Source organism: Mytilus edulis, chromosome 10 (genome assembly GCF_963676685.1).
Source record: "Mytilus edulis chromosome 10, xbMytEdul2.2, whole genome shotgun sequence".
In the NCBI taxonomy this organism is placed as follows: Eukaryota; Metazoa; Mollusca; class Bivalvia; order Mytilida; family Mytilidae; genus Mytilus; species Mytilus edulis.
The window spans coordinates 33,964,613-34,094,109 of record NC_092353.1 but is presented as its reverse complement, the minus strand read 5'-3'; the positions used below and the strand labels follow the sequence as shown (position 1 = coordinate 34,094,109).

General features: G+C 31.8%; 6 protein-coding genes across 12 annotated transcripts in view; 2 read left to right on the top strand and 4 right to left on the bottom strand.

The window, feature by feature from the left end:
- Positions 1-20,562: 20,562 nt before the first annotated feature.
- Positions 20,563-30,691, bottom strand: LOC139490981 (bcl-2 homologous antagonist/killer-like). The gene is made up of 6 exons (XM_071278164.1): positions 30,495-30,691; positions 28,699-28,955; positions 27,677-27,820; positions 25,935-26,121; positions 23,285-25,331; positions 20,563-22,751 (listed from the first exon to the last, which is right to left on the bottom strand). The coding sequence occupies exons 2-5, from the start codon at positions 28,944-28,946 to the stop codon at positions 25,224-25,226; spliced, it is 687 nt and encodes a 228-aa protein (XP_071134265.1). The 5' UTR covers positions 28,947-28,955; positions 30,495-30,691; the 3' UTR covers positions 20,563-22,751; positions 23,285-25,223.
- A 7,612-nt stretch (positions 30,692-38,303) lies between these two features.
- LOC139490966 (S-adenosylmethionine decarboxylase proenzyme-like) lies at positions 38,304-63,005 on the bottom strand. The gene is made up of 12 exons (XM_071278133.1): positions 62,854-63,005; positions 58,752-58,838; positions 51,927-52,053; positions 51,443-51,517; positions 50,990-51,017; positions 49,440-49,482; positions 46,339-46,396; positions 44,693-44,773; positions 43,891-43,983; positions 42,637-42,711; positions 41,327-41,407; positions 38,304-40,291 (listed from the first exon to the last, which is right to left on the bottom strand). The coding sequence occupies exons 1-12, from the start codon at positions 62,964-62,966 to the stop codon at positions 40,154-40,156; spliced, it is 999 nt and encodes a 332-aa protein (XP_071134234.1). The 5' UTR covers positions 62,967-63,005; the 3' UTR covers positions 38,304-40,153.
- Positions 63,006-70,558: 7,553 nt separating this feature from the next.
- On the bottom strand, positions 70,559-104,378 carry LOC139490976 (cyclin-dependent kinase 8-like). Of its 7 annotated transcripts, none has more exons than XM_071278153.1 (14): positions 104,170-104,367; positions 101,620-101,695; positions 100,720-100,830; positions 98,766-98,906; positions 98,320-98,377; positions 97,754-97,885; positions 92,971-93,114; positions 90,940-91,009; positions 88,905-88,977; positions 88,263-88,360; positions 85,103-85,190; positions 84,404-84,511; positions 76,688-76,717; positions 70,559-73,240 (listed from the first exon to the last, which is right to left on the bottom strand). In XM_071278153.1, the coding sequence occupies exons 1-14, from the start codon at positions 104,295-104,297 to the stop codon at positions 73,148-73,150; spliced, it is 1,350 nt and encodes a 449-aa protein (XP_071134254.1). In that variant the 5' UTR covers positions 104,298-104,367; the 3' UTR covers positions 70,559-73,147. The 7 variants fall into 7 exon arrangements, with proteins under 7 accessions (XP_071134254.1, XP_071134253.1, XP_071134256.1 ...); XM_071278152.1 differs by having other exon boundaries at positions 104,164-104,366; XM_071278155.1 differs by having other exon boundaries at positions 84,437-84,511; positions 104,164-104,364.
- Positions 104,379-117,125: 12,747 nt separating this feature from the next.
- Positions 117,126-121,659, top strand: LOC139490965 (piggyBac transposable element-derived protein 4-like). The gene is made up of 5 exons (XM_071278132.1): positions 117,126-118,014; positions 118,478-118,676; positions 119,204-119,487; positions 119,911-120,092; positions 120,933-121,659. The coding sequence occupies exons 1-5, from the start codon at positions 117,323-117,325 to the stop codon at positions 121,277-121,279; spliced, it is 1,704 nt and encodes a 567-aa protein (XP_071134233.1). The 5' UTR covers positions 117,126-117,322; the 3' UTR covers positions 121,280-121,659.
- A 1,386-nt stretch (positions 121,660-123,045) lies between these two features.
- LOC139490964 (NADH dehydrogenase [ubiquinone] 1 beta subcomplex subunit 4-like) lies at positions 123,046-126,194 on the bottom strand. The gene is made up of 3 exons (XM_071278131.1): positions 125,952-126,194; positions 124,376-124,519; positions 123,046-123,226 (listed from the first exon to the last, which is right to left on the bottom strand). The coding sequence occupies exons 1-3, from the start codon at positions 126,108-126,110 to the stop codon at positions 123,155-123,157; spliced, it is 375 nt and encodes a 124-aa protein (XP_071134232.1). The 5' UTR covers positions 126,111-126,194; the 3' UTR covers positions 123,046-123,154.
- A 215-nt stretch (positions 126,195-126,409) lies between these two features.
- LOC139490970 (transcription termination factor 2-like) overlaps positions 126,410-129,497 on the top strand; it is a 58,301-nt gene continuing 55,213 nt past the window's right edge. Inside the window, exons 1-3 of the mRNA XM_071278142.1 lie at positions 126,410-126,509; positions 128,349-128,448; positions 128,720-128,806. Coding sequence (XP_071134243.1) covers positions 126,467-126,509; positions 128,349-128,448; positions 128,720-128,806 — 230 coding nt within the window. The 5' untranslated portion in view covers positions 126,410-126,466. The remainder of the gene's footprint in view (positions 126,510-128,348; positions 128,449-128,719; positions 128,807-129,497) is intronic.

Here is a 129,497-nt window from a genome sequence, read left to right as displayed (position 1 = left end):
ATGTCCCATCAAATTTGTTTACATTTCAACCAATAGTGTCGTATAATTTTATGGTTCTACCATTCCGCTCGACACTTTCAGCAATAGTGAATTATGGTTTTATATCCCGCCAAATTTTTTCACATTGTCAGCAAAATGTCGTATGATTATATATATAAACCAGACTGACAACACTGTCATCAAAAATCGGATGATTATATGTCCCACCAACTTTGTTTACACTGTCATCAAAAGTTTCATATGATGTCATGTTTCTACCAGTTTGCTTACATTGTCAGCAATATTTTCGTAATTTATATTCAATCAAATCTGTTTACACTGTTAGAAATAGTGTCGTATTATCTTATGAGTATGTAATAGTCTGCCAATACTGTCAGTAAGTGCTGTATGATTATATATTCAATCAAATTTGTTCACACTGTCAGCAAAAAACTACCTGTCTATTTAACACTTTTAGCAATATTGGTGCAAATTGTATGTTTCTACCTGTCTGCTTACACTCTCAGCAAGTGCATGTTGTGTGATTATATGTTCCATCAAATCCGGAAATTCTGTCATCAACTGCACAAAACAGAGCAGGCTTCATTTAAGCCTACTAAATATAAATAGTTTCATACATGTACAAATAAACTCATCATAGATACCAGTATTGAAATGAGTAACTTGAGCGTTTCGTCTACATAATATTCATCAGTTACGCTCGAACATGTCGAAATTAAAAGTATTAAAAAGCCCAAAATAAAGTACGAAGTTGAAGAACATTGAGGATCAAACATTCCTAAAGGTTTTGCCAAATAAAGCTATGGTAATCTATTTCTGATATACAGAATTTTTACTACAAGTAGTAGTATTTCAAAGGAAATAAAAAGTTTTTTAAACGGCTAATTTATAAATATGACCATATCAATGATAACTCATGTCAACACAGAAGTGCTGACTACTGGGCTTGTGAAAATCTCGAGGAATAAAAAAGCCACCAACGGGATCATCGACTCAGTGGTTTCAGCTAAAATGAAATTAAATCTTTTAGATTTTAAACTATTGTGTATAATGCATATGGAAACAATAAGATATATATATATATATAAAACGTCTGAATAGTAGTCAACGATTTTCCCCACGAGGGCGCTGGGTCGTTACGAGTAACGATACATGTACACAATAAATAAATTATATAAACGCCTAAAAAAGTGTACACAACAACTCCAAAAACTGATGTTCAGTTTGACTTTTTTATTCTATAAATTTCAAGATTGTAACAGTTTAATGTAAGAAGACCGAAAGATGATTCATTTAACATCAGAATCTCACTGAGGACGGATATCTGTTATCCGAAATATTTATACATAATCACATTTATAATTACCTTTTTTTGTATTTGGAGTTGTTGTGTACACTTTTTTTGGCGTTTATATATATGTGTCACGATATCACAGTAGCATGGGTTCGGATCCCGGCGAGGGAAGAACCAAAATTTTGCGAAAGCAAATTTACAGATCTAACATTGTTGGGTTGATGTTTAGACGAGTTGTATATATATAATATAACAAGTCTAAAAGGGTAAAACATCACCAAAAGCACAATAAAACGAACAATATGTTAGATATTTCGGATAACAGATATCCTTCCTCGGTAATTGCACGATGACAAATGAATCATGTCAATTCAAATTAAGACTCTATCAAAATCTTGAAATTTACACAATTTGAACGAACGCTGGAACAATTTTTAAAATTTCCAAACACGGCGCAAAGACTACAAAGATATGCCAAAATAAAAATAGATATTAACGATGTGAACTGGCATAACTCTAAATTCCCAAAGGTGGTGACAGTTGAGATGTTAAACAACTGCGTGGAAATACAGTCCCAATAAACAGTCCTGACAGAAATAAGCTGGTATAATATTTAAAATATGACAACGGTAGAGCAATTGCAACAGAGACTGCGTTTTTAAACATCCCAAAAATATAGTAATTAGATGATTAGAAAAATGAGTAATGAATTTTTACTAAGGTTAAGTAATAGAACGTGGCTGCGTATTACACATATCCTCAGTGATTGATATAATCTTGCATCCAGTTCATGTTAAGTTATGGGCATAGAAAACTCTAGAGGAAAGAACCGAATACAAGATAATATCTTAACGTTTCAGAAACCAAAATGTGGACTACCATGCACAATGCAATGCAGAAGAGCTCACTAGATATAGTGCACAGTTGTTTTTCAGTTATAAAACTACTCTGGAGCTCATAAAATGAAGCATTATAATCAAAATTTTTGTCATCAGAGATATATAATCTTATTTTTACCATTGTAATGAAAAAGCAAATACAAACATGCCAATACACTTGCCCTAATTGACCTTTCCCTTGAAAATCGATAAAGCGAAGGTTTGTTTTGTCAACATGATCCCATGGTAATGCTCATGTTTTTGTAATGTTGTCTCGTGCTCATCAACCCAAAATGCATACATGTAATACCAATATTGAAATATAAATATAAAAACATATCCACATTTTGGTACTTATGGGTGGGAGAGGGGGGAACTTATCAAGAACCTCATCAACCCAAACAGGCAATATGTATTGCCTGACCAAACATAGCCCTTAAACCAACCACCACTTGGATATTGAAAGAATGAGGATGTATCACATGTACTTCCGCCAAAGATATCAACCAATGAGGTTATACACATATCCTCAGTGATTGATATAATCTTGCATCCAGTTCATGTTAAGTTATGGGCATAGAAAACTCTATAGTCCATACAGCATATTTGCAGGCCAATCTCAAAATACACCACTAGCAAGGCTTTCCCTTAAGGAATAGTATTCCCAATACTCAAAACAAATTCAACACTTTTATTAAATATAATTCCTTTTAAAATTACGTTAAAACACTTCTAAACATTTAAAGATGCATGTACACAGTTCTTTATAAATCGTTCATAATTCAATAAATTCTCATGAATTTGACCACATACAGACTTTTAAAAGTTGAGTTAAGGCAATGAACTCATATCAAAATGAACATTGTCATTATTCTAATAACATCTTCAGCATGTGGAAAGCTTGTAAGCAAAGGGACTTAACCTCCAAGTGTAAACTATGCTGGCTTGTCTCTTTCTTTACTGTTGTTGAATCAAACACACTCTTTACTTCATAATCAGGAACATTGACAATTGTATTTCCACTCGATTCTTCAAATGTCTGCTGAAAATATATTAACCAATAACAAATTGTTTATTTGTACTAAAGACAGCATTAGTCACACTTTGAAAAGGAAAAATCCCTTTGCCTACAATCCACGTGGAAAACCACTAGGGAATCAGTGTCCCTCGAACTGTAGACAAAGAAATTTAAATTAAAAAATTTAACCATACATAAAATTTAAGTATACATTTGTACTAGTATACAAAATCATTCAACATTATATTTATTTATTAATTTAGATAAAACAAAACAAAACAAAAATATTGCAACCATTATTTAATCTCCCATGACAAAAAGATTTTTGTGACATATTTCAACACATCAATGAAATTAAATACACAATCAATAGAAAACATCATGAAATTACGGAAAAATTATTAGCATTACTTTTAAATAGGTTCATTTGAACATAAAGCTGCTTCCATCACAGATTTTTTTTTTTTTTTTAGTACCGTGCCATATTGGCATCTTCTGCCTTTCTCAACACAGACATACATAATTTAGTGTAGTATCAATATTTTTCCCATTCATTATTTTCCTATTTTCAGAAATCAAAACATTACTTCAATTGTAATTTGTTCTCACCATATTCTGATTAGAAAAAATCCTTTCCTTTTAAAAAAGGTTGTTCGAATTCATTGACATGAATCATCGTGCAATGTCATATTACTTCTCCTTCATTCGTCACCCTGTCAAAGCTGTAGGTAACACCATCTGAAAACAAAAACATTCTATTCAATTCTATGTACAATCAAACAGACCGCTGAACACGGACCTCGACGAAGACACCTTATAATTCAATACACATCACTCCGATAAAAAACATGAATATCAAGTGACATGTCACACTAAATTATTCCACTTTCTCAATAATTCTATTCTTTTCTAACAAAGTCTTTAAATAGCATTTCTATCAGTATGTACGATGTAAAAATAAATGAAAAGTCCACAACACAGTCAAAAGTAACAATTGAAACTATTTACCCTACAAACAATTTATTATTCTCCTTTCAACTACAATTTTCCAAAATGGCCAGAGCCCCCACTTCCGCATATATTTTATATAGCGATAGCACTTTGCCCTGCGTTTAACCGGCGCACGGCATAACAAATATCTGACCACCTTGGTTGATAATAACTACCTATTAAAGTCTAAATCCCAAAACATTTTTGCCACCAAGGTCAAACATTACCATCTAGTTCTATCAAGAAGCCGCCAAGGCAAATATAAATGACCACCAAGGTCTTGACGCCCCCAAGGCTAGTATTTTAATTCATTGTTGCCATCAAGGCAAATGTAAAAAATCATAAAAATGACCACCTAGGTCTATTGCCACCCAGGCATATAAAAATGACCACCTAGGTCTATTGCCACCAAGGCATATATAAATGACCACCTAGGTCTTTTGCCACCAAGGCATATATAAATGACCACCAAGGTCTTAAAGCCACCAAGGCAAATGTAAGTAAAAGTTAAAGAATATAGTTACTTTGCCGACAACACGTGGAGCACGACCTTCCCACAGCTTGGATATTGAAAGAATGAGGATGTATCACATGTACTTCCGCCAAAGATATCAACCAATGAGGTTATTACACATCCCTGCAAACTGTAATTAAAACTAGTATCATTAAAAAATTCCTGAAAAGTGTAATAGTCCAGTACGGAAGCCGGAGTTACTGGACACAAGTGATGGCAGGAAATTAGTGATGGTAGGGAAAATGAGTGACTCTTCTATGTTTTTTCGTTAATGCCCTCTGGCGAAACTGTCCTGAGCTTTCTTATCCAAAAACTTTCCCGAACAAGTCTGTCGGCCTTCGACCAGTCCTCGTTGTGATCTATGATGGTGATGGTAAGTTTTTTAAGATCAGCTTGGGCGTGCCCATATGATCTTAAATGACGACTTACGGGGAGGTCGGGCTTGCGGGTGTAGTCACTACGATGACCATTCATGCGTTTGTTGAATGGCTGTTCTGTCTCGCCAACATACTGCATGCCACATCGACACTGAAGAATGTATACAACATTCTGGGTTTTGCAAGTTACATTACAAAATAGTGTGTACACAGACCCAGTGGAGTGGCAAGTAAATGTTTGAGTATTCAGTATTTGTTGGCAAGTCAGACATCGTTTGTTACCACATGACTTGCACCATTCTGTAGTTGAACAGCTTTTATTAGAGGAGACGGCAGCTTTCACAAATAAGTCTTTTAGACTTGCTGGTCTCCGAAAAGCTAAGACAGGAGGATCGGGAAAAGCCTCGCAACCGTAGATTTCGAAAAAAATACATATTACGGCCAATCCCAACAACCCAGTTGTTAATTTGTCAACAGTCTCTTTTACTGAGGATGAAACTAAAGTCTTATCTAAGGGTTTGAACTTTTGCCCTAATCCAAGTAACATAGATAATATGAAACTGGAGGATGACCTCAATAACTTTGCCAGAACCCTCAGAATTAAAGAATACTTTGGTAACAAGGATAAAGAGGAGGATAATGAGGAAGACACAGCCACGTCCAACTCGGAGGACGAAATCATAATTCCGCATTTTAAAAAGAAGAGTTCATGGGTTCCAAAGCCCAGCAAATCTGCTACACTGTAAGATGTTATTGATAAAATGAAATCGGATGTTGTTCATCTAGCCAGCAATAAGTACTCGTCGTTTTATAACACCTCTTCTGACGAGAAAAAATGCCATACAATCGCTGAGAAACCGAGATGATATTGTTATAAAACCAGCAGACAAGGGAAGTGCCGTTGTGATAATGGACAAAGCCAACTACATCGCGGACGCAGAACATCAGCTCTCTGATGAGAGATTTTATAAGAAACTTTACTATGAACCTACTTCCGAGTTTAGTTCCCAAATTATTACTGCGTTACAAACCATGCACAATGACGGTCACATAGATGAGGATACAATTGGATATTAAAAACCAGAGAACGCCAAGCCTGGTCGATTGTATCTTCTTCCTAAAATACACAAGGTTAACAACCTCGGTAGACCCATTGTATCCGCCAACGGCCACCCGACTGAGAAAATCTCGGAATTTGTAGACTTTCATTTAAGATCTCATGTAGAAAATCTTCCTTCTCACATTCAAGACACTACAGATTATCTTCGCAAAATGGAATCCATGAACCCTCTTCCTCCGGAAACTCTCCTTGTCACTTTAGATGTCACCTCATTGCATTTACCAACATACCTCATGATGACGGAATACAATCGTGTAGGGAAATATGGGACTCGCGCAACACTTTAGAACCACCTACCGAATGTTTAGTCCAGCTGCCTACTCTGGTCCTAAAATGCAACAATTTTACCTTTAATGGTGAGAATTACCTTCAAATAAACGGGACAGCGATGGGGACGAAAATGGCACCGTCTTACGTCAATATTTTCATGGGCAAATTAGAGAAACAAATTATTTCAACATCTTTATCCAAACCTCTGTCTTGGTTCCGTTTCATCGATGACGTTGACATGAAATGGATTGAATCCCAACAAAAATTGGATGCTTTTATCAGACATGCAAACAACGCCCACCAGTCAATTAAATTTACATATGAAATATCCGACTCTTAAGATATCTTTCTTAGACACAACTACATCTATAAAAGACGGTGTCATATCAACACACCTCTACTGTAAACCTACAGATAAACATCAGTACCTTTCTCCCCAAAGTTGTCACCCCAAACACTGTAAAAAAAGTATCCCGTACAGTCAAGCTCTCAGAGTAAAGCGGATTTGCTCCTCTAAGGAGGCTGTCACTCAGCGGTTATAGGAACTTCGCGGATTTTTAATCAAACGAGGTTTTAAGAAATTGGACATAGATAAGGAGTTTGCGCGTGCTAACAATAACAGCCGCAATGACCTGTTACAGTACAAAAAGAAGAGGCGCAGCAAAGAAGTTCCATTTGTTTTAACATACAACCCCGCCTTTACTTACCTTTCACGTTTGATCCGTGCCAATTGGCAAAGTATTGCCAATCACCCAAAATTATCCAAAATCTTTCCCGATCCTCCTGTCTTAGCTTTTCGGAGACCAGCAAGTCTAAAAGACTTATTTGTGAAAGCTGCCGTCTCCTCTAATAAAAGCTGTTCAATTACAGAATGGTGCAAGTCATGTGGTAACAAACGATGTCTGACTTGCCAACAAATACTGAATACTCAAACATTTACTTGCCACTCCATTGGGTCTGTGTACACAATATTTTGTAATGTAACTTGCAAAACCCAGAATGTTGTATACATTCTTCAGTGTCGATGTGGCATGCAGTATGTTGGCGAGACAGAACAGCCATTCAACAAACGCATGAATGGTCATCGTAGTGAATACACCTGCAAGCCCGACCTCCCCGTAAGTCGTCATTTACGATCACATGGGCACGCCCAAGCTGATCTTAAACAACTTACCATCACCATCATAGATCACAACGAGGACTGGTCGAAGGCCGACAGACTTGTTCGGGAAAGTTTTTGGATAAGAAAGCTCAGGACAGTTTCCCCAGAGGGCATTAACGAAAAAAACATAGAAGAGTCACTCATTTTCCCTACCATCACTAATTTCCTGCCATCACTTGTGTCCAGTAACTCCGGCTTCCGTACTGGACTCTTATACTTTTCAGGAATTTTTTAATTATACTAGTTTTAATTATAGTTGGCAGGGATGTGTAAATACGCAGCCACGTTCTATTACTTAACCTTAGTAAAAATTTATTACTCATTTTTCTAATCATCTAATTACTATATTTTTGGGATGTTTAAAAACGCAGTCTCTGTTGCAATTGCTCTACCGTTGTCATATTTTAAATATTATACCAGCTTAGATCTGTCAGGACTGTTTATTGGGACTGTATTTCCACGCAGTTGTTTAACATCTCAACTGTCACCACCTTTGGGAATTTAGAGTTGTGCCAGTTCACATCGTTAATATCTATTTTTATTTTGGCATATCTTTGTAGTCTGTGCCGTGTTTGGAAATTTTAAAAATTGTTCAACCGTTCGCTTAAATTGTATAAATTTCAAGATTTTGATAGAGTGTTAATTTTAATTGACATGATTCATTTGTCATCGTGCAATTGCCGAGGAAGGATATCTGTTTTCCGAAATATCTAACATATTGTTCGTTTTATTGTGTTTTTGGTGATGTTGTACCCTTTTAGACTTGTTATATATTATATTCTGTAGTGTACTGAATCGTTTTTATGATCCATCGCCCCGTAAGATTGATCGTTGACTAATCGTTGACTATTTATTCAGTCATTTTATATATATATATATATATAAAAATGACTGAATAAATAGTCAACGATCAATCTTACGGGATCATGTAATATGATTCTGTACACTACAAAATATAATATATAACAAGTCAAAAAGGGTATAACATCACCATTAAATAACTATAAAATGAACAAATATTAGATATTTGGGATAACAGATATCCTTCTTCAATAATAACACGATGTCAAATGAATCATGTCAATATATTCAAACTAAAAACTTTTCTAAATCTTGAAATTTATACAATTTAAATGTTTTCAACAGAAATAAGTTATGGTTACAGAAGTTTACCTATCTTTATATATCGTTTAATCAACTAGAAAGACAAATCAAACATTGCAAAAAAAGTAAAATCACAAAAATACCGCAGTCTTAATACTTTTCTATTAGACGAAAAATGTGACTGCGACAAGCAATGCTTGATTATGATAGCTTTTTTATTTTCTTCCTCAAACAAGAAGACGGTATCTTTCTGATTTGTGAAAGGAAATATGATGAAGAGATTTTTCATTTTTGGTGCTTACTAAAGGAGGGACGAAAGATACCAAAGGGACAGTCAAACTCATAAATCTAAAACAAACTGACAACGCCATGGCTAAAAATGAAAAAGACATACAGAAAAACAATAGTACACACGACACAACATTGAAAACTAAAGAATAAACAACACGAACCCCACCAAAAACTAGGGGTGATCTCAGGTGCTCCGGAAGGGCAAGCAGATCCCGCTCCACATGTGGCACCCGTCGTATTGCTTATGTGATTACAAATCCGGCAAATAGTCCAATTCGGTAGGTCACATTCACGAAAGGGAAGGGGACTGCAGTTACGACGCAAGGAACATATCCGATATCATTTGTGAAACGGTTATTCCATAACGGTCAACCAACTCGTGATGGCGTCCGTAAAATTTACGAAGGGATGATTTCAACTTCACTATTTGGAACTCTTGGTTTAATAGCTTCCTTGTGAGCAGCAAACCTCTATCAAGAAAATCATGATAGGAAATGCAAGCACGGGAATATCGTATCAATTGGGAGATATATACCCCGTATGCAGGTGCTGCTGGAATGTTGCTACTTAGAAATGGAAAGTTCACAATTGGAAAGCTGAAATCATCTCTTTTGTCGTAAAGTTTTGTTTACTAAAAGTCGTTATGGAACTTATTCTGAAAATAGCACAGCATAGTATTCCTTCTTCACATATTCTGAGCGAGAAATATCAATCTTGGAGCCTCTACCTACTATACATTTTCATTTGATAGCTAAACTGACGTATAACAGAAAAGATTGTCAGATCTGTGAATTATGTACTAGTAATTTAATAAGTAGGAATCATTGGGAAAATTTCACTGTGCTACTGTTATGCCATCGTTCACCTGAATAATATCTAAACAGATGTATACCAGAAAAGATTGTCAGATCTGTGAATTATGTACTAGTAATTTAATAAGTAGGAATCATTGGGAAAATGTCACTGTGCTACTGTTAAGCCATCGTTCACCTGAATAATATCTAAACAGATGTATACCAGAAAAGATTGTCAGATCTGTGAATTATGTACTAGTATTTTAATAAGTAGGAATCATTGGGAAAATCGGATTTTACACATAATATCTCGGTTTTGATATTGAATACTATAGTAAAACATAACTTCGTACGCCAGACCCACGTTTTGTCTACACACGAGTGGCGTTTGATACAAAATAGTTTTAAATGCCAAATCAATAAGACAGTCATTTATAGATAAGATGTTAGAATGTAACGGTTACCGTTTTATCTAATTTGTACATTTGATTATGCCAATAATATGATTGTACGAGATAGGCCACTGAACAACATCTCTGTTAAACAAATAAGACTGGCTGTAAATGTATACAATCTCTTTAATGAACTTAAAGCCTGTAAGATATGGATCGTCAGTACAAGGGTTGGGTTAAATAAAGGCAACAGTATTGTACCGCTGATCAAAAGTCATCAATCGATTGAGAGAAAACCAATCCGAGTTACAAACTAAAACCGAGGGAAACACTTCAACTACAAGAGGAAAACAACGAAATAACATAACACAGAAGTGCAATAACACAAAAAAAAACAACAACGTTTGAAAAATTAGACTAAAACAACAATAGGGATTAGCAGGTTCTCATAAAGTGTAGCATATTTATGTTTACCTGTAAACTATCTGTTATTAACTAAAATATTGTTACAAGGGAGTACTTTTCAGTATTATTAACATTAAAAACACAATGTTTCTATTGTAAAAACTTAATGAGAATTTCATTATATATGCCCGCCATAACATATTTTTGATACTAAGAACTCTCGAAGTATTTGTATCTGTATGAATTCTGTTCTCATGCATATCGGCATGCTTTTTATTTCAACATTTGTACTTTTGATATAGTATATATTTTTGTTGAATACAATTATTACTTCCCTTTAATGTAAACGTTTAAATATGCAAATATATTGAATCATTGAATTGAAATTCAACTTTAAATATACCTTTTAATAGTTTAACTGATACTATTATATTGTAGGTCCGGAGCGAACGGTTACCCTACATTCATTCTGATAGACGTTCGCACTATTTGACCACTTTTTGCAGCAAGTTCTCATTAAAAAATCATTATTAATTAATCGTATTTTTCATTCAAAACATTAAAGATATCCGAATAAATATGTTACATAATTGGGTATCATATTTAATTTTGTTCAAGGTATTCGTTCTTTACGGACAATCAACTGTTAGATTCCCTTACATGTGGTATTATATAGTCCCATTACTATTTCATATCAATATATAATAGCAGAAAAAGAAACTGTGCATCCTAAAAAAGAAATTGCAAACCTTTAGAAATCCTTTAGCTGTCTAAATCCTGTTACAATGATACTTTTTGAGATGTGTAATTCAAAATTAAAATGCTCCTAATTTGAATTTCCACGATTATATGACTCTACAGAGTCAATAAAAGACAAATACACATTTTTATTTTCTATGACAAGTTTCAAAAAGTTTTTTTTTTCCTTTATAATTAACATTTTCATATTGATATTAAATTCGGTTAGACAATCTTCACAGTATATCAGTCAATTATCCCATTACTAGTATCAAAAGAAAAAACCCTTTTATAAACATAATCTTTAAAATTGAAAAATATAATGGAAACGCACCTGCTAATTATATTAAAATATTAGTTTTAATTGAAATCATGAGACTTAAAAAGAAAAATGAAAATTCCTTAAAAGCTTCCATATAATGACAGATGAAACAATCAACAAAGTGGAAATGACACGATCATGACTTTTTTATTTGTCCATATATATATATACTATATATACAAGCAATACACAATAAAACCCAGACTTAATGGATGTAAAAACAATGGAATCTTTATGTACAAATGCTTTATTAACTTTGCTGTTTTCGTTTACTTTTTGTATGGAAATTAATGATAGAACTTCGAAATATCTACAAAATTCAACCGAACTCACACCAGATATCAATGAACCGACAACTGATAATAAATATGGTCACGATTCGTCAACCCGTTTAACATTCAATAACTCAGCAAACATTTCCGACAACTGCAGCAGTATTCTACCAGTCACAACCCTAGGGCTAGATGTTCCCTTACGATGTAACGTTTCAACAACAGAACCTAGACAGTTTCAGAGCAATGCTGACTTGTCTGTTCAATCTGGTAAACAATATTCCTTTGGAAAGATGTTCATTTCTTCTATTGACCATATCACAAACGATCCCTTACGACATATGTCCACGATGACTCCGTTATCGGTTACAAAGGGGAAAATGGATCTGCTTAGCTTGGACCCGTGTTCACAGTATGGTACGTGCAAACATGTTTCTAATTTGTCTATTCCGTTTTGTCGATGTGATGATTTTTGTACATTTTATAATGATTGTTGTATTGACGCTAATAATATAAATCATTCCAAAGTAAATTTCAATTTAAATTTCGAATGTTCACCACATACATCCAGAAAAGATAGAATCGATGGTATATTCATTATCAAAAATTGTCCAGAACTTTTCACGAGCACAGACATTGATTTGAAGTGTCGTTCAAATGATTTATTGACAGTTGGACCATGGGTTGTAAGCGATGATAATGTTGTTTTTCAAAATCAATTTTGTGCTGAATGCAACGGAGTGACTGCTTTTCAACATTTTTCAGTAAATTTTTCAAATGTTGAATCAAAGTATCTTACAATGGAAACTAACACGACAATGTTGCATAAACTAGTTGAAGTTTTAAATCATTATCAATTTAACAAGTTTACAGATGTTCAGATGGAACTTATTCCTCCGAAAACAGTTGCAGTTCGGCAATGCGTGTTATTTGATAAACCAAAGGTAGAAAATACAGAAAACTGCTTTAATTACTACATGAATCCAGTTGTTCGTGCAAAGAGTGGTAAACGGGAATTATATATGAATGTGTTTTGTGTACCTCCTGATTATGGATGTTCATGTTTAGGATCAAGTGATTCGTTTGGTCAGTGGTATAACTGGTTTCCGCTATCGGTGGTGTTCTCGTTTACAGAAAGGAATCTGTACTGTAATAACAAGGTAATGTATACATATTAGAGTTACCTTAGGCTTATATTATACTGATAACTTGCATTGATCATATTTATCTATAGAACACCGGACGACACATATATCGTATATTGCAACACATGAGTATGTCTTTGACGTCGTTAAGATTAAGTGACAGTTTTGAAATTGAATTCAGACACTATTTCAGTAAAATGACTTCAAAGTGATGAAATATTTAAAATCAATACTTTAGAACCTTCTGTTCATCTGATAAAACAGATGTATTTGAATATATATCGTTTCCTGTCGTTTGAATATAACACTGCTACTTACATACAACAGACAAATACATTGCGTTATTGAGGGCCATGCAGGAGTATTTGCACCTGGTGGCTATCTCCGTATAAAAGTATAAGCAGTCTTAATACTTTTTTATTAGACGAAACATTTTATAGTTACAGAAGTTTACCTTTATTCATATCTCATAAATCAACCTGGAAAGACAAATATTACAATAAAAGTAAAATCACAGAAATACCGAACGCCGAGGAAAATTCAAAACGGAAAGATGTATCTTTTTTCTTTTCATCTTCTGCACGCATAAAAGTGTCAATTTTCATTAGGTTTCACTGCTACTTACATACAACAGACAAATACATTGCGTAACTGAGGGCCATATAGGTGTATTTGCACCTGGCGGCTATCTCCGTATAAATGTATAAGCACCGACTGAAGCAATTCCGAAGCACCTGATATCAACACAAACGTGAATAGGGTTTTCAGTTGTTCAGAATCTAGATTTCTATTGGTGTTTTCTTTTGTGTAACTGTTTGACGTTTTTCTTTAGATATATTTTTTATGACTTTGTCAGTTTATCTTCGATTTATGAGCACCAAATTTCTCTTGGTATTTCCCACTCATTTTTGTTTTCTGGTAATTCCAAGCAAAATTATAATTAAGTGTTGATGTTGGTTTCCGTAATAGCTAAAAGGATCTTTTTTTACATTTTGTGTTTTGCCATACACATGTGCATTGTAATTTATAACAATACAGGGGAATAAGTTTGTGCAAGACTATGTATGCTCTCGAACGGGCGCTATTGAGGCCCAAATGATTATCTACAACCTGTCGATTAAGTTATTACCCCTCTAAGGCAAAGTTGAATTTCACTATTTTCGTAGTCCTTTTTTGTCATATAGGTCCTCAGGTTTTCGTGAATAATATGAAAACAACTACATTGGGTTAATGTGCTGTCTCAAATGTAGGTAAGTATATCATTGTTAGTCATCACACAACCATAGATAAGTCAGCCAACAACATTCATTGGACATCGGGTCGATAGATGTAATGGGTTTAAATTGTTATTAAGTGCCAAATTCTCCTATAATCTTTTCATGAGGCAGTGGTGAAACACCATAGCAATTAAACATTGTATGTACTTAAATGTCGTTCTTTTCTCTTAGGTTAACAAATTCTGCATAGAGACTGAATTGTTTTCTGGTTATCGAACAGAGAAAATAATTCACTGGCTGCATCCGTTTGCAATGGAGGACAAAATGATGAAACAAATTCTGCTGGTGATGGCATGGTCGTTCCAGCGAGATATTGAAACATTGAGTATGTCAGTATATAGATATCAAACATATAAAAGTAATAAAACACATTATGTTACTCCAACAAAAATGCAACTAAAAATCATCAAGAAACTCAATTCAATTGAAATGTTAAAATTTGAAACTAAACTACACAACTGTTTATGGTTCATGCGAATTAAATCATCAAACAGACATGATTTCGAGTTTTCCACGTTTAAAGTGGAGCGGTTGTTAATTGATAATGATACTGATTCTACGACCTTGGATAAAAAAGGACTGTCGCATGAAGAGATAAATGTCAGCATCAAAACCAACTTCAGTGAACAACTATGTGACAGTTATACAATTGAATCTGAAATAGAGGAAAAATCAGCAGCTATGATAGTTACAAAGGTAACATGTTGGAATGAATTGGATCAAACATTAACATCACAGGATTTTAGGAAGAATATTATAACATATACTGGTATGGGTGTTTCTATACTTGCCTTAACTGTATATCTGACTGTACACAGAAAGTTCGGAATGCATAAAACAATTCCTGGTTCAAACGTAGAAAATTTATCCATTGCTTTGTTACTTTCAGATATTTTATTCATGGTGGGTGTTGGCGCCAATGATCATTATATAGTCTGCTATACCGTAGGTGTTGTTCTCCACTACCTTTGGCTGTCTGTGTTTTCATTCAAGTCTGTTGCCCTGGTTTATATGTGTCATAATATAAGACAAATGTCAGCTAATAATGCACATGCACTTGGTATAAAAAACAAGAAAGCATATCTTACAGTTCTTGGTCTTCTGTTGCCAGTTATATTTGTAGGACCTGCAATGATAATTGATTTGATTATTCCTGGTGTTACTCTTGATTACAGCGGGAGTATTTGCTTCCCTACAGGGTATCCCGCTAACTTAATCTTTGTATCTGCTCCGATAGGTTTGTCGGTTCTCATCAATGTTGTCAGTCTAATTTGTATTGCTGTTGTAATAACTAAGCAGTCATATGAGACACGGCACATACGGAAGTCAAGTTCTTTTAAATTCATTCCAGTTTTTGTTCGAATAAGCATCGTGACAGGTGCATTTTGGGTTACTGGAATACTGGGAGCCGTTGTTCAGACTGAGTTTATGGAATACTTGTTTATAACTACTTGCAGTATTCAAGGCTTGTTGTTTGCGATTGCAAATTTGTCAACAAGGCGTGTTTCCAAGTCAATCAGAAAAAGTTATGATTAACCAGGTAACATATACACAAAATCCAATCGAACGTTGGAGGCTAGTTTTGATACCACGAATTTCTTTCTATTGTAATTAATTATGTTTATTAATATCTCTCATGTGAAAAAAGATATATCAATGTAGTAGCTTACAGCAATGTTTCTTCTTTTATGAAAATATATTAAGGAGATAGATTGAAAACATGTAAAGCATATGATACGACAAAATTCAGATGCACCATTGATAGTTATTAAAACTAAACAAGGCCTATCGTATGGTTTAGTTGTTTTTAATGATTACTTTGATAGTGATCAATTTCTGTTATTTTAATTGTTGTCGAGCATTGGTCAATACCTCCATATATAGTATCAGAGATACTGACTTGTATGTGCTAACTGATACATTTCGTATGTCAATTAATGTTCATTTATTCTTATCTGTCAAATGTAAATATTGAAATATAGGTTTAACTATAGATGTAAAGACTTTTTTTTATGTTGAATGTCGTCATCATCAATTGTCGTCTTCCTTGTCGCCAGTTTAAATATAGTATTTCAGGTTTGTTTCTCAACTTGAACAGTTTCAATAAAAGTCTTAGATATCAATTGGATTTTTTTCTCATTTGCCTACATACCATTAAGTGTACAGATCTAGCATTTGTCTGAAAACAGTAAAATAACAAAAATACCGAATTGCAAGTGAAATTCAAAACGGATTTTGCCAAATTGCAAAATCAAAAGCTCAAACACATTAAACGATTGGAAAACAATTGTCATATTCCTAACTTGATACAGTCATTTCGTTATGTAAAAAATGGGGGGGGGGGGGGTTAAATCTGGTCTTATAGCTAGCTAACCCTCACTTGTATGACAGTTGCATAAAACTCTATCATATTGACAACAATGCGTGACCAACAAAAAGACATAATAGGTAACCAGGTGCTCCACAAGGCGCAGCTTTATACGACCGCAGAAGTCGAACCCTGAACAGTTGGGGGAAAGTATGGACACAACATTCAAGCTTGATACAGCTCTGAATTCGGATTGCGGTCAAATTTTTGACATAATATGAGTTTCTGACACAAAACAAATGTCAAGATCTTCCAAATCTATTGCGCAATATTGTGCTATTAAAGATTTCTTCTTTGAACTTTTCAAAAATTTGGAAATTGAGAAATTTGAAGAAAAAAAAATTGAAAACAACTACCACCTTCCTTTTTTTTGCAATTAGTCCAAAACCTGACATTTCTTTATACATAATATACAAGTAGTGTAAGGGAGGTAAATCCGAACATACCCAACACTGTATGTTAAATATTTTTGATTTACCTCCCTTACACTGCTTTTAAATTGTCTTAATTGTCCATTGACCAGAAATACCTAGTTTTTTCCCTTTTTGCCCCTAATTCCAAACCTCACCCCCCCCCCCCCCCCAAAAAAAAAAGTCAATACTAACCATCCCTACATGGTATGGAAACTTGTGGTTTAATTTTTTCAGAGAAATTCATACACTTAAACATAAGTTATTGTTTGTAAACTACAAGAATGATTATTTTGGGCCCCCTTTTTGGTCCCCAATTCCTAATCTATTGGGACCATAACCCTCAAAATCAATCCCAACCTACCTTTAGTGGTATTAAACCTTCTTGTAAAAATTCATGGAGATCCATACAGATAAACACAAGTGATTGTCTATAAACCTCAAAATTGCTTCTTTTTTATTCAAGAAAATTAACCCCAAACTGAATCTCAGCTTTTCCCCGTGTTATATGGAAACTTGTGGTACAATGTCAGAAAGATCCATACAGTTACACACAAGTGATTGTCTTGAAACTAGAAAAATGCTTGTTTTTGGCCCTTAATTTCTAGACTGTTTGCCCAATAACCCCTTAAAATAAATCCCAACCAATGGTATTTAACATGGTGGTACAATTTCAGAACAATTGAAATACTAATACACAACTTTTTGTCCTAAAACTAGATAAATGTTGTTTTTGGCCCCTTTGGGCCCCTAATTCCTAAACCATAAACCCCAAAATCAATCCCATGCTTTCATTTGTGGTTATAAACATTGTGTTAAAATCTTATTGATTTCTTAGTTATTAAAAAGTTATTATCCAGAAACAATCATTCGTCAGTGTTGCCATCAGCGTGATACCAATATACGACCAATTTTTATTTTTTTTTGCGGTCGTGTAAAAACGTCAAAAACTTGGGTTACAGCATCAGAATTGTATCATCATTTTAAATACTATAAAACAAACAAATATGTCAACAAAGACAGACAAAAAGACATCTAGACAATGCACACAAGCAAAAACGAAAGACAAGAACACAAAATATACCAAAGATGATGAGATGTTCTTTGACATAGTCCTGGTTCATCAACTTTCTACTTTCTGCATATAAAGAAGAAGACCATAGAACATAGCTTATCAGGTAAATCATCAAACAGCATTCAATGTTTCAGCCTACCACAGAAATACAATAATGACCTCAGATAAAATTCTGATGTACACAATTATAATCCTGGTATCTTTGATCAATTTTTTTTTCAGACAAGGATATGATCAACCAATCAAGTTAAGAGAATTTGATAGTTGCATGGTCATTAAGCTAAGGAGCAATGGTACATTTCCACCTTTTTTGTGTTTTGAAGTTATAATGCCTTATGAAAAAATAATATGTTTGTAGTAAGTGGTTTAATATCTCAATAACAAATGTTTTATACAATTGTTCACAAAAACTGAAAATCAACAAACACTCATATTGTTAACTATATTTTCAAAGGCACTTCAGTAGTTCATTATAAAAACAAATAAAATGAATCATGTTGAAGTTCATGGAAAATATATAAAATAGTCAAAATCCTGAGCATCAAAAACAAAGTATTCTCAAGACTTTTACTAAACTGACTATTTTCAATAATTTTAACTTTTCTGCTATTTTAAAGCTATTTATTTGGTCATTTTCATTCAAATTCATTGTTAAACACATACATTCTCAAATGATGAAAGTAACGAGATAGTTTCAAAATTTTTACCACATCATATATCATCTAATTTAATGTTTTTATCATGTAGATCAGGTACCTAATTCTGCAATACCCCACTGATGCTAATTTATTAAGTAATTTAACTAATTTTAGTGCAAAAGATTATTTTGAAATCACCATACCTTGTTTTTTTCATTTTCAGTGCCTTTTACCATCTGGATTTAATTAAGGAATAGCCCATTCCTAATTCTAAACAATAATCTCAGTGATTGCATTTGCATATAATAATGATACATAAATGGAAAATGAATTGATTAAAATTTGTTCTGATTGCTGAAATTAAGTTACTTCTTCTTTAATCACATGTTTTTATCGTCCATTTATACATATTTTATGAAGAGCATAATCTATGGATACAAATAAGATTAAAACCTTCTTCAAAACTTCTTTCACCATGTAAAATAAAACAATAAAATAATGAAAACAGTAAACTCATATTACTCTTAATTTGTAAACAACATACGTTGGGATTTATCTTCTGATTTTGAAATTACAAACAATGAAAAAGCGTAAGATGCTTAAAGAAAAATATGAATCTTTTATCTAGAATAGGAGTCCTTGCAGTCATAAAACTTTCGAGTCGGTTTTTTGTACTCGTACTTGAAAATCAACCAATGAAAATTTTGGATTTCATGTTTCGAGCATGATTTTTGTGCTCTAAGCACTTAGCAAAGTTTTATAAATTCAACCCCAGGTGAATAAATCATTGTGTCTGAGGTGAAGCAATGATGTAGAAACATTCTTATAATATGACAATCAATTTGAGACTTTTTATAAAATCATACATTTCAAACATGAACTTTAAAATTCAGTAAAACATATGTCCATCTCACCAACATAAGCATGTTATTTTACTTTCTTTAGTTCAGTTAATTGTAAGAAAGTTTAGTCCTTATATCTTTAGTTTTCTTTTGTCAATAAAATCATTTCATAAAATTTGTAACAAAAAATTTAACATTCAAACAATTACAATGCCATAAAATAGTTTGGACTAGTTAAGTATTTATAAAAGGTATAGATTTTTAATTATAATAATTTATCATTCAGGTCAAAAACTTCCTCTTTAGAGTCATTTCATGACAATTATTCATAAAATGGAAGCAGATAAGAATTTTTTCTGAGTTTTTTTTTCACGAAAAAAGTAAACCAACTAGTTTTCACCTCGACTTTTTGTTAAAACAATATCTATGCCGGGTGAAAATCCAAACTTTCTTTTTTTTCTATTATCTTTTTATTATTTACATCAACAGATGTCCCGAGAACATGAAATTCAATTTGTTTACAGTGGATTTCATGAACATATCCTTCATTACACTAATGAAAATCATAATAAAATATATTATTGGTAATCAGTAAAATGGTCATATAATTAACTACATGGTTCTGTGCTTCATAAAAAAATATCTGCATGTTATTTAAGGGGGAAGACCTTGGTTCAGGGAGATAACTCTTTAAATCAGTAAAGCGTTTGTGAAAGTCAAGTTCATCAATGTATTTTAAGCATTTACCTGAAACAGATTGAAAATAATCTATGTAACCTAGAAGCTTAGAATATGTTTTTGAAAATGGTTGACACAAACGTACTGATGATTTTAAGACTTATTTCCCTTCACCAAGGTCTACCTCCTTAAGCTCTTTAAATATCTATTTCTTGATAAGGGTGTAAATAAACTGGTTTTCATTTGTTATTAGGTAAAGCTAAATTTAAGTATCTTGCTCAATACTGCTTTGTAAGAAAATAAACAAGTATATAAATAGAATCTTGATTCGTCAATTTACGAAAATAAAAGTATCAAGGCTGACTTCACAATAATATCATATATTTGTAAATCACAGCACTTAAAGCAAAAAAGTATTACATTGTAATAAAAAGTTTACTTATCAATTGTTGAATGTTTAAAGCACATTACAATCTACAGTAAAATCCCTTTCATTGGATTCAATGAAACACACACAGACATAAGAATACACACAAACATAAAGTAAGTACTTTTATTGTCAATACTGTTTTTAGGTTTTTAGTTTTGTTCTATAACAAAAATTATGTAGGATTATCATTCTTATTTTGTGACCAATCTAATGTAAGATTATCATTTTTATTTTGTGCCCAATCTAAATCTAAGATTTTCATTCTTATTTTGTAACCAATCTAATCTAAGATTATCATTTCATCTATATATATATATGCTTAGATTGAAAATGAATATAACTAAAACTAACCATCAGTCTTGTCATTTAAACCTGTTCGATCTTTTGAAACTGGCGGTGGTTACAAAGATTATCAAGTTAACTTTGTGAAATGTGATCAAAACAATAAAGATTTGATCACTTTAAATGACCTTATCTTAATTTTTAATGACTACATGCATTTTATTATTGTGAAATGGTGAATATTGCTAACAAACTTTTATCTTGTGTGGATTCATTTCTTTTTTTTTTGTGGGAACCAATTTCGTAGAATGAGAACAAATTTATTAAATTCAAAATGAAAATTATATTAAATATGATGGTTTTCTCAACAACTGCATAAAAGCCAATACAAATGATAATAATACTACATGTACTGTAAATTCAGAAATTATTGCGATGTTTTTATTATTGCAAAAAATATGACAGCGTTGTAAACGCAATAATTTAAACTCGCATTTTGAATTGTTTTATATCAATTAAACAGGATTTTTCTCAAAATCCTTAAATTTAAAATTGCATTTAAGTCTAAAATGACACAAAATCGCAATAATAAATGCACGCAATAATTTCTGAATTTACAGTTCCTAAGTAAAATCTAACCGGAAGCTAGGTTATCATTCTTAAAGTTACTCATTTTAAGTAAGTTAAGTAATTGTATATTTCCCTTTTATCATAATATGAAATATTGAAAACAATTTCATACAAAAAGTTGAAATGTCAACTATGATGACACTATCAATATGACATCATAACATAAAGAGTGACATAGTAACTTATTTGAATAATGTGGAAGGTTTGTAATCAAATGCTTATGTTGGTCTCTAATGATAGAAATTTATGCTATGAACTCTTCTAGAGATTATCTTATCTTGAGCAAATAAAGTAAATCTGAGCAAGACCTTAAACTAGATATGTTGTATCTCCTATGATTGTTAAAAAATAACAGAAACACCTACAGAATATGAAGACAAAAAAAGATGATTTCAATTCTTGATAAAGTGCTTCTCCAAGTTCACCTTATGCACATATTAACACAACAATGAGAGCGATCATATAAACTTTTTGACAAACAAAAAAGAGTGTGACATGTAAAAACATGAATGAAGTCCCATAACTCAGAAAAAGTATAAGTCAAAATTGTTTAAAAGTATGCAGACCCTTAAACCACTATTCTCAATAATTTGGTATGAAGTAAATCACTTGAGGCATTCTTGAGCTAGTGCATGACATGCTAACACCGGACAAACAATATGTTCCACAGATTCTTTCTTGATATAAACGACAGCTGCTGCACATATTTACATTTATCTAAACTCCATTCAATATACATGTTCATCTTTACAAACAAAAAACATAAATTTTCATAGAGTACTGGCCATTTATACTTTATAAATGATATGTGCTATGGTTGATGAAAATTCTAATTACATCACTAAATATAAGGTCTAAATATTTATTACTAGACCCATAACACAACTTGTCATCTAGGAAAAAATCACCAGAGATATTCTGATTTCAACCAGTATCAGCTGCTCCCATTTGTTTTCAATAGTAATGATCAAATGCAAAATAAAAGGGTTCAGGCTGTTCTACTGTTTGATTTAAAAGAGAGTCAAGAAGCAGAACCTAGATAACGGTACACCTATCTTTCAAATGGTTATGTCATTATTTTCATGTGTTCCCAACCCCTCTCAAAACCCATAGCAAACTTCAGGGAACACCCCTTACAAATCAGTAATATCTGATGCAGTTCTGGTTTTTCTTTCATATAAGAATGGTAAAAACATTGAAAAGATGACTAGATGGCCAACATTATTACCCTTTTTCATTTTAACATTTGGCACTAGATTGTATATTCATATCTGATTTAAAAGAGAGTCAAGAAGCAGAACCTCAATAACGGTATACCTATCTTTCAAATGGTTATGTCATTATTTTCATGTGTTCCCAACCCCTCTCAAAACCCATAGCAAACTTCAGGGAACACCCCCTTACAAATCAGTAATATCTGATGCAGTTTTGGTTTTTCCTTCATATAAGAATGGTAAAAACATTGAAAAGATGACTAGATGGCCAACATTATTACCCTTTTTCATTTTAACATTTGGCACTAGATTGTATATTCATATCTGATTTAAAAGAGAGTCAAGAAGCAGAACCTCAATAACGGTATACCTATCTTTCAAATGGTTATGTCATTATTTTCATGTGTTCCCAACCCCTCTCAAAACCCATAGCAAACTTCAGGGAACACCCCCTTACAAATCAGTAATATCTGATGCAGTTCTGGTTTTTCCTTCATATAAGAATGGTAAAAACATTGAAAAGATGACTAGATGGCCAACATTATTACCCTTTTTCATTTTAACATTTGGCACTAGATTGTATATTCATATCTGATGATTGTAAATGACTCAAACTCTCAAATTATAATCGCTGAAGTACTAATACATATATAATCTGCCTATCTAATATGCATATCACATCAAACAAATTTTAAAATAAAAAAATAACCTCTTTATTGGTATCCTACATTCAAAATTTGCAAATGAAAATTGTATTTTTTTTTTTTAAATATTATGAGGAAAAGAGTTCAATTATTGATGGATCATTTGTATGGAGAGTAGAAAAAAAACTTGGTATCTAAATTATAATCAATAGAGCTAAGATATTGAAAATTTTCTTCTTTAATCCATCAAAAATTTAATTGGATTAAATGTTAAATACATGAAATAATAGTTAAATACTTCATTATATTTACAATTCAACCTGAGTTTAATCATCAAACATGAGACTACACACAAAACTGTTGTTTGTTCTAAACAACTGGACACCATGCATTAATACATTTATGTCATGTTTTGCAATTAACAGGAATAATTTGCATAAAACATATAAATATATTAGTATAAATAAGTGTACAAAGAAGTATTTTATAACTACAATTATGTCAGGAATGTGGATAAAATGAAGCTCAACTCTCAAATTAAGGGGAACAAAAACATTATGTACTTGATTAATCATCACACAGGAGAAAAATGTGTAAAAATGTAATTTCAAATCTATTTTCCTTAAACTATGATATTAAAATTAAATGTTCTATTAATTCATGTTCTTTCTTTATAATCAAAGCAAGTTGAAACCCATGTCACAAATTATGACCAGATTGTCTTAAAATCCCATCTAAGTGATATTTTCCTTTCAAAGATTTTGACTGTGTAACACATGCAAACTCAACGTTGGCCTTAAAAAGGCAAGTATGTCCTTTAGATAATGTTGCTCATCAAATATTACAAATCAACACTTCACATCTGACTAAAACAAATCCAAATAATCTCTTGCAAGTACAAGACTTCAACATTCTGAATAGTAAAATTGCATATAACAAAATAAATTAAAAACTAAATGCACCAACAAGGCACAAAGATAACAAAAAACAATAAGGTTCTTTGATCACAGTATGAAAGGCATTCAGAAATTCATTTTCAAAACCTGTGTTAGTACATGGGTTTTTTAAATAACACTAAGTACATTCTAAATATGTGATCTGAGCAAAGAGAATTATATTATTACTGAGGAATTTTCAATTTTGGGGTTTAAGCATAAACCCTTGAAGATGAGTATGGTAGGCTATCTTGTAATTTGGGCAAAAATAAAAAAAAGTGTGCTTGTCCATGATCAAAATTTTACACTATCCAAAACTAATTTACCAGAAATAATAGCACTTGTTGTTGAAAGGCACTTGAAAAGAAATCTTAAAGGATGTTGTTTTAGTAAATCTGCCTGAAAAATGCTAGGAAGTGTGATCTGAAGTACCTTCCTCCCCTCTCTTAATAACTTTATTTCTAGAAAAGTTAAAAAATTTCATTTTCTTCCTAAATGTACCTATGACCATTTTTCTAACAATTTTTATTATAAAATTATAAATTTAATATATTTACAATTGTTAAAACAAAATATATCTACATTTGTAACAATTAATTATGCATATTTTAATCAGCATATTTTATTAACGAGAGATCTGCATGTGGTTACCACAAGATATCACCATAGAATGTCTCTACTATAATAATATCTAACACTAGGTGTCACTCTAAGTTAACTTCCTCTTTTGAAATACAACACTGCAGCTACAGCAGCAAGACAGCACACACCAACTGCTATATAACCTACACTAGAGGGTAGGGTGTAATTTAGGGCATCACTCTGAAAATATAAAACGGTAAGATTTAAATCTTGTATCCATTATTTTACAAAAATGTTTGAAAAATAACAATCAAATTAATTAGGACAAAAAGCCTTTGTTATTACCAGCACACATTTTTGTAATAAGTATACGGGTCAAGTGTTTTCTGGTAAGTCACTTTAATAAGGTTTAAAACATTGTGCAAACTGCTTATTTTTTAACATTATTTATGAAATCCAGTCCTGCTTTTTAACTGCAGTTTTGTACATTGTCAACTAGAAGTTGAGATTGATAGAAGCAGTATATTCTGTGGATTATTTGTTCTTATGGTACTGATTTTGGATTAAGAAAGTGAAACAATATATTTTTTACACAATCTGCATACACATGAATTCAACCTACAGATAGATTTTTTTTTTCACTTGACCCATGAAATTCCAGAAAATAAGACTGTTTCTTTACCTGATGTAGGTGTAGCTATTTATAACAAAATAAACCACAAGATAAAGATATCCTACCAAATATGACTTGTTTGGATCAGATGATAATTAACATATATCTTCCTCCATCATAGACAAATATAACAAGTTGTAACACAGTATCAAGTAACTATGACAACTTACCCATCCACCTCTTTGTACAATCCAATCCACTATTTTTTCCCTGATAAATCTCACTACATAATGAACTATTAGTTTAACAAACTGTCCAAACTGAGAAGCTTTTTCTTTGGAAACTTCTATCACAATACGATAGGCAAAACATAGTAATGCTGCTACACGTCCCCAGTTAATACCTTCAGCAAAAATTCTATAAATAGACAACAAACATGGAATGTAATTAATGTTAACAATTTGTTTAAGATATAGCGGTATGAGGAGTTTTTTTTTAAAGCTTGATTTTTTAAAGTCCACTAGCGGTAATAGAACTGGTTATATGCAATAAGTATATAGAAATAAGAAGGTGTGGTATGAGTGTAAATGAGAAAACTCTCTATCCTTGTCAGAATGTCTGAAAAAAAATAAACCATTACAGGTCAAAGTATGGCCTTCAACAGAGTCTTGATTCACACTGAACTGCAAGCTATAAACAGCCCCAAAATCAGTAGTTTAAATGAATTCAAACAGAAAAACCAACTATCTAATCTAAAAAATAAAACAAACAAAAAACAAGAAACACTTAATATAAATATGAACCACATCAACAAGTGACAACCGCTGAACAACCAGTTCCTGACTTAAAATGGAGGCATTTTATTCACTAGTTTTTGATATAATTGTGTGATGAAAATATTTGTTTTATTCAACATATGTAAAATTAAAAATACCAGCAAATTGTTAAAAATGATGTGTCGCAGATTTGGAAAGTGCATTCCGGCACACATTACATCTTATCAGTGCATTTCAACCAAATATGAAGTATTTCTGTTTTGTAGCTAATGTCGCAGAGAAAAGTACAGAATTTTTGTTCTGACAATATAACAAATGTGTGGTAGGAACATATGGGTCAATATCTTTAATTTTTTTTACATTGGCGGTAATGGTAACGTTTTTTCCCGTTGCTCAGTCCATATCGTAAACTTGGACATGTATGATAGCTCGTTTCCAAGCTGTGACATTTTCACATATGTGGTTAAATTTTCGGGGTACGAAATGAGATTACTTTTTCCGTAAATTAGCATACCCCGAACATCCTTTCGTGATGCGGCTCCTTGTGGCAAAATATCCCCTTTTCAACACAATAAGTTCTTTAAAAATTTAATACTTTGAACACATTTAATAGCTCCATATTTTTTTACACATTTATTCTATGTTCCTCTACTTTCCAAATCACCACAAATGGTTAAGCTCAGTCATTTGTAAAAAATAGAAACATGTAAAATATCACTACACAGAGATTTTTTCTTTACACGTGACTTTTGAGTTCCTCATTTCGAGGCGCATTAGGGATGTTCTCCCATATATACAATTAGAATCAAGTGCTTTGAATTACTGAGGGGTAAAGATTGCTTTGATTTTGCATAGTAAACTCAAAATGCATAGTATTAAATAAATTAGAACATATAAGGCAATATTTTTAATTTCAGAGTTATCTTTCTTTATCTATAATTGTATATAGAACAGATTAATTTGTATGCCATGCACAATATGTATTAAATTAAGAATAAAATACTTTTCTTTACATTATGGTTATACACATGCACATCATTTTATAATCAAAATATCTGAGTTCATTTCATTAATAAAATGCTTTAAGTAGACATGGATAGTATCTATTTGAACCAATAAATTTATTTTTGACAGTTGTTTACAGTGAATGAAAAAATAATACCTTTACGTAATAAACCAAAATTGAACTTGCTTACTTTTTGGCAACTCTGGCAAATACATCATATGCTGTGTCTTGAGTAATTCTCAACTGTTGTATCATATCACTGAACTCATCAGCATATCTCCTATTTATATCATCACCAATGATGGCAAGCTGTCTGCCTACTTGTGATGCTTGACTGAAAAATAAAGGTGTAATATATTATGACATTATATGCTTTGAATAAGAAAGACCAAACATGTATATGTGTATGTATCCTGGGAAGCTGCAATAGATGTATCAGTTTCATCAGCACCTGCCAAGGCTGTTTTGTGTCTCACAGTATTTATAGGGAAATCAAAAATTTGTACATTCCCCATCAAGAATGTCTTATTTTCTTTTAGTCTTATTTTCTTTTAATCAACATAATGTACATTAAAGTTGCTAAAAACAGTAGTGAAACATAATTTTTGTGAACATTTCTTCACCATAAAGCTTTTATGAGGTCAAAAGCAGATCAACCATAACAACTAATTTTAAGCATTTAGCAGGAAGTAGACCTGGGCATCACAATCATATAATTTAATGATTATCAATGTGTTTACATTATCAATACATTTAGGTATAGGGACCTGGCTTTAAAAATATTGTTATCTTTTCTATTAGTGACTCAATTTATTTTAAAATATTTTCATACATGTATATGATATCTGCATTGAATCATATCACAACACAGCTTACACAGGCCAAGATGAGATTCATAAGCAAATTTATGATTTTGATTAAATAAATCATTTCCCTATATATAGCTAGTAAAGGCTTTTCCCCCTATATATAGCTAACAAATGTTGAATGTCCTACTTGAATGAAGTAATTCCCTTACAAATAGTTTTTAACCTATTGATTTTCATCAATTACACAGGATGTCAATTTATTTCTCATGATTTTTTTTTATAGAACTTTTTCAAAGTATTTGAATGTTCTTACTATGCTACATGTACCATTACTTCTGTTTTCAGTGGGCATGGTGGAACTAAAGGTCTTTTATTTTCTTGCTATGTAATTGTATCATATTACCTCAGTGGGTCAGATGTAAAATTCATAAACTCTTGAATCTGAGGTGTTGTCTCAGTTGAACTGTCGTCTGACTGACTGGATAGGTCCTCTGTATATCGTTCAAATAAAAAATTTCTCACAACATCCTCTGTCTCTTCTATAACTTGTTCCTCTGATTCTGGAGTTACCTGCCCTTTACGAGGTGAAAGCTGCCTCATATCAGATGGTTTCTTTCCACCACTTCCCGAGCCTCCATCCCAGTAGGCCATACTTCAACCCTAAAAAAAAAGAAATAGATACACAAATGTAAATAACATTATCATAATTTAGTAGTCCATCCTATCTACAATGAAAAAGTTCAAAATTAAACAGTAGAAAGTATGAGGAGAATCTTGATTCATAAAATATTTCGTTTTGCCCTCTGCTTCATCAATTTTAGATTCAGTATACATGTATTTATAAGAACCCTTCTTCCTTTTTTTTTTTTATTTTTTATATGGGGACAAAGTCCCCAATATCCATGATAACAGTAGAAAAATCAATAAAAAAAAAAAAAAAAAATCAGGAAAATTTTCCCGACTTTTTTATTGTACTAATGAACTCAAAATCATTCAATTTTTTTAATGTCATGTTTTGAATTCCCGCATCTGCTTAGAATTCTACAATGAACTTCCTTTTTCCGGTCTCGTTTGTATGAAACTTTGAGCAAAATATATATCGATCAGTCTAGTATAAAATAGGAAGGAAAGCAATACCAATTTCATTTTTAATAATTCCTTGATATGAAAAAACGTTGCCTGATAATAGCATTTCTTTGTTTACATTGCATATGACGTCATAACTTAAATAATGTCACAACTAAAATCCCTAACAATAGACCTAAAATCAGAAACGTTACGGTATTTCGGTTTCTTTTTTCTAACAAATATTTAAGTAACAAAAAAATAAAACATACAGACTTCGTCCCCATTTACAGGTAATGCCTGCCTCATATTATGGGGACAAAGTCCCCTATTACAATAGAAAAATCAATAAAAAAAAATTTTTAAATAAATAAAATCGGGGAAAATTTCACGAAATTTTCATTGTACTAATGAACTCAAAATTGTTATGCTTTTTTAAATTCTCGCATTTGCGCAGAACGCAGAAATCTACTTCCTTTTTTCGGTCTTGTTGTCATGAGACTTTTGAGTTGTCTAGTAAAATATAGGAACTCAAGGAACACAATACCAATTTCATTTTCAATAATTCTTCAAATGTCTTTGATATGAACACGATGAATGAACGTTACCTGATGATCGCGTTTCTTTGTTTTCATTGAACATGACGTGATAACATAAATAACGTCACAAGTAAAATCCCAAACAGAACCAAAATCGGAAATGTTACAGTATTTCCGTTTCTTTTTTAACAGATTTTGAACTTACAAAAAAAATTAATTCATACAGACTTCGTCCCCTTTCACATGTAATGCCTGCTTCATATTAACAATTAAGGCGAAATTACTGTGTGTGAATGAACCCTGAATTAACATGTAACAAGGATGAATGAATCTTATCCTTTTCAGTGAAATTATAGGACACAGAAATGTACATGTTTGTTCTTGACTTGGCCTGAATGAATGACTGAAGTGAAACCCAATAAAAATTCTTTTCATTTCAAATAAAGAAGATGGAGATTTTATATTTAGCAACCTTACTGACAATCAATTTTCATTTGACAAATAGACAGATATGTAGAAAATTGACACACATGTCGAATAACGCTTTGTTGACAAAAGTATGGCGTAAGCATGTTCGATTCTAAATTTAGCTTACGCTATGGAACTGATTTCCAACGGAATTCTTTCATGAAACAGTTATCTGTGTGGCTCAGGGCTTCGTTTTATATTGACAGTATTTTCTTATTTTGGTCTACTACTGTTTTTATTTTTGAGATAGTTATCCTTTGTGCGTCATGTTTTAAATCCCAGTGTTTGGTAATGGAACTCTCTTCTGAAGAAGTTAAAAACAATTATGATCCAAGGGAATACCCATTATACAACAAAAAATAATGCACCAGAAAGTACGTAAATAAATTTCAATTGTCTTTTTTTTTGTAAATTTATAATCTTTATAATATAAGGTATGCGCAAATAGGACTATAAAGTACAAAAAAGAAGACAATATCTAAATATAATGACTGACGAGTGTAAGATTTTCAACATGCAGTCGATATTCTATACCAGCCATGTCAAATTGCCAAATTTTGATTGGATAATACGATAATATTTTTTCTATCCCGTGGCTCAGCGGGCGTAATTTAATGTCACCCTCTCCTGCTAAACATTCACAAATAGATAATTTAAAGTGAATTAGCATCGACAAATGAAAGACAATGCGCATAGACTGTCAAAATCAAAATAAATATATCTTGATTCACGGTTCCGTGTTGTTTTTTCTAATAACTGTACATAACGTTGTTTTGTACGTGACGTCATAGTTCAGAACTTTCAAGGCAATGATCAAAGAACATTCAAAAATGGCATACTAGTATAATTGCATAAGACCACGAACAGCATTGTCAACCTCAGATTGACAATGTTTTCTAGGTGGAACAATTGGCTCTATTATCCTCTGAGCTATCATACAAATAGTGTACTATGTGCGGATCACTACTGGGTGACTTTTAGACAAAAAGAAAATAAAGCAATCTTGAAAAGTTCTTTCTGATACGTATTGATGATGTCTTATCGCTGAATAAACAACGTAAGAGATATTGTATTATTTCAGTGACGACCGCATTGAGAGTTTGCCGATGATCTCATATACACCAATTAGTAGTCATATCACACATAATGGCTTACTTTTAAACAAAGGTCTAACCTTGCGACTTGTTAGGATTTTGTTTGACAAACTCTGACTGTACCAACCAAAAACAATGACCAAGTTAACTGCCAACTAGCAATTTTGTGATTAATTTTGGGGAAATTGGAATTCTTTCTTCTATCAAAATTATGATATAGAAGATTACAAAATAGAAAGTTTATACTTTATAAATTGTAACAGAAAGCGAATCACAAACCCTGAAGTCTGAATTTTTAGTTAAATATTACTAGGTCACCAACTCGTAATTTCCCGAAAAATTCAAGTAAGAAAGAAAAAGAAAAATCTTGTCCGAACATCTTCATGTGCAACTTCTACAATGTAAAAACAAAATATGTAAAGTGTAAAATGTTTTCAGATGTACTGATAGGGACACTTTTTTTCAACGCTAAGGTATTCATGTTAAGGTTGTATGAATGAAAATAAGAACAACGCACTGTAATTCATAAGTCTCATTTGCTGGAAGATTGCCATCAAACATGTACCACCTGCAGTCTGGATCGTTCACTCCGATATGTTGAAGTGTTTAAAACACCTTTGTAAATGCTGTTTTATTATAACCAAAGCAATTTGGTGGTTATATTTTTTGGCTGTATATCGTATATGTTTTTTTATTTATTGATTTGTGTATAAATCAGTCTGTTAAGTTTTCTCGTTAAAATTGTCTCATCTTTATCATTTAAGGACCTTTAATAGCGTTCTATGAGGTTTGAGTTTTTCTCGGAAATGTTGAGGGCACTATGGTGACATATACGTTGCTAAATTATATGTCGTTTCGTCTCTGATGGAACGTTATCTCATTGGCAAGCATTCCACATCTTCGTATTTTTATCTATGTCTTATGTTCTCGAAAGGAGTATAGAAATGTCACGATTTCCCATGTTTCAATGTTAACGTTTACCTCTATTGTCTATCGTATTTAATTTTAAATCGGCACCATGTAACATCATCTGTTAGGTTATATACCAACCAAGTCAACAGTGCTTGGAAGTTCTGGCTAATTGAACAATCTGTATGGCCCTTAGTAGCCAAATTTGACCGTTTACCCAGAATCAAACTTTAAGTAAACATAACACTTTAACACTTTTAATTTATACCATCCAGGGAATATTTCTGAGTAAATGTTTTTCATGTCACTTATTTGCTCTTTAAAATCAAAGCAAAATAGGAACGAGTCAGCAAGTAGAAGAAGAAGTTCCGATGGGAAGGCAATATATGTTGAAACACAAATTATCTAAACGTAACCAATATCATGGCACCAAATACACAGTAAACATTATAGAAAAGAAAAGCAAAACGTATTCCCCAAGTGGTTGTAGACTTTGACTACAACTGGCATCTATTCTGAATGTCTGATCGGTGGCAAATAACAACACTTTTAAAGGACTTTAAAGGAATATATGTAAAGCTTAGTTTCAGTTATTTCAGTTGTTCTTGATAAGATTACCGAAGTTAAGCCAACCAGACATAAAAACATAAAAAAGGCCATGATTGTCATATATATTGATGAATGCGCACCAAAGTAACAAAAAAAAAAATGACCATGTTAAAACATCTATGCCACTAGCTTGTTTTTCTGTACAGAGGAATTATAAAACAGGTAAATTCTTGAAAAAGTGGTACGCTTGATCAAAATGAAACGATTCGTGAGTTTCAGCATGTCCAAAATCTACAAAAATGTTCACATAATGGGAAAATCAAAAATTAAATATCTATACTAGAATGCTTAGATACTCTGTGTTGCAAACTGCAGATAATTATTCAGAACAAGTAACATAATTTGGTCATTGACTGCCAGACACCTGCCCAGACATGCAGACACTGACCGTCTGTCACTTGCCAATTAATTAACTACCAGACACATCTTCAATGACTGCATTAAACCTGTCCATCATTGAACTACTGGACACCTGCCCTTCCATTGACTGCCTGTTGCATACCAATCAATTAACTGCTAGACACATCTTCAACGACTTAATTAAACCTGTTCATCCTGTAACTGCTGGACACCTGTTCATCTGTTGACTGCCTGTTGCATACCAATCAATTAACTGTTAGACTCATCTTCAATGACTTAATTCAACCTGTTCATCATGTAACTGATGGACACCTGGCCATCCATTGACTTCCAGACATCTCCCCATCAATTGACTGCCATAAACCTGCCCATCCATTGACTGCCAGACACCTGCTCATCCATTAACTGCCATATACATGCCAATCCATTGACTGTCAGACATCTGCCCATCAATTGACTGCCATAAACCTGCCCATCGATTGACTGCCAGACCCCTGCTCATCCATTAACTGCCATATACATGCCAATCCACTGACTGCCATACACCTGCCCATCCATTGACTGCCAGACACCTGCTCATCCATTGACTGCCATACACTTGCCCATCCATTGACTGCCAGACATCTGCCCATCAATTGACTGACAGACACCTGCCAATCCATTGACTGCCTGACACCTGCCCATCCATTGACTACCAGACACCTGGCCATCCATTGACTGCTATACACCTGCCCATCCAATGACTGCCAGACACCTGCCCATCCATTGACTGCCATACACCTGCCCATCCATTGACTGCCAGACACCTGCCCATCCATTGACTGCCAGACACCTGCTCATCCATTGACTGCCATACACCTGCCCATACATTGACTGCCTGACACCTGCCCATCCATTGACTACCAGACACCTGGCCATCCATTGACTGCTATACACCTGCCCATCCAATGACTGCCAGACACCTGCCCATCCATTGACTGCCATACACCTGCCCATCCATTGACTGCCAGACACCTGCCCATCCATTGACTGCCAGACACCTGCTCATCCATTGACTGCCATACACCTGCCCATACATTGACTGCCTGACACCTGCCCATCCATTGACTGCCAGACACCTGCTCATCCATTGACTGCCATACACCTGCCCATACATTGACTGCCTGACACCTGCCCATCCATTGACTGATAGACACCTGCTCACCAATTGACTGCCTCACACCTGCCCATCCATTGACTGCCAGACACCTTCTCATCCATTGACTGCCAGACACCTGCCCATCCATTGACTATCAGACAACTGGCCATTCATTGACTGCCAGTCACCTGCTCATCCATTGACTGCCAGACACTTGCTCATCCATTGACTGCCATACACCTGCCCATCCTTTGACTGCCAGACACCTGCCCAGTCATTCACTTCCAGAAACCTGCTCATCCATTGACTGCCTGACACCTGCCCATCCATTGACTGCAAGATTCGTGCCAGTTCCATAACTTATATAGGTCTGCTGATATATTTGAAAAAACCAACCCAATAGTTATCAATAACTTAACGAGAGTACTAGCTTGTATTTGAGAGACAAAAACACAAAAAAATCATGTTGCACAATGAACCATGGAAATGAGGTCAAGGTCAGATAAAACCTGCCAGTCAAACAGGGTCTACTAATCAATTAATAAACCAAATATAGTTGACAGATATGGACTTGACAACGTAAACTTTACCTTGATCATTGATTCCTGAAATGTAGTCTAGGACATGTGAACCTGGTCTGATGGACAAGGACATCAAACATTTGACAAAAAGATACTTGGTAACATAAGCCTTCAATTTACATGGTAAGAATAATTATCTAGCCCCTGAAATACATTGATTGATTGTTGGTTGCTTAACGTCCAGTGGCAAATATTTCATGCATATTCAGGACGAGAACAAGTTCACAATAAACACAATAGGTAGGTTGATACAATAGAGGCCATCTGGGATGATGGTTGGGGAAATTTGGACTGCCACTGGAAACCCCTGAAATACATGTTCATGTATAAAGGCTTATACAAAAGCTGACATTGCTATACCTGATTGTAATCCATATGTTTCATATTCTGCAAATTTTGTCATCTAATTAAGGATGTTCTCTTTTGTTTTTGGATTTTTGCAAAATATTTGGAATCCTCTGGTTTTATCCATGTACAGCCATTAAAAAAAATCGTAAAATCCTTGCTTACCCCAATTTTTAAAAATTATTCTAATACATATATTTTAAAAAGCCATATTTGAAAGAGCTTCTAAATGTATAATGTATGTTAAAGTCTAGAGAATCAATTCCTGCCAAATTTTCCATGGCCTATATATCAACAACAAGGACACAGACCTGATTTTTTCTGCTTTTTAGTTCCTTTATTTATATACTATCAATTTATAAGTCTTTTAAAGAGCTTGTATTATTTTGAAACAGGCTAGCGAACATGGTTAACAAAGAAACAGAGATTCATATATAATGTTACATTTCAGAGAAACATATATTAGTCTGAAAAAAAATTTACAGAATAAATTGATATGTTCATACAACAGTATTGCATAGCTAATAGGAATCTGAATAAAGATAAAAACATGAGCATAAAACTATTGTGAAAATGAGGTTATGGGTAAATAATTAATCAACATACCAACTTGACTTAAATTGTTGCTGACACTTAAGCCTTATCATAGCCTTGAGAATGGAAAAATAGAGCATCAAGATATTTGCAATGGGTAATGATGCTATCACCACTAGAAAAGTCACACTGAGGCTCATACCAAGGAAATTTTGTTACATGTTAGACAATAATAATACAACTAACCAAGTTGATAAGACTCATTTAATAGGACAAAGTTAACAAACTACATATAATACAAGAATGCATATATTGTTTATCATTTGAAATAATCATGATTATTTCTGTTAACAAAACAACATTAAAATTTTTAAAATGTCACAAAAAAATCATTCCAAAACTATTCATATGGATTTCAGTTATTTTACTGTGAGCAAATGACTGAGTATTATGCTGTAAGTATAAATTTGGGTATTTTTATTTAATATAAATTCACTGAAGAAATTCAAAGAACGTTTACAGTAAATTCAATAAAGATTCTATATAAAGGTTGAAAATTGTATCCAAATGGTAAAATTAAGCTTAATACTGTATTATCAAAATCAAATCTTAAATTTATTAAGGCCACTATATACAGGTATATACAGGGCTGATTCCGCTATTTTAAAAAGAGGGTGTTCCAAACACAGGATAAAGGGGGGTGTGTTTCAAGTGTTTCAACCATATGTCCCCATTCAAATGCATTGATCGTCAAAAAAAAGGGGGGGTCCAACCCCTGGACCCCCCTGGATCCGCCAATGTATATATTTAATATTTTTCAACCACCCTTTCTGACATTAAATAATTATGATAACCTATTAAGCAAGTCAATCTAGATTTATTTTATTACTTTCAATTATACTAAGAAACAATGGTGTTTCCTTCTTTGAATTGATACTTTGAGTATATAAAATATGAACACAACTATTAAGATGAACTTAACAACTATCATCAGAGGCGGATTTGGGAAAAATTTGGATTAATTTATAAAGAATCACTGAAGTATGACCCAAGTGGCTCCCTCTCATGCAGTCAGTGGGCCCCTTCTTATGAAAATTTCTGGATCCGCCACTGATTATATCATTATATTAAACATATTCATCCCCCACAATATGTCACAAATGATCAATTATAATAAATTTTAAATTGTCAAATGCAATTCTGTTGCTGTCCAAAATGAAAATAACTCATAAATCTTTAAAAGATATAATCAGTATACAAATTCTGACATTTTAATAAGAACAAGATATGTGATCTGTTTCCTGACAATCTTTAATAAGAACAAGATATGTGATCTGTTTCCTGACAATCTTTAACAAGAGACAATATATATTTGATTATATATATAACAACTGTATATATCTTCAGCAACAAACTAGTATATTTTAACAATAGAAAAATGTCTGTGTTATATATACTCTGATTGTTTTACCAGTGTATACTTTGACAGTATATGTTAGGAAATATTTTGACAACATTTTGAACACACGACAAGTAGATTTTAATAGTATTTTAACAAGAGACAGATTTAAGTAGAGTATATTTATTGATTAACTGTATACATACATATGAAAAATTACCAAACTATGTGATAATTCAACTAATGTAAGAAAGGAATTGGAAAACAATAAATGTATTATATATTACTGTCAGACCAATTATCAAGTATACTTGGCAATACAAAAATATCTTCCTGTAAAAGCATGTTAATTAAAAAAAAGCTAAATAGCATGTATAACATATATTTATAAAAGTACATCATTTAGTCAAAGACAAGGTATTTTCAGCTTCTCAAGCACAACCCATATTCAAAAACACCAATGTAGACCGGGATAAAAAAGAAAAATCATTGTTATTCCTTGGTCCCAGTCAAACATTTTTGTCAACAGTTGGAAGTTTTAAAATTTAATTTCCGATGTTTTTACAGAGTTTTAGAAAACACATCCATGGAAATGATATGTATGTTGATGTCAACAACTGCAGGTTGTTGTTGTTTTAAAGTGCCTTATAAAAATAGCCAATGTGATTAAAATCATATCTTTCACTTTGGTCTGACAGATTTGTTTTTCTGGGTGTGTAACCAAACAAAAATTGTCTTGAGGAGCAAATACTTTGTACATGGATTGTATACACTTTCCATTACTAAACATATGGGAGCATGGGTGTTACTTTTTTTTATACCTACAACCAACCATAATATTAGAGTTTTATTTTACAAAAATTCTAAGGAAAATAAATGCAAACATCCACCATTTATGAAGTACTTCCATCCCTCTACATGATCAGTTTTGGAGCAGCCACAATGGCTACAAATTATATACTTTTGATTTATTTATTTTCATGGATTGAGAAAACAATAGTTTCCTGTATACTTGATTTGGTGGCTTTGACAAAATCTGTACACAAAACTTTTAAAAGGAAACGAACACCTTCATACTTTTATTAAAATGTAAGCCACAGTCATATTTATCCCACAAACAAATAAGTTATTTATATAACAATATTCTGATTCTTTATATTCAAATGACTGTACTGACTTTGTTCATAAAAATAACAAGGCAGCCATGTACAAAGAAAATTCAGATGTATAAATGTAAACAGTACTGGCCAAGCAGAAATATTGCAAAACTGTTTAAAATCTGAACACAGAATTCTATCAATGCCCTCTGAAAAGTCATATTCCAATTATTTAATTGTATTCTGTAAATGCATTTTGAGGAAGTTACACAAAATTGTAATTGAAATATTTCAATTTTGTTTTTTTATCAAAATTGAAATATTACAAAACTGAAATTAAACAAATAAGGAGCTATGGTATGATAATACATGAAATAATGATAGCATAAAAAGGAGATTTCTAAGCCTGTTTATGAGAAAGATACATTTTTTTATTTTTTAAGTGGTTTTCAGATTTTCAAATATAGAACATATGAGAACCAAAACATGATTTACTACAGTATTTGTCAATTTGAAAACTACCCCTCTTATTAATGTATTAAGGGTTTTGCATAAACTTGATATTTCCATGTGATCAAAAATCAAAACTACGGAAATTTTGTCATCTTCTTTCCTTAAAACCTGAGTAAATATTCTAAAAAAGTTGTACATGTATTTACAATTTTTATTTTCAAATTTTTTAATTTTTTTTTTTAAACTTTGCTGTTTTTGACCCCAAAGGCCCTTAACACATGTCCTATCCAGATCTTTTAATTGTGAATTTAGATTATAAATGATAGATTTAGTCATTAATTAAAAATAGCATAGCATTGCCAAGTTAGGTCAAATCAATTTATTCTATGTTTGGCTTCATTTGTTTCTTATTTGCAATGTAAGCAAAAGAAAAAATAAACAACAAGTAAAACAAGATCAATACCTTGTTATAAACCATTATTAATGTTGATGATCACAATACATTCATTATAGCAAACCATTTGTGTTCATCATTACTTGATTACTTTAATACCTAAATGAAAAGTATATCCCAAAACCTCTTCTGACCAAACTAAAATAATGTTTATAGCTTCAATATTTTATTGAAGTCTTATATCCATTAGAACAGGTAATTCAGTGCAATAGTTACTACAATCAAGTGTTCAGGTCGATCCTTAATAAAGTTCACACTAAACAATAATTGTTGATGTGAACCTAATTAATACTTTTAATGATCGAAATAAATTTTCAATTTGGTTTTAAAAAATATTTTTGAAAATGTTATTTAACTAATTGAGATTTATAGAATCATAAGGAAATTTTGCACATAAAAAACAAACATTAGTAACAAAAACGCATATGAGAAAAAGCTCATATTATTTTATTATTAATATATCAAAAACTTTAGTAAAAATTTGTAATAGTCTTAAGAATAACAATAAAGATCTTAAAACAGATCTTAATATACAAAACAGTGGAAAAGTCTTTCAAAGGTAGGGCCAATTTATCTAGGTTTCTGACAGTTTAAATTGAATCTTAAATGGTACTTCTTTCTTGTTTTAGAAGTGCCCCAAAGATGTACATAATACACACACATTGTTACAAATAAATATATACTAATATTGAAAGCTAATCTAATACTACAAAAATAAAGCGGAAGTTTCCCAGGACAGCTGCAAAGGCTACATTGAGTCCACACACTATCTACATTTTGGACTTCAATTGGGAGACTTCCGGACCACATCTCCTAGATGATTGGTCGTGTGTACATCGTGTAAGTAAGATTGTAGTTCTGGAAGGCACAGAACTGATGATCTTTTCTCTTGTAACCTTTCAATCGGTACAAATCTTCAAAATGCTTGTGAGACTCCTTAGCAATAGAAATCTAAAACAAAGAAATGATATATTGACATTTATCCATTTCTTCACAGAATTAAAGTCATGATTGTGGCCTATTATCTTTTTCTTTCATGAAAGTTGAAACAAGTGATATTTATCATATCACACTGAATGAGTATGTCGAATGAATAATAACTTGCAGTGTTAACAAAATGATTCTAAATTGCAACATTACATTGGTTACTTGTAAGGTCAATGACTTCGGCTGGTGGACTGTTAGTCCCCAAGAGTATCACCAGCCCAGTAGCCAGTACGTTGGTACTGGCATGAAAATACGGATTTTTGTGTAATTAAAATTTGCTGTTACAAAATTTAGAAATTATTATAAATTAAGGAATGTATCTCCCTCATGCAAAGCTCTGATTCCTTTCACGGATTTGGCTATTCTTTTTGGACATTTTGGATTATAGCTCTTCATCTCTTATATAAGCTTTGGATTTCAAATGTTTTGGCCACGAGCATCACTGAAGAGACATGTGTTGTCGAAATGCGCATCTGGTGCAGGAAAATTGGTACTGTTAATGTTATTCCAAAGGTCATAATGGACTACTTTTCCGATATGGCTACAAAGATTTGTGATTTCTTCAATAAAATGTAAAACACTCGTATATATCAACTGAAAATATTCTTTTTTTTATAAATTTGGTTCCATTCTCAAAATAAAAAGCTTAAAACATCTGATGTAAACATTTAACACCAAAGGTGAACTTATGACGTCATACTGTTTTGGTGCAAAAGAACAGTGTTTGCCCTGAATATTTTTTGCCATAGTGGAATAAACTCCTGAGAACCTGATATGGGTTGAAATCAACTATTGTTATTTTTAAATTGCAATAATAATTATAATTCGCAAAGACTCATAGATTATTATAAATTGAAATTAAATATTAAACTCAGTAGATATTAAACAATATCTAATTCTCACTTGTTATAAAACCTTTAACTGTACTGGTTAAGGTATACACAGGAGTAAATAACAGGCTTAAATATGGGTTTTATATCGCTGCACTGTAATACTCACCTTGTTGGAGAAGACAGTCATCAGAAATTTCCCTGGATTGAAGCAACCCAATACCTTGTGAACCAAATCATAATATGATTCCTGCAAACAAAATAAAACTCACTTTAAAACAAACCAAACTACCTTAAATGATTTTTTATCTGTACATGCATTTTTTTCAGAATATTAAAGTTAAAGAGTTGAGACCAAACATTTAGGCAGTCATAAATATCAAATATCAAACATTGGTAGAACTAAGAAATCAGGAGAAAAAAGTAAAATCTAAGATTGGGTGGTTTACTGTGGATGCATTTATATTTAGTGGCCACCAATTTTTCCTGGATTGAGAACAATTTGCATTTTTGAAGATATTTGATTTCGTTGTTTTGCCAAAATCTGCATACATTCCTGAAGAAGATTTGTAATTGGTTGGACTTTTGAATTTAAGGTTCTTGGGTAACTATGAAATCCAAGAAAATTAGTATCCTGTGAAAATATTAATGAATCCACTGAATGTAAAAACAAAAACAAAAATTTGTTTGCTTGATATATTTTTTCATACAAATTTGTGCAACTACATCTGCAGATTAACATTTAACTGTTGTGTTCTCTAGGAATTAACAGCTAACATTATACAATGCCAAAAAAAAAATTACTACTTTTTCAGAAGACAAAACTTGTGTGATGATAGGAAAGTATAACTCTTATACCCCAAACTTAAAGTCATAAGAAACCTCAAATTAAAAAAAAAATCATGCATATGTTTTTATAACTAAATGGATAGTTTTCATTATACAACTTATGTACATATACTTTTTCTGAGGAAATTTTTTTAACTTGTCCACAATTAGAAGAAGTTTATTTGTTTTTATTTGCTTGCTTCCAGGAAACAATTCACCGACATATTTTCCGTATGCATAGTGACCTGAGTTTAACCCTCCTCGTAAAAATCCGGCGATCGCAATACGCATGGATCTGTCATTAAATAACAATTATCTGATTGTACATGTTAAACACGTGCTTAATACCCATGCTTTTTGTTATTTATTTACTATAAGGTGACAATCGGTAAACTTCGGCTTTAAAACACGGCATTTAATGAGCAGCCATATTTGTTAAATCATAACAGACACAGAGAAAAAAAATTGACGATTATAAATACGAAATATTTGCGTAAAAAATGACAAAATCGTGCACAGAGTTCTAAGTTTATGATATATACATGCATTGGTTCAAGAATTGGATAAACATTATTTTTCAACACTCACTGGTTTCATATGACTTTAAATCAACACTTTATAATAAAATTCTATAGTTAGAACAGTACTTACTTGAGGAACATTGCTTTCAAAACTAACATAAGAGCAATGTGGCTCTGGTGTAATGTGGATAGTAATGTAAAATCCCTAGAATGAAAATGTGGATAGTAATGTAATATCCCTAGAAAGAAAATGTGGATAGTAATGTACAATAAAAGAAAAATAAACATCTTGTCAATTTTTAAGTATACTCCCCCATATAAAATATAAATCAAAAAGTCTGTGTTGGACAGGTTAAAAAAAGCTAATACTTTAAAACTCATCACTATTACTGCTAAACATAAATATGGAGTCATTCTCCTTTGAAGTACTTCATAAATTATGATGCAGTTCTTAAACACTTCTATTCCAAATTTATCTTCACGCCAGAAAGGAGTAGGTTCAGTAGGACCCCTTTTTGGCCCCAAAATATATCAGTTTTGCAAAATTGTTATAATGTAAACTTTTAGTTATTTATTGGAAAGTAGAATACTTCTGCTACATAAATATGGGCTGTTTTTGACAATATAATGCACATATATTGGGTACTAGCATCATTAAGTCATGTAAAAGTAATGAAATCTTCACAATTTTAGTATTTGAGTTATATTTTAGACACTTTTCGTCTTAAATGGAAGTGGCTGCATTCGTGTTGTCTCAATATTAAATGTAAGTTGTATTTGATAATAATACATAACATATATAAAATTTGAGGATGAACATGGATGCGGCCACTTTCATTTTTGACAAGAACTATCTGAAAAGTGACATATTATGACATACCGGTAATTGATCAGATTTTTTATATTTAAGCTTGAATATGAGCTTCTTAACTGAATAAATCAGTTCAAATTTTTCACACAAACTAATTGAGTAAACCGTAGTAGACACTTAAGTGTTTAAAAAGTGTACAAAATCTTTCTTCAGACGAACCTGAAATTTGGGGCCAAAATGGGCCCTTACCGGACCGACCTACTCTTTTATAAGATAAAAATATTTTGGTATGATTGCCAATAAGACAACTTTCCTCCCCGGATGTAAACAAAAAAAGACTACAGTACAGCTTTCAATAATGAGCCAAACCATACTGTAGGCAGTGCATTTATAAAAAGTTGAATTTTCTCTTCTATTTGAAATATAATACCTCAGAAATTTAAAAGACATTCAGAATTGCTTCTGTTTGACTTTCAACGTTACTTCAGATATCTTTAATAAGTTCCACAAATTACTATTATATATAGCATGTCATCTGATCATACACTTATGTCCAAATGGAACAGTACTTACCCCTGGCAGAATTCCATTCATAGAATATCCACATGGATCAAACAAGAAGTCATCTATCTGTAGTCCTGGTATGATATCAATTATCCCAGATTTCTAAAAAAATAAGTCATGTTTGCATTGAATGCATGCTTGTTTTTGAACCAATCAATTTTTGTTTGCTTTACTTTAATTCATGAGATCAGGAAATAAATCTGAATGGTCAAAACTAAAACTAGAACTAGTGGATAAAGAATTCCTTCAAGGCAATATTCATCTAACAAAAATTGGCTTTTATCCCTATTCAATCAAAATTGACTTTTATCCCTATTCAATCAAAATTGACTTTTATCCCTATTCAATTAAAATTGACTTTTATCCCTATTCAATTAAAATTGACTTTTATCCCTATTCAATTAAAATTGACTTTTATCCCTATTCAATTAAAATTGACTTTTATCCCTATTCAATTAAAATTGACTTTTATCCCTATTCAATCAAAATTGACTTTTATCCCTATTCAATTAAAATTAATGTTATCCCTATTCAATTAAAATTTACTTTTATCCCTATTCAATTAAAATTTAAAGTTACTGTGGATTCTTTTATTTTTCGTGGATTGAGAAAAACTTGCCTTTTTATGGCTATTTGATTTCGTGGTTTGCCGATTTCTGTGTACAAAGCCTATAGAAAATTTGTAGTAACTTGAACATTTGAATTCGTGGTTCACCTGTTTCCATGAAACCCATGAAAATTGGCATCCAACGAATAACAATGAATCCACAGTAAGCTAAATAGAAAACAAGATTTAATTCATGATAACTACCTGTGTAGCTTCTGCACCATCTTCTGAAACTTCCTTGGTAAATATCTTCATTTTCTCTGGACACATATCCCACATTAAAAGGTTCATAGGTTAAGGAAAAATTAGGATAAGAAGTAATTTATAAGAACAATTAAAATGCTTGCACTGCCAGATGATGTTCACAAACTACACATACCAGTACATCGAGAGATTTAAAAAAAATCTTAAGTGTTCAAATACACGAAATACAAGTATCCTTGGGGGATAGTTGCATACATATCGTTTGAACTTTAGTTGAGAGTTGTCTCATTGGAATTCATATCACATCTCATTATTAAAACAAAATCTTAATCATGAGCAATTAAAGTTAATCCTAAAACACTTGGCACTTAAAAAAAAAAGAAATTATATAATATGACATGCTCAACAATATTCTCAGTATAAATTATATACCGGGATATATATCTCAAATAGTCAGATTAACCTCATCATATGTGACCAGCCACGACATATCCAGGCTTATGGAGGTAGAAAGTCATTGTGAGAAAAACACCATTAACTATATGTGACTAACCACTTCAAGGTTTCGGAGGGTACATTGTTTAAAATTTGCTATTTGTATATTTATCTAGAAGATCTAGTAATGTTTTTATGACATTTTTGTTGTAAAAGCAACGAGTCATTTCGAATACCGGTATGGAAATGAGACTGTTCTATGACGACTTTTATTTATTGAAGGCACTAATTTATAAAACACAAAATTGTATTTATTGGCTCTTGGTGATGTTCAATAGCGTATTTGAATAAAATATCAAAGACTTAAATTTACTACAATACAAACAATTCTGATCTCTATTTTAGAACATGTAATTTAAACTTGTTGAAATGTAGTTAGCTTAAAATTTGTCAATATAAACTTTAAAAATTCTTTTTTTTTAATTTAGATTTATTATGCATGTCTCTAAACATAGTAAGCGACGCGTAACAGTTTATGAGGTGTTCTCATATATGCATTTAATTCGGTGAATTTATTATGGATATATTTCAGACTTCATTTATAAAAAAAAATCTTTAGAGCAGTCTCAGCATTTTTGTTTTGTTTGTAGCTCTATTCTAGAACATGTAATTTAAACTTGTTGAAATATGTTTAAAATTTGTCAAAATAAGCTTTAAGAATTCCTTTTTTTTTTTAGATTTATTATGCATGTCTCTTTACATAGTATGCAACACGTAACAGTTTATAAGTAGGTGTTCTCTTAAATGCATTTAATACGGTGAATTTATTATTATGGATATATTTCAGACTTCATTTATGAAAGGAAATCTATAGAGCAGAATTTTTTTTTTTTGTATCAATTTAAAATGTAGATTCAAATATTTTTCACTTCACACAATAAACTAAAACTTCTCCAAACTTATATATGATGTATAATTCGGCGTCCGCAAAAAAGAAGCCAAGGAAAGTGTTCATCTCTTCTTTGCAATACGTATTTCATTGAATCTCGATATTTATCATGTTTATAATTTTTCTAACAATGACGTTCTACCTCCATAAGCCTGCAAATGTCATGGCGGGTCACATATGTGATTGTTCATATTTAGATCTTTGAAATAAAACATGTTATATAGAACATATGTTTATTGAAATGTCCATTTTTTAAGGATATTTCAATGGTCTGATCTGGATCTTTAACACCAGGTACATCCTCCAACATATACAAGTGCCTGAAACATTCAAGATAACTAATTAACATTTCATTCACAAATAAAAACCTGATAATGAAAGAATTATACCATAGTTAGATTTAGATAAAGTTAGAAACATCTTTTTATTCCTGAATATAATTTGATTTTGTTTAGCATAGACTAAAAGAAAGATCAATTTGAATGCTTATTCAAACTAGAGCAAATTACTGTGATAATATCTGTTTATTTTTCAACAATAAAAAAGTCAAAATATGATTTCTAAATTTTGTTTTTGTGCTTCACAAGTTTATCTTAAAAATCAATTACAACAACTTTCCTCCATTTATGAGTTGCTGTTTCCATAATACGGTAAATAAGACAATAACGGAGCCACAATAACTGCAGAACTCAAGTCATGAATAATAAACAGTTAGACTCTTAGTCTCAATATCATCATCTGTTCTATATCAGGTGTGTAAAACATATTTCGATCCCAAAATTGAAGTCTAAACTCTAAAGGACTCTTAGGCCAAATATATATCAGTTTAATGGACCTTTTTCTATGAAATCTACTGTAATGTTGTTTTCTTAATTTTGTTAAACATCAAGAATTTCTAAAAATTTACTGCTGAACATGAAAACATATGTGCAAAATTATTAGCTAATTTAAATAAGAAATGTGTCAATAGGACATGATAGCTTTTATATTTCTATAGTCACATCCATAAATATATATAAATAATAAAACTCAAATACAGTTATCTTCACATTTTTCTTTACAAATATATATTTACATTATAGTGTGTAAAAACATTCAGATACATACAATTTTCTCTTCCCCTTTTTAATATCAATACAAGCAGAGGAATTACCTAAGATAATTCATGTAAATATGCTTTATATAAATTATAAGTCTGGTTTTGGTAGCAGTAGAACATTCTACAAGAATGATGGATAATATTTGAACAGGCTAATTTCGGTCATACACAAAGTTTAAAATCTCAGGACCACTGGTATAGATAACATAAGTAACCTTGGCAACATGCCAACAGTAAAATGATTTATCATTGTTTGAGCTGGTGTCAGAATATAGAACTTTCTATCTCTGAACCAGATAAACTGTTGACACAGAGATATGATATGCCTTGTACTTTTGAAGAATGCAAATGTTAAAATATAAAATGTCAACATATAAACTATGCAAAACATTCAGTCGATGAATCATAACTAGTTATAGACTGCAGGACTATATAACCTTTGCTGAAATGAGAAATGTCAAATACTAATGCAACTCCATACCAAATGTCATTGACTTATCATAAGTAGTTCCCTTTAAGCTAACTAAACACAAACTTTGATATGTACTGTAGAATATGAAAAAGATTCAAAGGCAATAAACCATTATAAGGTGGAAAAGACACATAAAATCCATGGTAATAAAACTTGCAAACACTAAAACAATTGCTTACTGAATATCATTGACTTGCCATTAGTAGTTTCTCTTAAACTAACCTAATTACAACTTTAACATGTAAACTGCATGGACTAAGCAAGTTTCAAAGACAATAGACCATAATTGAGGGGCATGGCCAAATAATCTCCATGGAAATTGGATATGACTGAAAATACAAATGCAGTCATAATATCAATGACCTACTACTAGTCCCTACCTGTTTACTGACAAACTAATACATTGTTGATGCTGATGATGTATAAAGCATGTCCAAGTCTCTTTTTCTCCACTTCATCAAGGAAAGCCAAAAAAAGTCAGGGGTAGCAATGATTTAGCTATCTAACAGGTCAGGATTAGGAATGATTTAACTACGGTATCTTATCTTATACTACAACATTGTTTTTATAGTGAAGTAATACCTACTACAAAGAAGAATACACTTTCTGAATGTTTAGTTAAGTATAATACCAAAATTTAAATAAATACTGAGTAGTACTGCTTATCACAAAGGACGGTCTTTGATAATTGACCAAATAATAAACAGACAAACAAACACTGCCAATTGACCAAACTCCTTCATATTCTGTTTTTAAAAGAACATTATTTCACGTTTTTCTATAAAATTTAAGTACACTTTTTTTTTAAATTTTAATACACTAAGCATAACTTAATTGCAAGGCATAAAGAGTGATTAGCAGGTAACTTTGTATAAAGGTACAACCTGGGTCATAACAAATATAACTGGCTGATGTATGACCAATCTGAACCCCAGTTATAATTTAAATTGACCAATCAAAATTCAGTTCAGTTTGAAAACTGAGTTTGTGAATGTAGTCATACTTTCAAAGCCAATCAAAATTTGTCATGACCGTCCGTTCATCCTTGGCCATGGTCTTAAGCACCAATTTTCATTTGGTCCGATAACCTGTTCAAGAGGACAAAATAAAATAGTTTCAGTATGATTGATATAAACAATTAAATCAAACTTTTCATGCTATATTTTTTGCTTTATTTTTAATTAATTGTAAGAGTAAAAATTCATTAAAATCAGTGTTATAAAAGACTGAAAATAAAATAAAATTTCTTTGAAATGGAATTATATGAATACCTTGAAATGCTTTTTGACTTACGAAACAAACTTAGTTATACTATTGATTTTGGAACCATGGTACATTATATGTCATTGTATGTATCCAGAATATTTTCAAATTAAAACATCAGTGTTTGATTAAAAGAACTTTATTTTTTCAAGCTAGATTAAAAGATAAATATTTCTAAGCCAATGTTAAAAAAAATGTGTGTGTTTGATAATTATTCCATCGATATTCACAAGAAGTAATTACATGAAGCTTTCAGATCTATAATTGATGAAATACACCCTCTCCCCTTAATCCATATCCCTGAATGTGGAGAAATCAACAAACAATGTACATGTTTATCTGTCTGCATACTTATACAGGGATATTATTTTAAATGGCCATTAAATAATTCTCTCTCTTTTTGCTGCATATAAGTGTTCATGTGTTTTGTGTATAAATATAGCAGATACAGGTTTTTGAAAAAGGGAAAAAGCCCAATAAAATATTTGTGTGTGATAAACAATGGAAATTTCTACAATAGTCAACTCACCAACAGTCTTTATTAATCTTCCCAAGTGTGTAAGCAGCGCCATCTACAAATAACATTTATATGCATGTTCTATTAAAATTTTGTTCCACTTCAATCAAAATGAAGATATGATAGAGCTATTCTCTGATGGTGGTGATTAGTTAATTTGATTGCCTTATCCAACATCATGAAAAAATATTCGGTTGTTTGTTAGGTCAGTGATGCCTTTCAAAGGTCAAAACAATGTATATTTCCTCCATTGCATCACAATGTGAATGTTAACCATAAGAGAATCACATGCAGGTTTAACAACAAAATTTGTGAAACACATTTGTAATTGACTATATAGTTGTATGTTGTTTCAGACGTGACAAGAAGTCATAAAGGTTTTACTATCTGTGATATGTCATGTTGAATTTTTGCAATTTGATAAAATCAATAATGAGAAATTATTGATTTATAAGATATCATAAATTTAGCATTAGAATACTGTAAATTCAGAAATTATTGTGAAAATTTATAATTGCACAAAAATATGAAATTAATTTTTGCGATTTGATGAAAATCTTTATAAAAATTTATATATCAAATTCAGAATGCAACGTCTTATTATTGTGATACTTATCCAGTAAAATTATTCTAATTAATAATAAACAGCTGCGCCATGAGCACATGATACGCCCGACGTCTTATGTGGAAGTCTTATGCAATAATCATAAATAGTTTATGAGAAAGTTTTAAGCAATAACCATATATTGTTTTAGAGACACGGCGGGACATGTGAAACCCCCCACCCTGTTTTTTTTTACAAAAACTAAATATTACCAAAATAAAATTTTGAATCAAAACCAAAAAGTATACAGATCTTTAGATATATCAAAGAAGTGTGTAAAGTTTTAAGCAATAATCATAACTTATTTTTGAGATACGGCACAACATGTAAAAAAAAAAACCTCCCCCTTTTTTACAAAATACTAATAACTCAAAAATGAAATTTTGAATCATCACCAAAAAGTATACAGATATTGAGATTAATATAACAAAGACATGTGTAAAGTTTTAAGCAATAATCATAAATAGTTTTTGAGATATGGTGTGACATGTAAAAAAACCTCCCCCTTTATTACAAAATACTCAATAACTCAAAAATGAAATTTTGAATCATCACCAAAAAGTATACAGATATTGAGATTAATATAACTAAGAAGTGTTTAAAGTTTTAAAGTCATAATCAAGAATCGTTTTTGAGATACAGTGCGACATGTGAAAAAAAACACACCCCTGTTTTAGTTATAAAGTGCCGTAACTCAAAAAGTTTAAATCTTATTTTCACCAAAAAGTATACAGATCATGTGACCATCATAAGAAACAACTATATTAAGTTTCATGAAATTTGGATAAGTCGTTCTCAAGTTACGGTGCGACATGTTTACGCCGAACAGACGGACAGACGGACAGACACCGGACATTTGTATACCATAATACGTCCCGTCAAAATTTTGACGGGCGTATAAAAACTTGACATAATTTTTAAATTTACAGTACAAGATCATTGGCCAGAAACTACTTACTTTTAAACAGCTGATCAAGGTGGTGTACCTAAAAGAAAAACATACTGTCATGAATGAATTACTATAACAATAGAGTAAGAAATGAAAATACAGTCATTACTTGGCCCCTGAAATTGCCATAAAAATGGGTTAGAAAATAAATCAGCCAGGTAGAAAACTTATGCATGTTAAGTTGAATGGCAATATAAATAGGAATTACTCTGATGAAAGAAGTTTTATCATCTCATGAATTTTCAGTAATTCTTCATTTGTATATTTTAAGTACGGTCATGAAGGTTAAATTGAGGATGGATATGGGGAATGTGTCAAATGAACATTTCACTATTACCATTTCATATATTTTCTATTTTTTGTTTGTTTACATTTGAATAACAGGTTAAAGTTCATGCTAGAAGCTTGCAAAACTTCTCTGAAGAAAACAATTAAAAAATTAGTCTACCCTTGTCTAATTACCTCATCTTCAAAAGTTCTGTGTATCTTGTGTTGTTGCTCTGGCTTTGCAAATTTCTTCCTTGAGTAAAACACATCCTATAAATATGCACAATTAATATATACATGTGTTTAATATTTTATTTTCATGCTTAGTTGATTTGACTTTAAACAAGATCTTTTACATGCTTCTTTTGACTTTTTAATTTAGAAATGTTTAGTAACGATGTCAAAATGAAATTAGTACTACTATGCATGATGTCGTCAAACAGAAAGCTAAAAGGCTTAGCTTTTTTCATATATCTATCTATCTATCTTGAAGGCAAAAATATTATATTTCTCTGCTATGAATCACTGTGCATGTAAGTAGATTCATAACAATTACAGTGTCAAAGAGGTGGCAGACAACATATACATTACATATGGCAGAAAATGGTACATTTTTAGTAAAGAAACCTTGCCTTTTTTCAGTCAATCAACAAAAACCATAAATTTGTCAATAACCTACCACAACTTTATGGTCACCACATTTTTCTGTTACCAGTCTGATCAATGGTTCCATGGCAAGTAGCAAAGTTGTCCTTCCACATGTCTTTAGTATGAATCGCTTCTGTGTTATAAACATACTGCTTTCACTGCAAAGATATAATTAAAATGTCAACACAATAAAATTAAATCACTAATTTTGTCAACCTGTCAATACAGTAGAAACTTCACTGATGAGTATTAATTGAACCACACTTTTTTTCTCAAGTTTCTTGGACCATAAAGGGTGTGTGCACAATACACACTTAAAAACAGTATTCAGTTTGTATTGCTTTTTACCTGTCTGTTTATATTATTAATAATTTCATGGTATACCAAATGGGGTCACCATCCATCTTTAGTAATCATAAGTCATGCAACTCATGCCCATGGTTAATAAGATAGCACCAGTAAGAAATACACACAAAAAGTGTAGACACTTTATAACTTTATATGGATTTCATACATTTTCTATGGACTTTTTGTAGTTATGAGACAGCTTACTCTCCTTTGGCGAATTTTAAATGACAGGCTCAGCATTTGATCATTATCATTATGACCATAGGAGTAGAACATAAAACACTGGTTTCCAATGATCGTTTTATGTTTACCTTATTCAACATGGCAGGGAAAAAAATATCGACCTAGCCAACCTATTTTGAAGTTAACCTCATCCTGAGTTAGAAATGGTAGATCTTTTTTTCTGCCTGTCTAGTAATTGAGAATTCTTTGAATAACTTTTAGAATGATAGCAAATTACTGAGTTAGTTCCCCTTAATTGTTAATTTCTAGTTCATTCCATCTAATTTATATCTTGGACTATTATACTAACATAGAATAGTAGTCCCAGATTATATCTTGAAATACCAGAACAAGTAAAGGAGACAAATATTATAATCATGCATCATTATACATTTTGAACTCAAATGAATGTCAATTTGAGTGGGTTTTTGTTTGTCATGTTACATGACTGCCTGATTCTTAGGCAAATTAGGCCCTTAATCTTCTTCATACAGAATGTTAGTATTTGCTATGACCAGGGTTCTCACTCTTCAGATCAAATGCAAAAGTCAAGAGTTTGTGTTTGAAAAGAGCAATGTTTTTATCTTACAAGTCAACATCTTTAAATAATTCCAGAATTTGAAAACTTCCTATATATAGCTATATCAAGAGGGACGAAAGATACCAAAAGGACAGTCAAACTCATAAATCTAAAACAAACTGACAACGCCATGGCTAAAAATGAAAAAGACAAACAGAAAAACAATAGTACACATGACACAACATAGAAAACTAAAGAATAAACAACACGAACCCCACCAAAAACTAGGGGTGATCTCAGGTGCTCCGGAAGGGTAAGCAGATCCTGCTCCACATGTGGCATCCGTCGTGTTGCTTATGTGATTACAAATCCGGTAAATAGTCTAATTCGGTAGGTCACATTCATGAAAGGGAAGGGGATTGTAGTTACGACATAAGGAACATATCCGATATCATTTGTGAAACGGTTATTCCATAACGGTCAACCAACTCGTGATGGCGTCCGTAAAATTTACGAAGGGATGATTTCAACTTCACCATTTGGAACTCTTGGTTTAATAGCTTCCTTGTGAGCAGTAACCCTCTATCAAGAAAATCATGATAGGAAATGCAAGCCCGGGAATATCGTATCAATTGGGAGATATATACCCCGTATGCAGGTGCTGCTGGAATGTTGCTACTTAGAAATGGAAAGTTCACAATTGGAAAGCTGAAATCATCTCTTTTGTCGTAAAGTTTTGTTTTCAACCGACCCTCATTGTCAATTTCTAGATGTAAGTCAATATATGAAGCCGACTTAACTGTATCTGTAGTATCCTTTATCTCCAATTCGATGGGATAGATGTGTTCCACATAGTCACCAAATTTTGAATTGTTTAGTGAAAGAACGTCATCTATATAGTGGAAAGTAGAGTTAAAGGCTATTGATAACTTCTTATCTTTCTTCCTAAGACATTCCTGCATGAAGTCAGCCTCATAATAATAAAGAAACAAGTCGGCAAGTAGAGGGGCACAGTTTGTTCCCATTGGGATGCCGACAGTCTGTTGAAAAACATATGTCCTCCGAACGTTACAAATATGTTGTCAATCAAGAAATCAAGCATCTTGATAATATCGGTTTCAGAGAATTTTTTGTTTGAATCAGAGTGATTCTTTACAAAGTATGATTTATCCCTCCCTAAGACAAGATACTTGTATCTACGTTGGCCATTCTTTTTTATGAAGCAAAGTAATACCAACTCTTTCAATTTGTCTTTTAGTTTGGAATGTGGAATACTTGTGTAAAGAGTAGAAAAGTCAAATGTTTTAATACTGTTACAAGATGAAAGAGAGTTAGATTGTATGTACTCTAAAAGATCTTTGGAATTTTTAAGTATCCACATCTGATTCACGCCACCTCTAGAATAGGCAGTTTCACAATAACTTTGAAGCTCGTCTTTGATTGCTGATAAAATAGATGTTAATAATTTAGAAAGATATCAACATCGTCACTGAGAAATAACCCTTTCATGGTACATATATCAATTATGATAGCAATGATAAATATCAAGGTTTATAGTATTTATTTTAAGCATAAATCGAAAGACAAAAATAAGCCTTGAATTGGGTATTTTGTATAGTCAAAATGCTAGATTTAAACACAATTTATTTCTTGATTTATTTAAGAAATATTGTTTGCATAAACAGCTGCTTACAATAAAAAGATAATTAACGGATTTTATGCTTGTCAATATCCTTTATCAAGATGTAATTACAGTTACAGCTTGGGCAACTAGATGTTAACTATAATTCACTAAAGAAACCCTAGATATAGCTATTTTTTAACATGATGTTGATGAGTGATGGCTGTGGAAACATATCTGACAGTATAGAACAGGGTTTCCCCTGGGTTAATTATTTTTTTCGCCACCTCTTTCGCCAAAATGAAAAAGATGAGACGTAAAACTATGCTTGAAACACGCGTGTCACTCAAACGACTTTAAAGTAGTCTCTCTAATCAATTACATATATTAAAGTTTTAAATCGGAGATTTTTCTTGCTTTTGAACATTTTTCGTCACAACAACAGCTTTCTTTTCTAAACTATCTTTAAAAGGAGAGGAGACGTCAAAAGTTTGCTTCAAACACGTGCGTCGCAAAGTGGTAAATAAATTCTGTATGTGACATTTATCGGAAGCCATTTAATCATATCATTTTGTCAAACAATTCAATCAACACCTTTATTAATTAGTCCTTTGTTGCCGATAGCTATAAAATGCAATCAGCTGATTATGGATTTTCTGTCCAAATCTTAATGAGCTTAAGGTAAATTCCGAGTATTGTCTGATCGGGTAAAGTCCGAAAAACTCGAAAAAAGTAAATAAACAAGATGGAGGAAAATAAATCGTTCTATATAATTCTTTCGCCAAATTCTTTCGCAAATGACGAATTTTTATCGCCACATTTATTATTTTTTCGCAAATTGCGAAAATGGCGACCGCCAGCGGAAACCCTGGTATAGAATATACTAACATAGCGCTTGATACCAAATTTCAGGGAACTCTGATTTGGCGTAAGTATATATGAACAATGATATGTACAGGAATTTTGATGTCATTGTACTATAGTAGACCCAAATAAGATTGGCACAGTGCCTTTGTCTCCCCTCTTTTGCCCCTGCACTATGCCCTTTGTTTTCTGATGGAAAAAAAGCATTTTTCAGTGAAAAAAAATGTGTTTTCTTTTTGTTAAAGCCTTTTTCAACCCATAAAACCTATAAAAAAAACCATCATAGCCTTCAATTATGCCAATTATTTTAAAGTGTCCCTCTGCTCTTAAATTCTAGCTAGAACACAAAAGCTCAAAATTAAAGTGATTGATTTGAAATGTGTCTGACAGTAAACCATACTCACATTAAGCTTAGCTTGATACTAAATTTCAGGATGACATAAGTTTAATAGTTTCTGAGAAAATGAGATAATAATTTCAATGGGTAGATGAACCAACACAGAATTGGACTAACAGTCAGAGATGGGCTAGAAATACCCCCTTTCCCTTGGAACAAGGTAAAAAGATTAACAGTTCTATATGAACAACAACTGTATCCAGGGAACTATTGATAATCTTATACATGCTGTATTAAAGATGCTTTAAAAAAATAAAAGTTAAAAAAAAAAAGAATAAGAAGGGTCTGAACTATTAAAAGTAGGAGGTTTTAAAAAACTTCTGCAACGCAACAGGGACCATGGAACCTAAATCCACTACAGTGACTACATGTACACCTCTTACTATTGTCCATGCTATTAGGAACATCAGGTTTTAAATCTAAAAGTGCAAGTTCAACTTAAATTTGTTCTGACTTGTATTTCACCAATTCATTATCATAATTACTGCAAAATTCTTTAAAAACAAATCATTATCTTAATTACTGCAAAATTCTTTAAAAACAATCTGTTAAAGCGAACCATCTGGCAAATTACAAAAAATTTAAAGTGTCATTAAAAAGACATTATTATAAATATAGAAATAATCATATATAACTTAGTACTGGCAATCTTTTATTGTGATTGTTTTTATATCCAAGTAGAACAATTATTGTTGCTTGTAACTTAGTGATATTAACGGCCTTAATTATGTATTTTTTTATAGCTGACTGTTTAAATTAAACTTAAACAAGAGGCTGTCACAACGACAGCAAACCGGATTTATTAACATTTATTTGTGTCCTGGCAATATCACAAGAACCATTACTCCTGAACGGTAAAAGTCAAAATCGTCATTATTTAACTTGACCTCTATTTTGTTATCAGTAACAACATATAAAAATTTCAAAAGCATTGGTTGAATGGTTCATGAGAAAATGCACGGACACGACTGGAAACACCATTTTTCAATCTTTCAAGAACCATAACTCCTAAACGGTAAAAGTCAAAATCGTCATTATTGAACTTGACCTCTATTTTGTCATCAGTAACAACATATTAAAATTTGGGAAGCTTTGGTTGAACAGTTCATGCGTAAATGCACGGACACGAATGGAAACTCCATTTTTCAATCTTTCAAGAACCATAACTCCTGAACGGTAAAAGTCAAAATCGTCATTATTGAACTTGACCTCCATTTTGTCATCCGTAACAACATATTAAAATTTGGGAAGCTTTGGTAGAACAGTTCATGCGTAAATGCACGGACACGACTGCAAACTCCATTTTTCAATCTTTCAAGAACCATAACTCCTGAACGGTAAAAGTTAAAATCGCCATTATTGAACTTGACCTTCATTTAGTTGTCAGTAACAACATATTAAAATTTTAAAAGCTTTTGTTGAACGGTTCATGAGTTAATGCACGGACAACATTTGATTGCTGCCCGCCCGACCGACCGCCCGGCCGACCACCGTACATCCCCAAATCAATAACCGACATTTTTGTCACAAAAATACGGTTTTAAAAAAACTATTTCAGGTGGTTTGTGAATGGGTAAAAATCACAGAGTATTCATGCATAGTAAAACTTGTTACTTTGTAAGATTCATTGGCAAAAGGAGTTCAATGATTAAAAGTTTAATTTTAAAAATTTCACAATCTCAATTAAAAAATTGCCTACATGTACATGTATAATAAATATATGTATCAAAGTAGCTGGTCACTTTGGTCATGTTGACATGTATTAACTATAAATATAGATTTGCTTTAATTTTTGAAAGGACTTTCAATATTTAAAGTTTATCTTTCATCTGTATTATACATTTTAAAAACATTTCAAACTTTTGTCATTTCAGGATACAACTTTGTGAACTGAAGCATGAACCAAGTAATAAATACTGCTAAAGGATTTAGACTGTGACCTACATTTTGTATGTTAGAGGTTAATCTGATTACCAATAATTCAATATTTAAAATATAGAAACTTTTCATAAATTGAATAATATCAATGAATAAAATTGAGAATGGAAATCAACATGAATGTAAAGTAAACATTAATTTCATTTCAAAATTACTGAACTGAATAATATACTTTTTTTATTGAATATTTGTAATATTTATATTTTATAAGTTGTATTGATTCCGAATTCCATAAAAGAATATCATTGATCTTCAAAATTGAAATGCTAATTTCATTAATTTTCCATATTTTGACAAATTTTTCTGTTTAATCATGGTTATTTTCCATATATCAATTATCGGCCTTTCTCTTGTATAATAATTTCACCATTGTGCCTGGACAGAAAGATAGTGCATTAAATATAAAACTACTAAAAGTAAATGTACCCTTGGGTTTTTTTCAGTAATCAAATATTCATTAACTACTCTTACAATCAGACAAATAGACAAAGGCTAACAATTTCATGTAACCTGACTAGTATTCTAGAGAGTCTACATCAAGGTTATGTTCTGATCTAAAACTTTTTTCAGTTTGCGCATATTTTGAATAAATAGAACACACTGACAGGCTCATCAAGCAAAAGATAATTTCTGTGTATTTAGATGTTTTTAAAATGGAATCCTGGTCTTTTTACCGATAAAAAAAATCAAGCACTTGGGGAAAAATATCAAGAAAATGTTATACATTCTTTAATATTGAAGTGATTACAATTTTATTTATTAGATTACTTGTTTCAGTGATTTCTAAAATCTGAAAAAAAAATATCAAAAAATATTTAGTGAGTGAGGTCAATATCTATGGACAATGATAGATAGGTGTGTAAAAATTGTAAATGGGAATCAAGGTACTTTGCTTTCATCCTTATAAAAGAAAGAAAAAACGCCAGATATGCATGTACATGTATACCTTAAAACATATGCATCCATGTCATCACTGGAACTTTTGCTGATGATCTCACATCTCACTATCCTTAGAAGATGTTCCCAGTCTAACCTATAAAAAACAGGAATTTATATTTATTAATAATTGGATGATGGCTTATTTAGATTTAGATTTCAATATATCTCTTAAAAAAAAATACATGAGGATAGAAAATCATTATGAATCATGCTTGATAATGATAAAAATAAATAAAAAATTTTGAAACAGATTAATAATAAGTAATTGAATGTGGCTGTGTACTTTTTATATTTATATTTTCATGAATATATATAAATATGTTTCTCTAATTCTTCGTCAATTTATCCCTTTTTGCACCCATTGTATAAAAAAATTTAATCAACATGTGCTTCGTTTGATCTAAGTTCTTCATTGGTTAAAATCCGATTATGACGTCGAATTTTCCTGTTTTCCTCTGAATTTTCAGTGGTGTAGCTAGGCTATTTCTAAGTGTACGCCCTAACCTGACCGAGAGGTTTGAGGGCCCCAATCAAATCCAGGTTATAACATCTACTCATAGTGGGTTCCAGGGGGAGGCTCTTTTCGGACATTACAAACTAATCAATAGCAAGTTGAACATACTTTAGAGACCATCTTATTTAATCTTTTATGTTTAATTTATACATTGTTTTGATTTGGAATCTAATGGTCATTGGTGTTAGAGAAAATATCCAAATTAGTTACTTTAAAATATGTTTAAAAAGGAATCGTTAGTCAAAGAGGTAACTCGAACAAAACCCCATTTTGTACAAATGTCGTTAATGGATATGAATTGATTAATTTGCACAGATGTTAATGTGCATTATGAAATTATGAAAATTTGTAAAGGGTTCCGTGGAACCGTGGTTCTCTCCTGGGATTACCTGGGAAAGTCAATGTCATCACTTTTATTCGCAATTACAAGCTATTGAAAAAAGATTGACAAGCTTTTAAACCAGATCTTTTTGATTCATTGATATTATTTTTTTTAACCAAAATTCAAGTGTACGTCCGGGCGTTTTAACGTTAACGTAGCTATGTGTCTGATTTCCTATTGTGACGGCATGAAAAGAGGCGTCACCATGTCTGATGACGTCACATAGAAAGAACACATCTTTTTGCAGATCAGTCGCAAAGAAGAAATAATTTTGCCTGCGTATTGTTTGAAAATCATTAGAGAAACAGATTCCACCACCAAATCTTGTGTAATACGATTTATCCACTCTCAACAGTTAAATTTTAAATATTTAAAACACTCAGTGAGCCTTGTGTTTTAAATTTGAAAATTTAACTGTCTCGAGTGGATAAATATCATAGCACACGCGATGTAGTGGTAGAATCTATATATAATAGAAACACATAACAAACAAATCTATTTGAGTGTGGATTAATAAGTATTAGAATTAATTACATAAAATGTACCAAATGAAATTATAAATTGTTCTTAACACACTATTTAGTACATGTATTTGAATATTAAAATGTTCAAAATATTTACAATGCGATAAAAAAAATAACACAATAATGAATATATATATATTCTGCCTAAAAAAACATTTAAAACTTGCTGGAAGTTCAAGATTTATATTCATTCAATTACAAAATCTGTTGTTCAAGTTTAAAACCTGTAGTTTCTAATTAAGGTGTCATTTGGTCTCTTGTTGAGAATTGTCGGATTAAATGTCCTGATAATTATTTATAGATGCCCAACCAGGGGTGTGGAAATATTTGTTCTGAGCAATATTTGTCCCTGGGCAAGTAAAACTAAAAATTTTACTTGTCCGGAAAAAAAATTTACTTGCCCTGATGATCCCAATAAATATTGTTAGATAATATATGATTCTTACTTAGCACTGTTGTGCATCATAAACAAATAAAATCCATTTGTTTAAATATGTGTAAAAAATTAATTAGGAAAGTAGGAAATTGGTGAACACTAATGGGACAGAAACCTAACAGCAAACCAACCAATGAAATGACATGTAAAGGACAATTTTGCAGCAGTTTATGAATAAAAATTGTAGCCAGTAGGTACATATACTAAATTTGAGGACAGTGATTGAAGAAATGTAAACTAAATAATAGATAAACTATTGAATATGTGGTGTTTCTCTCAACTGACACACTTGTTCTTTTCTTGATTATTTAGTATTGTCTTGATGGACTTTAAAGCGTCCCTTCTATTCACCACTTTGACAACAAATAATGTTGAACTTTCATCTATAAATAAGACAAAAACTTAATTTATTTTCCGAATTTCCATAGATAGCCAGTGAGGGGCAATCTGATATCCACAATGTCCGAAATTCTCGCTTCCGTTATTTTTTTTTAAATACTCAGTGTCCTACATTTGCAATTAAGGTTTTCTACACGACTCAATGACTCTTTTTGTCTTGCCTGCCAAGCTCAGCTGCTTTTTATTTAGTATTTATCAATCTGAATCTCGATACAAAATTAAAAGAAGTGACACTTCCGGTAAATGATGGATAAAACCTAATTGACGATCCTGGGTCAATGGAAAAATCCAATGCAATGTTACGCGACTCAGGTTCGCATACTTATTTTTATTTATTTTGGTAATCGATCTATTTCCGGTATCGAGTAATATTTGTTCTGTAATATTTATCGTCATGAAAATTGATGTTTTTACTTGCTGAACATTGGGTTCTTTTACATAAATTAAACATCTTTATACGCTTTGAAATTAATTTTATGTTTTTGTTGGATTTGAACTTTTTTACTTGTCCACGGGCAACCAAGACACAAATAATTACTTGTCCGGTTGTTCAAATGTACGAGTCGGGCGAGTCGGGCATAGCATTTCCACACCCCTGCCAACAGACATAAAAGACCACTTTCCAGTTCATCCGTCACCGGAAAAAACTCGTCAATTAGGCACACCTGTATCCCTGCACTATTAACGTTCATCAAGCATCTAAGGGATCGTCATTGTACAGGATAAACTAGAAATAATGTTTGTTTTGTAAGTCCTTAATCACAATTCCCTAATGACAGCAGTGCGGATTGTCAATACACCTTATCGCTATTTGTCCACCTTTACTGGATATCACACAGATTCCCGAAAATTTTGAAGTCATAAAACAAAATATCTGACGCCACAATGGAAAAGTGATTGTTGTATCATTAGTTCAAGCGGCTGGGATTAGCGATAAAGTGTATTATGAGGATTTGGTTTGCGGAATAAATCGTGCAATATAGTATTATAGTTTTCAAACCACTTGCTCAACATTGAAAAGGAAGGGACTATGCCCCTAAACGCACGAATGATGTTCACTAATACCAGAGTTTTGGACGGAAATGTATCAAACTCGAAAATTGTTAGCCTAGGGTCCTGGCTAATCTTGTCAGTATAGCCAGGCGTGTATCAATGTCCTGTCTGTTAATGGTTGGCTACTTATTTTGTCCAGCAATGTTTGTTTTACATCTGTATCCAATCAATTTTAGTTTAACATCAATTAGCAAAAATTAGACTGTATTTATTTTTCTTTATGAATTGATGTACAGTGTTATCATATCTAAATATTAGTATGATGATAATTAGTAAGCAGAAAAGGGATAACTCTTATCAGCAGTAACCTGGTGAGAAAGTTAAAAGTTTTCACATGACCAAGGTGTGAATTGGATTTCACTTTTACGACCTAATTTACACATCAAAATTTATGCAAATATTTATTCAGCCTCACTTAAGATTCAGAGTCAACTGGCACTGAATCGATCACATGGTATTTGTTCCCCACCTGGCCCTTGCGACGCAAAGTTAGAATGGGCTGGGATGCCAGGCTAGAAAGTTGTCTATTTCAGTATTTGCCCAGCCTGACCCCAGGTCAACTCGACCAAATGATAGGCAAATCTTGACAACAAATTAAGCAGAAACTAAAATTTGAAAAATAGATGGCAAACATTGCAACCCTGGTAGAACTACTTTTATCATTTCAGATTTTGCAATTATTTCATGATCAGCTGATACAATGATAGTGGTGATAGTGTCGAGCATGTTTTCATTTACGTGTACTTTTATTCATACAGATGTCACTCTTCACTTCTAGTACTACCGTAAATGAATAATTACCTTCCTATATTTCTAAGATCAAAACTGTCATCTCCTTTAGTTGATTCAAACCATACTTCAAGCAATTTTTCGGTTCCCTCAAAGAAATGTGGATCCGACTGCACACCGGCCATTTCGAATTCGGTGAAGGTCAAGAAATGGACTAATTATAAGATAACCAAGAAATATAGAAAACATCCGAAACAATCCGAGTAATTTTACTAATCACCGAAGAATAATACACACCACAACGTACTAGTTATTTTTTTCAAATTGAAATTTAATGAGATGTGGGAAATATAACGGGTCAATTGACAATTTTGGTCATGTTGACTTATTTGTAGATCTTGCCATGCTGTTTACAGTTTACTTCTACTGTATCTATAATAATATTCAAGATAATAACCAAAAATTGCAAAATTTCCTTAAAAGTACCAATTCATTGACAGCAACCCAACAATGGGTTGTATAATTTTGTATGGAAATTTTAGAGCAGATAAATTCATACCTGTTTAACATTTTTTCCAGTCAGATTTGCTCTAACTGCTTTGGTTTCAGAGATATAAGCCAAAATCTATATTTTACCCCTATGTTCTATTTTTAGCAATGATGGCCATCTTGGTTGGTTGGCCAGGACATTGGACACTTTTTTAAAACTAAATACCCTAATGATGATTAATGTTTGGTTAAATTTGGTCCAGTATTTTCAGAGGAAAAGATTTTTGTAAAAGTTAACAACCACAGGCGACAATGACGGACACAAAGTGATAAGAAAAGCTAATTAAAAGGCAGAACAGAGATAACAACTTAAAAAAAATGCAGGACAAAAATTTGAGGACTTAAAAGGCCAATGTCTGACTGACGATAACCCCCTGATCCTTTTTCTTTTTCCAAAAATGGCTAATTCATATTGACAGGAATACAAGAAAGACTGAGACAGGTTGCATAAATAAATGGCTGATATATGTACTATAAAGGTTAATAAAAAGAGTGTGTGGATCTTGTTTACTTGTTATTCTAAATTTAAACGCTCATTTACAGTTTAATATTTCTCTACAATTGCATATCAAAACCACATGAAAACAACAATTTTAAGACAATCATTTCTTTTTATTTTATAAGATATGATAAAACCAATGTATTACAGTCATCACTTTTAGTTTGCAATATTACCCTGCTTTCATGATATTCATGTATTCATGAATAAAGTAGAATATTCATGAATATTCATGAATATTCCACTTCCATTCATGGTTACTATTCCAGTGTCAAAATTATTCATGAATATGAAAAATGAATTAAGTGGAATATACATGAATTCTTAATAACTGTTTGGAGACAACAAATAAATGTTCTTAAAATGCTAGTCACTTACTATATCATAGTATAATCAAGTTTCCTTCATTCAAAATTGTTTTTTGTGGTAATAAAACCCTTTTTGTCAATATGAATAAACATGAATAAGAATGAATGTTTGGACTTAGAATTTTTTTGCATACATTTCATGAATAAGAATGAATAATGAGGAATAAATTTTGGACTTAGAATATTTTTCCATTGTGTGACAAACATGAATAAGCATGAATAAAGCTGCATGATAATGACTCAGAATTATTTGTGGCAAACGGCATAAAAATTGATAATGAAATTTGTTCTAGGACTTTTGTATGTATATTTTTACTTGATTGTTGATGCTGAATAACATACATGTACATGTATGTATTCCACAGTTAAATGAAAAAAATATATGATAATTTTAATAGATACATTGTAGCTCATGTAGGTGATATTCATAACATCTTAATACAAAACATGTAAGGTATTTTAAATTTAATTTTATTAATTACCATGATCATAAAATAAACATTGTAAATTTTCTTTTTTTTTCACATGAATTATTTAACCCCTGCGAGATGAAATTCATGAACTGATGAACCACCATGAACTGTTCATGAATGTTCATGAACAATGCATGACTGTTCATAATGAGTTCATTAAGTTTCGTTCATGAATTTAGTTCATGAATAGTTCATAAAATGCAGTTCATGAATATTTTCTGAACTTTAATGAACTGTAAGTCAGTTCATAATGTTCATAAATTGTTCATAACACATGTTCATGAGCATTTTATGAACTTTTAATGAATAAATGAATACATAAAGTTTATAAAAAAAATTATAAATTTGACATCCATTACATTGTTTCATGACATCACAATTAAAGTGCTTTTAGCATGACCTCCAGTTTATTCATTTACAGATCTTGAGATCATTTTGAGACAAAATTCAGTTGAATAGCAAAAGTGTAAATACATGTATGAGGGGGAGGACAGGGGTAAGGGAGACAGGGAGGAAGGGTGTAGGAGAAAGGAGAAAGGGGGTAGGAGAAAGGAGAGGAAGGCTGGGAGAAAGAGAAAAAGTTGGAGAAAAAAATAAAATATGAAAAAATAAAATATCTCTCTTTTTGTGGTAAATTAAAGAAAATAAAATAATCATTAAAAAAAAATCATTTAACAACAGAAATTAGCTCAGCACCTTTTTCTTTTTTTCATACTACGCCAGAAGAGTGTTACATTTTTAGAGTCATACAAAATTTGGGACTAACTTTGAAGTTTTGTAACTTACTTTGAGCTGGAGATGTTTCTCATGTTTCGTTCTTACAATCATGACAAATTTGGTAAACTTAATTTCTTTCTTCTAAAGATGTAATTTCTGATTGTCTCTCAAAGTTCAAACATGTGCCTTTCTTAACCATCATACAGCACATAGAGGAACTTGGAAAAAAAGCACAGATTAATGACAATTCATTCTTTCCCAAACATTGCAGACTGGTGTCAATAATTATCATTATTAATGAATTACGTTTACCTATTGTAAAACACTTCAATGACTTTGACAAAAGATTACAATGTAGACAAATGATTACAAGTGACTGGGAATAGAAAAACGTCATAATGACGTCAGCAAAATGATGTTTTTGACGCTTACAATACAAATGAAGATGTTTGATGAGGAGTGAAGTAATATAGCTGTCAAAACAAAGCAGATTTGTTATCAGATAAGTAAATTATATATATTTTGATTATATTTTTTTGCTGAATAACTATATTTTGAAGCATTTTATAATAATTATTGATTAATTAAAATAAATATAAAACACCAGAAAGTAGCCTTTACATTTTACAGTGTTAGTTTAATGATTTCCATTCAGGAATAACTGATAGATTTGTACAATATATTGTATTTCAAGGTAAAAATAATTCATGCTTCAGCCACTCTTATGATTGTGTGTGGGTAAATTAAAAGGGGAAAAAGGGGGGTAGGTACATTATTTGAAATGTCATGAAAAGGCTGAAGTGATATTCATGTTATTAATCTTACTCTATTGATATTTTAATAAAAACAACATTTATTAAATTAAATTATTACATTGTATTATACCTGTTAGAAACTGTTTAATCTTGAGTGTTTATTTATAAAAACAAATATCAAGGACTTTTGATTCTTTGTGGAGTGATTTTTGATTTTGCAGGGGGAAACTCAGATGCATTTATTGATTAAAAGATCTGTTCAACTGTGAAGAATTTCAAGCAGAACAACTGCACCAAGATGTTATTTAGCATTTCTAGTTGGAAGTCCTGATACAGCAATTTTAATTACAGACAGGAAGAGAAGTTTACTTATGATAATAACACAAAAAATGAAAATTCAAAAAAATCCTTTTAAATTATTTCATGAACTTTAGATGAACAGTTCATGAACTACAAGTGGACAAACAATGTTCATGAATTAAATTACTAATGAACAGTTCATAAACACAGTAGTTCATGTGTTCATGAATGATTCATGGACTGGTATGGTTCATGAACAAATTCATGAATCATTCATAAAAAATTCATGAACTATACATGAACAGGACATGAACTACAAATGGACAAGCGTGTTCATGAACTATAAAATCATGAACAATTCATGAATAATAAAAGTTCAAGAACTATTTTTGTTCATGAACTTTAATGAACCAAAGAGTTCATGAACACTTTCTGTTCATGAATAGTTCATTATTCACTGGTTCATGAACGTGCTTGTCCATTTGTAGTTCATGTCTAGTTCATTAACTGTTCATGAATCTTTTATGAACAATTCATGAATTATGTTCATGAATCATTCATGAATCATCCATGAACATTCATGAACTATTCATAATCATTTCGCAGGGTTGAGCATAGTATGAAAGGAAGAAAAGCCAATGCAAAGCACGAAGTCAAGCCAGCATAAGATAGGCCTACATGTACATAAGAACTTTTGACAATGACAATTTTAGAACAATGACCAGAGAATCGAGAAAAAGATATTATTGCAAAATTACTAAACTGCTAAATGTTCAAAAAGCTATCAGACTAAAAAAAATATCTGCAAATAAGTAAAAATTATGTATGATTCTGTATTTGCTTTTGGTTTTCAAAAAACCTCTCAAGGACACTTATTTCAATATTCATGGTTAATCTAGAATATTCAACCATTCAATATTCATGGTTATTCTAGATTATTCAACCATTCAAATGACAATATTCATGGTTATTCTAGAATATTCAACCATTCAATATTCATGGTTATTCTAGAATATTCAACCATTCAATATTCATGAAATATTCACATTCAAGGTTATTCTAGAGTATGTATTTAGCATTCAATATTGGGATAGATATATATTCTATCATTCATGGTGATTCTAGAATATTCTATCATGCATTATTCAAAGACATCCTATTTCATTTTCATGAATATTCTATAGATAATTATTCATGTTAATTCTTGGTTATTCAGTTCATACAATATTCATGTATATTCAAGCTTATTCAGTTCAAACAATATTCATGTATATTCAAGGTGCCATTTAACATTCATGAATATTCATGAATATTCATGAACTGTTACCTTGAATATTCATGAACATTCATGAATATTATTCATGAATATTCATGAATTATTCATGAATATTCATGAATAATTCAAGGTCAGGAAAGCAGGGTAACTCTTTAATACGGTATTTAATATTTTAGGTATAAATACAGCACCCTCTTTTGTTAAATTAATCCTTTCCTCCATTGATATTTTATTTGTACATACTTGATTCGCATAGGATTTTTTCAATAAAAAGAAATCATCAGGTTTAAAGTATCAATGCATATTGCAAAAAGGAATATTTCATCAATGAAATTCCAGTCAGATGTTCTCTTAAATATCCTTTTTATATTAGATACAAATTTTATTAGGTCTGATACAGATTTTTCGCAGTTAAGACGTTTCAACTGAGGCACTACACAGGCGTCAAAAGGCGTCATTATGGAGTAAAGGGGGTGGCGTCAAAAAGCGTCATTATGGAGGAATAGGTTAAGTGTAGCAGTTGATAGTGAGAGGAATATAATGAAATTCACTTTTTGAACTACAATGATGAGAAAACTCATACTATTTAGTTACTGTGCTTAGGTTATCAAGTTTAAACCGAGAGTTAATGGCAACATATATATATATGATTGATTGGTTGATAGTTTCATCACTCTTGGCTGTTTTATGGCAAAAAGTTTTTTATTGGTGGAGGAAGCTATACTCCAACCTTCTGCAAAAACACTGACAATCCTAGTCAATTAAAATCAACCATATACGTCATCCAACTACTCTTTATAAATATACTGAAGGCTCAAAGGTGCCTGAATCACAAATTTTTGGTAGGCTTTGTATTTGGGACATTAATGTTGCTCAATTTATAGTAATATATGCTGCTGCTTGTATGAAGGCCAATTTTTCATTCTCTGGCATGGGATTTTTATTGCTTCTTGGAATTTTAAATAATCTATTTTTTTGTTTAAAAACTGTGGCACAGTGACCTTCTAATATCAGTGTCTCCACAAAATCTATGTTTAGCATATCATTCTATCAGTAAATTTATTATCATGAATATCTAATATTTCAATTCAATTCAATAATTTATAGGAAAGAGCACAATAGAGGCATGATTTATTTACTGATATAGATAGTAAACAGACTTTTTTTAGAACAACCAAAAACTTTTGTTTGCTTGTATGATATATCATCTCAGTATAGTTATCTGTGTAACCACTTCATCATACTTTTGAAATTTGAGAAGTGACCTTTATGAAGATTCAAAACAAGAATGTGTCTCAAGTACACGGATGCCCCATCCACAATATCATTTACTATGTTCAGTAGACCGTGAAAATGGGATAAAATCTCTAATTTGGCATTAAAATTAGAAAGATCATATCATAGGGAACATGTGTACCAAGTGTCAAGTTGATTGGACTTCAACTTCATCAAAAACTACCTTGACCCCAATACTTTAACCTGAAGCAGGACAGACAGACGAATGGATGGACGAACAGAAAAACCAACAGACGGACGCACAGACCAGTGAACATAATGACCATAAATGGGGCATAAAAAGAATCTCAGTGGAAGATCAAGAACTTTTTTAAAATTCTTTGTGAAAACAGGGATGTCAATTGACTGAGTTCCGCTTCATTCTTAAACAATGACCTATTTAGAGCTAATATTATAGATGATCCTTCTTGCCATTGTGGGTCCGATGTTGAGGATGTCTACCATTACTTCTTCGTTTGCCCAAAATACACATTATGTAGAAAAACCTTATTCAATAACCTTAACTGGCTATCTGAAAACTTTGTTTTAGATACAAAACTATTAATTTGCGGACACTTGGAACTTCGAAAGAACAAAATATTCAAATTTTCAAACATGTTCAAAATTTAAAAAAAAGATCAAACAGATTTCTTATGCCTTGATAGAGCGTTATTATTACTGACACAGAACGTCATCGTTGTCATCAATTCACAAGTCATCGTCACAGAATTATATGACTTTTCAAACTTTCTTTTTCTCTTTTTACTTTCTCTCCTCTTTGTTCACCTATGAAAGCTAGTATTATATGGTATAAACTGATTGTTTTATATGCATGTCAATTATATTATACTTTTATTTGTAACTTTTTATATTGTATTATGGAGAAGACTTCATAAGTATGATTTACTTGTGTCTAATCCATTTTGCTTTAATTCAGCAAATAAAATATGTTTAAACTAAACTGAGTTACCTCCACTTAAAAGCCACACTGAATCCGTTTTATGTTATTTATTATTAATTCAAAATGTCGTGCTGATGGTCACTTTCTTGTCCTTTGAGCTTTGGTGGCTTACAGTAGTTGTCCTTTTAAAACACATAGATATAGGAAGATGTGGTGTGAGTGCCAATGAGACAACTCTCCATACAAATAACAATTTAAAAAGTAAACCATTATAGGTTAAAGTACGGCCTTCAACACAGAGCCTTGGCTCACACCGAACAACAAGCTATAAAGGGCCCCAAAATTACTAGTGTAAAACCATTCAAACGGGAAAACCAACGGTCTAATCTATATAAACAAAACGAGAAACGAGAAACACGTATATATTACATAAACAAACGACAACTACTGTACATCAGATTCCTGACTTAGGACAGGTGCAAACATTTGCAGCGGGATTAAATGTTTTAATGGATCCAAACCTTCTCCCTTTTTCTGAAACAATAGCATAACATCACAACAAAGAAAAACATACGATAAAATATCATACATGTATTAAAATCTTCAATATATTATAGTCTACATAAAAGCAGCAATCAAAGATTAAATAATAAAAAAAATACCATATTCTCCATATTCTTTATTTTACACATCTTCATTTAAACAATCTCACTAAAATATAAACATGCATTTAATTATACAAACAAACAGAGATAGTCAAAACAGACTTAAATGTTCAAAAAAAGTAGTTTTTAATGTACAAATGTAGGTCTGGAATTTTCAAATTCAATATGATCATGATGATAACTTCTTCAATGAGAATCCTAAGATTGGGAAAACACTCAGATTGCTAGCCAGTAAGCATTCAAAATAAATAATAATCTATGGTTTAATTGAACTAATTATATATTTTTTAATAGATTTGTAAGGTTTAAATGACTTTTAAAAAAAATTATAGGGCTCTTAAGTTTAGTTGCTGACCATGTTAATAAGTGAAAAGTTACTGAATGATTTGAGGGATATATATTATATAATATCATATGATTGAAAATAATATTTAACATTTAACTGTCCATTTGAGCAGAAATGAAACAACAGTTATGAAGGATGTGCTTCATATTCTGAATTCCCAAAAATCAACATGTTCTTTCAAAAAGAAACATAATAGTACATATGTGAATTAAAATAAACAGTTCTAATACAAACGGACTAAAATTTTTCATTTGATAAAGAAAATGTAGTTATCTAAAACAGTCATTAATGTTAACATATAAATCAAACCAAAGAAGGACCAAAATAATGCAGATCATAAATACATGTAAAGATTTCTGATCGGCTGATCCAGAAAAAATCTTCAACAACTTATGTGATTATTTATATATATACATACAATAATAAGGTTAAACTTAAAGTCCACAATAATTGTACAAATCATGTTGACAGAATAGCACTATGAACACATATTGAGATATGATAAAGACTTTAAATATATCATAAAATAATGCCACAGGAAAGAGAAACATTAGCACCTTGTATGGCCAGGAAAGATATGTGTAATTCAAAAACATCTTTAGACTCATTATATTAACCAAAATAACATTGCAATATTCACAAACTGTATTAATTTAGACATCATCACTTAGGTTGCTTTATAATATACTTAGCAAAGAGAAACAATTTGAAAATGTAATTTCCAATGAAGAAAAATAGGAACAAATTTCTACCATAACAGTCAAGCTTGCTATTCTAAAGCAAAAATAAGCTAAGGATATACAATTTCATCCAAAATTTAGCTGAACTTTTCAGATGCTTAGCATAATTCTATTAGGTGAAGATATAGGTCAAATTGAATCATCCCATTAAAGAAATAGATCATTTGGAATCATCCAATGAAAGAAATAGGTCAATCAAAATCATGTCATCAAATAAATAGATCAATAAGTTTCACCTTAAATGAATTAACTCAACAATAATCTACTTAAACAATCTGAATTGTGTTGTAAAAGTTATAGGTCATTAAGAATTATCTCTAAGGCAATAGTTCAATCCAAATAATCTCATAGAAACAGGACAATCAGATTCGTCTCATTAAAAGAAATAGGTCAGATTCATCTCATTAAAAGAAATAGGTCAGATTCATCTCATAAAAGAAATAGGTCAATCAGATTCCTCATAAAAGAAATAGGTCAATCAGATTTCTAATAAAAGAAATAGGTCAATCAGATTCATCTCATTCAAAGAAGTAGGTCAATCAGTTTCATCTCACTCAAAGAAGTAGGTCAATCAGATTCATATCATCCTAACAATTTTTCCAGGTAATTTATTCTACCAAATAAACATGAAATGAGACATCTTTGTAAAAGACCAGTTACTTTTTTATCATTATAATCTATATTTTAGGTTAAGAACAGTACTGTAAACTTAGAAAATGGAATATAAAGAAAACATTTTGAAATAATAAAGACATGACAAAATATAATACATGTAGTATCAATTCAAGAAGAAGAGTTAAACTGATGACTGACCCCTTTGCATTGTGTTTGTGTATTTACTTCCTGTACTTATATTTACAATTTTCTATACAATACAAATTCACATTACTGCATATGTATAATGTTATCAGTAAATATCTGCTAGAACTTATTTCCATAATAAATTATCTCATGAGAAATAAATGAAATAAACAAATGTAAATTGTATAATGCAAAGGAAAATAAAACCCAATGTTACATGTATGTTGACTTTACAAAAATACACGATACTTAAATATAGATAACTTAGATTCGACACTCATAATTGTAACATACTGTGGATTCATTTATTTTTCGTGAGTACCAAATTTCATGGATTGAGGAAAACTTCCATTTTCGTGGATATTTGATATCGTTATTTCTAAAAGTCTGCACTGAATCATACAGCAAATTTGCAATTAGCTGAACATTTAAATTGAAGTTTTCCCCATACCCAAGAAATCCACGAAAATTGGTATCCAAAGAATAATAATGATTCCACAGTATTTTATAACAGTTTAAAAATCTACTTCTTTCAAGTTGGCAATTGATAACAAATATGAAACCAGAAGCATTGTCAAATGTACCAGTAACTTGATTGCAAAGTTCCCACAACAATAACTTGCAAACAATGGTTTCCATACGTGTTCTATAAGTTCTCGATTCAAGTCAATTTTTAGTAGATAGTCACAAATTTGAATCCCTCAGAATCTTGAAGTATATGTGGATGAAGTTGATGTCTGTATATTGCTGGAGGAAAACTGTAGTTGCTGCTGTGCTTGAACATTATGAATGTGCTACAAAAGAAGAAAACGTCAGATTGAATTGTAATTTACTTTCATAAAACTCCTAGCTCCTGAAAAAAGCATTAATTTCCAACCTAAATCATAATTTAATGTAAAACAATAAATAATATGTTCAAAACAGTGATTCTCAATAGGAGAATCAATGCTGTAAAAAACTTGAAAAAAAATAAATGAAAACTGTATTAAAATACTAGTGAAATTTCCAAAACAGCATTGTTCAAAATAATACATAATCAAAATTGAAAATAAAGCATAATATCATAAGATGATCAAGTTTCGTTTCATGAAGAAAAAAAAAACGAAGCTGAAAAGTAAAATACTAATGTTAGAACAGAACTAACAGTTCAATATAGATATTTCCTGTACATAATTTATCCTTCAATACTTCCTGTAAATTATACCATCAATCCATTCTTTAAATAGTATTTTATATTATACATGTCTCTTGCCCCTATTAGTTAAACAAGGGCTTATTTATGGTGGGAATGTTGAGGAGTATGACTGCCTGATAAATAACTGGAAGCTAAACATCCTTTGGCAAATATTTTATTCCTATTCCTATATTTCAGCATTGTTAGACTATTTATATCTTTGATTTTTAAAAACCACTTTTGAAACCTTAACTATGCACATTGATGGAGATCTTGTTTTCATTTCCCCCTTTCTTTTAAATATTTTTTGGAAGTGACACAAAGTGGTATTGAAAGTTATAAATGAGATAGGAAAATTATTAGGAATTCCCTGCTTTGCAAAATAATCCAAGATAGTAATGCAGTAACTTGATGGAATGCAATATTTTATAAAGAAATGGATACAACATACCAAGTACATCTAAATATCACCTTATCAGAAAACTTACTATTGAAGAGGGGCGGTAAAAGGGTGTGTTATCCGGAATTCCCGGGAAAAATTATTCTTTCGAAATTCCAAAACATTTACCAAATATTCCTGATTCCTGATAGGTGCGAATCCCAAATTCCCAAGAAAAATAAAAGCCCAATCATGAATTCCTGAAAAAAATAATGCCCAATCCTGACGTTTGAAAAAGGTCCTTCAGCCTCTCATTCAACAATGTATCATACCTAATTAGGTCAATTTAGGTGACCTAATATTGAACAATGTATTATTCCTAATTCTGTTGAAATAACTAATTATGTTGTCTAATAAATGAGATAAAGTATATATATTTATAAACACGCAAAAATAACATTCCAAGTATTATTTGGTCTTCCTCAAATGTACCTTCAACAGCCATCTGAATAAAAAAATATCTGCAAAAAAATTCAGAATTCACTGAAAAGCATCAAAGTGGGACCCTAGTAAATATACTACTTGCACCCAATCAAAATGTATGAATTTAAATGTAATAGAGTACATAGTTTCAAAAGTCTATTGTGTAATAAATTTAAAAAAAAATCTTTTTTGAAACATCTTATAATCAATTACATGTAACAACATTTGCCCAAAGTTTACAATAGTCTTGCCTTCATTCTTCAGACTTTCAATAAAGAACATGAAATGGGTTAATCTAATATGTAGACCTATTTAATTCTGATATGGAATTAATGTGTTGACTACCATGCAAGAAAATAACACCTATGTTTTACTTCTTACAATTTTTACTGCAGGAAAGGTGAAGTTATTGATACATCCTTTTTTAGAATTCATTAAGAATATGAAATTGTAAGATAATAAATTGATTAATGAAAATCTTGAAGATTATTTAAGTGACAGACATTTTAGTTCAGGTATTAAGTTAGTTTGAAAGGAATTTCATTAATTGGTGCAGCAGCCAATAAATTTTGTGAGAATGAATATGTTAAAATTGAGTAAGTTCAATCAGGAGCCTTTTTACACCTTAACAATAAGAATATGGATCTTCAAAAGTTGCATTATTTTTGGGGGTTAATTAATTGCTTTTCAACAAAATAATTCATCTAAAATTCAGTCTACCCTAATAAACCAGTACCAAAAGCACATGCAGATTCCCAAAGAGCATTAATATATCAACATGCTTAATTAATCATAGACTTTTTCATAAATTCATCAGTTTCAACACATCCAATTTGTTTGTATAATCTTATAAACATCCTTGACAACCAATATTTCCTGAGTCTGAAAAATGGGATTAAAATTCCAGTGGGAACTGGGAGGTTCTTATTTCAATGTGTGCAACATTCTTAGAAGTGTCAAAGATCTAGGTTTAAAACATCTTTAGGAGATGGAAGCACAAATTAAATAGGTATTCACTTTTTCAATTCCACTCATTCACCATTTGACATTCTTTGTGACAAATTTATACATATATATCATACTTCCTACAACCTAGCCAGATAAACTTTAATACCCAGTTTTATTTTTTAGTAAGTAAGAAATCTGTTTGGAAAGATATTTAAACAAAAGGGCTTTTTTTTCATGAAAAAATAAATATCTCAAATGGGTGAAAGTTTTGGAGTCAGTGGAATATTAATGTCATTGCCATGCATTTAAGTACTCTTTATAAAAAATTTTCATTATGCAAGACATAAGGTCATGAAAATAGTTCATAAGGCTTAGAAAATAGTTCATAAGGCTCAGAAAATATTGAGCACATGCAAGAATCATGAAAATATTTATGAGAAGTATTGTTCTTCAAGACAAATTTCATGGTAACATTTCAGTAAGATCTTAAATGCATTCTATTTTGGGAAATCTGAAAATCCCTTCTCAAATTTAAATATTTTTGAAAAATCGATTTACAAATCAGCTTTCTTTGACATTCTAGCTACTACTTATGTTATATATTTTGAAAAATCACTTTAAAATAAGCTTTCTTTGACATCCTAGCTACTGTTTATGTTAAGTCATAAATTTTAAACTATCTGCTCTAAATTGGATAATCTAAACTTTTAAATAGGAATAATGACTCTAAAATAAAATTTTTAATAAAATAAGGTAAAAAAAAAAGTCTCATATGCTGTATAATGGACTAACAAGAAGGCTAATAGATTTTATCTGATGAATAATCAGGATAAAAAAGTTTTTCATTTTAAATGAATTTTCATTGATTCCCCAATTTGTGTAGCAAAAAAATATATTTTTTAATAAAAAACTGTTTTCATTATCATAATATTTCTGAATAAATGTGGATCAATTTTATTCTATTGTCTATAAATATAGGCATGCAGTTATCATGATAGGGTCCAGTAATTAACCTGAATGTGTTATCATGGGATATAACAATATAACATCATACCAAGAATTTAAATAGAAATCCTTGATCATTATATTGTTCAAGATTATTAATTGAAAATGTAAATTTAATGTACCTGAAAAGAACAACCTGAATATTTCTTCTCGCTGAAAACATCGGATTGGATACCAAAAAGTTAGTAGTGAAACAAAGAAACCAATGAAGAATAAAATTGTGTATAAAAGTTACGCAAATTTCAGACTTACTTGATTTTTGTAGGGGTACCAATTCTGTGCCTTGAAATATACAAATGTTAAAAGAGATATAGAAAGCAAAGCAAGACAAAAACACATGCTGTATTAGTGAGCTTACACTCTGTAGATCAGGTAATGTAAACTTTATTTGCAGGTTATTTCAGGTAGATTGAAGCTTTTACAGTCATAAAAACTCAAAGTAAGGTATCAAATGTCAAACAAAAGTCATTTTGTCAGTCCAGAATGTGACCTGGTAAACTGCTGCAAGTAAAATATCTTAAAAAATCTGAAAGATCTGCATTTTTATCTTCCACGTAATTTTGATTTACTTATTCTTTATCTTTTCCAATATCCCACTTAATCACTGACTAAGATTGTTTCCAAGACAACTGTGTATGATTTATCAATTTTTCAGTTTTAATATATCATGAAATTGCATAACCCTTCTTTCCCTGAAACTGTGTAATACAACCAAAGGAAATGTTACCTTATGAAGGGACTCAAAAGCCAAAAACATTGACCCTTTTAATACTGCAAGTAAAACATTCCAGGTGTTCATTTATTCTTAAGTTACCTGAAACGAATATTTCTAAAAACATTTTTCTTGCAACTAATCTAAGAAAATGGCATAACTCAGGTAACTGCTTGTGGCTAGCAGGTGTAGAAACACTCCGATAGTAATTTAAATTCAAAAGACCATTATAATATTAAAGTACTCAAGCATGTGCAAGGTTGTGCTTGTAAACAAAATGCAAGTTTAGAAAGCCAGTAGCGTATATTCTATAACAAAATGACTCCATTGCTGGTAAAACAACCCTTTAAAATTGACCTTCTACCAAGGATGGATGCACATAGAGTCCTATCCAGATCTCAAACAAAGTCTGTTCTTGAGATCTGCATTTAAAATTGAGGGAGCCATTCTTTTGCTGGAATTTTTCATTTATTTCAAGGCCGTAACTACCCTTGAGGCAAGTGAGGCAATTGCCTCACTAAAATTTCGACACTGATAATTTTTTTTATACATATATATAAATATAATAGTCATTTGTTGTTCTGTCTCAACCCTAATTTCTACAACTTGTCACCATTCCTTTTAAACTATTCTTCCTGGATATAACTCAGCATCTCTACGGGTGATGTTTCTCGATCACATTAACCTAGTAACGATAATCATCATGGATCTCTAGTTAAAAACAGGCTCTTGCAGAAAAATCTAGAAAAGCGTAAAGGTAAAGAAGGAATAATTCTGGTAAACTAGTTTTTTTGTGAACAGAGTCTGAGTATTGCATATAACTTCATTAGAACAATCCAAAAACGATAAGTAGACTGACAAATCAAGTACTGGTCTTCGGAAGGGGGCAGTCCTGTCTGCGTATCCATTTCTCCATTTCACCAACTTTTGACAAATAAAGTACTGGGTATCGCAAGGGGGCAGTCCTGTCTGCGTATTCATTTCACGAACTTTAACCTTTCTCTTTACAGATAAATAAAATATAAATAATATGAAACATGCATGGATTAGTTTTTATCCATGTTTCTTTAACCTTAAAAATTGAAAGAATATCCATATTCCAATTTGATATTATTGAGGAATTGTAGAACCGTTAACACAGGATTTTGTCTTTACTTATTCGGGACTAGGGAATTTCATTTCTTTATATTCTGGGTTTCGTAATCGTACACCCCCAATCCTAACCCCTAAATTTATAGATTCTGAAACTAAAATATCTCCAACTATTTCTAGAAATAATTTGAAATTATGGACCTACATGTAAACGTCAAAAACTCCATTCCAATTCCCCTGTACCCATATCATGTATACTTACTCTATAGATAGAATCATATACATGTATCTTATCTCATTCTATCCCTAGTTTGTCTACTAAAAGACTAAAAGCGAGTTTAATATTTTGTAACTGCGACTGTATGATAGTGCTTACAGGAAAGCTTAATTCCCTTTTGGAAACAAAACTGTTACTACCGATGCTGCTACCGAATTGCTGATGGAGAAGGAATTGGAAGAAGACATTGATCATTGTGTTGATGATAATGTGCTACCTTTTGAAACACAGACTGCCCTGGAACGACTGAAACTTGGCAAAGAGCATGCATGAGTGGCGAGAGATTGTGCGGTCTTGCCATGCTCCATTTTCATCGCGATAAGGATATCAGCAGACCAAATTATGATTCTAAAACGATTTGACTGAACCGGCCATAGAAAACTTTGGCAAATTCTACTGAATCGATGTTTGTTCTATGATCTGGCAGCAGACTCAAATCAGTGATATTTGGATGATTATCTTACATATACATTTAAATAAAGTTGTTAAAAATTTGGTGTTAGTAAAAGTCTTAAAATATGAAAAATTTATATAAAAAGTGTCCAAATTCAAAACATTATCAAACTCTCTAAAAATGCTTAGAATGCAGGATTTTGCACCATTCATTTCATACCCTCCAAAAAAAATTTCGCCTCGCTTCGCTCGGCTCAATTATTTTGCCTCACTAAAATAAGATGCCTAGTTACGGCCTTGTATTTTCTAAAAGATTATAAAAGCCAAGACCAAATAAAACTTCTTCAAAAAGTCCAGTTCATTAAATATACCATTATTCAGCCAATGAATAAACAAAATCTGCTGTTGTCAAGCAAAATCAAGTAATTAAAAGCACAGCAACAAGAAATGTTGTTGATACATAACAAAAATAATTCTACTGTTAAATGTTTGTTCCATGCCATAATTTATTTAGGGAATCTTTACTTTCGTTTCCCATGTTGTCCAACGAGGAAGTGAAAAGGAACAATCTGGGGGTAAACCACCTAATACATATAACACTAAAACTTAACATCACATCACAACTCTGAAACAGACTGTACTATATAACATGCTGGGGACAAAATGTTGAGGTCAGTATACATTCAATGTAAACACACACACCTTGTACATTTACTTTCAGGAAATAACTTTTTGATACAATAGAATGTGTTTTCCGTACAAGAAAATGTTATTCAAAATTATTCTGAACGCCAGTGTATGCCAATTTTTTTTATATCTAAAGTGAAATATTCAAACTCCTAACCATTTACTGAGATTGTTCAGTTAATACTTCACTGATTATTTCAAAAAGTATTGTTTTTGATACCAAACTGATAAGAAGCACACCTGAGCCTATATTGCTCCACTGGTTAAGAAAGCCAGTTTCCTTAAAAGAATGTTGATACATACAGTAGGTTTACATGTTTAACCTAGCTCCTTTAGTTTTTTAGATAACAACTAAACTGCAAAAACAGTAAACATTTACAATAAAGAGGAAATAACTGCATAACAGGTTGTCAAAATACTCCCAAAAAGGTTGAAAGATTTTCTCCAATTGGCAATGAATAAATCTTGTCTTGTTGATCCTTTTTACAATTAATTTTTTTAACCTAAATCCTATGAAACTCATGTAGTACAGCCAATTACTGCTATAAAAAGGGAGAAAGAAAAAACCCAGATAATTCAGGGTCAATAACTCATGTTTATTCTTTTCTCTCTAAAAGACAATGGACACAAGTTGATGACAAAAGCTAACATGACCCTTACTTATGCCAGGTCAGCTAAAAAAGGGACAAATTGCATAAAATATGCATACTATTTTAGTATCTTACTTAAGCTTTTGGACAAGAGATCTAAACAGTGATTAAGATATTTATCATCATCCTTTATTAATGTCTACATTCCAAAAACAAATACTGTAAATTCAGATATTTTATCTAGAATTTATGAATTGTATTTTTTATAATGAAACAAATGTGAGATTAATGGTTACTTCAGAAATTGGCACATACAAATATTGTTTTCAAAACTTGAAATGTGTTTTCATTTTTTTGGTGAAACATATCCCATCACAATTTCTGAATTTACAGTACAGTAACTGTAAGGATGAATTGATAGGACATAGTTTTGGTTTCAAACATCATTTTCTTGTATTAATAACTGACTCCCTGATACATGTTTTGTTTCCATGGGGATAGCTACACACAGTGAAATAACTAACACAGGTTGAAAGCATGGAAAGATGTGATGAAATGACTAATGTTTTGACTGGTCAACAATGATGAAATGACTGTTTTGATTGGTCAACAGTGATAAAATGATATGTGGATTTCAAATGATAAATACCTGAAAAACCTGCAAATTAAAATACATCAACCTGATTAGCAAGCATGTTAACTAAAAACTACTGATACATAAATGCCACACAACTAATAAAATAATTATAGATTATTGTTGATTATCTCAATGAGATTGATTTGCTTGAGCCAGTATGGCGAAATTGAGAAAAGCAATCGAGTTGAGATACCAATGATAATCTGTTTATCGCTGTTTTACCTTTGACGACATTGTTAATTCCATTAACAAAGGGTACATGTGCCCTTAGTTACTAGCGATCATTTTTCACATCACTCTACTGTGATGAGAAAGGAAATTATCAGTCAGTAGAATCAAAGGAAAATTTTGTAAAATAGCGATAGTTCTATCTATCTACAGATATGTTGCCATGTTAGACAACTCAAAAAAAAGAAGAAAAAAGACACACACTAACTACTAAAACACACACTACATCTATTTCTTTAAAACAAAAATATCATGCACTAATTGCTGTGTGAAAATTATTTTATTTAATACTAGTGCTCGATGTTATATATTAGAGATATAATACTGATTAATGTGTTCTATTTCTATTTAAAGGATTTGACAATCTAATAAGACAAATTACTTTATGTTTTTATAGGGAACTTTAAAGTATAAAAATTTAGTGTAACATAAAATTTATTAAACTTTGAGTGAATTTTATTGGTGATTTAAATTTGACTTATTACCTTGTATGAGGCAGAGCACAAAATTGCTTATATCATAGGGTTGATTCAACTAAATTTTTCGTACAAAAAAGGTTTTGATTCTTTAATATTTCTAGGGTACAAAATATTGTTTTTTTTTAATAATTGACAATCAAATACACTTGTGGACTTATTTTTCCTTAACTTTTTTGAAAGAGGTGGTCATTCGTCTTTAGTTTGAAAAAGATGCTTTCCAATTCTTGCCAGTGAAACATCATTTATTGACTATTTGATGTGAAATTACAAAATTTCTCAAAATTTACATTCTAAAGTCAACCATAGTAAATAAACATTTTACTGTACAAAAATATACCAATGGATACATGAGACAACACAGAAGTGCAATGCTATTAAAAAAACTGCATATTTTATCTAAAAATATAAAAGGAATATGTACAACAAAGACATCAAAATAAAAACACTGTTGCCTTGGCTAATGGTAAAAGGGGTGGGTTCAGATCTCACAAAACATGGTTAACCCTGCCACATTTCCTTAAAATTAGGAGAATACAAAACATCTGCAAGTAAAACTGTGACCAAATAACAAAGACAGTTAAGTTTTAAATAAATTCAGTCATAAATACCTTCAAACATATTTATTTTTAAATATATTATTATATATAAAAAAAAAAATACCTAAAACTTAACAGTGACAATATGTAAGTCCCTCCCTGCACTGTATTTTTGTAGTAATTTTCATTCTGGTTTTGTCTAGATATAAAAGTATTGGGCTTCAGACAGGACTGTAGGATGTACCAATGGTTGCGAGGTTGCTTGTAAAAATGTGTCAGGTCACCAGGTTACATTTAAGCAAATTTAATAAAGGTTTTAAAGGTCTGGTCACAAGGTTGCTACCAAACGTTAACCCCAAAAGGTCTCAGGACAAAATTGACCATGTTGGAGCCACAATAATGGTGTATTTCAAGAGTGGCAATATTAAATTAAGCTATCCTTGTCCACTTTTAGGGAATAATAGTCTAAAGCTGAATAAAAATTCCAGCCTACTAACTGAGAGCTGGATAACATAGTACAAAAAAAACAATAACTAGTATGGAGTTATGTAACAAAATTCTGTGTCTATAATGCTTTTGTTCAATTCTTTGAATTGGTCTAAAATTGAAAACATTATGAGTGTTGTTTTAAGTATCATTATTTTTTTTATGCATTTTACTATTTTAGTTATTTTGTGCATTGCCATCGTCATGATTATAGCAGCATGAATAAATTAGTAAGACATAACTTGCAGTAAAGCACATTCCATAAAAGACAGTACATCACTTTTGTTAATACATCATAACATGTAGCATAAAATACAACCATTATCATCAGTAGCTATTTTACTGAGAATCAAAGAATTTTTACATGCTATGCATTACCAGATTAGTTAAATGCACACAATACAGGCGATTAATGTTAATACATGTACATACACCTTTACAACACCTGTTGTTTTATATATATACATCCTAATGTGTGTTAACACATGACCATACTTATATACATCCTTCTCTTTTTAGTCTTTTGAGAATAAATGTCTCAACGGCAACTATACCACAACTCTTTATTTATATATAGAACTGTTGTTTCATACATATACCCTATCCTCTAAATCTTGATAAAATTGGGAATGGAAAGATGGAATATGTCAAAGAGACAACAACCTGTCCAAGAGCAGCTAACAACCTATTGAAGTGTGTTATAAATATATATTCCTTAAGGTGGTACCTAACACTACAGGGAGATAACTCTGTAAAGTCAGCTAAACGTTTTAATAACATTGTGTTGTAAAAGGAATATTAAGCTTCTAAATGATCAAAATTGGTGTTTGTCAAACTGCTATATAACCAGTGTAATTTTTCTGACAAAACAGTTGGTTCAAAATTTTTAATTTTTTTTTATTTTTGTTAAAGGGTCAAAGTTAGTACTTTGACAAAATTTTATGAAAATTAAACGAGCCAAATTAATCTAGTGCAAATGTTGGGTACCACCTTAAGTAATGAACATAGGGATGGTCTGGCTTGGACACACAATCCATTATCTAGTAAATTATAAGAGCATAAACCTGGTCTTTTTATGTATGACATTTTTGTATAATCAACTATTAAAAACTGTCTTGCTACTTTTACTATCTAGCTTGTTTTACTTATCAAAATGAATAAGCTAAAATTAAGTGGTAACAATCAGTTGCCATTATCAGACTTATAAAAGACATAGGAACTATAGCAATTTTCTAAATCAATGTGACAGTCCTTTAGATATATCATCCTTAATCATAAAAAGACATAATTTTCTTTAAAAAGTAACATTAGAATGAGAATTGCAGAAAACAGGAAAAGGTATTGGTTTCCATAGTAATTCATATCGGATGTTGAGGCTTTTGAAGGATTCATATAAAGCTATACTATCTACAGTGTTACAAATCATCATTCAGATATATTTCACATCAGTATAAAGTCATTCAATAATGTATGCAAAACACAGACAGCATTCTTTCACAGTCATCCAATATATTCAAGAAGTGAAACAGAATTTGGAAATATTTTTAATTACCTACTGCTATAATTTGAATAAATGGACAAAAGTGAAAATTTACCTTATCCTTGAAATAAAAGTTAAAAAAAAAAAAATAGTTTCAAATAAAATTTTGGACCGGGGTCCCCCTTTCCATTCTTTCAAAATTTGCTTTAAGCATTAATGATTTTAAACATCAATTATCTATCTTCTGAGCAAAATTCAGTTGTATGAAAAATGTAAAATGTCTACTTTTCCAAAAACTGTTTCTGTAAGTACAATATCAAGGACATTCAGTACACAATACAACAACAAGGAGAAGTTGTAATGTGATTTACCTGATAATCACTTGAAACCATTGAACTACTGACCGTAGAAGGGGGCATAACTCTAACTCTCTTTGCTGGTGGCTGATTGTGTCCTGATGACTGATCGGCACCTCCAGCCTGTAATTTAAACTTTATGTTTAAATAGTTACAAATATCCTCTTCATTTATATAACAACAGAGTTTTTAAGCATAGCCTCTCTATAATTTTTTCAATCAATTTATGCTAAACAGTGAGCAGCTCTAAAGTTAGAAATATTTTGCAATGTTTTCATTATTGCAAACATTACAACAGGATAGGTTTTGTCCTAAGTCATATATTAGTGGGGTTTTTCTACACATTTTGTTGTTGATTTTTAGTATCTTTTTGAACTATTATTTTGTGTGATGAGGAGCTTGTCATTTTTTTATAATTGTTGAAGCCAAAATGCTGACATCTAGCTTTAGATGGTAATTTTGTTGTTGTTGTGTTGCTGTCTCAATGTTTACCTCAGATCTACATTTTTATATCTCAATAATGAGATTAAATTAAATAGGAACAAGGCACTTATTCACAGTGTAGAAAATTTAATACACTTTCATTTTTGGCCTTTATATAATTCATTCTTTAATAGGACAGGAGAGGAGAGGCATTTTTTACGTTCTTCTTAATGTATAAGAAACTTTGTAAGAATTTTTTTTGATGTATAAGAAACTTTGTAAGAATTTTACCTTGCTTGCTCCTGTATCAGCCTTGTCATCATCATCGTCAGTGAGGAATTCACGTTTAGGATATGGAATGTTTTTACCTTCAAATACACTGAAGCAGAACAAATCTTTATAATAAAATGTAAAGAACCAAAATTATTGTTATTATCTTCCATTGGACAGATGATGAACGTTACCCATTCTTTATAAGATAATAATTTGAGCTTTCTATATTTTAGTACAGTTAATTTTTTTTTAAAACAATGCTCTTAAGGAAGGTCGCTACTCAGTTTCGAAATAACAAGCTTTTCATAACACTAGTATATATCAAAAGAGGATTAAACTAGAGGCTCTAAAGAGCCTGTGTCGCTCACCTTGGTCTATGTGACTATTAAACAAAGGAAGCAGATGGATTCATGACAAAATTGTATTTTGGTGATGGTGATGTGTTTGTACATCTTACTTTAATGAACATCCTTGCAGCTTACAATTATCTCTATCTATAATGAACTTGGCCCAGTAGTTTCAGTGGAAAATTTTAGTAAAAATTTACAAATTTTATAAAAATTGTTGAAAATTGACTATAAAGGACAATAACTCCTTAGGGGGTCAATTGACCATTTCGGTCATGTTGACTTATTTGTAAATCTTACTTTGCTGAACATTATTGCTGTTTACAGTTTATCTCTATCTATAATAATATTCAAGACAATAACCAAAAACAGCAAAATTTCCTTAAAATTACCAATTCAGGGGCAGCAACCCAACAACGGGTTGTCCGATTCATTTGAAAATTTCGGGGCAGATAGATCTTGACCTGATAAACAATTTAACTCCTGTCAGATTTGCTCTAAACGCTTTGGTTTTTGAGTTATAAGCCAAAAACTGCATTTTACCCCTATGTTCTATTTTTAGCCATGGCGGCCATCTTGGTTGGATGGCCGGGTCATCGGACACATTTTTTAAACTAGATACCCCAAAGATGATTGTGGATAAGTTTGGATTAATTTGGCCCATCAGTTTCAGAGGAGAAGATTTTTGTAAAAGATTACTAAGATTTACGAAAAATGGTTAAAAATTGACTATAAAGGGCAATAACTCCTATATGGGTCAACTAACCATTTCGGTCATGTTGACTTATTTGTAAATCTTACTTTGCTGAACATTATTGCTGTTTACAGTTTATTTCTATCTATAATAATTTTCAAGATAATAACTAAAAACAGTAAAATTTCCTTAAAATTACCAATTCAGGGGCAGGAACCCAACAACGGGTTGTCCGATTTATCTGAAAATTTCAGGGCAGATAGATCTTGACCTGATAAACAATTTGACCCCCGTGTCAGAATTGCTCTAAAGGCTTTGGTTTTTGAGTTATAAGCCAAAAACTGCATTTTACCCCTATGTTCTATTTTTAGCCATGGCGGCCATCTTGGTTGGATGGCCAGGTCATCGGACACATTTTTTAAACTAGATACCCAAAAGATGATTGTGGATAAGTTTGGATTAATTTGGCCCAGTAGTTTCAGAGGAGAAGATTTTTGTAAAAGATTACTAAGATTTACGAAAAATGGTTAAAAATTGACTATAAAGGGCAATAACTCCTATATTGGTCAACTGACCATTTCGGTCATGTTGACTTATTTGTAAATCTTACTTTGCTGAACATTATTGCTGTTTACAGTTTATTTCTATCTATAATAATTTTCAAGATAATAACCAAAAACAGTAAAATTTCCTTAAAATTACCAATTCAGGGGCAGCAACCCAACAACAGGTTGTCAGATTCATCTGAAAATTTCAGGGTAAATAGATCTTGACCTGATAAACAATTTTACCAATTGTCAGATTTGCTCTAAATGCTTTGGTTTTTAAGTTATAAGCCAAAAACTGCATTTTACCCCTATGTTCTATTTTTAGCCGTGGCGGCCATCTTGGTTGGTTGGCCGGGTCACCGGACACATTTTTTAAACTATATACCCCAAAGATAATTGTGGCCAAGTTTGGATAAATTTGGCCCAGTAGTTTCAGAGGAGAAGATTTTTGTAAAAGATTACTAAGATTTACGAAAAATGGTTAAAAATTGACTATAAAGGGCAATAACTCCTATATGGGTCAACTGACCATTTCGGTCATGTTAACTTATTTGTAGATCTTACTTTGCTGAACATTATTGCTGTTTACAGTTTATCTCTATCTATAATAATATTCAAGATAATAACCATATAACGGCAAAATTTCCTTAAAATTGCCAATTCAGGGGCAGCAACCCAACAACCGGTTGTCTGATTCATCTGAAAATTTCAGGGCAGATAGATCTTGACTTAATAAACAATTTAACCCCATGTCAGATTTGCTCTAAATGCTTCGGTTTCAGAGTTATAAGCCAAAAACTGCATTTTACCCCTATTTTCTATTTTTAGCCATGGCAGCCATCTTGGTTGGTTGGCCGGGTAACCGAACACATTTTTTAAACTAGATACCCCAATGATGATTGTGGCCAAGTTTGGTTAAATTTGGCCCAGTAGTTTCAGAGGAGAAGATTTTTGTAAAAGTTAACGACGCCGGACGCCAAGTGATGAGAAAAGCTCACTTGGCCCTTCGGGCCAGGTGAGCTAAAAAGGAACAAAAACAGCCAAAAAAATTTATATAGGTCAAAGTGCTTGTTTTTGAGATAATAGCCATTGAAATTTTGGCGAGAGAAAATTTTCTCTCTTGATTATTCATAGCTTTACCATTGACAGGATTTAGTTCTCAAAAACTATTAGAAAATAACAAGGATTTTATAAGACTTTAACAGATGGCTTATAATTATACATGTAAAAGATTTATAAAATAAAAAATGGGGGTCAATGGGTAAATTTTTTAAAGGCATTCAAATGGATAAAACCAGAGGATTCCGAAAATCTGACAAAAATCCCAAAACATGACAAGCGAACATCCTTAAAGACATATGAATGAAATTTTGTCTAATATAGTCTTAAAGCTATTCTTTGATGTAAGAACATAATTTTTTCTGATAATGTATAATCTATATTGTCCATGTTTCTCTGTCTTTAGTTTCTATGTTGAGTTTCATATACTGTTGTTAGTCTTTTTTCCCATGGCTTTTTCAGTTTATTTTTGACTTATTAGATTAAAGTTTAAATGTCCTCTTTGAATCTTTCACCCCTCTTTTACTTACTCCTGAGATGGTAAGGGGTCCTCTAAAAAGTAGGGATCCTTCATTGCTAGTTCTGAGGTAATTCTTTTAGTGGGATCCATAGTCAACAACTTTTGTAACTAAAATAAAGAGCATAATTTTAAAGTTACTAAAACAACAACATAAACAACTTATACTACTTGGAACATAGATTTGCACAGATCAAAGTTAAATACAGAAAAAAATTAGAACCCGGTCAATGATAAATTTGACACTGACTATGTTACAATTTCCTAATTTGTACTTATTCCATGTAAGATTTAATCACTTTCCAGCTGAAGTTCGGTTAGCTTTAAGTTAAAATACATACTGTACATGTGTCTCTTATTGTAACTGTTCGTTGAAAGGTACACTTAGATGATACAGAAATGAAAATATATATTTTCAAAATTTTTGATCTGGATACTGTATTTTGGTCATAAAAGCTTCTGTTTCAAATTTCAAAAAAATCCATGACGGTTTGACAAAGTTATTGATGTCTAAAAAAATATTTTAACAACAAATGGAACCAATATGTTGAAGCCACTAGGATCACTATGTCTCAACAAAAGGGAGAAGAATAAAAAGAAAGTGAATTTTGCAATTGAACTTTCAAAAAGTTAAAATCTTTTGAAGTTTACTCACCAAGTGAAATTGTTTACTGTCAGGCTTTACTTTGTGTTTTTCCATATATTTTACTAAATTACAATTTACATAACTGAAAATATAAAAACAAATATTAATACTCAATGAATAATATACAAAAATATCTCAGAATAGAAACAATCTTTTGTCATTTTTGTCTGTACTAAATAAAGAATTATCTTTAAAAATCAGGATTAATCTTTATGAAAACTAATAAAAATTAGGCACAAGGTGTTGAAGAAACTGAAAGTTTTGAATAATCTACTTTAATCAATTGAGGGAAACTCACTGTTATCAATATTAAGTCATTTTGAAACAAGACCAATACCAGGTCTTGTCCATTGCTGCATGTAATTGATTAAAGTATACAGTGTTCCAGCTTGAATCTCAGGGCAGAAGGGTGCTACTTGTCTGAAAGGGCACTTTAGCGCAATAACCCAAATTGTAAGGGCACTGTTTGGCAGTGTATTAATAACCTTGAATATATGTATTATATATTGCTAGGCTCAGCTGCAGAACATTACTTGTATTTTAACCTTATTCAGAAATTAATGTGTTCCAAGTGTTGGTTCCAGTAAGATTTTTTAATTATCAAATTTATCATGACACAAAGCATATCATTTTAATTTATGTAAATTTATGCAAACTGTGCATTTTGATCAGGAAAAAAATCCTTAGAAAAATCTTTTTTTTTATTTTATAATTTATATAACTTAATTATACAAGTCTATTAAAATAAACAAGTAGTTCTGAAAGATGGAGCTAAACAAAATTGAATTTGTTATGTAATTAAATTATTTACATTAAAACTACTTGTTTAGACATATAGTATTTGTGTTATTGAAAGTTACCTAACTTGTAAATTGTTACAAAAAAGTATTAAGAAGTGCACACCAAAGTGCTCCTAAGTAGGGAGTTTTATAAATATAACAGGTGATACAAGAGATGATTATATTACAATGATGCAATAATACATTGCATATATAACAGAAGGTATAAACTCCATTATGGTTAAAAAATAAAAGCATTTGTTAAGTGCTCCTATGTAAGGAGGATTATAATACAAGAAATAAAACAGGAAGTGGTGCAATCTTGTTCTGTTCAAATACAAATTTCTTTGGTTTTTCTTTTAATTTCATACTCATGGTTATAAAAACAAAACGTTTTTACCAATCTACCAATTTACTCAAAACTTAGTCTGCCTTTTAAATTGTTTTAAATTTTCTTTAAAAATATTTTTTTTTTATGTGTACATATATGCTATGATACGTAAACATTACAAATGGCTAACATGTCAGCATTTTCATTCTGTATTAAATATATAGTATTTGTTCAATTATCTTAAATCCACTAATTAGCAGTGAACAATCATTAGCAGAGGTGATAAAACTGCAAAAGGCTTTAGGTATTTAACTTAATCCTATTGTCAGTTAATTAGTGTTACACAATCACTCAGGTAACAATTTTACCGGAAACGCCAGAAGGCATGAAATTTGTAAAATGTATCTTTTGAAAAGGCAGAGGGGGGCATTCTTTGGCTTTGGAGGGCAGACTGGCGGGGGTAAGGGCACCAAGGGCGGGGCGCCCTTCTATTTAGGGCAGGCGGGAACACTGGTATAATTATCATTCCTTCTCTGAAGGCAAGAAAATTCTAATGAGACTTTTCCTTGTCTATGAGTGTTGTTTAACTATTTGAAAACAGGAAGCAGGCCGGCTACATAGTGGATGTAAAAATTGCTAACTAACTACAACTACACATTATCAAACAGGAAACCAAATATTAATTCATTCCCCTTTCATAGAAGCCAAGTAAACTTTGACAAAAGTTTGCTACATAAAGTCTTTTGGATGGACCTATGGACATGGGGATGGAGTAGGGTGGTTACTAAACCTGGTTTTGCTTTCAACAGGTAAAACAAAAGGATTTATTCAGACAAACACAATGTATCGCAATTAATAAGAAATTGTAAATAAATGTTTGTACATGTATGTTTGTACTTAAGATGACTCAGAAATCCAACCGATTTAAACTTACTTTGATCTTTTAAAATCTTTCGTTAATGTGCCATGCTCTGGCATTTTTCGTATATCTTCCCAATCTTTATCTGCAAATATTGATAAGTTATACAATAAAATTGGAACAAATGAAGTGTAGAGCTTATATAGGTAGATCCACAGAACATAAAAATTAAATGCAATTTCTTCTATCAGAGAAAAAGACCATAATTTTGTTCAAATTTTTTAGTAATATTTATTTTGTGTCATAGATCAAATTTATTCATTTAGTGTATGCTTATTTTTTTTGTCAATATGTCTTTTTGATTAAGTTAAGTCATATCAATTGATGTTTATATTGTTTCTCTGTATGTTGTAATGTTACACTACTACTTCAGGAATGGGAAAAGGATGACGCTTGTTTAATCCTTGAAACCTGTTGCATTTTTATAAGTCAGGAACCTGTTTTTAAGGGGTTGTCGGACAGCTGTATATGTGCCTGTGGAGATCCAGTAGAAGATAATTTTCATTTCTTTTATGTTTGTCCATCTTACATTTATCAGAGATATGAGCTCTTTAGAAAAATAAGTAACTTTAATAATGTCAATCTTGATGTCTTACTACAGGGTTGCTCAGACTTTAATATTGATGAAAACACAGAGATATTTACATATGTACAACAATATATTCATGAAACTGGAAGATTTTTATAATATTTCATGTGATACTATACTGTTTAGAAATCAGCTTATAACCACAGTGTACCACTCTTTAGTCTTAATTAAAGACAAACCTAACTTTTAACACAAAAAAACAACCAATTGTGTTTAGCATCTTTTTGCAAATAAATTTATATATATTTTATTTTATTTTTTGTATTAGTAATTATATTTTCAAAAATCAAGAAATTAATAGTCATGTAATAAGATGGTACACTAAATTACTTATGTATTGCAAAAAAGGGCCAATCAATTCTTGTTATTCATATAAATAGAACAACTTTGTTGCAGTGAGTTTGTGAATTCGAGTAAAAAATCACTTAATGATCTACTTGATTTCTTACCAACACTTATTAATGTGGTATAAAATTCGACACCACCTTCAGTAGGTCTTGCTTTGACTTTGTTAACATAGTTATTTATATACATATACACAATAAAATACTTCAAGAAGTGGGGGAATTGCCTCCCCTGACTCACTGCAACAACGTATGATCTATTAACTTATCAGAAAATTATATACTATCATGCATGTTATTCAATCCATCTTGTATGGGAAAGGATTTGTATAGGCACTGCCTTTTGTCCAATCCCTTTGTTTAAATGTACATTTGATATTTGAACAATAAAATATTTTGAATTGAATTTTAAGGGGTTGTAGTTTGTTGATTTGTTTTATAAGTATTTGTCATTTCTCATTTTTTACATAGTTATGATCGTTGATTTTTCCCGTTTGAATGGTTTTACACGTTATATTGGGGGCTTTTTATAGCTTGCTGTTTGGTGGGAGCCAAGACTCATAGTTGAAGGCCATGCTTATACCTATAATTGTTTCCTTTTTACAAATCAGGACATGGATGGAGAGTTGCCTCATACCACTTCTTCTAATTTCTATTAGTAGGTTAACTAATCATGTACATTATAATCCAAATATTTCCTAAGACAGTTGAGATTAAGGCAAACTATTATTTCAACGTCAAGATAAGATCGACCAGAAGGAAAGCATTACAGTTTATGGACAACAGAGGAGCATAAAGTGATGATATTATCTATTGCTAAACAGTTTACACTAGTAATGTTTGAGGCCCTTTATAGCTTGCTGTTCAGTGTGAGCCAAGACTCCTTCTGGAAGACCTTACTTTGACCTATAATAGTTTAGTTTTACAAATTGTGACTTGGATGGAGTTGTCTCATTCGCACTCATACCACATCTTCTTATATCTATAGACATTGCTATTCATTGAATGGTTCAGACAACTGATGGTATTATATTTATGACAATCATGTGGTACCGAGATTTCTAAATGCCTGAAAAGTATATTATAACTATTTTGTGTTTCATGATAACTTACCTTGTGGAAATCCCATTACATTAAATATACGATCTAACTGATCATGATGATATGGATTACTTGTTTTTATATCTTCTTGTCGACAATGGAATATAGGTTCATATGTTAATAATTCTGCAAATATACAACCAATAGCCCATATATCTGAAAAGAAAATTACAAATATAAGAATATGTATTAATTGGCTTTCTCCAAACTACATGATCCATAATTTACCATGACCTCATAAAACTTTTCAAAATCACATATTTCTTTCAAATCAATTTTTTATATAGGTTGACAAAATCATGACTAAATTATTTTCATTAGAAGACAGTTCTGAACATTTTTTAAAGGGGCACTAGCTACAAGATATATAAAAAATCTTAAATTTGATTTTTTTCTATTCCATCAATAATGAAAGTGAAATAGTGAAATAACAATTCGCTTTTTGCAGCCAAAAAGGTTCAATTTTGTCAAATTACGCTAAGAAACATTGATAATTAGTAATTCAATTGCAAGTGAATGAGTCCACCTCTTTAAATCCGTATTCATGTGAACTTCAATTTAACCCCTAGCTAGAAATTGACAACGCATGCATTGTACGTGTACTGGTTATTTAAAGAAAAAGAATGTCAACAATGAAAGTGAAACTACGGTAAATCATTTGATTACTAATTCGATGCACCTAAAATCATTCTTATACGGTAAAAAAGGAATGAGAAACATCTATTTTTAATCTATAAAATAAAATCAAAAAGACCTATAAAAATTCAATTGCACGTGTTGGTTTAATCTATTCATATCTTTATTTATGTTTACATCGCTCATATGGTCATCTGAGGTCAAATAGATAGGTAATTAGATGGCGTCTGGACTAAAATACACACGAAACGAACTTATATATTATCTACCCCATGCTCTGTAAATGTTTATTTTAGACTTTTAATAGTTTGGATAAATGTTTTACATTGTTATAAATCAAATATGAGAATTTGAGTCAAATCAGTGACCATGAATTTGACAGCTAGTGCCCCTTTTGTGTATTTGAATATGCTTATTATTATAACATATTCTATTATAATTAATTTGATCCATACATGGTGATAGGTTGAATGTACTTAGCACGTCCAGTGATAAAGAATGTTTATATGGCAAAATTATGTTTATCTCTCTGTTTATATTTGTAATTGACTCTTACTCTATATTTTAATCATTGCTTGATTCATTCTAAACAAACAAAACCAGATGAGGGCGCGCAGGGCGTAGCTTTATACGACCGCAGAGGTTGAACCCTGAACGGTTGGGGCAAGTATGGACACAACATTCAAGCTGGATTCAGCTCTAAATTTGGATTGTGATTAAATAGTTGACACAGCATAGGTTTCTGACACAGAATGAATGTGTTCTAATGAACTTAAAATTTTTGTTTTCTCTTAGAGCAATTCACTAAGCTGTTGAATATTAATCCTCTAAAAAAAATGTTTGAAGAAATTTTCTTTTTTATTTATGAAATTTCAAATGAGAAAAATTGAACCCAATTTTTTTAATCACATCCCCCTTTCCCTTATTCCAAAACTAATCTCAATTAAAATTTCTAATGGAGTTTGCAACAATAACTACTCATTTAAATACATCATAAAATATTAAGATGTAAAAAAACTGCTTGTTATCACTGAATGGTAAAGATTATTTTAATTTATCAGTTGGTAGTAAAAAGTGAATATACATTGTGTATTGTATATAACAAAGATTTAAGTTGATTCTGGACAAAGAAAGATAACTCCAATTAAAAAAAAATCTTCCTATTGCACAATATTTTGCAATTAGATATTTCTTGCTTACTATTTTGGACAAAGAAAGATAACTCTAATTAAAAAAAAATTGCTATTTCACAATATTGTGCAATTAGATATTTCTTGCCATTGCGCAATACTGTGCAATTAAAAAGACTTGCTATTGCACAATACTTAATATAATAATTTTAGATCCTGATTTGGACCAACTTGAAAACTGGGCCCATAATAAAAAATCTAAGTACATGATTAAATTCAGCATATCAAAAAAGCCAAAGAATTCAATTTTTATTAAAATCAAACTTAGTTTAATTTTGGACCCTTTGGACTTTAGTGTAGACCAATTTGAAAACAGGACCAAAAATGAAGAATCTACATACACAGTTAGATTTGGTATATCAAAGAACCCCATTTATTCAATTTTTGATGAAATCAAACAAAGTTTAATTTTGGACCCCGATTTGGACCAACTTGAAAACTGGGCTAATCATCAAGAATCTAAGTACATTTTTATTTAGATTCAGCATATCAAAGAACCTAACTGATTCATTTTTTGTCAAAATCAAACTAAGTTTAATTTTGGACCCTTTGGACCTTAATGTAGACCAATTTGAAAACGGGACCAAAAGTTAAGAATCTACATACACAGTCATGACAGTTAGATTTGGCATATCAAAGAACCCCAATTATTCAATTTTGATGAAATCAAACAAAGTTTAATTTTGGACCCTTTGGGCCCCTTATTCTGTTGGGACCAAAACTCCCAAAATCAATACCAACCTTCCTTTTATGGTCATAAACCGTGTGTTTAAATTTCATAGATTTCTATTTACTTATACTAACGTTATGGTGCGAAAACCAAGAAAAATGCTTATTTGGGTCCCTTTTTGGCCCCTAATTCCTAAACTGTTGGGACCTAAACTCCCAAAATCAATACCAACCTTCCTTTTGTAGTCATTAACATTGTGTTTAAATTTTGATGAAATCAAACAAAGTTTAATTTTGGACCCTTTGGGCCCCTTATTCTGTTGGGACCAAAACTCCCAAAATCAATACCAACCTTCCTTTTATGGTCATAAACCGTGTGTTTAAATTTCATAGATTTCTATTTACTTATACTAACGTTATGGTGCGAAAACCAAGAAAAATGCTTATTTAGGTCCCTTTTTGGCCCCTAATTCCTAAACTGTTGGGACCTACACTCCCAAAATCAATACCAACCTTCCTTTTGTAGTCATTAACATTGTGTTTAAATTTCATTGATTTCTATTTACTTAAACTAAAGTTATTGTGCGAAAACCAAGAATAATGCTTATTTGGGCCCTTTTTTGGCCCCTAATTCCTAAACTGTTGAAACCAAAACTCCCAAAATCAATCCCAACCGTTCTTTTGTGGTCATAAACCTTGTGTCAAAATTTCATAGATTTCTATTAACTTAAACTAAAGTTATAGTGCGAAAACCAAGAAAATGCTTATTTGGGCCCTTTTTGGCCCCTAATTCCTAAAATGTTGGGACCAAAACTCCCAAAATCAATACCAACCTTCCTTTTGTGGTCATAAACCTTGTGTTAAAATTTCATAGATTTCCATTCACTTTTACTAAAGTTAGAGTGCGAAAACTAAAAGTATTCGGACGACGACGACGCCAACATGATAGCAATATACGACGAAAAAATTTTCAAATTTTGCGGTCGTATAAAAACTACAGTTTCATACATTCACACACATAAATAAACAGATGGAAGGAAGGATGGACAAACTGATAAAGTGCAAACATTATTATACTATAAAATGCTTGGGGAGAGCAAATTATTTTGAGGCTATTGATCTTTTAAGCTACACTAGGGGGAAGTTTTGCCATATAAAAAAATATCCCAAAGCCCAAATTTTGCACAAATTTTAGTATATCTGCTGTGAGTGATTTTTTGATTTTAAACATATTTTATTCATTAAGATATGAAAAGGATTGAGCAACAGGCACAGCCTATAAAAGCTCTCTCCATATTTACATGTACAAGGTATAATTCTAATAGAAAAAAAAAATAAAACTAGACGAATCAAAAATTAAAGAAAGTTTCAAACAAAACGTTGAGTGTCACTGATATATTTCTGAACAGATTTAAAAATAGCAACATTCATATCATATGAAAATAATCTGTTTCCAAAAAGTAGTAATTCAATATTTATGTCAACATTATCAACAATGGAGTAAATGGAATCAAGAAGGATCTGTCTTACATCATTATACTCAGGGCAAATAAAAAAGAAATGTTGGTTATCCTCACCAGCATGGTTACAGTATGTGCAAAAAGTGTTCTCGCTGTGAGTGAGAGTAACCTTGACCATTGAACTTTTGACATTAAAACCAAAAGGGCTAGTCTTCAACCCTTAAGTGTTGTATAGATATTGTTTATAATTCAACAGATTCAGTTCACAAATTGACTAGATGACTTCCACATGACTGGGCAGCATTTATCATATTATAAGCTGAGTTTGTCTATGTTAGGTAAAAATTGCCACAAAACTCTAATTTAATACAATTCACAACCCAACCTGTAATTTAGAACTAATGGCCTTTATTTGACCGAAATCTTTAAAATGAATGATCTGGAAACAATAATATTTGCCAGACAAGTCATAATCTGAAAGGCTAATGACTGTAGTGGTATTTGGGATTTAGGTTATGAAAAAATTTATACCAAATAATATTTCATTGAGATGAGGTCTTTCAATCATCATTTTGCACTAATTCTTGTTCGAAAGGCATTTCTTATGGAACAGTCTCTTTGCATTGCATAATAATCCAAAGAGCCTTAAATAACTCATCACCAGGCTTTTATAAATGTGTATGCTAGATTTTAACTACAAGATTACTGTTTAATGCCATAGCAGATATAGGCTATGGATGGCTATCATGTTTTCCCAAATTGCACTTCTCAAGGTAAATGTCTTAACATTATCTAGGGAAATCAATAAATTCAAAGATTCGTTTTTCATTAATATAATACCTATAGCTTTTGTATAATGTCTAGCACCAAGTAAAAGTTCTGGAGCTCTGTACCAGAAAGTCACAACCACTGGATCTAGATCAGCAAGAGGTTTTAATGGTGAATTAAATAATCTGGCAAATCCCATGTCAGCTGAAATCAAATACATTTAATTATCAAACATGAAAAGCTTAGTAAAATTCATTAAAAACTTTTACAGGATAGAGTTAAAGCAACCAGTAGCGATATGGAAACAAAGGTATTTACTTAAGCTTTTAATCTGTTCCAATTAAGTATAAAAAAACTGATTTTTGATATTCTTTGTAATTTTGCATCTAAATGAAGGGGGGAAAACATGTGATAATTGGTAACACATTGTGCTCACAGAGAGGAATGCAGTTGATTCTTGCATCAGCAAGAATATTTACTGGTTTTCACTTAACCATTAGAAAGTAAATAAAAATCCTTGTTCTTTCACAAAAAACACTATATAATTTGATAACAAACATTGAACTACTTTTAAACCTGTGATAGTCATAAATACTAAGGAATATGTTAACAAGTAGAAGTAACAGTCAGTTATATACCTATTTTGACTCTGCCTCGTTCTTCACCTTCACCCATCACTAAAATATTGGCAGGTTTCTGAAAGTAGACAAGAATCTTAACTATATAGGTCTTGATACTATAGATAATGGGTGTATTGTCATCAATTTACAAAATTCACAAACAGCAGTCATAGGGTAAGTTAAAGAAACAGAAGACTCTGACCATCATAATACAAATAGTTTTACCACGTTTCAAGTTATATTGAGAATAAACTTGAATAAGGTATCAAAATGTATCATTTAATATCAATTGTTGACAGACTGTACCAGTTTTACATTATATCTACCATGTCTAATGAGTTTTTTTCAATTATTTGTACAATAATTGTGTTATCCAAACTGTTCATGAATTCTAAATTAAATTATAAAATCACAATATCCTGTCAACAAACTGCAATAAGATTGTCTATCTTGTACATGCTCACCAGATCTCTGTGTAATACCCAGTTAGCATGAAGATAATGTATCCCATCAAGGATTTGGAACAGCAAAGATTTCACCATATTTTTGGGTACATCTATCTGTTTTTTGTTTGCTTTTGCTGATCTGTGGAATTTTATTATATGCTGCAAATAAATTTTAATGAAAATACACATGTATTAATCAATGATTTAAACTTCAAAATGGATTCTATTTCAAATACGCATAAAAACAATTTTTTATGAACATGTTTCTCCTCCTTTTCTCTGAATTAACAACAGAAGCCAAGGTTTGATCAAATTCAAAAACACAGATTAACTTTATTGAAACATACATGCAGTTTCATGTGGCTCTAACTATTTACCAATGTTTATAAATTTAAATAGAAAACTAGATGTGTCAAAGCGACACGAATGGCCCTGTCCCAAAATTTTGAAAAATCTGCAATTTCAATAACACATGATGGTAGTCTCACAGCTCAAAAACTGGAGGCGTATAGAAAAAAAAATCTGTATAACTGTGATTTTCAATAATTTATCAAAGTCCAAAGCCCGTAATTTCGGCAAAAATTAGCGGAGCTGAACGAAACTTAAACTTGATCTGTAACTTATCATGGTTAACTCACATACCAAAACTCAGCCCAATATCTGAAGGTGTTAAGAACAAAAGTCTGTATAATGTATAACTGTGATTTTCAACAATTTCTCAAAGTACAAAGCCCGTAATTTCGGCAAAATACTCTGTATAATGGTTTGTTGCGGAATGACCAAATGACAGAATAACAGAATTACGGAATTTCGGAATATCGGACAAGGGTAAAACTATATTTAATTGTGGTTTGTTTATGTCTATGATGATGTCTGCATACAGAAAATCTGTAATTTGTTGATCATCTATATTCTTGGTTCATCTGTATGTAAAGGAGTAGGTTCGGTAAGACCCTCTTTTGGCCCCAAAATATAGCAGTTTTACAAAATTGTTAAAATGTAAACTTTTAGTTATTTATTGGAAAGTAGAATGCTTCTGCTAAATAAATATGGCAGTTTTTGACAATACAACACACATATATCTAGCATCATTAAGTCATGCTAAATTACTGAAATCTTCACAATTTTAGCATTTGAGTTAAATTTTAGACGGTTTCCGTCTTAAATGAAAGTGGCCACATTTGTGTTCATTCTAAATATTGAAATGTAAGTTGTATTTGATGATAATACAAAACATATATAAAGGTTGAGGATGAACATGGATGCGGCCACTTTCATTTTTGACAAAAACCATCTGAAGTGACATTTTTTTGCATAATTGATAGATTTTTCACATTTTAGCTTGAATCGGAGATTTTTAATGACTAAATCAGTTAAAAATTTTCTAATAAACTAATTGAATCAACTGAAATAGACACTTAAGTATTTCAAAAGTGTCCACAATCTTTCATCAAATGAACCTGAAGTTTGAGGCCAAAATCGGCCCTTACCTGACCTACTCATTTGTTTCCCAAAATGCAAGAATATAGTAGATAAATTGTGTAACAAATGGCAATGCTTCACCGATCAGATATTGTGTGATGCTTGACCATTTGATACAATTTATCAAAATAACTTATAGTATCATGACTGATGTAAGTTGTGGAGCAGGATCTGTCTGCTCACCCTTCCAGAATGTTATTTGGCAGGGTTTGTGTTGCTTACTTTTAATTTTCATATGTTATGTTTACTTAGACAAGAAAAGAGTTGGGAACTATATTTCAATGTATGTTAATTGAGTAGCTAACATAGCAGATTGCTTCATCCTGGTTGGTGAGTACATGTAGATGCCTGTTTAGGCTTAGGAGAGAATTTGAACAAAATTTCAATCTTTTTAAAAACCTACCCACAAATTATGTTCTGCAGTCAAACAGTATGTTTCGGCTTAGGAAAGAATTTGAGCAAAAGTTTCAATCTTTATAAAAGGACCTACCCATAAATCATGTTCTGCATAGTCAAACAGTAGCCATACTTTTCTGTCTGTGTGTGACAAGAAAACTTTCTGTAAACTGATAACATTAGGATGCTTTAACTCTCTCAAAAGCTGAAAGTAAATAATATGTAATACTAATTATCTCATATACAAATACTTTTTGCATTTCAATTGCTGCAAATTAAAAACAGCAATTTCATAAACTCGACTTTATTTTCTTGATGGAAATAAGGATATATATTACAAGTTTACAAAATGAACTGAAATTACGAAGTAACCAACATGGTACAATGTATAACAAAAGTTAATAGTTGAAAATAGAATTACTTACATGACTTATATCCTTGTCAAGACTTATAAGACTGGTCAAATAATTATCAATACACATACTGAGTTCCTAAAATTACTTCAATTTTAATTTGAAGTGGAAGTCTTGTTAATTGTTAATTGTAAATTTAAAGATCTGGTATATGAATGAAAAAAACTGTTTTCGACAGATTTTTAGTTTTTGTTGTATCAATATTGTCACACCAATGTCATAGGTGGTCTGAGGGTTTGCAGCTCACAAACATGTTCAATGTTGCAACATTCTTTGTGTGCTTGTTATAACAAGCCAGGATATTATCATCCAGTGGTTGTAGGTGCTTAATTTTTGCAATAATTGTCAATAACATTTATTTTTGTATTAAATATCAGGCTGTTAGTTTTCTCTTTTGAATAGATTTTGATGCTTCAGTGATTCCCTATATTATCCACCAAGTTTTTTCCATAAAAAGAATGGCCTTGCTCTTAATCCGCCTCTGGATCATTATAGATTCTGCTATGAAGTTCAGGAAAGAAATAACTTCCCTAATAGATTGTGTACAGTAGATATATAGTGGAAACTAGCATTATACTTACAGCTATTTCTCTACATGCTGACATAGAAATTCCTGTACCTTCTATCTGCTTTAAGGCATATTCTCTTCCATCAGTGCTGAAATTCAAATCAGAGAAATACTTTGGATCCGAAAAAGCTATTTCAAAATTTATACCTAAAAACATGAACATTGCAGAAGTTTTTCTCTCAACCACACAAATGATATTAAATTTAGTGGTTTTTTTTAAATCCTTCAATATGTAATAAAATCTCATACAACATTCTCACTCATAGTATAGTACGTAGCAAAGACTAGATGTATTTGAATGACACATATGGGCCTGTTCGCAAAAAAATCAAGAAGTCATTTTTAGAAATTGTAAAAATTTAATTTTTTGGTAAGCTTTTGAGATGAATGCTGATATTTTTGTGCTTTATAAAAAATATTACCATAAAAAATTAAAATGATATACCCGAATGTATAAGATTTCTGCATGTTGAATAAATAGACTTATACATGCTAAAAATTAGCTGAATATGTGAAGTTCAGTGTATCCCAAACTCTGTCTATCCAACAAAATGTCAGACAAGAAATCATTCGGTCAGACAGAATTTTTTGGAGATTTTGGTTGAATATATATAGAAGAAAAATTCAAATTTCTTTTTCAGTCAGACAAACCCTAAAACAGTTTGGCACAGACTGGAAGTTATGATAAGAAAAAAATAAACAGCTGCTCCACGAGCACATGATACACCTGTCATCTTGTGTGTGAAGTTTTATTCAATAATCATTTGATAATCATAAATAGTTTCTGAGAGGCGACATTGAGTTGGCCTAATTGAAACAATTTTGGAAAAACACACATTTCTCCAAATGTAAAATTTAATCAAATTACATTAACATGTAATTGAAAGTTGACCTGAAAACACATTGCATTCAATTGAATGATAAATTGTAATTTTTAAGGGTGTACGGTTTCATATACATTTTTTTTGTACATGTACATACAATCTCTAATGGGAAGTTATTGTAAAATTGTTTCATTAAGGTACAAATGTATATTATAAATACAATGTTCCCTGTACTCAAACTACACAACAATTTCACAATAATTATCTCATAGATGTGGAACCGTAATCTTAAGAGGGTAGGAATGCCCTCTAAAGTCAGGTGTCAAACAGTCACTTTCAGCTACCTTTAGAGTCAAATTGATAAACTTTTACCATCATTTGTCAAATTGATAAACTTTTACCATCATTTGTCAAATTGGTAAAAAGTTTACCATCATTTGTCAAATTGATAAACTTTTACCATAATTTGTCAAATCATCCCTATCATGATACGTCAAAGATCCTACATGTAAATAAGATAGTATCTAAATTTAATGTAATTTATCAAAATCAGTCATTTTTTTTTATTGTCTTAAAGAAAGCATATTTTTGATTGTCATGCATCAAACATTACTGTTGACATCATTTGGCAATTTTTTTTTACTGTTATTCACCAATAAGGTAAAAATGTACCCCCTTTACGACCTTCTCTAATATCTTTTTGATATTTTTAAACAATTTTAAGATGGATGGTCTACAATTTGTAAATTTGAATTGTTTTACATTGTTATTTCGGAGTCTTTTAAAGCTGACTATGTGGTATGGGCTTTGTTCATTGTTGAAGACTGTATAGTCTGTAATTTCTGTGTCATTTTGGTCTCTTGTGGAGAGTTGTTTCATTGGCAATCATACCACATCTTCTTTTTTTATATTTAAAAGAGCTACGGTTCTACAGCTACATCAAAGATTAGTATAGTTTACTATACAAATCTTTGAATATATTGTATATAATCTGATGACTGTCATGAGGGTAATAATAAATGCCCTTTACTGTCTGTAAATTAGTGTCAAAGTGATTGAAATTTTACAGTGATTTGTCAAAATCCTCTTATCCTGATTTGTCAGAGGTCTTTTTATAATTATAAAATGTTACTTTTATTTTTGGAAAAATTTAACGTGATTAATGATTTGTCAAAATCTTTCGATGTTTTTATCGACTAAAAGAAAGTCCATATATATATATTTTATTATCATTTTACAGTTTACAACATTTGTCAAGAACTATTACCGTTATTTGTCATGAAGGTACCACACCTGATCATAGACATATAACATAACAAATCATTAAATTTATATACATTCATGACATTGTACAAATGTAGATTGCCATTGACATATAGTCAATACTCAAATAATTGTACAAAAATAGAAAAACAATAAGGAATTCTTATCATTCTTCAAAAAAAGACACGTATTATGAATTTATCTATACGTCTATAATGCGTGATGGCAAGAAATACTAAGACAGTCTGCACCAAAAACTTTTTCAACTACTAGTCCGAAGACCAATATCCTGACATTTTTCTTGTTGGTCCAAACAAATTTTTGCAAAACTTACTAGTCCGAATAAAATTTTACTAGTCTGGGGTATCGGACTAGTGGCTAACCGTGCAGACTGCTAAGAAATAAAGAAATAACTCTTAAAAAATATAAAATCGACGATTTAGTGTGCGAGACATATGCTTCAAACACACTTTAACCTGTTCTTCCTTTTGCCTTTATACACATGTCCATATGTTCCTCGTCCAACTTTGCATCCTTCGTAATCGAAAAGGTCCTCGACTTTTGCTCTTTCTGCATTGGTTTTCTGCTTATATTCAAAATCCATTTCTTTGACGGCTCCAAAATATTTATTTTCCTAAAGATGCTTAATAAATAAAATTCCGTTGTTAAAAGCGTGTTGATGATCAATACGATCTAATTACAGAACATTCACGGAACCACTCAACTATTCCGGGTTTTCAACACTGGCAACGCCACTGCTGGTGGAGATTTATTTCTCCGAGTGTATCACAAGCCCAGTAGTCAGTACTTTTTGTGCTGACATGAATTGTCATTGATATGGTTATATTTATAAATTTACTGTTTACAATTTTTGGAATTTTTGTACTAAGGCTTTTCTACCTCAGGCATAGATTACCTTTAGCTGTATTTGGCAAAACTTTTATGAATTTCGGTCCTCAATGCTCTTCAACTTCGTACTTTATCATGTTTATAATATTTGGCCTTTTTTTTTTTTTTTTTTTTTTTTTTAACTTTTTTGGATTCGAGCGTCACTGATGAGTCTTTTGTAGACGAAACGCGCGTCTGGCGTATATACTAAATTTAGTCCTGGTATCTATGATGAGTTTATTTAAAGGAACACTATAACCCGAATAATTCAGTCGTTATATTCCGCTGATCTACGAAGGCTACATTAACGCCTGAACGTCTTCCTCGATCAAGACCGTCAACCGGAAAATCCACACCGCTTTGCAATATGGGAATTTTTATTTAAATTGGCAGCTAAAGAAGGAGGAGTTCCGGATGTTAATTGATGATAAATGATGTTAATTGATGTTAATTAATTATTATCGGATTTGTGTTAATTGAACACACGTGTGTGGTAAGGCAATTTCAAGAGAGTTGCGCAGACTCATATCCTGATCGCCGCTGATTGGCTCTCTCTCACAGAGAGCAGGCGACGCGGCCAATGATCACAAAGAGTTCAAGCCCTCGTGTGGGAGAAAATCGGACACGGAAAGGGCTTGAATTATTCGAGTTAGGAACACTATAGCTACGAGATATATATAAAAAAAAAAATATGATTTATTTTTGTTCAATTAATCATTTTAATAGTGAAATAATAATTCGCCTTTAGCGGCCAGTATGTTTCAATTTTGTCAAAATAAGCTGAGAAACATTGATGATGAATAATTATCTTGTTTATCTCAGCCGTTGCCAAAGTCATGGAATAATTCGACTTCATTCACGGAATCCGTATTTATGTGAACTTCAGCTAGAGATGGATAACGCATAAATTGTGCGTTTTGAGTATTTAAAGGAAAATAATGCCAACGTTGAAAGTGAAACAAAAGTAAACTGACCATTTGACGTTGACTGATTCGATCCACAAAATATCCTTTTTATACAGGTACCGTACAAATATAAAACGATGATTAACATATATTTTTAATGTACAATATTAAGTTAAAGAGACCTAGAAAAATACAAATGCACGAGCTAGTTTCTATCTATATCTATATTATGTTTATATCGGTCTGAGGTCTCCGGAGGTCAACTCGATAGTTAATTAGATGCATGGCGTCTAGACTAAAATACACACATAACGAAGTAACATGTTCCCGAGCCCATACCCTGCCGTTGCAAAACCATATAGAATAAAGAATAATGAGCAACGAAGTAACATGTTCCCGAGCCCATACCCTGCCGTTGCAAAACCATATAGAATAAAGAATAATGAGCAAACTGAAGAAAAGAATACAGAAAAATAACCAAACAATTAATAGGATACAGAAAGTGAGGATAATCCCATCCATAGTACCCCAGTCATTCATCTTGATATCTATATCACTAATGGAAAGCTGAATACTAAAATTTATGATAGAAGGGATGATTTTTCATTTCCTATCGTTAATTATCCGTTTTTAGATGGTGACGTTCCCTTGTCACCATCTTACGGTGTTTATATATCTCAACTTGTACGATTCGCTCGTGTATGTAACAATGTTTTAGATTTTAACGAGAGAAATTTATGTATTACTGAAAAACTATTACACCAGGGTTTTCGATATCACAAACTAGTCAAAACATTTACTAAATTTTATCATCGGTATAAAGACATCATTCGTAAATATAGCTCAACATGCAGACTTCTAATACGTTCAGGTATTTCACATCCAATTTTTTATGGAAATATTCTTTATAAAGCACAAAGGTGTCAGTATTAACCTCAGAAACTTACAAAACCTTTGAATAGACTTATTAAGAAGGGATATAATTACGATACTGTTGTCAAGTCATTAAAGATTGCATATTTTGGAGTTAATATTGAGTCACTGATAAGGTCTTTGCATCGGAACTAAACACATTTATTCTAAAAACAGTTGTTGGCATGACACGGGTTATGTTCTTCTCATATATGTTATGATGGTATGATACTAAACCCCTAACGGGAAGGATTGTGCCTGATGTTCATATGATGAAATCATAATCTTTCAGTCAGTTTAATTGAAGTCTGGAGCTGGCATGTCAGTTAACTGCTAGTAGTCTGTTTTTATTTATGTATTATTGTCATTTTTTTTATTTTCTTTGGTTACATCTTCTGACATCAGACTCGGACTTCTCTTGAACTGATTTTTAATGTGCGTATTGTTATGCGTTTACTTTTCTACATTGGTTAGAGGTATAGGGGGAGGGTTGAGATCTCACAAACATGTTTAACCCCGCCGCATTTTTGCGCCTGTCCCAAGCCAGGAGCCTCTGGCCTTTGTTAGTCTTGTATTATTTTAATTTTAGTTCCTTGTGTACAATTTGGAAATTAGTATGGCGTTCATTATCACTGGACTAGTATATATTTGTTTAGGGGCCAGCTGAAGGACGCCTCCGGGTGCGGAAATTTCTCGCTACATTGAAGACCTGTTGGTGACCCTCTACTGTTGTTTTTTATTTGGTCGGGTTGTTGTCTCTTTGACACATTCCCCATTTCCATTCTCAATTTTATCACTGAAGCAAATACCGATAAAACAGGTCTCTAACAAATGATCAGATAGCAATGTTTGACCAATATCAAACAGTTTTGCATGTGGCAAACACCTTCCATGGGCAACTGTCTAATACACTTAACATTCAGTGACAAATATTTCAAGCAGGTACAGCTGGGACGTTTACAAATCAACCATACATATAGTGGGCAGGTCCTGTTAAGTAGGCCGCCTTCCGAGAAGAAGGTTGGGGAAAAGTAGCCTGGTACACATGAAAGCAGCTGTTGAGATGATAGAAAAGTTTAAAAAAACAACTTGTAAGCATATATAAGATAGCATTTAGAAAAAAAGAACTGTACACATAGAGCTATTTTTTTTTTTATAGAAAACACTCGGTATTAGTACAACTAAATGCGTACGGTTTCTTACCAACCGATTCTTTCGTCGAATCTGGGTGCATGGACGTATTTATTGCGTCCGGTGGCGAATGTGTCATGCATGTTCAGGATAATCATAGTGTCATTTGAAACTCTGAACTCTGGTCGGTAACTATTGTAAAGTCTCAGGCGCGGATCCAGAGGGGGGGGGGGGGGGTTCCGGGGGGTGGAACCCCCCTTTTTTTTAGGACGATCAATGCATTTGAATGGGGACATGTAATTGGACCCCCCCTTTGCCCTGGGTTAGGAACCCACCCTTTTTAGAATGGCTGGATCCGCCCCCGAGTCTATTCGACAGGGAACATATTCACACATTTTATTCTAGGCATAGTAAAGATCATTTACACCAATTTTTATTGATATGATTGTGTAGCTTCGTTTGTTAAATGTTTGAAAAAAGTTCACAATGATCAGATAGCAATGTTTGACCAATATCAAACAGTTTTGCATGTGGCAAACACCTTCCATGGGCAACTGTCTAATACACTTAACATTCAGTGACAAATATTTCAAGCAGGTACAGCTGGGACGTTTACAAATCAACCATACATATAGTGGGCAGGTCCTGTTAAGTAGGCCGCCTTCCGAGAAGAAGGTTGGGGAAAAGTAGCCTGGTACACATGAAAGCAGCTGTTGAGATGATAGAAAAGTTTAAAAAAACAACTTGTAAGCATATATAAGATAGCATTTAGAAAAAAAGAACTGTACACATAGAGCTATTTTTTTTTATAGAAAACACTCGGTATAAGTACAACTAAATGCGTACGGTTTCTTACCAACCGATTCTTTCGTCGAATCTGGGTGCATGGACGTATTTATTGCGTCCGGTGGCGAATGTGTCATGCATGTTCAGGATAATCATAGTGTCATTTGAAACTCTGAACTCTGGTCGGTAACTATTGTAAAGTCTCAGGCGCGGATCCAGAGGGGGGGGGGGGGGTTCCGGGGGGTGGAACCCCCCTTTTTTTAGGACGATCAATGCATTTGAATGGGGACATGTAATTGGACCCCCCCCCCCCCCCCCGTTTGTCCTGGGTTAGGAACCCACCCTTTTTAGAATGGCTGGATCCGCCCCCGAGTCTATTCGACAGGGAACATATTCACACATTTTATTCTAGGCATAGTAAAGATCATTTACACCAATTTTTATTGATATGATTGTGTAGCTTCGTTTGTTAAATGTTTGAAAAAAGTTCATGACGGAGGGACGACGAACCTCAAGTATTGAGAAAGGATCTTTGGAACCCTCGGACCAGATTGCTAAAACTAGTCTAACCAAGCCACTTTTTAATATTGGAAAAGAAACGATATGGTGTATCAATTCGTGACACAAAATCACAACTGACATGCGTATGGAAAAAGAAAAGCAAAGGATTCTATCGCTTTATTGCTGTTACCGATCTCAAAATCACAATAAGGCCATGGGGTAAGCATTCTTAAAAAAATTCGTCTATAACACGAAAAAAAGTCAAAGATAAAATACGCAATGGGCACTTTTCACACATTTCCGCGGCAATTTTCAATTTGTATATGGCTAGTGATAAAATAAAAAACTCCTGTACATAGTTTTAATTGTATATATATAGAGAACGTTTTATCCTGTAAATAGCCAAGAGAAAACTTTCTGTGTTGTCCGACATTGCGTTAGTTTTCGCGGGACCTCATACATTCAAGATTTGAATTCGGTTCCTTACCTGGAAGAAGAAGAAGAACTAAAAGTAGTAGCTATTGAATAGGACTGCAACGTGAGGATGAAGAATTTCTTGGATAAGCATTGTAAAATTTTATAAAATAACACGGGGGGGGGGGGGGGGGGAGTAAAATTTTATAAAATACGCATTGCATGAGCACTTTCCAACCCAATGCCTTTGCATTTCTGTATGGCTAGGGACTATAAGCTCTGCTAAATAAATAGCTATTGGAAAGTACTACAGCGGGAGGGTGATGTATTTCTTGGGTACTATCTTAAATTTCGTCCGAAACATGGAAATAAAGCCATATTCGATGAAATATATATAAACGCATTGGGGACACCCACTTTGCGACCCAATGTCTCGGTTGTTCTTTTATGGATAGGGATTGTAGACGCTGCCATTATGAATAGCTATTGGATAATACTACAACGTGAGGTTCAAGAATTATTAGAATATGCATTTTTAAAGGATGGAAATTTCGTCCGTAACATGGAAATAAAGCCAAATCGATAAAATACGCATTGGGGACACCCCCTTTCCGACCCATTGTCTCGGTTGTTCTTTATTGCTAGAGATTAAAGACATGTCATAATGAACATCTATTGGAAAGTACTACAACGTAAGAGCAAACAAATCTGTAGTAAGCATTCTTAAAGGTAGAAAATTTCGTCCAGAACACGAAAAAAAAAGTCACTTTGATAAAATACGCATTGGGTACTTTCCAAACCATTGTCTCAGCAGTTCTGTATGGCTAGCGATTATGAGACTTTAACCAGGTGCTCCGCAGGGCGCAGCTTTATACGACCCCAGTGGTTGAACCCTGAACAGTTGGGGCAAATTTTGGGGTCGTATAAATTTTTTGTATTAAATAGAACAACAGCCGGAGGGTAAAGAATTTCTTTGGGAAGCATTCTTAAAGGCCGAATTAGTCCTAAACATGGAATTAAGCCAAATTCGATGAAATACGCATGGGAACACCGATTTTCCGACCCATTGGCTGTTGATCTTTATAGCTAGGGATTATAGAGACTGCCCTAATGAACAGCTATTGGTAAGTACTACAACGTATAAAGGGTAAAGAATTTTTGGTTAAAGGTAAAAAATTTCGTCCGTAACATCGTAAAAAAGTCATATTGATAAATACGCATTGGACACTTTCCTACCCATTTTCTCTGCAGTTCTGTATGGCTATAGGATTTAAAAACTCTGCTTAAAAAAAACCGCTTTTTGATAGTACTACAGCGAGAGGATGTAGAAACTCTAGGGTAAGTATTTCTAAACACGGCTGGTAATCTACACACGCAGAACATTTGGTTCTGCAATGAAAACCGTGAGAGGATTTTCCGGTTGTGCTTGAGTGGAGTAATTGTCACCGCTTCAAAAGGTATGTACATTTCTAAATCTCAATTTTTTTATTCAACTGATCAAAATATTGAAAATCGGAGAATGCTATGCTGTGGTGAATACTTTAACGAAGAGATACATGTATCATTTACTGTTGTACGTAGAGTTGAACTCCTACAAAATCAGTTGTCCCACGAGAAACTGCCTAAAAAAGTGACATTTCAATTTTGAATGGTTCTATTTACAGACCTAAAAGTTCAAATTTAGTATTTTTTTCGGGCAATGGGTATGAATGTTGCTTTTGGCGGCGTGTGCGCTGTCCGGTGTTGATAGACGTCTTTATAATTCCAAAAACAACATTTTTCCATGAAGTCATGCGTGAGGGGATCGGTTCTGATTGAGGACATCGTGAATGCGTGAGGGGAAGTACAAACATTTTTTTTAATATTTGGCTTTGTGACTTTTGTTGACTCAATAAATGTGATCAAATCAATGCTGATTAAAAAGCACAGATTTATCCTTATACTTTAATAGATGTTAACTGATCACTGATTTAATGAAATCAAACTATTAATTGTTTGTTCAATTTCAGAAAATGCCATTATTCAAAGGAAAAAGGAAAAGAGGACTGAAATTGACTCTCTACAAAAAACCATGGAGATACAATTTATTCCAGCCCTCGAAGCGAACTAAACCCCCTGGGAGTATAGTCCTGTCGTCAAATATACGTCACAGAGATCACCACATATATCTAAGAAAATTATATCGCCGATGAAAACTTCGACACCTATTAGACGAAATCTGTTCGCCCAAAATCACGAAATATTCGAAACAACACAGGCAGATATACAGATGATTCTAAAAACACAAAATTTGATATTGTTTAAATATTTTGATTTATACAAAAAATCACCAAATATTCTTTATATGAACAAAGTCTAACTATTGAATTGCAAATCTGTCTCCATATTTGCAGATGTGGGCAAATAATCGATCTAGTTTTTACTTGTAGCAAGAAAACAAAATCTTTGACAACATTTTTTAACTTTATTCTTCGTGAAACATATTATTACACCTAGGTTCCTACAATTATTTCAAAATCCAATCTCATAAACTTTTTTAAGCACACTCCCATATGTGTTTTTTCATGAACAATGTAGCCAAATTTAGGTAAGTTTCAACGACTCATAGCTTGAATATAAAGATATGACTTTTACCTCCCCTCACGCATTCACGATGTCCTCAATCAGAACCGATCCCCTCACGCATGACTTAATGAAAAAATGTAGTTTTTGGAATTACTAAGACGTCTATCGACACAGGACAGCGCACACGCCGCCAAAAACAACATTCATACCCATTGCCCGAAAAAAAACTAAATTTGAACTTGTAGGTCTGTAAATAGAACCATTTCAAAATTGAAATGTCACTTTTTAGGCAATTTCCCGTGGGACAACTGATTTTGTAAGAGTTCAACTCTACGTACTACAGTAAATGATACATGTATCTCTTCGTTAAAGTATTCACCACAGCATAGCATTCTCCGATTTTCAATATTTTGATCAGTTGAATAAGAAAATTGAGATTTAGAAATGTACATACCTTTTGAAGCGGTGACAATTACTCCACTCAAGCACAACCGGAAAATCCTCTCACGGTTTTCATTGCAGAACCAAATGTTCTGCGTGTGTAGATTACCAGCCGTGTAAAGGCCACAGGTAACGTCCATTACACGAGAAAAAAAAAAATCAAATTTGATAAAATACCGCATTGGGGACACCCACTTTCCGACCTATTGTCTCGGTTGTTCTTTATGGCTCGAGATTATAGACCTGCCTTAATACACAGGCATTTACTATTGGTAAGTCCTACCACGTAAGGGTAAAGAATTTCTGGTGTAAGCATTCTAAAAGGTCGAAAAATTTGTCCGTAACACGATAACCAGATGCTCCGCAGTGCGCAGCTTTACACGACCGCAGAGGTCGAACCTTGAACAGTATGGACACTACATTCAAGCTTGATACAGCTATTAATTTGGATTGTGATTACATTGTTGACACAACATAGGTTTCTAACACAGAATGAAAGTGGTCTAATGAACTTAACAAAAAAATTTTGGCTTATGAACAATACACTATGCTGTTGAATATTATTGCCTCAAAACAAATAATGGAAGAAATTTTCTTTTTAATTTCTGAAATTTGAAATGAGAAAAATTGTTTTCCCCCTTTTTTGCACCTAATTCCTAAACAGATTGAGTCACAACTCCATAACCCAAATACTTACCATCCTTTTGTGGTGTTGAAACTTGTGATACATTTTCAGGCAATTCTATACACTGTTCCACAAGTTATTGTCTGGACACTAGAAAAATGCTTATTTGGGCCCCTTTTTCCTAATCCAAAGGGACAATAGCCCCCTTTAATCAATCCCAACCTTTCTTTTGTGGCTTCAAACCTTGTGTTGAAATTTCTAAGTTTTATATTTACTTATACTTAAGTTATTGGCATATTACAAATTATGCTAAAAATTATTGGTCAAATTTCGAAATATACTTTTAAAAGTTATTGGCAAATATCCAATGGGAGTTTATTATACTTAAGTTATTGGCAAATTTCCAATGGAGTTTATTATACTAAAGTTATTGGCAAATTTTCAATGGAGTTTATTAATACTGAAGTCATTGGCAAATTTCCAATACCCATTTTTTAAAGCAGTGTGAAGTAGTTCCAACATTACTTCTGGATTACCTCCCTTACACTGCTTTCAAATTGTCTTAACTGTCCCTTAACCAAAAAAAACCCTTGGTTTTCCCCAAAACCCCAAATTCATATATGGTTTGAGCCATAACCACCAAAAGTCCATCCTAACCATCCCTTAGTAGTATGGAATCTTGTGGTATAATTTCAAAATGATTCATACAATTTTACACAAGTTATTGTCTTGAAACTACATAAAAGCTTGTTTTTGGCCCCTTTTTTCCTAGACTGTTTGCCTCATAACCCTGAACATAAATCCCAACCTTCTACTTATGGTATTTAACATTGTGGTACAATTTCAGAGCAATTGAAATACTTATACACAACTTATTGTCCTGAAACCAGATAAATGGTTGTTTTGGGCCCCTTTGGGGCCCTAATTCCTAACCCTTAGGGACCATAACCCCCAAAATCAATCCCAACCTTCCTTTTGCGGTTATAAACATTGTGTTAAAATTTTATTGATTTCTATTTACTTATACTAAAGTAATTATCTGGAAATCCTCTGTCTTCAGAAGACGCTGACGACAACGAGATACCAATATACGACCAAAATTTTTTTAATTGTTGCAGTCGTAAAAAAAAGTCAAATTTGATAAAATAAGCAGTGGACACTTTCCAATCCATTGCCTGGGCACTTCTGTATGGCTAGGGTTTATAGACTCTAACAAATTGCTATTGGATAGAACTACAGCGGGTGGGTTAAGAATTTTTGGGGTAAGCATTCTTAAAGGACGAAAATTTCGTCCATAACAAGGAAAAAAAGTCAAATTTGATAAAATATGCATTTGGGACACGAACTTCCCGACCCATTGTCTCAGTAGTTCTTGACTGCTAGGGATTTTAGATGCTGCCCTACTGTACAGCTATTGGATAGAATAACAAATGGAGGGTAAAGAATTTCTGGGGTAAGGCTTAAGCAGTAGTTTTAATCTTTAATAAAAACTAAATGCAATATCACCCAATTTGATATACCATTGTACATCTGTTTGATATCATTGACTTTACCGGAATTTCTTAACTTGTATTCAAATCTGGCTGTGTTTAAATGCTAATAAAACTATTGCAATTTTAAAGTTTTTAATTGACAAAAAAATACAACATACAACATGCATAATTTTTTTTTAGTTTCTTTTTAACATTTTATTCTTACATAATTAAATTCATTTGACAATCATTTACACGAACTTTTTGTGAAAAGAATACTAATTATCTAAGCTAAGGCATTATATCTTTTGAGGATTTTTGAGGATTTTTTTTTAAAATTCTATGATAATAGTTGTGCAATGTTGAACATGATAGCCGTCATTAATCCAAATAAGTAATACAGTAGTTGTAATAAAAGTTATACTTTAGTCATGCATTACAGATATTGACGAATTTATAATAGTTCGTTCATACATCGTTGTTCATGAAACAATCATTATTAGTATACATGTAAGTTTCCTGACGTATAAGAGCCATTGAGGATGAGCTCCAGAGAAATCAGACTAGTTGCGTTTCGTTCGTTTGTTTGTTGGGAAAGGAGAGGAAATGCAACCGCTTGTACAGATAAACGACAGAATTACCATACAAGCATTTATAGTCAACACAATCAGAAAGAGTTCCCATCGTTAGACGGGGAATATGAAGGCTTCCAAGAATGAACAAGTGACATGTCTAACTCTGAACAGTTAGAGAACAGACTATCGACATCGAACGCTTGTTCTTGATATTTGAAACTGTATGCATATATATACGTATACGTTTATGATATAGTGATGAGTTCTGACAAAAACTAAATTCCTTCATGGTTATATCTTGCCATACGTTTATATTGGTTTGTAAGGTGATTACTCAAAATCGTTATTTGAAAATCCTGTTTGTGAGATGTAGATTCATTTCAATACAGAAATTTCGTCTATATTTTTCACAAGTGTATAACACGGAGAAGCTCTGAAGGTTCATTACTCCCATTTTGTTTGGGTGTGAACCATCGATGTTTACAGCAATATCAAGGAATAAGGTGATGATGGTAGAAAGAACTATGGGCGTCATGTGGCAAATATTACATGCATATCGGACAATGAGTTGTCAATCTGTATGAAAAGTTTTCCAATACAACCATATTATTGAGAAGGAATGTTTACATGCTATACTCTCGTACTAGTATTACAGGGTTCTTGTGGCGTTCACCTTAGACACACATCGTTTTAACGATGTTTAAAAAAAGACAGAACCAATTTAATGTCATATTTCCCTATTTTTTTAAATATAACTCAAATTCTTTTATCTGACAAGAATATCCCTATTTAGCGAACAAGTAATTTATTCTTTTTTCGGTTATTGAATACCAAGAAAGAAAATAAATCCCGAAATTAATTTGAAACTCTGATACTCAAAAGTTTCCCAGCAAAATATTCACATCCCCTGGGGATAATTAGTGTTCGTCCAGTGGCATATATAACAATTGTGATGACGAATTCCTTCCTTTGTTTGAGAACAATCTTATTGAAATATAAATCTGTGATTTTCCTAGGTCCACAGCTTCAATGAACCAAAGCAAAAGTTATACATCGACCTGTATTTAAATCAAATTGGTTCTCTTCTTCTTTTGGTATACAACTGTAGTCTATCGACATTCGATAATTACATACTGTTGGCATACGTTGGCTAGTCTATTTACAACACTTTTACCCCTATTTATTCAAAATATATGTTTTTTTCTTATGTTCAATGTATACACGTATATATTTTAAATTGCGCTATAGTTCCGTAACTTTATATCCAGTCGTATAAACGAATCGTCGGCAAGTGCGTACATTTTTTTAAATCAATATTTCTGGTCTGTTCCAATCTGTCCTTCACTATTGACAATGACTATATATTACATTTTCCCAAATTCACCCTTGGAAAAAATATTTAAATAGATTTTAATTTCATCAAATCTTATTTTTTGGGTATTATTTATATATTATGAATTATATTCTTTACACCAGAAATGTTATTTATAAACAAGCGTATGAGTTTAGTAATGACAAGTAAGACATAGTTGTATATTATACATCTGATAGTTCAAAATGGAAAGTTATAAGTTATAAGTTATCAGCCGTGTACACTGATCAATACCTGCAGAAGTGAAACGATGCATGAACTTGCAAGCCCGACAGGAAATCGCTTGAATACCTGGACGTGTCACCTCACACCCCTCACAATACCTTTGGAAGTAATACCTTTAGCCATGCTGGTGATCAGATAAGGGAAGATCAAAATATATTTGAAAAAAGTTTATTACTTTAAAGAATTATGAACAAATTAGATTTTCGAAAACAATTTTCACGGAACACTTATTTATGATTTCAACTTTGACTTTTCACCTAATTCCAATATCAACAGTTTAAAAACAACAGACCATGGTAATTTAAAAAAAGTAAGAATATTTTCCGTATCAAGTTAGTTAGTCGTATTAAACAACCGTACGATTGACAAGATATCGACACGCAATTACGACTACATCGGTTACTGTAGTTTTGTTTCTTTGTGGTTTATAGACATATCGTTTTTATTCATCGGGAAAGAAGACAAGATGGCGGATCTCGGAGAATTGATACTCTAAATTTAAAATCGATGGTGATCGCTTATCTAGCGGAATAAAACTTTAATATCTATGAATTTGAACATTTTTATACAGAATGAACATAATATCAATTTTTGATTTTTTTGCGAAGTTTCCCTTTAACCCTTTGGGCGCCAAACCGACAAAAATGTCGTTTACCGCTAGCACGCCAAAACGACATTTTTGTCGTTTTTTATTCAAATTAAGTAACATAAAAAATATATATCAACAGCAGCAGTTTGATGCTCTAAACCTATATAGTTTTAAAGAAAAATAACGTAACATGTTTCAAGTAAAAAAAAAACATCTTCTGATGACGTCATGGTCAACTATGACGTCATTTTTCTGGGCGTAAAGTTAATGATGGACGACGGCGATTCGGGATCCGAATATGAATCGGACATACATATTTCAGACTCTGAATCAGAGGGAGATGAAGAACTGGATGAAGGAATTCCCATGAATAGGGGACCGTGGTTCCCTGTATTAGATCCAGGGACTTTTTCATTGACGGAACCAAATTTTCATGAACAAACTGGACCGGTAAATTTTCTGCCAAATTCACAAATTTTGGATTACTTTATGAAATTTATAGACAAGCCGGGGAGAAGTGTTATCGACCTGTTAGTTGCCGAAACAAATCGATATGCCACCCAGTGCATTGATGAAAAAAGTCGACCCCCAAGAGTAGTGCCAGAGTTTGCACGATTGAAGAACTGGACTCCTGTGACACGCCAGGAAATTCTGGCATTTGTTGGACTAGTTCTTTCCATGGGTGTTGTTAAGAAACCTACATATGAGTCATATTGGGAGAACAATCCTAGATCATGGTCTATGGAAACACCAAATTTTGCCCAAGTAATGTCTAGAAATAGATTCCAGGCTATCTTGCAGTTTTTGCACTGTAACGACAACGAGACAGCAGTGCCACATGACCAACCAGGCTACGACCCACTCCACAAAATCAGTCCTGTTATAGACATTTTAAATCAGACATTTTCAGAAAATTACAGGTACATGAACGATAAATAAAGTGTCCGATAGTACTTTTTTGTTCAAGAGAATACAATACATCTTAAGTTATGAGGAGAGTGAAGATATTATATATGTTGTTAAAGAATGAAAATTTTATTACATTGTAAATAGGAAAAAAGACATTGATTTCAAATTTAAACATTTCTCACATTTTATTACATTGTGTAACCAGAAACACATAATACATTAGCATTGACTTTGTGTATAAAACTTGTTCAAAGTTAATTACAATGTTGTCATTACTGTGATGAAACAAATGAAAGTGGGCAAGAAATAAAATCTAAAAAATATATATATCTGTTTACATGTTTTTTTTAATTTTAAATATATACACTCTACGCGTGCATCTATAACAACGATTTTTTTTTATTCAAAAACGTAAAGTTTGCTTTGAATATTAAAAAAAAATCACCTACTGTTATTATTCTTATATTTTTACAGACTTAACCAGGATGTTTGTGTAGATGAAAGAGTTGTGGGATTTAAAGGCCGACATCAGTTAAAGCAATATTTGTCCAACAAAAAGGCACATAAATGGGGGATTAAATTGTGGGTTTTAGCGGAATCCTACACCGGCTACACCCACCAGATTAAAGTATACAAGGGTAGACGAAACGAAGCAAGAAGTGAAAATGGACAGGTAAGGTCAATTATTGCATTTGAAAATGGACATGTTCGGCATGCATGTTGTAACTTTTTTAAAATGTAAAGTTCCTTTACTATATATTTTTTTCAAGATTAAATTCAATAAATGGGCATAACGCGGCATAGTGATAGCATATAGTTATGTTTTTAGAAATAATATACTTCCCTTGTCCATATTTTATATGTTATCTTGAAAGAAATCGAACAGCCGGTCACCGTGAAACACTTTTCGGTAAACCAGCCTTCGTTTTGCCTAATAGAATCACTTGTTCGTGTTTATCCCCTGTTTATTTCAATATATATTTTCAGGATCTATTGAATAAAATTAGTGGCTTAAAACTTCAATATTCTCGTGGGATTTTCTCGCTGTATTAAAGACCCATTTGTGACCTTCGGTTGTTTTCTTCTGTTTGGTAGGGTCATTGTCTCTTTGACACACTCTCCATTTTCATTCTCATTTTTTCTTACACGCCAGGACTTCACAAATAAAAACATATAAACTCAAAGCATTGTTTTTTTCAGGGGTACCAAGTAGTGACGGAGTTGATGACACCTCATTTAAACAAAGATCATCATGTTACAGTTGATAGTTTCTTTACAAGTCCCAAATTGGTACATGATTTGAAAGATAAGGGTACATTCTGCACAGGAACTGTAATTAAAACCAGACGTGGCATGCCAAAAAGCTACCGCACTGCTAAACTTCAAAAAGGAGACATGACAGTGAAATATCAGGGACAACTCATGGCAGTTTTATGGGCAGATCGCAGACTTGTTACCATTCTTACAACAACTGGCTCTGCAAGGTAAATTTAAACGTATATTAGATACATGCATATTTATTTTAAAATACAAATATTGGATATGATCGCCTATGAGACAACTATCCACAAGAGAACAAATGAAGTACACAATGTTTCATCAAAGTAATGTTGAAATTATAATCACTATAATATTATTGCTTCTTTAATGATAATTTGATCAAATATACTATGATCGAAAATTAAAATCAATACGGTGACATGTTTAATGCTGCACAAGTTAAAAATGTCGGTACAGACACCACAGAAACTTATTTCAATTGAAATAAATTAATTTTAGAACAGATGATTGTAATCTAAAACAAATAAAATCTGAATATTGAGTTTACTTTTTTATAAATGCATTTTCGACCTTCTTGAAAATATTTTCATGTTCTTGAAGAAAACTAAATGTTTATAAATTTGTAGCATGATTAACACAACAAACAGTAGAGGAAGAGATTTGGCCATTCCATCCGCTGTTAAACGTTATAACTTTACAATGGGTGGAGTAGATCTAGGGGATCAACTTCTCTTACAGTTTGAGCCAAATTTTAAAAGCGTGAAAATGTGGAGAAAACTACTTTTCCATCAACTAGTTACTGCTGCAGGTAAAAGATAAATTGCAAGTTTAGAATATATAAATGTTTGTCGAAAGACATTGACATATTTCTTTATAAAATAAGGAGAATATTGATTGACAATGAGAAAACTATCAACAAAAGTCATATGAAATGGATCGATTCAAATTTTTATATATCGAAATGGATTAAAAGATAATAGAAAAGCTACATATAAACTTGTATAGTTGTTACAGCAGATTTCAGTGAGTATGTAGCTAAAGGTAATCTCTTTGGTTACCTTGCTTGTTAGCTGAACCGTGAAGTCATTGTTAGGTTAGCTAAACTTCCCTCCTTTAATAGTAGACTTGCCCAACAGAAAACCAATCTATCTCACTGTGGGACTAAGCTACTTTAAAAGGATGGTAGTATAACTTACCTAACAATAACTTCACGGTTCAGCTAACAAGCAAGCTATTACCATTAGCTACATACTGACTGAAATCTGCTGTAAAGACATCACATAACCTGTATAGTTGTTCAAGAAGTGAAATAACCCTAATATATATTTATCAGTAACTGGCCTTCTCTTTCATATATTTTTTCACCTGGATTTTTTTTTTTCGAAATGCATTTATTTATTCGTGATTATTTCAATTCCTAAATGCGTGTATACAAGAACAAAGGTTAGACACATTGTCATATGCTGAAATATTTTTTTGAAATGTTTTTTCTATCATTTTTCTTTATATTTTTTGCGTATTTGACATGTATCTTAATCGAACAAGCCTAAATTCATTTTGTATTCAATTTTGTTTTCTTCTTTTGATTTACTCGTGGAAGACATTGGTACGTATATTAATATGTATTATTTTTATTCTTCGTTTTCAGTTAATGCCTTCATCTGTTACAAAAGAACTTTTGTTGTTGAAACAAAACTAGACCATTTAAAGTTCCAACAGCAATTATGTCAGGATTTGATAGGAAATCATAGAGATGGAAGTAGAAACCAACAAATAAGAACAGTCAGGCTGGAGCATCGACAGTTGGGCAGAATAACTGAGAGGCATTTCCCAGAAAGAATACCAGATGGTAAACGGAAGAAATGTGTGGTGTGTGCTGGGACAGACAGATTCAAGAAATCCCGTATTCAGTGGTGGTGTAGAATTTGCAAAGTTGGACTCTGCGTCGGCAGGTGTTTTAAAAGATATCACACCAGAATCAACTTTGAGGAATGAGAATACAACTTTTAAATGTTGAAAGTTTTTGTCTTATAGATCAGCATGCAATAAAATCTTTTTAATTCTTTCATAATTGTTTTTATAATTTTTTTTATAATACAATGATTGGCAACTTCATGATGAAATGTTTGATTTTAAAGGCTTCTCACCATAACAATAAAAAAACAGTAAAATTCTGCTCTTTGTAAATATAATATTTAATGTTCCATATGCGTGCCATGTCCCATGTGTGGTCTAATTATTCCATTAACGTTAACAAAGTGCATGTGCGTGTACGTCGCATGTTGACGTTACGTTACGTATAGTTTATAGTAACGTCATTCACATATGTATGGCAACGTAACGTTGTAACAAAACAACGTCCCGGCGCTGAAAGGGTTAAAGGTTGAAACAGTGAAATAAAGCAAAATTTTATAAAATAAGCATACGAGACACCCACTTTCCGAATGAATGTCTTTATGTCAGTGCAAAAGCTCAATTTGAGCTCATTTTTAATTGTTACTAATATTTGTTGCCATATTGTTTGACCAAATAAATCAGACAGAACTCCGTCATTACACTATCATACTATACATATAAGTAAACTTTCTTCCACATTTGAATCAGCAGTTTTCATCCCATATTTTTTTCATATTTTTCATATACATTTTGTACTGCAATTTAAAACTTGTGGCCACATTGTTAGGCTGTAAATTTTCAGTTTCAACATTATGTGAGAATTTCACACCAGTATTTTTGCCATATCAGGTTTCAAATGGTTGAGAATTTCTCAAGTTTATTCTTCTTATTTCCTATAAATCAAGTGATTGGCTTATTTAGCATCATGGTTCCATACATTATATGATTAAAATGGATATAAAAATAAACCCGCAAATTTGTAATTAAAAGATTTGCGGAAGTTCCAAATGTTTGTGACAGTTGGACTACAGAATACAATGATGGTAAACTAAAGATTGACATGAAGTCAAATGACCTGTGTTTCTCTGCCTTCATTTTTTTTTACATGAATAAGGTTCTAGATATTAGATCTAATTCCATTTATGAATTCATCCAGCTTTTAACCAGATAACAAGACATCACACCTTGTCTGCATTACTGATCATGATTGAATATGATTGATTGATTAATTGATGGTTACATAACATCCAGTGGCAAATGTTCAAGACAAGATATGTATCAAGTCTTTAAGACAAAAAATTAACTATGAACTATGAAAGGTAGTGATAAACTTTTGAAGATTTAGATATCAAGTCAGTACCTTAGGGTTTTGATTGCATTCAATGCAATCCTTACCCAAAAATATAAATACTCATCCCTCACAGCCTAATGTGTAGTTAAAGCCAGGAAGATGTTATATGATAGATTTAAAATACACTGTAAAGTTTCAATTTCTAGTGACCAAAAAGGTGGTTGCACCATACCTTAAGTATCACAAACATCAATTATAGTAAATAGTAAAATGGTAAAATAGCAAGCTTTGAGGAAAATACAAGAAAAAAATCCCTCAAATGGCAAAATAAAAAGTTCAAGCTCTTCAAACAAATGATAAACAACTGTCATATTCTTGACTTAGTACAGGCATTTCCTTTTGTAGAAAATGGTTAGTTGTGTACACCTGGTTTTATAGGAGTATTGGTGAAACATCAATAAACTGGTAGATTAACTTGTATAAGCTTAACAATTACAGAAAGATGGATAAACAATACTCAATTGATACCAATTCCACTAACATGAAGGCAGAATAAAACAAACAAAAACACATCTTGTTTTGAGAGTTGTATCTCATTCCATACATGTCATACAAACAATCAACTTCAATAAGTGTCATAAACAAAAATCTAATGAAGAATATTTACTGTCAAATTTACAAAGTTAATACACATATTTCCAAGTCCTATCTTTTGCTGGTATTTCTCCTGCCCTGCATTTTCTTTCAAATTCTTGCTGCAAGGATAAAAAAATATATTTTTATATGACAAAGAATGCATGGTATAATCAAAGCAGTCAATTACGGTTAACTGGGATCAGTTGTTGGCTGTCCCATTTACATTTCTTGTCCTATTTTCCCCCATGTTTTACTGAGTATTAGTCCATCACTGAAGATCATCTGAGGAAACCAGATATCTTGGTCATATCTACTGAGATTAATTAATGTTGTTTGATCATATATCTTATTTTATCAGAGATTTTATAATCATATTATTCATATTTCATAATAATCATTTATAATTTTCTCAAGGTATAAAAACAAACAAGTTGAGTCAAATCAGGTGCTTAATATTGTTCATCTGTCAGTTCAGAATATTTGTAAATTTGTGTTTACAATCTCATCACTCTCATGTCAGTATACCAGAAGACAATAAATTATGATTGAATCTACTGTATTTATATTTAATGCCACATGGACATTTAGGGATACATGATTTATTTAGAAGCTAATTTTAGCTTTGAACTAGCTCTCAGTAACTACTAGCACTCTCAAATCTGCACTTTATATCTCTAGTGTCTTTAAGTCAGTTGACGAATGAGTTGTTGTTTATACTTTGCGTCAATGTTATGAATCAAGCCATTTCCAATTGGTTTTCAGAGTTTGTTCAAACATTGTGCTATTAATATATAAGTACTGTGATTGTACCACTGTCCCTGGTAAGAGGAGGGTTAAATGCTGCCACATGCATATTCCATGTGTCTGTTAAAAGTCAGGAGCCTGTAATTGATTCAGTGGTTGTCTTTGCCTGCTGTTTGTCACATTTGTTTTTGTTTGTTGTTTATTTATTCATTTTTAAAATTGTTTAACATAAAGATTAGGGCCTTTTATATAGAACTAAAAAGATTGGGTTTTTGTTCATTGTTTAAGGCTGTATGTAGACCTTTAGTTGCTTATACAATTTTAAAAATCCTCTTCATTTAGATAGTTGTCTCATCAACAAGCATGCATCTACTTATGTTATAAAGTTGTTTTTGTTTACTTCAAATTTAAAGAATTATCAGTTCTCATTATTAGTTAAAATCGAGAAAAAGAGTCTTATATTTTCACAATAATAAAAGTAGCAGACTAATCACTTAGCAGAAAGAATAATTTTTGATACATACCCTTGTGTAATAAACATAACTAAATAACACTGCAGGAATAACTCCTAGAAATAAACCACCAACTAATCCAGTTTTCTTTGTTGGACGAAAATGATCATACTGTGTCGCTTTCAATGCTTTAAACCTCTGTATTGCTGGATCAAACTGAAATTACAATATGGGATTTTTTGTTGATTATGATTTTGTAATTTTCAATACTAAATAAATACAATTAAAATGCAGCTGAATTCTTCCATTCTGTTATGGGGAATCTCAATAATTAACGACAAGAAGAATAATCTAGCAAAGGGAGACTTACTTAGCGACAAGAAAACAAATTTCGTCAATTTTCTTGACAAGAAGTCTAAATATAAATTAGTCACTCAAATAGATATTAAACATTAAATTGAAACATGCATCAATGTGTGTGTGTTTTTTAATATATTTACATTATTTTATTATGCTTAATATAGAGCACGATAAACATTTGATTGTTACAAAAATAATCAGATTAATACATGCATGAAAAGTGTGTAATGGTGTATAAAAAACTATCTGAAAATTCACTATAAGACGTAGTGATACATGTACACGATAGTTACAACAACATTTAAAAATTTATAAATACAACACATAATCAAGTATGGGCTTTGCTCATTGTTGAAGGCCGTACAGTGACCTATAGTTGTTAATTTCTGTGTCATTTTGGTCTCTTGTGGAGAGTTGTCTGATTGGCAATCATACATGTACCACATCTTCTTTTTTATATATATAATTCATTGATCATGTTGACCTTTTTCGATAAATATATTGTTTATAGAGATTTTTTTCATGCCAATAAAGTTGTCTTTTTGTCACTATTTTATTGTACTTGTCACCAAAAAATATTTTATTGAAACCATGTCTGACATGCATGTATACATGTTGAAATATAATAAAGTGTTTTTTTCCAATTTTAATTTATTAAAAAAATGTATATAATAAGAATATGACATTAATGTACAAACATCACCAAGGGGAAAAGCAACTCAATACACCTTATCGCTATTTGTTCGCCATTACTGGACATCACACAGGTTCCTGTAAATGTTGACGTCATAATACAAAATTCTAGATCAAAATTCAGACCCACAATAGAAAAGTGATTGTTGTATGACGTCACTAGTCCAAGTGGGACAGATTCTCTGGTCAGCCGGTAATAGCGATAAGGTGTATCTGATAGCGCACTCCCCAATATTATAAAAATAAAACAAGGGGAGAAAACTGGATACAAGTTTAAATCTGAGGGTTGTTACTTGTAATGGGGGCTAAGGGGTTACCTTCATAACCAATTAAAAATGATATAAATTCTTGACAAATGTACCTTGTGTTGTATTTAGGTATTTAGAATGAAAAAAAAATCTGAGACAAGTGGATGCGATTCCTATCCTCAAATATACATTTGAAAGATAATTTTTTGCAATGTGTTTATATATATATGTTTATTTGTCCAATTTGGCATTTTGTTTTGCTAGTCCGAAACTATTTTAACAAATGCATGATCTTCAAAAGTTTAGTACAATATATTGCAAACAGGAATAGTTATCTATGAACATACTGGGAATTCTGCTTTGAACGGATCAGTGACCTTCCTTTGCCATTCAGCTTTTAGAGCAGCTCTTTGCTCTGATCGCCGCCGTATAGCGTCCATTTCAGCATGGCTTAAATCATACAGTTTATGTGGATCCCATAATTGGACCCGTTTCCTTTCTGTCATCTCTAAATACTTAAATAGGTTAAACTTCTACTTTAGAGAAAAAACATTACAGCTGAAAAGTAAAACCGGAAGTAAACCTAACAATTGTGATTGAATAAAGGCAAGGTTATACCAATTGGTCAAAACTAATGAACACAAATGTTCTAATATTGATGTGGAATAAGATACTAATTCATCATGGCCATGAGAACATACTAGTTTGGCATATTTTTGTTAGTTTTAAAGTGGATGTTTTTATTTCTGTGCAATAATAATATCTCTACGTACTTCACGGCTCTACCTTTTATTCTTCAAAGTCTCGCGGATATTCGCGGGATTTATAAAATTTGCAGTTTTTCAAATTGAAAGTAGACCTAATGAGTAATCTGAAAATGGAGGAAATAAAATGCACAGAACATAGTATGGTTATGTTTGAAGTGTCTCAGAAATTTTTTAAGTCTTGAATAATACACAAAGTACTTAAACACCATTTATTTTCAGACAAAGGTGCCTGCAGAGCCAGTGACAAATACTTGTGAAATAGAAAATAAAAAAAAACCATGAACACAAATTATGATGGAACATAACTTGTTAAAACAAAATATAAAAATTCTAAATGGTATATTGTAATGTACATTGTGACGTCACAATTACTTTGAAAAATTATGCAGGACTGCCAAATTATTAACTCTTGGACAATAGACAACTTTCGTGTTCGATGCATTTCCGTTAAAAACTTTGGTTTTAGTAAACTTCATTCGTGTGTTATAGGGTATCGTCACTTCCATTCCAATGTTGAACGAGTGGTTGGAAAACTATAAAGCTATATTGCGTGAATTATTTGACAAATTGAATTCTCATAATTTTCTTTCAGCACTGCTGTCATTAGGAAATATTAAGTACCTACAGAACAAATCTTATTTTTAGTTTATCCTGCACAATGACGATCACTAAGAAGCTTGATAAATGTTTATAGTGCAGGGATACAGGCGATCCCCTCTATCTGGTAAATGACGCCATAAAGGCGTGCATAATTGACGAGTTTTCTCCGGTGACAGACAAACTTGGAAGTGATCTATTTATACTGAATACACCATAACACTATAATTTCAGTATTTGGAAGTCTGTCCCGCTTGACCCTGGAATTTGTCCCACTTGAAATGTTGATGTTATCATGGTCATACAACAATCACTTTTCCATTGTGGCATCAGATATATTCAATTATGATGTCAAAATTTTTTACGTGAACTTTTATGATGTCCAGTAGTGGCGGACATATAGCAATTGGGGGGGGGGACACGTACATTTATATGCGCGAAAATTTCTATTGATCATGTTGATCTATTGTTTTATCTCTATGATCTTTACTTCAACATGTTCAAAGGCTAAATCTCTTGCATTTTCTTCTTGATAACTGACAATACTGAAAATGCATATGACATTCATAAAACATGATCTGAAATAAAGTATGTTTTGATTTTGAGTTGTCAAACTTTATATGAATCAGATGTGTCTAGATTGCTTCCTTTGATCATGTTGATCTATTGTTTTATCTCTTTAATCTTTGCTTCAAAGATCTACTCCCAGTGGAGACAATGTGATTTTCTGGTAAGCAATATGCTATCCAGTTACACAGATAAAGAACATTGAGGGAAATCATCATGATCATATGTACACCTTGACAGATTTAACAATCTGAAGTAATCTGCAGATGTTTGCCAATTGTCATTTTGATATATCATATACAAATTAATGGGAAGTGATCTGTAAGGATAATGGAAATCCTGAAAAAAAACCTTTAGTTTGGTTGTTGCCATATCCTTCTGCTTCTTCCTGGTAAAAAATCCTATATTCAAACAGTGCTCTCCCCAGGTCCTTTCTTGAATGTGATGCTTTCTTAATTGATTTTCTTATAGATCTTGTTATAGACATATGATGGATGTGAGGCTATAATTTTTTAAATAAAAACATAGCATTTCAAATTTTGAATAAAACAAAAAAACGTCTTTGCATATTGTCTAGCAACACAGAAAATCTAACTTGGTAAAATTAATTTTAAATGTTGGCAGTAATAATAATTAAAACTATGTTCATCATCGTTTTTTTTCCTTTTTAATATCAGAGCAAAAAAATAAATATAATATACATCAATAAACGACAACCACTCACTGAATCACAGACTCATGACTTGCGACAGGCACATACAGAATTTACAATCAAGTGCATTATTCATTTTGTTAAATTTATACATATTTCAGAACAACTTTGCTATTTGAAGACTGGAACTAAAGCTGGACCTAACTATGGAGTTAGTTTCTATGTGTGTCCTCTATCATGTGGATTTTTCAAACAAACACAGTATGTATAAATAAAGGATTAGAAAGCAGTCAATTATTTAGGATTTAGTAAAATGTCAACCAGACCATGAAATAATTTTATGTTTGCTAATGTAGTAACATTTGCTTTTCATAGAACATCTAGATACATCAATATTTAATATAATGATGAGGTAAATTATGATCCAGATAAAGATTTTATTTTATTTCAGTACATTTTGAGACAATATAATGGTGCCAAATGATGTTTATTTATATTATTATCACAGTAAATTATTTCCAATTCATTTCAGAATTTCTTCCACAAAGTGTCCTCAGCATCCAGATGAGATTGTAGATTTACAGGCAATATTTTTTGGCAAGAGTTCTGGTGAAAAAAGGTATATTGGAAATTTAAAAAATTATAGTACTGTAAATTCATTATTGTTCGTTGGATACCAATTTTCGTGGATTTCGTGGTTACAGATAAACCCTGAAATTAAATGTTCAACGAATGACAAATTTTCTATAAGCTTGTATGCAGACCTTGGCAGAACCACGAAATGAAATATCCACAAACATTCAAGTGTTCCTTTATCCACGAAAATTGGTAGCCACGAAAATAAATGAATCTACAGTATACTATATAGGTATGTTGTTTTTCTACTTTGGTATGAATACATAGAGATTTGGGGAAAACAACACAATCAAGCGTAAAAAAAACTCTGGATGCATTATTATTAACCTGTACTAATTTATCATATGCCCTATAAGTAAATTACATTTGTAGTTCTAATTTAAAATGGTAGAAATGTTAAAAAAATTGGAAAGAGTTTTGAATGTAAATTGAAATGAAAATTTGAGGTCATCTTATTTTTTTAGAAACATAGATCTAATATTTTTTGGGGCAACAAACAAAAAATAATCTACAGAAATTGACAATATTTAAAAACCACATTATCTATATCAAATATTGTCAGGAAATAGAAATAGAAGTGATCAGAAGTCGTTCTTCTTTTATGCAATTTCACAAATAGTGTCAAATTTGATTAACACGTTGTAAAGAATTGCGCTAATATTAACGTACCTTTT

What these genes read in the sequence shown, in the direction of transcription:
- LOC139490981 (XM_071278164.1), bottom strand. Translation starts at nt 28,946, where the DNA reads ATGGCCTACTGGGATGGAGGCTCGGGAAGTGGTGGAAAGAAACCATCT. An exon ending in TTTACATCTGACCCACTGAG is followed by an intron (nt 27,821 to 28,698) that starts GTAATATGATAC and finishes TTTATTTTTCAG; the next exon opens with TCAAGCATCACAAGTAGGCA. An exon ending in TTGTACAAAGAGGTGGATGG is followed by an intron (nt 25,332 to 25,934) that starts GTAAGTTGTCAT and finishes TTATATTTTCAG; the next exon opens with AGTGATGCCCTAAATTACAC.
- LOC139490966 (XM_071278133.1), bottom strand. Translation starts at nt 62,966, where the DNA reads ATGGCCGGTGTGCAGTCGGATCCACATTTCTTTGAGGGAACCGAAAAA. An exon ending in GTGGTGACCATAAAGTTGTG is followed by an intron (nt 51,518 to 51,926) that starts GTAGGTTATTGA and finishes GCATATTTATAG; the next exon opens with GATGTGTTTTACTCAAGGAA. An exon ending in ATCCAGATCAGACCATTGAA is followed by an intron (nt 44,774 to 46,338) that starts ATATCCTTAAAA and finishes TAACCTATGAAC; the next exon opens with CTTTTAATGTGGGATATGTG.
- LOC139490976 (XM_071278152.1), bottom strand. Translation starts at nt 104,297, where the DNA reads ATGGATTTTGAATATAAGCAGAAAACCAATGCAGAAAGAGCAAAAGTC. An exon ending in ACATTATACAAAAGCTATAG is followed by an intron (nt 93,115 to 97,753) that starts GTATTATATTAA and finishes TTTTCTTTTCAG; the next exon opens with ATATATGGGCTATTGGTTGT. An exon ending in ACAGTAAACAATTTCACTTG is followed by an intron (nt 88,361 to 88,904) that starts GTGAGTAAACTT and finishes TCTTTATTTTAG; the next exon opens with TTACAAAAGTTGTTGACTAT.
- LOC139490965 (XM_071278132.1), top strand. Translation starts at nt 117,323, where the DNA reads ATGGTCAACTATGACGTCATTTTTCTGGGCGTAAAGTTAATGATGGAC. An exon ending in ACATTTTCAGAAAATTACAG is followed by an intron (nt 118,015 to 118,477) that starts GTACATGAACGA and finishes ATATTTTTACAG; the next exon opens with ACTTAACCAGGATGTTTGTG. An exon ending in CAAGAAGTGAAAATGGACAG is followed by an intron (nt 118,677 to 119,203) that starts GTAAGGTCAATT and finishes TGTTTTTTTCAG; the next exon opens with GGGTACCAAGTAGTGACGGA.
- LOC139490964 (XM_071278131.1), bottom strand. Translation starts at nt 126,110, where the DNA reads ATGACAGAAAGGAAACGGGTCCAATTATGGGATCCACATAAACTGTAT. An exon ending in CGTTCAAAGCAGAATTCCCA is followed by an intron (nt 124,520 to 125,951) that starts GTATGTTCATAG and finishes TTGTAATTTCAG; the next exon opens with TTTGATCCAGCAATACAGAG. An exon ending in GTTATGTTTATTACACAAGG is followed by an intron (nt 123,227 to 124,375) that starts GTATGTATCAAA and finishes TTATCCTTGCAG; the next exon opens with CAAGAATTTGAAAGAAAATG.